This window comes from Xenopus laevis, chromosome 1S (assembly GCF_017654675.1).
Source record: "Xenopus laevis strain J_2021 chromosome 1S, Xenopus_laevis_v10.1, whole genome shotgun sequence".
NCBI lineage: Eukaryota > Metazoa > Chordata > Amphibia > Anura > Pipidae > Xenopus > Xenopus laevis.
In genome coordinates this window covers 3,043,889-3,187,896 of record NC_054372.1, presented here as the reverse complement: position 1 = coordinate 3,187,896, position 144,008 = coordinate 3,043,889, and the positions used below count along the sequence as shown (strand labels likewise).

At 42.9% G+C, this 144,008-nt stretch overlaps 4 protein-coding genes and 1 long non-coding RNA gene across 15 annotated transcripts in view; 3 read left to right on the top strand and 2 right to left on the bottom strand.

The window, feature by feature from the left end:
• dctn1.S (dynactin subunit 1 S homeolog) overlaps window positions 1-16,597 on the top strand; it is a 45,087-nt gene extending 28,490 nt beyond the window's left edge. For 3 of the 4 annotated variants that reach the window (XM_041579337.1, XM_041579338.1, XM_041579336.1), the window contains exons 7-32: window positions 2,465-2,485; window positions 3,353-3,550; window positions 3,882-4,079; window positions 5,322-5,526; window positions 5,643-5,721; window positions 6,044-6,203; window positions 6,432-6,536; window positions 7,148-7,339; window positions 7,493-7,609; window positions 7,844-7,996; window positions 8,406-8,566; window positions 9,960-10,128; window positions 10,377-10,445; window positions 10,798-10,860; window positions 11,198-11,347; window positions 11,726-11,887; window positions 11,990-12,121; window positions 12,379-12,507; window positions 12,633-12,775; window positions 12,986-13,152; window positions 13,936-13,953; window positions 15,116-15,249; window positions 15,335-15,524; window positions 15,607-15,680; window positions 15,873-15,962; window positions 16,130-16,597. In XM_041579337.1, coding sequence (XP_041435271.1) covers window positions 2,465-2,485; window positions 3,353-3,550; window positions 3,882-4,079; window positions 5,322-5,526; window positions 5,643-5,721; window positions 6,044-6,203; window positions 6,432-6,536; window positions 7,148-7,339; window positions 7,493-7,609; window positions 7,844-7,996; window positions 8,406-8,566; window positions 9,960-10,128; window positions 10,377-10,445; window positions 10,798-10,860; window positions 11,198-11,347; window positions 11,726-11,887; window positions 11,990-12,121; window positions 12,379-12,507; window positions 12,633-12,775; window positions 12,986-13,152; window positions 13,936-13,953; window positions 15,116-15,249; window positions 15,335-15,524; window positions 15,607-15,680; window positions 15,873-15,962; window positions 16,130-16,267 — 3,417 coding nt within the window. In that variant the 3' untranslated portion in view covers window positions 16,268-16,597. The remainder of the gene's footprint in view (window positions 1-2,464; window positions 2,486-3,352; window positions 3,551-3,881; window positions 4,080-5,321; window positions 5,527-5,642; window positions 5,722-6,043; window positions 6,204-6,431; window positions 6,537-7,147; window positions 7,340-7,492; window positions 7,610-7,843; window positions 7,997-8,405; window positions 8,567-9,959; window positions 10,129-10,376; window positions 10,446-10,797; window positions 10,861-11,197; window positions 11,348-11,725; window positions 11,888-11,989; window positions 12,122-12,378; window positions 12,508-12,632; window positions 12,776-12,985; window positions 13,153-13,935; window positions 13,954-15,115; window positions 15,250-15,334; window positions 15,525-15,606; window positions 15,681-15,872; window positions 15,963-16,129) is intronic. The other variant, XM_018242957.2, reaches the window with a different exon arrangement.
• Window positions 16,598-23,022: 6,425 nt separating this feature from the next.
• On the top strand, window positions 23,023-75,278 carry adam33.S (ADAM metallopeptidase domain 33 S homeolog). Of its 2 annotated transcripts, none has more exons than XM_041579334.1 (23): window positions 23,023-23,138; window positions 33,795-33,874; window positions 49,413-49,486; window positions 52,405-52,480; window positions 53,170-53,246; window positions 55,798-55,987; window positions 56,195-56,260; window positions 57,389-57,460; window positions 59,159-59,325; window positions 59,401-59,485; window positions 59,648-59,790; window positions 59,873-60,050; window positions 60,152-60,241; window positions 60,363-60,558; window positions 61,307-61,415; window positions 61,690-61,885; window positions 63,262-63,339; window positions 64,623-64,731; window positions 65,110-65,248; window positions 66,323-66,425; window positions 71,217-71,465; window positions 71,743-71,867; window positions 72,764-75,278. In XM_041579334.1, the coding sequence occupies exons 1-23, from the start codon at window positions 23,066-23,068 to the stop codon at window positions 72,819-72,821; spliced, it is 2,733 nt and encodes a 910-aa protein (XP_041435268.1). In that variant the 5' UTR covers window positions 23,023-23,065; the 3' UTR covers window positions 72,822-75,278. The 2 variants fall into 2 exon arrangements, with proteins under 2 accessions (XP_041435268.1, XP_041435269.1); XM_041579335.1 differs by having other exon boundaries at window positions 23,026-23,138; window positions 55,828-55,987.
• On the bottom strand, window positions 48,852-86,495 carry LOC108706480. Its single transcript, XR_001934103.2, has 4 exons — window positions 86,327-86,495; window positions 65,089-65,222; window positions 52,392-52,565; window positions 48,852-49,466 (listed from the first exon to the last, which is right to left on the bottom strand). It is a non-coding gene; the product is annotated as an uncharacterized LOC108706480 (long non-coding RNA).
• A 1,021-nt stretch (window positions 86,496-87,516) lies between these two features.
• On the top strand, window positions 87,517-125,791 carry pced1a.S (PC-esterase domain containing 1A S homeolog). 7 transcript variants are annotated; one of them, XM_018242951.2, is made up of 10 exons: window positions 87,517-87,538; window positions 111,475-111,566; window positions 112,962-113,041; window positions 114,083-114,315; window positions 115,853-115,994; window positions 116,220-116,454; window positions 122,441-122,515; window positions 123,305-123,394; window positions 123,593-123,679; window positions 124,068-125,791. In XM_018242951.2, exons 2-10 carry the CDS (start codon window positions 111,494-111,496, stop codon window positions 124,280-124,282), a joined length of 1,230 nt encoding a protein of 409 aa, XP_018098440.1. In that variant the 5' UTR covers window positions 87,517-87,538; window positions 111,475-111,493; the 3' UTR covers window positions 124,283-125,791. The 7 variants fall into 7 exon arrangements, with proteins under 7 accessions (XP_018098440.1, XP_018098441.1, XP_018098438.1 ...); XM_018242949.2 differs by lacking the exon at window positions 87,517-87,538 and adding an exon at window positions 88,272-89,152; XM_041579332.1 differs by lacking the exon at window positions 87,517-87,538 and adding an exon at window positions 90,657-90,702.
• A 4,685-nt stretch (window positions 125,792-130,476) lies between these two features.
• On the bottom strand, window positions 130,477-133,487 carry LOC108706478 (E3 ubiquitin/ISG15 ligase TRIM25). The gene has a single exon (XM_018242948.2). It carries the CDS (start codon window positions 133,423-133,425, stop codon window positions 131,695-131,697), a length of 1,731 nt encoding a protein of 576 aa, XP_018098437.1. The 5' UTR covers window positions 133,426-133,487; the 3' UTR covers window positions 130,477-131,694.
• Between the last annotated feature and the right edge of the window lie 10,521 nt (window positions 133,488-144,008).

Below are 144,008 nucleotides of genomic sequence, written 5' to 3'. Positions count from 1 at the left end.
CAAGAATATTATATAGTACTTATTAATTGATTCAGTAATAGAGGAGATAGATCATATGTTAGTCCCTCAACACCATTCAGAGATTGACACGTTAGTAACAGAATGAACCAAGTGTTTCTTTTAACTGATTTGTGTATAATTTAATACAAAGTACACTTGCTATAATATATCAACAATAAAAGCTGTTTTCATTATCTATTTTGTTGAAGATAACACTGTTACAATGTATCTTGTTTTTAACTTGCTTTTACTTTGTACTTATTTGGTGTAGAACATGAAAGGGATTTTAGTATAGCATAAAGATTTTAGTGTTGCAACAAGAATGTAATTTGTGTAGTTCAGCAACAGACTTGGCTCAAGTGATACCACTACAGCTGTTATTTTTCCCACCAGTTAGTAGTTATAAGGCATGTACATTGATAGATTCAGCACTTTGAGAAAGGCCCTGGACTGGGCCCAAACGTTAGTCCTATGCTGTGTTATTTTCAATAAAAACCCTTTTTCATATTTTTAAGCCCTGAGAGGGCTGATCTTCTTTGGATGGATGAAGATATTATATTGATCGTGCACCCAGGCAAACAAACACTTTATTCAAGAGTGCTGGATATATATATATATATATATATATATATATATATATATATATATATATATATATATATATTATATTATATTATATTATATATATTGCCCTTTCTGCAGCTCTGCAGGGTTAATGAAGTGTTTATGAGTCAGTCTCATTGATCTATATATAAAATGAAAGGACCAGAGTGCAAGCTTCTCCAGCCACATGGTGCTACCTGCTGGGCAAATAAAGGGCAAGTTTGCCAGACAGATAATATGTTTTGGATGATCCGTTCTCCTTTTCCTCTGGCATTTACACCACTCCCCAATGGCAGAGCAGAAACTGAAATGAATCAGAAACCACAAATAAAATGTAAAAAGACCAACCGCAAGTTATTTGGATTTCTTACCTCCTGCACGGGCTTCATCTGTGCCGTCAGGTCCATGTGACCAGGAGTAAAAGGAACAAGTCTGTTGTCTAGCAAAGCTCTGGGTTTAGTTGTGCCCAATGACAGAGAATCTGTAAAACCTGCCCCCTAGTGGTGCCCTCTGGTATAATTCGTACAACATGGTATAAAAGCCCTGGGCACTGTTGGGTACAACTCACCTTTACCAAAGCCGAACTCGGCTGCCATTTCTGCATGACCCCATTTTGGCAGACGTTGCCTTTGCTGATGTCTCTCTGCTTTAGAGGGAGACACTATATAGAGTTTTCTGTTCCCCCGTATTGGAATTCAATGCCTGAGTTACACTAGTGAGGGCCCCTGATGATACAGACCGTATAGGGCCCCAGGGGAGAATTGACGATTAACCTTGTGCTGTTGTTGAACTATGTGCCTCAACCCCACTGCTTTAGGCTATTGGTGAGGGGGATGCTGAGAGGTGTAGTTTATCAACAGCTGGATTTATATATAATCATTAGGGAACAACCAACATTTATTCTTTACTGATATTTTCAACCCCAAAGGATTCTCTGATGCTGGGGGCCACAATAATTTCTGGAGGATATGATCATGCAAGATAACTGGATCATCCAAAAATGCAAGTCCCTTGCAGTAAATGCAACGGACTGAGCTGCTGCTAATGCTGATTGCATGGGAAATAAGTGGCAGTCAGAGCTGTGCATTGTCTATATTGGTCCCATTACACATTCACATTTTATTCTGTTCCTTTGCTTGGTCCCCTCTCCCTCCAGTACAATGGGAAGCTCCTTCCCCTCCAGCTGATTAATATGACAGTTTGGTAAGCTGCTCTGTATGAGGCAAGCTGTGTGCCAGCTAGTAGTGTGCCCAGACTCCTGCCCCTCACTGTGCCCATATACAAGCGCTGGGGCTAAATGTAAATCGCTGGCGGGATGGCACTCAGAGCGATTCATTTTCCAAAGTCGCCCGAAGCTTTCTTGTGAGGCAATTTCGGGCCACTTTGGAAAACGAATTGCTCGGCGGGAAGGCAGGGGAGCCAGTTTGGGGAGATTAGTTGCCCCAAAGAAAAGGAGATTTGTCCCCGGGCGACTAATCTCCCTGAATCTGCCCGTGTGCCCTGACGTAACTGTATGTAGTACGGGCACCTGTAGGATGACTGGAGGGTGCAAGAGAATAGAAGGCCCAGTAGGATTAATATCCAGTGCCAAGTTTCAGTATCTATAAACCAAAATGTTCTTGTGGGTGGGCTACCTGTATAATGGCTAATTACTACAGGACATGGCATAATGCCCAGCTCTCTCTTCCCAACCTGTTGGCACTGTGCATGGGTAGGAATGTGACAACATTGTTGCCTTACTCACTGCTTGGAATTCAAGATTATTTCCTTGTACACTAACTGTCCTGCTGTCTTCTCTTCCTCTGCTTCTGTCTCTCTCTGTCTGTCTGACTGTCACTGCCTCTGGCTGCTTCTTCCACAGATCACCACCCGGCGCACCAAGGTGAGACCCCCTACTCCTACCCCTGTACCCTTTAATGCCCCCGCCTGTCTCTCTGGTGTCTGTGGGGCAAGATGTCTGTACTGTGTGTGTGTGTGTGTGTCCTGCTCCTGGCATCATATTCAAGCCTCCACTGAATGAAACTACAGATCCCAGCATTCCCAGTAGAGGCTTATGGCCTAGTGTCTGTGGATTATTGTGTGTTACCCTGTTAATAATAGATGATGTACGGGACACAATCAGGCACTCGCTCTGAATACAGGAATCAGCTGATCCATCAGATTGTGTCCGTTTTTAGGATTCCTATGGGATGTGAAACATTAATGTGAGCACTTGGGTATCCAGAGTCATTAGACTTTTCTCTCATTCCCTGTTCTCTCTATGGCTGCTAACATGGCAGTGTTTTTGGGGTGTCGGGGGGGGTAACATGACAGTGTTTTTGGGGTGTCGGGGGGGTAACATGGTTACATTTAATTTTTAATCCAAGATGTGCAATGTATCAGTGTTTATTCCTTTTCTTTTCCAACTGTATTAGTTGATATATTAAAGAATCAATCCTTTGAGTTGAAGAGATGTTTCTTATTCATATCCGGGGCAAGACAGGTGTCTTCTTTGTGTTCTTTTGTCTGTTTATTTTCAATTGAAGGATTCCCATGGTATCAGCACACGCTGTTGATCTTGTAGAAACAGATGAGCAGTGATGGAGCCTTGGGTTCAGCTTCAGTCACCTTTGTCTCTGGTTCACAAGCTGCTTTGTGTCCTCCATTCGTTCTACTCTATGGCTCAGGCTTCATATGTGGGCCACATAAAGCTGTGGAGATGTGGGGCCCGGGAAGTTTATTGCTAATCAATGTGATGTTTGTTTGCCAGCCCACCCGGCCCTCCAGTTCAGCGGCATCAAGTGGAACAGCCGGAGCTTCAGGCTCTGCCTCGGCATCATGTGGGGAGATGAGCAGCAGCGAGCCCAGTACCCCAGCCCAGACCCCACTGGCTGCCCCCATTATCCCTTCACCCTCCCCCGCTATTATGTCTCCAGTAGCCCCTCTGCCTGGCCCAGTCCCCACCAAGGTAAGTGGATGGGTATTGTCTTTCTATTCTTAATCCTTATTAGATCAGATAGACTTTTTTTTCCCACTTGTGGATTTTCCCATAATACCAAGTACTGTTTAACTGACAGGTTTGGGAAAACCTAGGGTTCTGACTATAATTGGCTAATATCTGCTAATTTCAGTTAAATTGACCTTCTATAGGGCTTGTTCCACTGACCTACCCCTTGATAACGGGCACATAGTGTTTAGCCTTCTTATTGGCAGTATTGTTATGTATTTATAGATTTATATTGATTTCTTCCATTATGCTGTTGCCCTTCATATCACTGACTCTCTACTCTGTTTTGCAGGAGGAGGAGAATCTCCGGGCGCAGGTTAAAGACCTGGAAGAGAAGCTGGAGACGTTGAAGATGAAGAGAGCAGAAGACAAGGTTAAACTGAAGGAGATGGAGAAGTCGAAGCTTCAGCTGGAGCAGGTGCAGGAGTGGAAGAGCAAAATGCAGGAGCAACAGGCGGACGTCCTGCGGCAGCTCAAGGAGGCCAAGAAGGTTGGTTTAGTGGTTGGCTCGTGTAAAGATATTTAAGGAAAGATATTTAAAGAAAGTAGGGATGCACCGAATCCAGGATTTAGTTCGGAATTCGGCCAGGATTCTGCCTTTTTCTGCAGGATTCGGCCGAATCCTTCTGCCTGGCCGAACCAAATAGGAACCCTAATTTGCATATGTAAATTAGGGGCGGGGAGGGAAATCGCTTGACTTTTTGTCACAAAACAAGTAAAAAATGTTTCCCTTTCCCATCCCTAATTTGCATATGCAAATAAGGATTCGGATTTGGTTCTGTATTCAGGCCTGGATTTGTAGAAAGGCCACCTAGGATGCCCAACCACACCCACTTTGTTTGAAAAACACTGGGGATGCGCTGGAGATACAATTATTTTTTAAATCCCCATTGCTCCTGTCCAGATGATGAAAATTTGCACGAATAAAGGGGAGGGGACAGGGGTGACAAACAGCAGTGGGCCTAGGGGCGCCCACTATGTAAATCCAGTCCTGTCTGTATTCGGCCGAATCTTTCGCGAAGGATTCGGGGGTTCGGCCGCATCCATAAAAGTGGATTCGGTCCATCCTTATCAGAAAGGTTGATATAAATACAACAGTAACCCCTCAAAGTAATGCTGCTCTGAGTCCACTGTCAAAAGAAACACCTAATTTCTTTCCCTTTTATTGTGTACTCATGGGCTTCTGTATCGGACCACCTGTTTTCACCTTAAACCTCCAGGGCTAGGGCTTGAGCATGCTCAGTTTGTTCCTCTCTCCCTCCCTGCTGTAATCTGAGCCCAGAGCTATGAGTGAGCAGGGAGAGACTCAGGCAGGAATTGACAGCGATCGACTTATGCTAATTGCCCTGGGCACAGAAGGTGATCTTGGGCCTCTCCAAGCAACACACAATGTAATGCAGGCTGTATAGAAGCTGCCTTACAAGATTTTATATTGATAATAAGAACATGTGGCCTGGGACTCCTGTAATAGTGTAACACTTGACTTCATTTTGTTGCAGCATTAAAGTAGTGCACTGTTTCCCCTTATAAGACATGATACAGCTGCTCATACCTTGTTCTTACCACATATGCAATTTTTGTTGCTTATCCCATACTTTACACCCCATACCCAGTCCTTACATGATTCTCAGACTGCCATGTCTTTTTCATGCATGGGATACTGTAAGCAGTGAAGGAATGAAGGTTTGACTGTTCTTGACCCCAGTAAATTGAATTGTTTGAATAAACACAGGAAGCCAAAGAAGCTGTAGAGGCCAAAGAACGCTACATGGAGGAGATGGCAGACACTGCTGATGCCATAGAGATGGCCACGCTAGATAAAGAGATGGCTGAGGAACGGGCAGAGTCTCTACAGCAGGAGGTGGACACCTTAAAAGATAAGGCGGAAGAACTCAAAATAGATCTGGAAATCCTCAAGCATGAGATTGAGGAGAAAGGTGAGGAATAGAAGAGATGGGCAGCTTTATGGAGTAGGATTAGGGGCCACTGGGGGTGGTTGACTACTACAGACACATTAGATGACTAACATCTTATTTTTTTTGGCCTGATGTAGGGTCGGATGGAGCCGCTTCCAGTTATCAGGTCAAACAGCTGGAGGAACAGAATGCAAGATTGAAGGAAGCGCTAGTCCGGTAAATGCTCTTATTTGTCCATAGACTTGTATTACCCTTTGTGCAACAGAGGTGCTTGTATGTATTGAGTTGCATCTATAGACGTGCTGATAAACCTGTGCTCGGATAATGTTTATGCTCTCGTAGGCAATGTGGGCACAAAGGTGCATTGCCTCTGTTGAGTGCAATTTATTCCTAGAACCCAACAAGCCCAGCTATTTTTCTGCTCCTCGAGGTTTCTTAGCCTTTTCCTGTTGCTCTTTTCTTCTTCTGCCACAAAGTGATAGTTTGGTTCCTGTACAATGTGACAGATAGCTGTAACTCTCAACATTCCACTCTCCAGGATGCGGGACCTGTCGGCCTCAGAGAAACAGGAGCACATCAAGGTGCAGAAGCAGATGGAAAAGAAGAACACAGAACTGGACACCTTGAGGCAGCAGAAGGAGAAGCTGCAGGAGGAGGCCTCGCACATGGAGAAGACCATTGATGAGCTGAAGGAGCAGGTAAGGATCAAACATACAAGGTCCCAGTCTCTCCAGCTGCAGTAATAGCTGTCTGTATGTAGATCTGTAAACCCCAGGAGAGGCCACAGAATCAGTCCAGTGGGTAAATAATGGGAGGGAAAGGTTAAGTGAAATGTAACTAGACAGATGACTAATGTATCCTTCAGCTTATAGATCAGCTATGGATACAATGCACGTCACCCTGAGCCTGTTATTCACTTTCTATAGGTTGATGCAGCTCTGGGAGCTGAAGAAATGGTGGAGACCCTGACAGAACGAAACTTGGATCTTGAAGAGAAAGTCCGGGAGCTGAGAGAAACCGTCAGTGATCTGGTATGAATCCTGCCAATCGTAAGTTACACTGAATGGGCCATCTGCTCCCGGCATGGAAGTACATAGCTGCTGCTGCCTCCCACACACACTTGAAGGGGTTGTTCATCTTTAAATTACCTGTTAGTATGTTGTAGAGAGTGATATTCTGAGACAATTTGCAATTGGTTTTCATTTTTTATTATTTCTGGTTTTTGAGATATTTAGCTCTTTTTGTAAAATAAGTCATTGGGGTTCATTTATAAACAGTGGGCTAATTTGCTCCTGGGCTGTGACCCATGGCAGCCAATCAGATGATTGTTTTCAGTGCTTAACCTGCAGTTGACTGAAAAAAACTAATCGGTGATTGGTTGCTATGAGTTACTGCAAAAGTGCAAATTTGCAAAGTGTTTATAAATGGGCCCTATTTTGTTGATGGAGCCAGCAGCTTATTTACCACTATCCTCCACCTTAATTACTGCCATGGCAGCAGCTATGTGCATGCGGTTCATCTTCATCTGCTGCTGGATTTTTTGGATCTACAATTCGGCTTTTATAGCCAATATGGTGACAATGCCCCCGGATCAGACTGCTTTCTTTCTACAAGTTCCTCTCTGTATTGTGCCCACCCCTAGGAAGCCATCAATGATATGAATGATGAGCTGCAGGAGAATGCCCGTGAGACAGAACTGGAGCTCCGAGAGCAGCTGGACATGGCCGGGGCCCGGGTACGAGAAGCAGAAAAACGTGTGGAAGCTGCACAGGAGACGGTTGCCGACTATCAACAGACTATAAACAAGTATAGAGATCTGACTGCTCACTTGCAGGTAATATGTGCAGTTGGTTAGAGCATTGTTCTGGATTAGACCAAAACAATATCCTGCCATTTTACTCACTAAATTCATAGATATGGAAATCACTAGCCTGCATGCAGATAACTGGCCCCTCTCCCCCATCCCTCTCTTATTTTTGGGTTATAGGAAGTGAATTGTGAGCTCAGAAACCAACAAGAGGCTTCAGTGGAGAAGGAGCAGCAGCCATCACCAGAAATGTTTGACTTTAAGATCAAGTTTGCAGAGACCAAGGCCCACGCAAAGGTGACCTATTCCTTAGATCCAGCACCCAGTCCTATGCATCTGAGTGGCCTTTTCAGGCTGCTGTCCCATGTATATCTTGCCTGCTTGTAATTGGCTAGCATATCCAAATTTATCCTAGCCAATTGCATGTGCCTACATAGCACTCAGGGAGTGTATTCCCCTTAGAAGCCACAGAGCACAGGCAGATCATTTCTAAGTAATGGCTGGTGATTCCCATTATTTCTGTTCCTGAAGGCCATTGAGATGGAGCTGAGAAAGATGGAGGTTACTCAGGCCAATCGGCACGTGTCGTTGCTAACATCCTTCATGCCGGACAGTTTCCTACGACACGGAGGAGACCACGACTGCATTCTGGTGCTTCTGCTGATCCCTAGACTCATCTGCAAGGTAAGTGCTCACATCACATCCAGGTTAGTCATGAGGATTTCATTTGTCAGGTGCAAGAGAAAGGTATTTTGTTCATCTTGTTGTAAGATTGACTGTATGTGACACCTGCCTGGCCAGTTTATTAAACAGAGTTGCTTTTTTTTAGAGATTCCTCCTATATCTAGAGATCATTTCAGTAATAACTCGGCTTTATTTAGATTCAATCCCCCTGAGTTATGAAAGGGCTGAGTCAGTACTCATGGAATCTCATGATGTTTCTCTGCTCTGCTGTACATAAGCCTAGTGGGGATGGAGCTGATAGTATCAGGGTGCTCCTCACATTAAACTCAGCTCTGTGTCCCTAGAAAACATATGTTGTGTAATTACATGAGCCACGTATGTTGCATTGAGGCCTGTGTCCTTCCTGCAGGCGGAGTTGATCAGTAAACAGGCGCAGGAGAAGTTTGAGTTGTCAGCAGCAGGAGAGCAGAAGAGCGGCATGAGAGGAGCAGTGGGAGAGCAGATGAGCTTTGCGGCTGGACTGGTCTATTCCCTGACCCTCCTGCAGGCCACTCTGCATAAATATGAGCAGTAAGTGTGGGTGATACATTATAGGGGTTCTCTTATTATTCTATGAAGATGGGGCTGTTAAGCACAAACCTGGTATGGGTTACATTTATTCTAATGAAGCTGCTATCCCACTATTCATTAAATTTTTGTTTTGCTCTGTTGCTGCTCGATAGTTCGAGATGCCAACCTCTTATATTAAAGCACAATTTAAAGGAACAGTTCAGTGTAAAAACAAAAACTGGGTAAATAGATAGTAATAAAAAATGTTTCTAATATAGTTAGTTAGCCAAAAATGTAATGTATAAAGGCTGGAGTGACTGGATGTGTAACATAATAGCCAGAACACTACTTCCTGCTTTTCAGCTCTCTAACTCTTGAGTTAGTCAGTGACTATAAAGGGGGCCACATGGGACATAACTGTTCAGTGAGTTTGTAATTGATCCTCAACATTCAGCTCAGATTCAAAAGCAACAGTTATGAGCCATGTGCCCCCTCTCAAGTATCTGATTGGCTACTGCCTGGTAACCAATCAGTGGAAACTAAGAGGGCTGAAAAGCAGGAATTTACCCAGTTTTTATTTTTACACTGAACTGTTCCTTTAATGCTTAGCATAAATAATATTTGGGGGTCTGCTATGGAACAGAATACAAAGCTGTGGGGCACTGCTATGGAACAGAATGCAAAAAGAACAAGTCAGCAGCCAGCTAAAGCTGCCAGGCATAAATACAATCTACCCAAACAGCTGTGCTTTATCCTGATTAATAGAAGTCCCTGTGGTTCTGTGTGTCACTATCATAACAAGGATGAAGGATTATTAGCTTTCTGCAGTATGGAAAAGATCTCATCCGGATTAGGGGTTGATGAATGGTTAAGGAGTGATTACACCTTATATTAGCTGCATCACTAGCCATGTGCATCTGTACAGCAAGTAGGAGAGCGCTCCAGTTCTAGTATAGACTGCAGCTTGCTGAGAGTTATAATTCAGCAGCATTTCTGGCCCAGCATTTGCCCAACCTAAAGTGTAACCGCACTTCATTCAATATGTTCCTCCTGCAGATTCTCCGTGTAGAGTGAATAGACGGGGGGCTCCATGTTAAAAAGTGCATGTTTTGTGCTTGTCATTACAAACATGTTCATGGCTTTGGGCAAGGGAGTACCTACAGAAGAAGCAGACCCTACAGCTGCAGTGGGGTATAGGGGCCCCATAAGGCCTTAAAGTGGACCTGTCACCTACACAGGTGCACAATGAAAGTCCTTTGCAAATTAAACATGAAACAAATTATTTTTTTCATTAAAACATAACTGCTTGATCCCAAGGCCAATGATCTGCTGCAGGACATGGCTATTTATGTTTCTGTGCAGTTTGTGTATGGCCACCGTAAGCTCAGGGAATGACTATGATCTCTCCTCTCAGGGCTCTGGATAAGTGCAGTGTAGAGGTGTATAAGAAGGTTGGGATGCTGTATCCCGAGATGAGTGTCCATGAACGCTCTTTGGACTTCCTCATTGAGCTGCTGCACAAAGACCAACTGGATGAAACTGTCAATGTGGAGCCTCTCACCAAGGCCATTAAATACTATCAGGTAAGTGATGCCAACAGGGATATAACCTAAAGGAATGGGGTAAAGTTCAGATCCAGAGTCTCTTTCTGAAACCCCCATATAAGTATAACTTACTGGCCCCACAGAGACTCAGCGGCTGCCTTGCATGGATCTGGCGACCACATCTCTTAATAACAAGCCATGCCTATATCAGGGGGAGGGAGAACAGAAAATAATGTGTCCTGGGTGCCCAGACCTGAGCAATTAATCAGTTTCTTTTTCCCCTGCAGCACCTGTACAGTATCCACCTCGCTGACCAACCAGAGGAATGCACAATGCAGCTCTCGGACCATATCAAGGTAACCTGAGCATTTCACTCCCCCTCTCACTGATAACTGATACTTGTCCTTCATTTATAATGCTGCACGTGTAATCACTGCTTATAGGAAGATTCTCAGAAACCAAGTACTTGCTCTCTATATAGTGTCTCACCCATTTGTTATTGCAAAGCCAGGGCGACACTTGCCCAATTTGTCCACCCAGTTGGTTGACCCAAATCATGGATCACATGAGAGTGCATAAGAGTTTGGATCATATCCAGGACTTGCTGCAGTATTTGGCTGATAGAATCTCTGCCTGACCCTATCATTAATGCAGGGTTAAATGTTCTTATAAGTGTCATCCTTGGCTAAAACTGGTTCTTCACTGCAGTTCACCCAGAGTGCTCTGGACTGTATGGGAGTAGAAGTGAGCCGGCTGCGAGCTTTCCTGCAGGTAAGTGACCTTATTGTGTATTGTGAGTTTTTTGTTGAGAATACTAAATAATGTACTGCAGTGCTTCACCCTGGGACTGTGATGTTGAGAGAATAACTATACAATGTGCATGGCTACTAATAAGAACAGAGAATCTAAAGCTGCAACAGCCAGAGAGATGATGGACTTCATTGTCACCAAATCACCGGAGTCATATTAATGTTAATATAAATTGTCCTCAAATGTGACTCACTGGATGCTCTGAGCTTCATTGACTGTATTATTAATGCACTTGCAACTCAGTGCAGCTCTTGGGATTGCAGAAGGCCCATGTGCTCATTAGATCTCTAATTTCCAGGCTGGGCAGGAGAGCTCGCACTTTGCCATCCTTCTGAAGGATCTGGAGACTTCGTGCAGTGATATCCGCCAGTTCTGCAAGAAGATCAGACGGCGAATGCCTGGCACAGAGGCAGCTGGAATCCCTGCGGCTCTGAGTTTTGGACAGCAGGTGAGCAGAGCTGGTGGGAGGAGATACAGCTGCAACAACATGGCTGCTGCCAAGATTGTATGTCATTCACAGTATGTCAGCCATCTTTGGCTCGTCTGTCTGCACTGTACTCCCTGTGTGTCCGATGATCTGCTGGATTTATCCTGATGCCAATTTTAGGCTGCTGTGATACTAGAACTCCCCACACTTCCTATGAGGAGATTCAGAGACTTGTAGTTAAACTGAAGGGATGTAGATGGGGCCTCTGCAGTGTAGAGACAAGTCCTGCTGTTGTATACCATGGGCTGATGGTAAAGTGCATCAGCGCAGTTACCCATAGCAACCAGTTTTATGTGTCCATATATTGTAAATTTCACATTTCAAACCTTGTTTTTCTAGGTCTGTGAGACATTGTTGGATTGTCGCAAGTATCTCAAGTGTGTGGTGGCCGTGTTCCAAGAAGTGGCGGCTGCGGGAGCTCAGATGATCGCCCCTATGGGAGAAAATGAGGGCTTGCAAGCTCTGAAACTGGAAGATGTGGCCTTTAAAGCTACTGAACAGGTTTGGCTTAGTGCTCTGTTTCATTGTGAAATTAATATTTGCCTTGAGCCAGATGCCCACACTCACCCCTCTGTGTCCCACGCTCTGTCCCCTGCTCTGCAGATCTATGGAACAAAGGGCAGTAATCCACACGAGTGCCTCCGACAGTCTTGCAGTCTTGTGATTGCCACCATGAATAAGATGGCGACTGCCATGCAGGAAGGGGAATACGATGCAGAGAAGCCACAAAGCAAGGTGAGTATTTATACAGTAGGTGCAGGTCTGGACTGAGATTCAAAATAGGTCCTGACATTTCAGGTACACAGAGGCCCAAACAGCCCACAGAGAGGCCCAAAGGCCTCCCCATCAGCCCAATAAATAGTGACTTTCTATGGCATCTTACAGCAGCCCCTCTGGCATTTGCCAGAATCCACAGATTGCCATTTCCGGGTCTGAGTAGGTGCACATTGGGGCTCTGTGAGACACCACATTCATTTGGCCTCTTGTTTCAGTCGCCCCCTCCGGTGGAACAGAGAGCGGCGGCACTTCGGGCAGAGATAATGGATGCAGAAGGTCTCGGCCTAAAGTTGGAGGATAGAGAAACTGTCATTAAGGAGCTGAAAACATCTCTAAAAATAAAGGTGAGTGAAAGGATGGGGTAAACTGGGGAGGCGGGGTTAGTCAGGACACAACTAAGACTCACGGTATCCATCACTAGTGCAATTCCAATCAATGTCTGTTTAACAGTGTTATTTTTCCTGCTCAGGGAGAGGAGCTAAGTGAGGCCAACGTGAGGCTCAGCCTTTTGGAAAAGAAGTTGGACTGTGCCTCCAAAGAGGCTGATGATCGAGTGGAGAAGATCCAGACGAAGCTGGAGGAGACACAGACTGTCCTGAAGAAGAAGGAGAAGTATGAATCGTGGGAGCAGTGGAAGCTGTTGTGACTCAAGGAGCAATATTATTTTTGTTTAGAAAAGCCTTGAGGGAACCAGTACAGGCATCAGTAGTGATATATATACAGTAGTGATATATTTACAGTAGTGAGATATATATATACACAGTAGTGATATATACCGTAACTGGTGTGATGTTTAATCATGTCATTGAACTTTTTGCACAGAGAGTTTGAAGAGACAATGGATGCTCTCCAGGCCGACATTGACCAGCTGGAATCTGAGAAAGCAGAACTCCGCCAAAGGCTCAACAACCAATCAAAACGCACCATCGAAGGTCTGCGTGGGGTACAGGCACCTGGTGTGGCTTCTATTGTATCTGGACTTGCAGGAGGTGAGACAAACATGTACCATAATGGGCAATAAGCTTCCATGATGCTTAGCCAGCTGCTGAGTGTAAGGCCCTGGGCTCTAACTAGACACTGAGCTAATGAGCCAAATTTAAAGTCAGTGTCACCTGCCAGTATTGATGTTAAGATTTGCTGTTGCCAGATTTCTATATTATATGACTGATTCAGCTCAGAAACTGCATATGGTATGTGCTGGGATTGCGCCTGCTAAAGAGTTCTGTGATCCCTGTGTAAATTTGGGGATCCTGAATATCATATCACAGGTTATGGGCATCCAAATCTGGGACTAAATAGAAAAACAGATTTTGCTCCAACTGTACAAAATCTGTCTGTTTAGACATTCACCATTAGGTGGCAGCACATGGTACACTAAGGCTTGGATCCAGTTGTGTATAATGAGTGTGCAAAGAGGATCAGCTGTGTGACCCACATAACATTTGGGCTGCTCCCCATTTATATCCGCTGGAATAGCCACAAATTGTCCTTGGCTTGTGCTTTATACCTAATGTCACAGTGAGTAGCACATTTCATGATTAGTAGCTGTTGGGTAGAAGTGTTGCTTTTACTTTGTTATATTTCTTCCTTTTTTATACCAGAAGGTGGGTGTTGTAGTTTAGGCTTCTGGTTGCTGAAATAAGTGTGCCCCTGTGCCAAGCTGATACCCGCTGTTTCCATTGATGCCAGTGTTTCTCTTATTCTGATGTTTCTTCTCTCACTCTGCTCTTCTTTGTGTCTCTCCTTTCGGTCTGTCCTCCCTACTCATACAGCAGAGGAAGAGCAGAGAGGTACAGTTCCGCATACTCACTGGACAAATACAATAAGCAGTTGTTGGACCATCTCTCATACATCAGTGCATGCATATCTTACATGTATAACGTCAGGAATGTCCATCTATTATAGGGGTCCCCAACCTTTTTTACCCGTGAGCCATATGTAAATATATAAAGAGTTGGGGAGCAACACAAGCATGAAAAAGTTCCTCAGGGTGCCAAATAAGGGCTGTGATTGGCTATTTGGTATCCCCTATGTGGACTGGCAGCCTACAAGAGACTCTTTTTGGCAGTACATTTGGTTTTTATGCAATCAAAAGCTTTATCCAAGCCTGGAATTCAAACATAATCTCCTGCTTTGAGGACACTGGGAGCAACATCCAAGGGATTGGAGAGCAACATATTACTCACAAGCGACTGGTTGGGGATCACTGGTCTGTTAGATAAAAAGAAGTGTTTTTCAGTAGTCCATTGCGGATGAATCTTGGCTCCGGTGCTAGTGAACCCAGCAAACCCCCCATTATTTATGCAGAGCTTGGATTCCCTCTGTTTCTGCTCGTGGGGTGCAATTTCCCAGACGGCTTCTAAGCAGGGGCCAAGCCTCACACAAAGCCTTAAACATGACCGAGAGTAGAGGAGAATGAAGTTCAGGGGCAAATCATATTCACTGACTTGGAGAACAGATCCTGATGGAAATGGGCTCAAGTTTTATCCCAATTAGGCTCATACTTTTCAGTTTAGGTTATACTTGTATACCATTCTGCATCAAGTCATTATATAGAGTTAACTGTTCTGGATCAACATTACAACCTTGGGTACCACTAACTTGCTGTATGTTACGTGGCTTGTGCTTATACTATCCTTTATTCACGACTGACCTTGGGCCAATAACAGTTCACCTGGAACCCCTCTAATCAGGGTCAATAGATTTCATAGACTCATATACAAGTGTGAAAATTCAGTATATTTATCACTGCATTCCATGGCAGGAGACACAAGACTTCTTGCCTAGCTTCTGTATGGGAGGGATTAGTCCAATCAGAACACAGTGTGTGGGGTTACAGGGGCACCCAGATACCCGTATGTGTTATTGCACCATATGTATGCATGTCTGCATGATTGAGGAATGAGAATTCTCCTGCTTCTGTATTATATATGTACCATCCCATTCACACAGGAGTATCATCTGGCCAATCCCTGTTAAATGGCTCTGGTCCAGTCCAAGTGAAGGATTCTCCACTGCTGCTGCAGCAAATTGATGCCCTGAGACTTTCAATGAAGCACCTGAAGCAGGAGAACAACAAGCTAAAGGTACGATTAAATGGTGGCCCTTGCTAAACACTCCTCCCAGCAAATCCTTGCACCAATGTAATGTCACGTTTAATCTAATCCTCAGGCCATTCAGATAAAGGAAGATCTGGCCTCCTTGCCGGCATTGCATGTCCCCAAACTCACTCTCCCCAAAGAGCGACACAAAGAAGAGGCAGTGTCTGGAACCCTGTACAGAAAGACCAGCCAACTGCTCGATGCTCTGCAGCAAATGAGCGCCAACGCTAAGGTGATAGATATCACTCACAAGAAAGCAGGTAAGTACATGTGTTTGTATGGGTTATTGCCCCAATCGCTTAGCTGGGGTTCCTCATGCTCCGATTCCTTTTTCTCTGGTAGGAAATCCTGCAGCTCAGCTCCTGGAACAAACAGCTCGACTCAAGTCTCTGAGTGACACCATTGAGAAGCTGAAGGTAAGTGGTGGGATAAATCCCAACTTCAGATACTTTGGGCTCTGCACTTTATAGGTAGAGACTGATGCATGATGGGACTTTGCAGTGACTGGGACGTGGCACCCAGAGGCCAATAAGAGACCGTGGGACAGAGAGGTACATTTAGGGCTGATGACATAATTCAACATATAAATCTTCTGTTTTCCCTAAAAGGGTGAAGTTATGAAGGAGACGGTCTCACAGTGTCCCGGGGCAAACGTTCCCACAGATTTTGCCACTTTCCCGTCCTCAGAATTTATAAAGGTAAGTGCCTGACTCATGAGGAGAGCAAAGTATAAAAGGGAACCAGGCAAATTCAAGCTTTTACTCTTCATTTAGTGGAATGTTATCTGACATGAAACATCTGTACAGTCCCATATCCTTTATCATCTGTCTCCTGCTCTCTGATTGGTTTTTATCTGCCCCTACAGGCCAAGGAAGAGCAGAAAGAAGACACCGTTTACATTGGAAAAGTGACTCTTTCTTGTCAGCCGGGACACGGGGAAATCCACAAGCTTGTGCTGACCCCCCAACAACTGCACCAGCTGCACCAACGGCTCATCTACTAGAGACTGTGTGAGGCCATCTTTGCTCTGCGTGTGAGGCCATCTTTGCTCTGCGTGTGAGGCCATCTTTGCTCTAAGCATGTTCTGATGAGCCGCGTGGAACTTGACTGACCTCCCATGAGCCCGAGGAAGTGAACTAACTCTGGGCATAAACATCAAGTGTCAGTCTGGGATAATAATGTGTATACAATGTACATCTGTCTGTGTTCCTGGTGTCTCTCTCTGTATTTATATTTACTGTCTGACATTCACTGTCTGACACTTGGGATTGGGTTTGTGCAGAACAAGGCAGTCATTTAATAGAGAACAAATCCCAGGCAGGGGTAAATCATTCCCATTCTATTTGAGCCTCCTTTTTCCGGATGTATTTCCACTGCCTGCCTGTGATGATTGAAGTCTGACACTGAGGATGTGATGCAGCAGTGAAAGGTCCAACTTTGATTGGATAATGATGTAGCCTATTGGGAGCAAGATGTGTCACATCAGTAGAGGTTCATCAGTAGAGAGATCACTTACATTCAGCTCCTGCTAGAGACCCAACATGAGAAACTTCTTCACAGATGTAAGTTTAATTCTTCCCTTATCATTTGTCTTCTATTTCTTATGAGCATCATGTTTTCTATTCTTTCCTGAGATCATACTGTGTGTCAGTCCATACAGATCATTTACTTGCACTTATACACTATTATTAGTTATTCAGTACAGAACAACCACTTAGAACATTTAATCACAGTTTTCTCTCTCTCTTCTGCTTCTGACCTCTCCTAAATAAGTCGTCCTGGCGTATATATATATATATATATTTGCTCATGTTAAAGTGCCTGTGAGGAAGGGGTTAGAAGGGTCATCAGTTGAGCTGTTTCACAATTGACTGAAGACTGAGAGATGTACCGACCCTCAATGAAAACAATTACTAATAATGTCTTTTATATAGTGAATAAAGTACCCCCTCTTGTAAAATATAAGGATATTATAAGTTGCTGAGGAGTTTCATGACCATATAAAAGTACGAGGCCAAAGGCCCCCCCCATTGTAAAATATAAGGATATTATAAGTTACTGAGGAGTTCCATGACCATATACAGGTCATGGAACCCCAAGGTTGCTTTTAATATCCTCATATTTTACAACTGGGGGTACTTTATTTATTATAATACACAAATTTCAGTGAGTCATGTGACAGAAATGACATCAGAACTCACCGTTTATAACTGATGACATGAGAACTCACCATTTATATAGTGAATAAAGTACCCCCTCTTGTAAAATATAAGGATATTATAAGTTACCGAGGAGTTCCATGACCATATAAAAACACGAGGCCGAAGGCCAAGTGTTTTTATACAGGTCATGTAACTCCGAGGTAACTTCTAATCTCCTCATATTTTACAACTGGGGGAACTTTATTTATTATAATACACAAGTTTCAGTGAGTCGTTACAGAAATGACATCAGAACTCACCGTTTATAACTGATGACATCAGAACTCACCGTTTATAAGGATATAATTTACAAGATATTCATAGCTTTTGTGTATTATAAGGATATCAATTACAAGATATTCATGGCTATTGTGTACTATAAATATATATACTGTAGTAACTACTTATAGGAGCCACGTTGTATAAATGGCCAGTTCTTACACCAGGAGGGCTCGCTGCATATATCAGCTGTGGGTGACCTACTGCAAAGCAAAAGATCTATAGGGAAGTGATGTATGACTGGTAACTTAATAAACACTAAACTGTCTCTCATCACTTCTACCTGTTGTCTCTGTCATCTGGACTCATTTGTGCTGTGTGATTCCCCTGCTATTTACTCCTATTCACATGTCTGAGTGTCTCTACTTGCTGCTCTCTGGCCCATAATCAGGCAGGAACCTCCTTCCCCCGGGTAAGTGAATCCAGTCTCCCCAATACTAATCCCATTAATGAAAATCTATGGGTGTCATTTTCATGGTGAAACTTGCCAAATGATTTGGCTCATCACAGCCCCCAACCAATGTCTCCCCAGGACTTGTCACCCAATTGTCAAGTAATTAATACAGGGACTGACGGAACCTGTTTCCCTCCATAGAGACTTGTGTGTCTGATACAGACGTGATGCCCCCCATGATCCTACCCTCAAGTCTCCCCCTAAATAACATACAAGGGAAGCTCCTGAGGTGCAAAGACTCTGGTTTCCCTTAGTCCATTCAGAGTCAAGTCCACTTGAATAAATATTTATCTGGCAGAAATTTATGCACAAAATAAACTTCCAGCCAAGAGTAGGAAACATTATCTGAGCTGTATATCATACGAGAGCCAACAGAGCTCACAATTAAATTGTCCCTTTTCACTTATGTATAACGTTTAGCCTTAACATGTTGTTACTGCATTACAATTACCCTGTGTCAGGGATAAAGACTCAGTTACTGGAGCAGAAGAGTCGGCTGGTGGAGCTGAGCTGCTAGAAGACAAGACTCACTCGGAGCAGCAGAGAAGAGACATTTGTATCACAGTGGAACGATGGAAAGTTCATAAGTGGGAAAGAAGACTCCACTCATGGAATCAGGGAGAGAAAACTAGGGATGCCCCGAATTCTTGTGTGTGTGGTTGAACTGAATTTGCATATGTGAATTAGGGGCGCGGAGGGAAATCTCATGACGTTTCATCACAAAACAGGGAAGTGGGAAGAAAAGTCAATTTTTAATTTCCAGACCCTCATATGCATATGCAAATTAGGTATTCAGCCAAATCTTTCACAAAGGATTCTGGGATTCGACCTAATCCCAAATAGTGCATACGGTGCATCCATAAAGAAATCAGATACAAGAAAAGATCATCTGAAGAATAAGTCATAGATTTAAGAGGAGGCCGTTCTATTATGTATAAAAAAACAAGAATGGGCCAGAGCATTGAACACTTTTAGATGTAGAAGGAATGTGCTTAGAGAGGTTATATTTCTGGTTATTTTATTGAGAATTTCTGCAAAAACCCTCCTAGTCCCTCCCATCTGTTCCACTGGCTGCTGCCTCCTTTCCCAGGCTGTGCAGGGGGGCCGGATAAAGGGGACAATTTTCAGCACATAAAGTATTTACTATTGTTAGTGAGTTATTTATCCTGTAAGTCTCCTTTAAGACAAGTCAGTACAAATAAGAGTTTAGAGCAATGATATTGTGAGTGATAATTGGCTGGTGGGAGAGATTTGATGTGAATATGCCCCAGTGTCTGTTGCAAAGGAACAGGGCTGGACTGGGGGGCTCATAACCCTACTGTAAATGATAAGGATATTAGAAGTCACTGAGGGGTTGTTCTGTGACCATATAAAGGCACAAGGCTGCAGGCTGAGTTATACAGGGAACTCTGAGTATCACTCATGTATTATAAGGAATAATGTACCCCCTACTGTAAATGATAAGGATATTAGAAGTCACTGAGGGGTTGTTCTGTGACCATATAAAGGCACAAGGCTGCAGGCTGAGTTATACAGGGAACTCTGAGTATCACTCATGTATTATAAGGGATAATGTACCCCCTACTGTAAATGATAAGGATATTAGAAGTCACTGAGGGGTTGTTCTGTGACCATATAAAGGCACAAGGCTGCAGGCTGAGTTATACAGGGAACTCTGAGTATCACTCATGTATTATAAGGGATAATGTACCCCCTACTGTAAATGATAAGGATATTAGAAGTCACTGAGGGGTTGTGACCATATAAAGACACAAGGCTGCAGGCTGAGTTATACAGGGAACTCTGAGTATCACTCATGTATTATAAGGGATAATGTACCTCCTACTGTAAATGATAAGGATATTAGAAGTCACTGAGGGGTTGTTCTGTGACCATATAAAGGCACAAGGCTGCAGGCTGAGTTATACAGGGAACTCTGAGTATCACTCATGTATTATAAGGGATAATGTACCCCCTACTGTAAATGATAAGGATATTAGAAGTCACTGAGGGGTTGTTCAGTGACCATATAAAGGCACAAGGCTGCAGGCTGAGTTATACAGGGAACTCTGAGTATCACTCATGTATTATAAGGGATAATGTACCCCCTACTGTAAATGATAAGGATATTAGAAGTCACTGAGGGGTTGTTCTGTGACCATATAAAGGCACAAGGCTGCAGGCTGAGTTATACAGGGAACTCTGAGTATCACTCATGTATTATAAGGGATAATGTACCCCCTACTGTAAATGATAAGGATATTAGAAGTCACTGAGGGGTTGTTCTGTGACCATATAAAGGCACAAGGCTGCAGGCTGAGTTATACAGGGAACTCTGAGTATCACTCATGTATTATAAGGGATAATGTACCCCCTACTGTAAATGATAAGGATATTAGAAGAAACTGAGGGGTTGTTCTGTGACCATATAAAGACACAAGGCTGCAGGCTGAGTTATACAGGGAACTCTGGGTATCACTCATGTATTATAAGGGATAATGTACCCCCTACTGTAAATGATAAGGATATTAGAAGTCACTGAGGGGTTGTTCTGTGACCATATAAAGGCACAAGGCTGCAGGCTGAGTTATACAGGGAACTCTGAGTATCACTCATGTATTATAAGGGATAATGTACCCCCTACTGTAAATGATAAGGATATTAGAAGTCACTGAGGGGTTGTGACCATATAAAGGCACAAGGCTGCAGGCTGAGTTATACAGGGAACTCTGAGTATCACTCATGTATTATAAGGGATAATGTACCCCCTACTGTAAATGATAAGGATATTAGAAGTCACTGAGGGGTTGTGACCATATAAAGACACAAGGCTGCAGGCTGAGTTATACAGGGAACTCTGAGTATCACTCATGTATTATAAGGGATAATGTACCCCCTACTGTAAATGATAAGGATATTAGAAGTCACTGAGGGGTTGTTCAGTGACCATATAAAGGCACAAGGCTGCAGGCTGAGTTATACAGGGAACTCTGAGTATCACTTATGTATTATAAGGGATAATGTACCCCCTACTGTAAATGATAAGGATATTAGAAGTCACTGAGGGGTTGTTCTGTGACCATATAAAGGCACAAGGCTGCAGGCTGAGTTATACAGGGAACTCTGAGTATCACTCATGTATTATAAGGGATAATGTACCCCCTACTGTAAATGATAAGGATATTAGAAGTCACTGAGGGGTTGTGACCATATAAAGACACAAGGCTGCAGTCTGAGTTATACAGGGAACTCTGAGTATCACTCATGTATTATAAGGGATAATGTACCCCCTACTGTAAATGATAAGGATATTAGAAGTCACTGAGGGGTTGTTCTGTGACCATATAAAGGCACAAGGCTGCAGGCTGAGTTATACAGGGAACTCTGAGTATCACTCATGTATTATAAGGGATAATGTACCCCCTACTGTAAATGATAAGGATATTAGAAGTCACTGAGGGGTTGTTCTGTGACCATATAAAGGCACAAGGCTGCAGGCTGAGTTATACAGGGAACTCTGAGTATCACTCATGTATTATAAGGGATAATGTACCCCCTACTGTAAATGGTGCAGATGTGGGGGGTACACAGAGATGTTGGACAGGAAGAGTCTATCCCAAGTCAGGGAGGTGTGGGGCAGAATGAAATAATAAAGAGGAAGTAAGACACAATATCAGGATACACAATGAAATGAAATGGACTAATCTCATTTTATTACTTTTATGAGTGACCAGGGCACCATTAGAAATCATTGGGCCCCATTCTCTACTAATTGGCAGGACAGCTCCTCAGGGGGGGGGGCAGCTATATTAGGGCACTGCCTGCCTGGCCCCCCCAAGAGTGTGGGATCTGCTAAATGAAGATTTACCTTCATATTCAGATACAGTATGTGGGGGCAGTTTTTTACAATCACTGGGGTGTCGTTTGCCTCCTATGCTAATGCTCAGGAACTCTGTGTATCAAGCAGGGCATTATATACAGGGAATTATATACAGGACATTATATACAGGGCATTATATACAGGGCATTATATACAGGGAATTATATACAGGACATTATATACAGGGCATTATATACAGGGCATTATATACAGGACATTATATACAGGGCATTATATACAGGACATTATATACAGGACATTATATACAGGGCATTATATACAGGGAATTATATACAGGACATTATATACAGGGCATTATATACAGGGCATTATATACAGGACATTATATACAGGGCATTATATACAGGACATTATATACAGGGCATTATATACAGGGCATTATATACAGGGAATTATATACAGGACATTATATACAGGACATTATATACAGGGCATTATATACAGGGAATTATATACAGGACATTATATACAGGGCATTATATACAGGGCATTATATACAGGGCATTATATACAGGGAATTATATACAGGACATTATATACAGGGCATTATATACAGGACATTATATACAGGGAATTATATACAGGGCATTATATACAGGACATTATATACAGGGAATTATATACAGGACATTATATACAGGGCATTATATACAGGACATTATATACAGGGAATTATATACAGGACATTATATACAGGACATTATATACAGGGCATTATATACAGGGAATCATTACTAGCTGTGTATATAAATACAGAGTATTGTGTATCTGTACAAAGTGTAACAAACAGCAGATATTTCTATAAAGGAGCAGCACGAGGGTCCGGCAGAGAGAGAAGCACGTGGGGCTGTTCCAGCTGTGTGAGGCCCCGCCCAGGAGGAGGAGGGATGTGGGAGGAGTCACACAGTCACATACAGATTTAGGAGGGGAAGAAGGGGTCGGGGGCTGAGAGCGGACTGAGCCGGGATGGGGTCGGAGGGTCGGCTGGGACTCGGGGTTGTGTTGGTGGGGCTGCTCCTGACTCCTGTGCTGCTACTGGGTGAGTCTGAACTTCCACACTCTGTATTGGGGCTTCTCTTGCTGACAGTTTCCCGACTGCATGTTGTACAGTTAAAGGGGAGGCTGAATTATTACTTAGTGTTTGTCTCTCCCTTTGTACAACTTTATATCTGACATCAGCTCCATCCCATAATTACTGTCACACTCACTGTATAGCCACTGTCACATCTCTATTAGCCCCTCTCACATCTCTATTAGCCCCTCTCACATCTCTATTAGCCACTGTCACATCTCTATTAGCCCCTCTCACATCTCTATTAGCCCCTCTCACATCTCTATTAGCCACTGTCACATCTCTATTAGCCACTGTCACATCTCTATTAGCCACTGTCACATCTCTATTAGCCACTGTCACATCTCTATTAGCCCCTCTCACATCTCTATTAGCCCCTCTCACATCTCTATTAGCCACTGTCACATCTCTATTAGCCCCTCTCACATCTCTATTAGCCCCTCTCACATCTCTATTAGCCACTGTCACATCTCTATTAGCCCCTCTCACATCTCTATTAGCCCCTCTCACATCTCTATTAGCCCCTCTCACATCTCTATTAGCCACTGTCACATCTCTATTAGCCACTGTCACATCTCTATTAGCCCCTCTCACATCTCTATTAGCCACTGTCACATCTCTATTAGCCCCTCTCACATCTCTATTAGCCCCTCTCACATCTCTATTAGCCCCTCTCACATCTCTATTAGCCACTGTCACATCTCTATTAGCCACTGTCACATCTCTATTAGCCCCTCTCACATCTCTATTAGCCCCTCTCACATCTCTATTAGCCACTGTCACATCTCTATTAGCCCCTCTCACATCTCTATTAGCCACTGTCACATCTCTATTAGCCACTGTCACATCTCTATTAGCCCCTCTCACATCTCTATTAGCCACTGTCACATCTCTATTAGCCACTGTCACATCTCTATTAGCCCCTCTCACATCTCTATTAGCCACTGTCACATCTCTATTAGCCACTGTCACATCTCTATTAGCCACTGTCACATCTCTATTAGCCCCTCTCACATCTCTATTAGCCCCTCTCACATCTCTATTAGCCCCTCTCACATCTCTATTAGCCACTGTCACATCTCTATTAGCCACTGTCACATCTCTATTAGCCACTGTCACATCTCTATTAGCCCCTCTCACATCTCTATTAGCCCCTCTCACATCTCTATTAGCCCCTCTCACATCTCTATTAGCCAGTCATTCAGCCATGCACTTATTAGCCATGTACAGTATAGGGTTAAATGTTATCTGTTACAGCAGTAGCTGAAGTGGAGTATGTATAGGGTTAAATGTCTTTTATACAGGAGCAACTGTGAATGTATAGGGTTAAATGTTATCCCTTATGGAAGTAAAAAGTGTGGGTGAATAGCAGTACAATATAATATAATACAATACAATATAATACAATACAATACAGGAGAGGAATGTACATGGGGACAGTTACGTTTGTCTATAATACAGGGGATACAGTGATTATGGATACACATATACACTATATATATATATATAATACACAAAAGCCATGAATATCTTGTAAATTATATCCTTATAAACAGTGAGTTCTGATGTCATCAGTTATAAACGGTGAGTTCTGATGTCATTTCTGTCACATGACTCACTGAAACTTGTGTATTATAATAAATAAAGTTCCCCCAGTTGTAAAATATGAGGATATTAGAAGTTACCTCGGAGTTCCATGACTAGTATAAAAACACTCGGCCTTCGGCCTCGTACTTTTATATGGTCATGAAACTCCTCGGTAACTTATAATATCCTTATATTTTACAAGAGGGGGGACTTTATTCACTATATATAAGATGAGATCTATAGAGTTCAGCAGGTCAGATGTAACTGTTACATTTCCACTTCCTGTCTGTCAGTTACAGCTGCTTCCCCTGTATATTCCCTGTATATTGGCTGTATATTCCCTGTATATTCTCTGTATATTCTCTGTATATTCCCTGTGTATTCTCTGTATATTCCCTGTGTATTCTCTGTATATTCCCTGTATATTCTCTGTATATTCCCTGTATATTCCCTGTATATTCCCTGTATATTCCCTGTATATTCTCTGTATATTCCCAGTATTCACGTGGGGATTGTAGAAGAAGGTGCAGCTTTAGAGGCGCAACGTTGTGCAGCTTTGTGTTTATTCATCAGCAGATCAGTCATTTGGTTCAGTGAATATTCATCAATGGGATAAATCAGGCGGATACAATAAAGAATCACATATTCTGGTTTTTATGTCCAAACCATATAAATACGGGGAACTTGTTGGCCCCACACAGAGCGGATTCAGTTTAGTAAAGGGAAGCCATGTTGGCAGCCGGTATCTGTCCTCAGAATTTAGGTAAAGGCTTAGAATTAGCAGCTTTTTTTATTTAACTCCTTCAAAAGTGAGACATTAATATGGGAAATGTGACCTAAATGGAGGGACAGGATTTTGTTTCTCGACACTTTTTTGCACTGCTGGGTCATTACAGGATTTCAGTTGTATCAATTAGTCCGATTCCGGTAATGAGTTTAAAATTAGCAGCATTTTATTTCATTTCTTCAGAAGGGAGATTTAACACATTAACTGTGACATGAGCGGAGGAACTTGATCTTATTCTGATTTCTTGCTCCTTTCTTGCCCCGCTGGGTTATTACATAATGGCAATTGTTTGAATTTGTCTGGTCTGTGTAAATAAGTTAATTGTCCATTTACTCAAGAACGAAAAAAAGATTTTCTACATGGGGAACTTACCATGAAACTCCGACTGCAATGAAATGAAGCACCGGGTACCGGCAAAGTGGTCGGGTTTTGGGTAAAAAGCCCCTGATTCCGTGGGCGTGTGGCCAGTCCATGTGTAACTCAGCTGAGATCCCTCCTCTCATCCTCCCCTGTGGTTCTGGTCATTTTCTTTTCTATTTTTGGGCAGATTTGGCGCTGGAGAGGCTTCATTCCGGTCCAAAGTGACGTCACTTCCAGTTCCGGGTGTCACAGGGTCAGAAGGTCAGTTGCCCTATTGCGGGTCGGATCAGGTAGCGGATCAGTGGGGGATAATTGAGGATTGTGGGTCACAGGTAGCGGGTATTGGTCGGGAATAGGTATAATACAACTGACCCGCACAGGTAGGGTCGCCATCAGAATTCACAAAAAATTAAAAAAACATTTGTGGTCAGGGGCCCCCCTTACAAAGAAAACAAAAGCATTTGTGGTCAGGGGCCCCATAGTAAATAAAAAAAAAACATTGGTGGCAAGTGGTCCCCCTAACAAGTAATAAAAAAGCATTGGTGGTCAGGGGCCCCAAAGAAAATTGAAAAAAACATTGGTGGTCTGGGGTTAAATGAAAAAACCCATTGATGTTCAGTGGAATTTACCTTAAGTTCTTCTTCCTTGTCCTTGGTGATTCTTCGTTTTCCTTCGACAGCATTTGGGTCATTTCAGGGTTCGGGTCTTTCTGGCACTTCCTTCACACTGAGGGTCTTTTCACCCTCTTAACGGGGGTCTGGCTTTTTCAGCGAGTGCAGCACAGCCGGGTCCCCCTTTCACCTCACATTTTGCGGGTCCCGGGGCAACTGTCCGCGCTGTGCCCCCCTGATAGACTCAGGACTCTAATTAAATGTGCTAAAGAATTCCTGAGAATGACTTGCTCTGATATCAAATCTGTTCAGATTTTCAAATTCTTCTTTCTTTGCACAAAGTGGAAACCATATCTCTATAAATATAATTAATAATAATAATTCAGGTTGTCTGTGAGTCCCTCAGTTATTAGGTTGCCACCTGTTTGGTTTTGGCCTGAAAAGTTCGGTTTTTCTAAGGCCTGTTCGGGTCTCCAGTTTCTGTTCGGTTTTCAGCCAATAAATGATCAAGTGAGGTTAATGTCTTATTACAGAAACAACAAAAAAAGAGCAAATCATTCAAAAATAAGAAACTGTTTTTCTAAATGAGCATTGCTGTATTTCAGAGCTTTCTGGATAACTGATTTCTGTATAATAGATCCCATATGTGTAATTAAAGGACTGGGCTTACTCATCGGGCAGAATATAGAGAAGAGATAGGGTCGCCACCAGTGTGACAGATATCAATCGGGACACCCGTCGGAGGGCCCCACACACGGGACGACTCAGTCTGTCACAGCTTTAATCAGCCCGTGTATAGGGGCCTTTAGTAATGCAATAACCCCACCCTAGTGTCATAACTCCACCTACTTCACTCTTATGTCACCACTGCTCCACCCCCAATGTTATCTGCCCCACCCCCTTTGTTTGGGTTTATGCTCCAGTAAAAGTGGCAACACTAGATGTGATTCAATTGGTCGTTCTGAAGCCTCAGTGGCCCCTATTGGCCCGTAAATAAGCCAATCCTGCTTTTCTGTTGGTTCAGGCGTCTGTGAGTGACAACTTGATCCCAAGACCCCCCTTGGCGGGTGAATGATTTAAAAACAAGCTGTAAAATGAGACTTTATTAATGTGCCCCTTTAACTCAATTACTTTCCCATTTGGTTGATTTGGTGAGATTCTCCCCCTGTAACACCCACGATTGGTCAGTGGGGATTGTGGGAGATTTTACAAGTTTTTAGGAAACAGATGAGACATTTGGAGACAATTTGCATTACTGTATCCGACTGAGAACTGGAAGAGGATTAAATTAAGACTCACAAGGTTAAAATAATAAACAAAATCCATAAAAAACTCCTCTGGGGTAAATTAGTCTGACGCAGGTACAATCCTGTCACTCAGTGGAGCCAGACACGTGTATTTATTATATTAAAGTGCTGCCGTCTCACTCCTTACACTATGGGGCCCATTTACTTAGTTCTAGTGAAGGAATAGAGGAAAAATAGTTCGAATTTCGAATGTTTTTTTGGCTACTTCGACCATCGAATGGGCTATTTCAGACTTCGAATCAAATGATTCGAACATAAAATCGCTCAGCTATTCGACCATTCGATAGTCGAAGTACTGTCTCTTTAAAAAAAACTTCGACCCCCTAGGTCGCCACCTAAAACCTACTGAGGCCAATGTTAGTCTATGGGGAAGGTCCCTATAGGCTTCCTAACAATTTTCTGATCGAAGGAAAATCCTTTGATCGATTTAATCGTTTGTTCGATCTAACGAATTGCGCTAAATCCTTCGACTTCAAAATCGAAGTCGAAGGATTTCAATTCAGCAGTCAAATATCGAGGGTTAATTAACCGTCGATATTGGACCCTAGGTAAATTTGCCCCTATCACTGCAAAAAGTTTGTTTAGAACAGATCCGTCTATAACATAATAAAGGGATTCTGTCATGATTTTTATGATGTCGTTTTTGTTTCCAAATGACACTGCAAATAATTCTTTCTACAATATAAAATGTCATTCCTGAAGCAGCAAGTGTATTTAGTTGTAATATTGGTGTGTAGGTGCATCTCAGCTCATTTTGCCTGGTCATGTGATTTCAGAAAGAGCCAGCACTTTAGGATGGAACTGCTTTCTGGCAGCCTGTTGTTTCTCCTACTCAATGTAACTGAATGTGTCTCAGTGGGACCTGGATTTTACTATTGAGTGTTGTTCTTAGATCTACCAGGCAGCTGTTATCTTGTGTTAGGGAGCTGCTATCTGGTTACCTTCCCATTGTTGTTTGGCTGCTGGGGGGGGGATATCACTCCAACTTGCAGTAAAGAGTGACTGAAGTTTAGCAGAGCGCAAATCACATGACTGGGGGCACCTGGGAAACTGACAATATGTCTAGCCCCATGTCAGATTTCAAAATTAAATATAAAAAAATCTGTTTGCTCTTTTGAGAAATGGATTTAAGTGCAGAATTCTGCTGGAGCAGTATCCCTTTAAAGTTTTGTGATAAACAAAGCATCACCTTCGTTTTTATTCTGCTGTAACATTGCTGGTTCCAAATTCTCTGAGAAGCCCCCTAAGTGTCCGTGCAGCTGATGGAGAATGTGCCCGGTGTTTATTAAGGCCCGTGGCACACGGGGAGACTGGTAGTGTAGGACCAAAATTAGTGATGGGCGAATTTCTCTAGTTTCGGGTTCGCCTAAACATTTGTGAATTTCCCACAGAATTCACGAAATGCCAAAAAATCAGCAAATCTCGAAAATTGACACCCGCGTAAATTTTGACAGCCGCGTTAAAATCAATAGCCATCCCAATAGTGTTGACGCACAGTGGTTTTGACGCAAGTGACTTTTCGGACGCGCGTCCAAAATTTTTTGACGGCAGTGAATTTTCGCGGGAGTTTGACAAATGTATTCGCCCATCACTAGGCCAGAAGCAGCTGTTACATCAATTACGCAGAGTCTGAGCGGAAATCCCAGCAATAAACTGACGAGGCCACTTGGCTATTTGTGTCACAATCGACAGAGATTCCGGTTTCTTAAATATCGTAGGACTGTGACTTCCACTTGTTTTTCCTCTAGACTTTCAGCTCCGGCTGCTGAGAGAAAACAATGTTGTGCTTTTAGCTGCAAAACTGTAATAGAAAACGAATGAGCCTTCACTTTGCTTCATTCACACCAACGGGACATGTTTATTGTAAGGATTTTATTTGTATGTGCTTAGCACTCGCCTGATTAAAGGGGAAATAAGTGTTGAGACCCCATATCCTGTATATTGTTTAGTGTCCGCTGACGGCTTCATTCAGAAATTTATTCCCAATACTTCAAAAACAAACAAATAAGGATGTTAAAGGGGAAATACAAGCCCTTTGTTTAGAATGAACCGACTGTACTGCTCTGCAGCCTTTGTTTTATGTACAAATCTTTCCTGTTCTTTCGCTGAAACGTTGAAATTGAAGGAACTTTTATTTACCAACTTCCTGGATGTGCAGAGCAATCGGGTGGGAGTCGAACACAGTTAATAAAAACTGTGAATAATGATCTCCTCTTTATCTGTATGTCTATATTGTATATTTCAGCAACATTTAGGCACATTTTTATTTTGGCATTGACTTGCCCTTTAAATAACCAAGTTGCAGTGTAGTAATGGTGTCGTTGTGAAACTCCAAAGACTGACTCACTGTTCTACATTGAATCACAAAGATTTCCATCCGCAGCAACGGAGTCACCACTCAGAGTTCCCTGTATAACTCAGCCTGCAGCCTTGTGCCTTTATATGGTCACAGAACAACCCCTCAGTGACTTCTAATATCCTTATCATTTACAGTAGGGGGTACATTATCCCTTATAATACATGAGTGATACTCAGAGTTCCCTGTATAACTCAGCCTGCAGCCTTGTGCCTTTATATGGTCACAGAACCCCTCAGTGACTTCTAATATCCTTATCATTTACAGTAGGGGGTACATTATCCCTTATAATACATGAGTGATACTCAGAGTTCCCTTTATAACTCAGCCTGCAGCCTTGTGTCTTTATATGGTCACAGAACAACCCCTCAGTGACTTCTGTTGGGGGCACATTCTAATAAACAAACTGGCGTTGGTATTTTAACACAACTCCTTTGAATTATAATGTGAGTTTTGTTATTCACTATATTTATTGATATATTTTTGGTGTTTCTGTGTTACGTGGGAGTGTGTGGAGCAACACAGGGTAGAGTTATAGTTTGACAGAAGCCCAAGTACTTTTGTTGTTTTTTCTGTTGTGGCTGAAGAAGTTGAATTTGTGGCCATTGTTTAGTTGAACTGATTTGGCTTTAGGTGAAACAAGAATTGGAAAGATTCCAGAAGACGTATAAGTTGTTGTTACACACGTCCCACTCCGTGTTGTTGAACCGGGTGCTGAAACAAATGCACGGCTGTCCTACAACTAGAGGAGAACTTGTTGGCCTGAAGCCTGACTTACACTCAGGAGACAATTCAGGACTTTAATTAAAGGGGTTCATCAGATTTGGGTCAACATTCAGCATCATATTGAGAGAGATAGGAGAGGCCTGAATACAAAGAGGAGGAATAAAAAGCAGCAATAACAATACATTTGTAGCCTTACAGAGCATTTGTTTTTATTAAGATGGGGTCAGTGACCCCCATATGAAAGTTGGAAAGAATCAGAATAAGGCAAATCATTTCAAAAACTGTAAAAAAAAAAATAATGACAACCAATTGAAAAGTTGCTTAGAATTGGCCAATCTATAACATATTTAAAGTCAACTGAAAGGTGAGCCACCCCTTTAAAGGAGAAGGAAAGGCTAAAAGTAAGTAAGTTTTATCAGAAAGATCTATATAAATACACCAGTAAACCCTCAAAGTAATGTTGCTCTGAGTCCTCTGTCAAAAGAAACAGCACATTTCTTTCCTTCTATTGTGTACTCATGGGCTTCTGTATCAGACTAACTGTTTAAACCTCCAGGGCTAGGGCTTGAGCATGCTCAGTTTGCTTCTCTCCTCCCTGCTGCTGTAATCTGAGCCCAGAGCTATGAGTGAGCAGGGAGAGACTCAGACAGGAAGTGATGTCACACCAAGCTAATATGGCAGCTGCTATCCTAAACAAACAGAGAGCTTCTAGAACTGTTCATTCAGGTATGGTAAATCATTCTACAGAATAAATATAGCATTCTAGCTTGTACTATTGCAGCTAATTTATTGGCAATAAACTGCCTCAGTAGCTTTCCTTCTCCTTTAAGATCATTGCTTGGACTCGCTCTTGGGCATAGAAAGTATATTATTTGTGCTTGTGCATCTTTGTAACATAAATCAGTTGAGGTGAATAGACAGAGTGGTGGCAAATCACAGATATTCTGTCAGGTCTGAGTTCCATAAGTACAATAGGAAATTGACTCTGCCAAGTGGCCCATTAATAGAGGGATGTGACTCCCCAAATACAGAACTGCAGGAACACACTCTCGCACACTCTCTCTCACACTCTCATGCACTCTCACACACTCTTACACACTCTCTCTCACACTCTCACACACTCTCACGCACTCTTACACACTCTCACGCACTCTTACACACTCTCACACACTCTCACGCACTCTCACACACTCTAACACACTCTTATACACTCTCACACACTCTCACGCACTCTTACACACTCTCACACACTCTCTCTCACACTCTCATGCACTCTCACACACTCTCACACACTCTCACGCACTCTCACACACTCTAACACACTCTTATACACTCTCACACACTCTCACACACTCTCACACACTCTCACGCATTCTTTCACACTCTCACACACACTCTCTCTCACACTCTCACGCACTCTCTCACACTCTCACGCACTCTCACACACTCTCACACTCTCTCTCACGCACTCTCAAACACTCTCTCTCGCACTCTCACGCACTCTTACGCACTCTTACACACTCTCACACACTCTCACGCACTCTTACACACTCTCACACACTCTCTCTCACACACTCTCACGCACTCTTACACACTCTCACACACTCTCTCTCACACTCTCACGCACGCTCACGCACTCTTACACACTCTCTCTCATGCACTCTCACGCACTCTTACACACTCTCACACACTCTTACACACTCATATACACTCTTACACACTCTCACACACTCTCACGCACTCTTACACACTCTCACACACTCTCTCTCACACTCTCACGCACGCTCACGCACTCTTACACACTCTCTCTCATGCACTCTCACGCACTCTTACACACTCTCACACACTCTTACACACTCATATACACTCTTACACACTCTCACACACTCTCACGCACTCTCACGCACTCTCACACACTCTCTCTCTCACACTCTCACGCACTCTCACGCACTCTCTTTCTCACACTCTCACACACTCTTACACACTCTTACACACTCATATACACTCTCTCACACTCTCACACACTCTTACATACTCATATACACTCTCACACACTCTCACACACTCTTACACACTCTTACACACTCATATACACTCTCACACACTCTCACACACTCTTACATACTCATATACACTCTCACACACTCTCACACACTCTTACACACTCTTACACACTCAGCACAAACATGGCCCTTACTATACAAGGAGCCAGAGGGAGTCACTGCAGCTAAATATGACCAATGTTACAACAATGTGATGAATTGGGTTTGTCCTTCAATGATGCCCTTAACATCTACTGCCACAGAGAAGAAAAGACAGAAGAGGGTATAAAAGTTTTACCTGAATCTCAGGAAGTTGTATGCGACATTTGTGTCACCCATGTGACAGTGGCAACTGTCTAATCCTCCGGAGGAACCATTTATTTTATATATAGTAAACTCAGCTTAAACATGGGGCACATTTGTTCTAAAGAAATATGGGGGTTATGAACTTCTTACCTTCGCTGTTTTTCAAGTTTGTGGTTGGAGAGTTGGGGGTGTAGGAAACCAGTAGTTTTATCCTTCAGAAGCTTCTTGGAACGCACCTGCAATTATACAGTATATCAAGATTTTCTGTAAGATTGGGGGTGTTAAATCGGATATAATTGCTCAAGATACTGAGGCTCGTATCTAAATCATGACTACGGGGGTAAATATTGGGCTTCTAACCACCTTAAAGTGACAATATCATGATTGCAGCTCCCCAAGATGGAGATTCCCATGTTTAAAATCTAGGAGAGAAATGATACAACATCATAAAAGAAAATAACCTGACACCTTGTTTCCCCTCATACAAATGCAGATACGTTGATGACGTTTCTTTCATGATATTTGTTTGTTCACATGACAGGGACCCACCAAGGAGAACGGGTCACAGCCTTGTGGCTGCAGAATGGAAGAGCTGAGAGATCAGCAGATCTACTGGATAAGGTGATGTACAACATTACTCAGGAATTGTTTCATATTTAGCAAAGCTTTGTTGTGTTTGTAGAAGAGACAGTGTTGCATGACCAGGGGCAGCTGGGAAATTGCCAATATGTCTAGCCCCATCTCAGATTTCAAAATTAAATATAAAAACATCTGTTTGCTCTTTTGAGAAATGGATTTCAGTGCAGAATTCTGCTGGAGCAGCACTATTAACTGATGTATTTTGAAAAAAACATGTTTTCTGATGACGGGATCCCTTTAACTATAGAGGAAGCAGACCCCTACCCTCCGGGCCCCCCTGAAAATGCTTCCTCTATAGTTACGCCAGTGCTTGAATTGGAGTGAAAAAAGTGGAGGTAAGCTGTATGGTGAGTTTGCTTAAACAAGACCCTCCCATAACCATAAGCCACACCCATTGTTATAAAAAGCCTCGCGCACCAATACTGTCTGTATTCACCCACTTTAAACCAAACCATTTTGCACAGTTTGATGCCCAGTATGTAGAGATTTACCTGACCTGAAAATTGTGCATATGACTTTTCATGGCTGCCAGTTCAGCTTCTTCAAACAAACATGTATTGTGTGTCATAGCACAGCCCCATCATTTTCTATATTACCAAATATTATTTCATATATATCATTACCTATAATTCTATAATCTGCTGCAGTTTAATACTTTCAGTTTCTCTTTTTTGTTTCCCCTGTTTTCTTTTTCTCTCCTTTTCTCTATAACCCTCTCTGATGCCTCCACCTTCTTTCTCTATTTAACACTTCTTTATCTTTTCTACTTATCTCCCACCAATCTTCTCTCTCCTTTTATCCTCTATACATTTAACTATATTTTACTTCTGTATTTTATTTGCATGCAGAAGTAGAGAGGAGCAAAATAAAGTTCCGGGATTCAAAACTCTTGTGTCCCCACTGAGGGTATATCTACTGCGGATATGGTCACTTTCCCTTTATTGTACTCGCTAAACATGAATCCCTGTTCTAATTATCTACTGTAACACTTTATTAACCATCACCCACTGTCTCAGCTCCAATGCATGTGTTTGATAGAAAGGACAGACAATGGCCAAACAAGGGCATTTCCACATGTAATTCACACAATAAACACAAGGGATCTCCCCAGGGCCGGACTAGGGGTAGGCAGCAGAGTAGGCACGTGCCTAGGGTGCAAAGCTTGGGGACGCCAGGCACGTACCTTACACTGCTGCCTACCCCTAGTCCGGCTGAGTGAGTGCCGCTCGTCTGCAGTCCATGTGCCTGTTTGTGCGCATGCGCACGTACATGAGGGGGGGAGAGTGAACCTGAAGAGGTTGACGCAGCCGGTCAGCATGACACCGCCCTCGATCTCCCTACTTGGAATTTCCCCAGTGTCAGACTGGGGGGCCCAGGGCCCACCGGGGCTGATGTCTCAGGGCCCCCCCGAGTCCCAACCGGAACCGGCGATAGAGATCTCGGCAGCAAGGGCAGGGAGCGAGAGTCAGGGCCCACCAGGTTCTTTCCTGGCGGCCCACCGGGTTTTTTCCCGGCGGCCCACCGGCCCAGTCCGACCCTGAATTTCCCTCACATGCCACTTGTTTTCCCACTCTTAAACAGTCTGGAGTTGGACAGGGTGCTCAGATGCAGGGATTATTTCCGGAATCCTCTAATCCGACATGTTAGGGTTAGTTCCAGTGACTCCGCTGGTTGGAGAATCGGAATGGTGATGGAACTGATATCTGGGTAGATAAAAATCTTGTGGGGTCAAATAGGGTCTGTTAAAAGAGACCTCATCACCATCTCATCTCATACAGGCACCACTGGGCAGGTAGTGAGAAATCAACCAATCATATCACTGGCAACATAAAGATGGGGGCAGAGGTACGGCAGCTACTATAAGAATAGCAATTGCAGTATCAAGTTTAGAACAGCTGGATTGATGGTACATGTACTCTCACCTAAAGACATTTAGCTCAGTGTTCTTGTTTCTAATTGGAAGAAGTTTGAGACAATATCTGGTGTCTCGTTGGCTGGATCACTTATAATAGGCGCTTTCTCTGTCGGCATAAACAACAGAGGGAGTTGAGCCGAAGGGAAGCTGATGAGGGCGGAAGATCTGGTCATTAGAGGAAAAGTACATTGATGACGGTAGAGTCTTAACGATGGATCATTATCTGATATCTGTCTCTGCTGCTCTGACTCACAGCCCATCCCGCTTCCCTCCAGCCGTCACTCTACTCATTAGTGGAACTCACGCTGCACAGGACGATACCGGAGAAAACACGATTATCACATGAAATAGAGAGACGAGGAGCCTGATATGTGTTATGGGCTGATTTTACTGCATCTTAGTTTGTTAAGATAAAAATGTTTTTGTCCATGAGACGTGTGCCAACCTTCGTTCCTAGGGAGTTGGATTGTGGGATTTCCCAGCATGCACAGGGTGTAGCGAGAATTGACTTTCCCAGGACCCATACCCTCCCTTGTTCTATGGTTTCTTACACTGCTCTGTTCTTCATCCCCATGGAAAAACAAGACACGCCCGTGTGATAATCAGAGACAGATGGGTATAATCTCCTCTACAATAATAACCCCCTCCCTCATTCAACAATGACCTAAAAGAGAGGGAGACTCACGGCCATCCAGACATTTAGGGCTCCTCTTTATAGGAATTTTAAAAATACATATGTACTTATCCTCCAGGGCCAGTTACTATGGCTAGTCTCATCTGTTACCTACAGTATAGGGCCGATATCACACGTCCTTCCATTTGGGCTTGTGAACTCCGCCAAAGGTTGCCCAAACCTGACCAGCTGACTGACTGTAGGTCATTATAGTGTGTTAATTACTATGGGCTAATGAATATAATAAGCACAAAGGTAAATACACAGAACCCTAATGTCCAAGCTGTTTGGCCAGAGCCTCAGTTCACTGTAGCGAAAAACGAGGCCTGGAGTTATCTGCACAAACGGGATACAGAACTGAGCATGAGAAGATTGGGCCTCTTGCACCAAATGCAACATAATGGCCCAAGTGATTTCATTTGGTGTCCGATGTAGGTGCCATCTTGCTTCTGTCCAACACTGTCCGTTCTCAACTTTCCAGACGTCCTCGACTTGCTTTTCCAAGGAGTGGGGTCAGAACTCAAAGGGCCAGTAGGGCTGCTGCTTAAATAGTTATTTAACATAATTAAGGGGACAAATCTCATGGCTACAACTTCATTGTGACCTAATTGTACTTATTGCCCTCTGGCACAGAAGGAAACAATTGCTCTCTATTTGGATCATAGCAACCCCTCTGGAAGCAGATTCTACCCCTGCGCATGCATAAAGATAGATATAAGTGGAGCAATTGCTAACTGAGCACTGGGAGCACATATGGAAATGATTCCAAGTCTTTCTCTTGGTTCTCTCGTTCCCCTCCTCTTCCCAGCTCATGTCTGTCCAAACACGGCCCTGTTCTGTTCGCTGGAGCCTGCTGAGGGGATGTTATTGTGATCCTAAGGTTGGGAAGACTTTATTGCAACCAGATCCCCTACCCTGGGACCTTCTTACCATTCCTGATTTCCCTTTGCTTCAGTTTGATGCAAGAAACCATTTACTCGTGGGTTCTGCTTAACCCCTTCGCTTTCAAAATATGAGTCTTGTTGGATCCCTTCTTTAATTTGATAGGAAAGATTGTAGGTTTCTTCCAGGAATTCTTGTGATTATAAGGAAAGAGTCAACAAAATCCGGGTTTAGTGGCACAGCCTTTCCTCTTTGGAGGGTACCACAACGATAGCTCTCTAGATTGACTTTAAGGCTACCATTGCTTAACAAGTACTTGCAAATGTGCTCCCAGATAATAACAATAAAGGGCAGCTCCTGATGTAGGCTGTGCCTCATGATGCTCCATAACTTGCACATCTGTAGGTTATTGTTTGGTACCTACTGCCTCTTGCCTGCCTGCCCCTCTCCAATAGAGCTCCTAGCAGAACACACTGTTCAAAAAACGCCTTTTATTTGCAATGGCCACACTGTTGACAGACATGTTGCTATTATTATTATTATTATTAACATGTATTTATATAGCGCCAACATATTGCGTTGCTATACTATGTTTGACATTGAGAGCTGGGAGAAATTAAGGAGGAAGTTTTCTCTAGAATTATCTCTCAGGATGATGTAACTGATGACACTTAAAAACATTTTACAATGTGTCTTTATTCAAACCATGTACTGGCTTCAGGGGTCAGTGACCCGTTCCAACCTGCCATTTGTTTGTATATGAGAATGAAGGATGGTAGGAAAGGGCCTGAGCAATTGGGAAATGATCGGGGTCACTTGGGTGCAAAGAAGTCTTTATAGTGATCCCATGTCCGTACAGATCTGCAGTCCATCTTCCCTCTGCCCAACAAAGGATGAACCCGCGAGTACTGGTGTCACCAACATGTGACCCATGTGGCCGGCATCCTAAAGCTTCCCAAAAATAACAAATAAAAAAACAAACAAACCCATATGTTCAGGGCCGGACTGGGGGTAAAAAGCAGCCCGGGCAAAAAAATCATAGCAGCCCACGTGAACACGCAATGTTCTTGTACTCATCCACTCATATATTGGGGTAAAACTGCAAACAATTATGTGCATAAAGAGCTGCCTTTCTCAAAGAGTAACAAATAAAAAACAAACAAATACAAAAAGTATTGTAGAAATTATACCTATATTGGCTAACAATAAAAATACATTGCAAGCTTTCGGAGCACCAAGGTCCCTTCATCAGGCAAAATACCCTGTTAGCCAAAATAGGTATCACTTCTACAATACTTTTTGTATTTGTTTGTTTTTTTATTTGTTATTTTTGCTACTGGCTAACACGGTACCACAGTTTTTGTTTTGAGCTAAAGCTTCCCAAGAAATTCCCATTGCCTCCCTCCCCCAAGGTCTTGCACTTGTGTCGGGGAGTGGGATTAGTGCCCTCGTCTGCCAACCTCTCTCTGAAAGGCACATCTGTTAGTAATTAGGAGATTTTTTTCCCGTCTTGTCAAGCAAAGGGGAAGTCAAGCAAACCATTCCATGCTATGTTTGAAATGAGAATCCTTCTCTTAACTCGCATTGCTTCCGCAGCTGTTTTGGACAAAGTTTTGGATAAAGACATTTAATATGCAACGTGGTGACATGTTTAAGCGCAAGCTATTTATCAATTTATAGAGCTAGATATTCAGCCAGCCAAGTTGTTTAAGTGCAAAATGCCTGAGACGCCAACTCTTTCTTTTTCTTTTCCCAAGCCCATGGGGAACTGTAAATATCTGCAGTTAATGCTTGATGTTTTCCATGTTTGAGAGTTTCAATTTAGGGAAAGAACTAAACACAAAGTGGAGATAAATCCGTTCAGGTCACATAGTACTGGGTGATTCAGTTCTGTGCCAAGAGGAGAGATTTTGGACACTTAAGAGTTGGACGGATTCTGCCTTTGCCGCCATGAGGTGGTCTCACTTTTCAGACTATAGTAAGTATTTAGGAGTGCTCTACCCTCTTATATTCACCTGTGTAGGTCCAGGTGCTAAACTGGAGGACCTTTGCCTGCAAGCTGGGTCAAGTTTCACATCCAATGGAAAAAATCCAGTAGCACACCAGTAGTGTTGAAAAAATCTTCAGTGTTTTATTAGCCCATACATACACACAGAAGGGCAATGTTTCGGGCCCAACTGGACCCTTTATCAAGCCTATTCAGACTATACAGACATCCTAATGCTGACTTGGTTTCCTGATTTATTCCCACCGGGCATCTCAGACAAGAAGAATGGTATCCACAGAGATACTCCAGCCTCTCTCTCTGTTCTGAGGAACCTCTGGATAAAGTGTATTTATAAAAGCATAGTTAGCAGGTTAGGCTTGGGTGACCTGTTATAGCTGCATATTGCCCACCCCTGCTGTAGAGTTAGGGGTAGAGTTTTAACCTCTGTCAGGGTAATGTCTATAAGAGGATACTAGAACTTGTATATGCATCGTGGCACTTATCACTGAAGCCCCCTAGCCTACGGGGAGTGAGTGGTAGTCACATTGACATTCATGGATAGTTACATGGTAAATTAGGGTTGCAAGAAGGCATCTGTCCATCAAGTGCAGCCCTTCCATTTGATCCACAACGATCACTGACCCAAATTTAGAAGTGCACTTCTGTGTGGTTTCACTTCAGCTCGTGTGTGTTCAGTTGCTGGAGAGGATGGTGTCCTGGAAGAGCAGCTTAGATACTTGAGGCCTTCAGGGCAGAGGATTAGTGAAATAATGTGCACAGCATTCTCTAATAATCATTACAAGTTCATTGAATCAAGTCCAGCAGGCCAAGGTTGGCCAGTTCCCTACGATGATCTCAGTACTGAACAGAACACTAAGAACAGACGCTGTGCAGGGTAACAACTTGAGCTTTCACTGCCCAAAGAGAGGAATGTGCAGACAAACCTTCCATCAACCAGCCAAGAAAATGTCAGAACAATATGATTTGTATCTGAAGAGAAGAAATCCAGGCCCTAAAGCAGCTGCCCACCTGCACTTCCCTGGAATGGGAATAAGAGCCTGGCACTTCACCTGGCACTTCACCTGGCATGTACAGCATGGCCAACAATTCTTCCTGGGTTGGTACATTCCCACGGCTTGGGAACAGAAACTAGAACGCTAGCTCCGCTGGCCTAGTGATCATAATGACACAGAAGATGAGACATAGTTTATAGTAGATCTCTATGTAGGTTATGAGTAAACTTAAGGGGCTGTTCCTGCTGAATTATGCTTGGCTTAGTGCAATACCTATGCTATTAGCAAATGTATGGGGCTGTTATTGTGAAACCGTGCTTAGTATAGATGAATATGTGTGTTGGCATAGATTTAACGGATCTCTCTATACAAACTATGAGCAAACACAAGGTGTTGCATGATAATGCTATGACTGAACAATCTACTTTTTGCCTCAATGACTGCTGTAGGGGTAAAGACCACAGGAGGAGTAGATGATAAGAATGGTTGTGGTAAGGCAAATAAAGTCTACGGACTTGGAGACTTCTGACTTGGCAGTATATTGGCCTATGTATGGGGTCAAAATAATATCTCCACAACTTATATCTAGTGAGATAGGGGTGGCGAGGGCTTCATTTGGCTGTGGTTCTGCACAGGCCATTAATGTGACCCTATTTGTGGCCCACGTGGCGAAACAATTAGATCAGTCCAGTTTCGTTCACCACCTAGGTGACCAAAAAAGACGATGCCAAACAGGCAGGTCTTTAGTAAAGCAGAATAAAGGTGGTCATACACAAGATATAATCTTCTGACAGACTACGTGGGCAGCTTATTGGGTAGTGTATGTGGTCCCCCAATGGGCATCCCCCATTGATATGTAGCCAAAAATCTGCCAGATGTTGATCAGGCAAGTTTAAATCCGATTGGATTGAGGAATGCATTGGTTCGTTGATGTGGTCCTCGGTCCGACTGCCTGTATTCTCAGCAACGTGATCAACCTGATAAATTGGGAATAAATCCACTTGTTTGGCGACCTCTGCATTTATGGCCATCGTAAGTCGTTCCTGGGACAGACAAATAAACAAATGAGGACTTAAGGCACCCAACTATCACCTGAAACACAACGCTTGCCCCCCATTATTATAATTGTTCTAAATATTTACTGAAGTTTTTAATATTTGACTTGGAACATGCTCATAAATGTGGCCTTTTATGTGAACAATGACTGGCGAGAATCAGAGATTAAATCTTGGCGGAGGTCAATATAACCCTCACGTCTGTTTCCATTGATGACTTGGTTATTACATCTCCTCTGGCCTATGTGATACTGTACTTGTCATGTGATTTATTATCCCCCTCTCACACCGGCTTTTACCGATAACGTTTTATCTTGGTGTCAGCGGAGTTGTCTGTGCAAATATCATGACAATCAAATTTCATATTTTTATTGGAAAGTGTCAGAATTCCTTGAAAAAGATGCTGTGTGCCCAATGTCCTTGCTGGGTCACATTTCTAAACTCCAGCTAAAAACTCAGTAATATCAGCAATAACAAAAATTCTCTATACTTTGTTAAACTGCACCTCATGTTGTTCTAGTGCACACAGAATGTTGGCTGTTTCTATGCAAAGTATATTTTTAGCAAGAAATTCAGTATATTCCGAGGCATTTGCTTCCTTACTTTCTGAGGCACAAGATGGATTTTCACTGTGAGGTTTTGGAAAGCTCTGTAAGAAATAATATCATGGTCCCCATATAGTTTAATTAGGTTAAAAGCAGAGCTCATTATGTCTTATTACATGAGCTCCTCATCTTAATAGTTTCCTCATTTGAGCTCTTGTTCCATAAAACTGAGTTTGGATGATCTTTCATAAAACATGGAGGCAAAACAACACAGGCAAGATCATTCTGACCAATTGTAGCCAGTGAAATGGTCCAAGATGGCGGCGCCTATGACCCATGTGGGCCGACGCCAGCGCGATGACGTCACGCGCCCGGCAAGAAAGTGGAAAATATAATGACTTCCAGGTCACGGGTTCAAAGCCTGATTATAGGAATTGCTGAATTGTGTTCTTGGGTTTCCTAAATTTTTTCCTGGATTCCTCTGCTAGACCCTGATTCTGATTCTTGCTGACTGCCTTCTTGAACTCTTGCCTGAACTTGACTACGTTTACACCTGACCACTTTAGATACCGCAAACTTGGACTAATCCTTAAGCTTCCTCCTTGGTCCGGACTTCTCCACTAGGAGCCGATAAGCCCCTGACAAGTGGGACGATTTTTAGTCGTTCCTAATGTTTGAGGGCCATGTTATATTAACATTATGATGGAGCCCTTGTGCTGAACTGCAATTGCCAACATCTTGCCGCTGGCTGATATTTCCATTTTGGTGGACTTCGCCCCTGGTTGGCTTGGGCTTTGCTGGTCCAGTTATTTGGACAGGAATCTGCAGCAGGAACTGGGTTCTTTGAGTATTTCACAGAATTAGCGATAGCAAATGCGAATGTAATCACTGAATTTAATCTTCACTTCTCTTTTCTTAAATGAAGTTGTTGAGAACTGTACAACCCCTCCTTTCCTCCCTTAGTATATATAGTATATATATAGGATATATAGTGTAGTAGGATAATCTGAAGTTTGGTCTTGCTGACAAATCCAATTTATTTTGGTGGAACTATCTCAGATTGGATGGAACTAACTCATTGGAGGATAAAACAAAAGCTGAATAAGGGCTCTTACTCACGAGCGGTTGTAGTGCCGAACGCTGGTTGAGACGCAACATGCTGCATTTTTCGTGCGTTCGGCGCCTACATGCGCCTGTGTGAGTACAGCCCCATTGAAAAACGGAACGCAGGGGAGCGCAGTTACAACCGCTTGTGAGTAAGAGCCCTTAGACGAGGAGCCTGTCAGTGTAAAGGAAGGAAAGCGGGGGACTCCATATAAAGGCCATCTCTCCCACAATCATGGATACCTAGTGTGCTACCCTCCAGCAACTCCCTATGTCGGGATGTTAAGGTTAGCTGCAGGATAAAATTCTGTAATATTTCAGATTGGATGAAACTAACTCATTGGAGGATAATACAAAAACCAAATTAGATGAGGAGCCTGTCAGTGTAAAGGCAGGAAAGCTGGGGACTCCATATAAAGGCCATGTCACCCATAATCTCCATATAAAGGCCATGTCCCCCATAATCTCCATATAAAGGCCATGTCACCCATAATCTCCATATAAAGGCCATGTCCCCCATAATCTCCATATAAAGGCCATGTCCCCCATAATCTCCATATAAAAGACATGTCACCCATAATCTCCATATAAAAGACATGTCACCCATAATCTCCATATAAAGGCCATGTCACCCATAATCTCCATATAAAGGCCATGTCACCCATAATCTCCATATAAAGGCCATGTCACCCATAATCTCCATATAAAGGCCATGTCACCCATAATCTCCATATAAAGGCCATGTCACCCATAATCTCCATATAAAGGCCATGCCACCCATAATCTCCATATAAAGGCCATGCCACCCATAATCTCCATATAAAGGCCATGTCACCCATAATCTCCATATAAAGGCCATGTCACCCATAATCTCCATATAAAGGCCATGTCACCCATAATCTCCATATAAAAGACATGTCACCCATAATCTCCATATAAAGGCCATGTCCCCCATAATCTCCATATAAAGGCCATGTCACCCATAATCTCCATATAAAGGCCATGTCACCCATAATCTCCATATAAAGGCCATGCCACCCATAATCTCCATATAAAGGCCATGCCACCCATAATCTCCATATAAAGGCCATGTCACCCATAATCTCCATATAAAGGCCATGTCACCCATAATCTCCATATAAAGGCCATGTCACCCATAATCTCCATATAAAAGACATGTCACCCATAATCTCCATATAAAGGCCATGTCCCCCATAATCTCCATATAAAGGCCATGTCACCCATAATCTCCATATAAAAGACATGTCACCCATAATCTCCATATAAAGGCCATGTCACCCATAATCATGTTGGATGTTGAGATTAGCTGCAAATTCTGTAATACTAACCATGTAGACAATAATCATTTTTGGGGCCCATCTGAGGTTCCACACGTAGAGCTGCCCTGCATTGTTCCCACACTTGAAAGTCATGGCTGTTCTTGAAAAGATTCCTTCAGTAATTCTTCCAGCAATGTAGGGAAAATCCCCCTCTACCAATAAGAACTTGGCTTTTGCTCTCAGGAACTTTCTCCTCTTTTCTTGAGTCTGTTAATCTTCATTGTCTTTATTTTATCCTTACAGTGTAAATCATTGCCTGATCCTATATAAATACAGACATATATACTGTACTGGGGCATCTAATGCTCACACTGTGATTTCATTGTATTTCTCCCAACTGTCAGACAGGGCAGCTGAGCGACAATGTGATACAGTGAGGGGTATTAATTAGCCTTGTCTGGTGCCCATATTGGGATATAAATTGGCCGCTCCATTACTCGCCCAGACACAAAACCAAGCTCTGAGCATTTCAATGAAATGAGTAAAAGTGCTGGAAATAACCCAATGTTGTTACTCAGAGTTAACCCTTGCACAATCACTCGCTGATGAAATCTGTTTAGGAATAAAGAATGATTCAAAAAATGAAATACTAGACCTTTTTGGTCCATTTGACTCCTGTGTTGTTAATCCGGCAGCATCTTGTGAACATATATTTGTTATTATAATGGTCTGATTGGCTTCAGGATGATTAGCCCCCATGAAGGTTCTAATGTTCTTATTTGGGTAAAGCTTTTGCTCTAGTAGTCGTAACATTCTAATACTTTGAAGGAATACAGGTTAACCCTAACCCTGATTGGCTACCAGTTGGTCTAGACTTGAACGGGTCCTAATGTTCTGGTTTGCTAGTCCAGTGCTGTTTTAATATTTACATAGAAAGTCAGTATTTAGTGGGCTGGTGGGGGCTGTTTGGGCCTCTGTGTAGCTTAAATGCCAGGGCCTATTTTAGTTCTCAGTCCGGACCTGACAGTAAGCTCCAGTATATGGCAGTTAGCAGAACTTGTCCCCGAGCTGCCGCACAGCTTGTACAACGGGCAGTACAAAGACTTGGAGGAAAGAGTTAAGCGGCATTACAGGATCATTGTGGAGTAAAGTGGAGAGAGTTGAGGCACAAAAAGAAAACAAGACTAAAGTAGAACTATACAAAGTGACACCTGCCAGAGCTAAATAGCAGCAGCCACTGATTTTCTTCCTGTTGCAGAAAAACTCTATAAAACCAGGAACCTCCCGACTGACCCAACATTTACTGAATTCAACCAAAATCCCATCCCCTTGGCTGCCCCTTACTCTGCACATCTGAGGCCTCTCTTTTAGCTGCTCCTTTTTATTTATCAATAGTTCTTCATAATGGAACATTCAGCACCTGGCACGTTCAGTATAAAGTATGTTATAGAATGGCCAATTCTGAGCAACTTTCCTGTTGGTCTTCATTATATATTTTGTATAGTTTTTTTGTAATTATTTGCCCTTTACTCTTTCCAGCTTTCAAATGGGGGTCACTGACCCCATCTAAATAAAAACAAATACTCTGTAAGGCTACAAATGTATTGTTATTGTTATTTTTTATTACTCCTCTTTCTATTCAGGCCTCTCCTATTCATATTCCAGTCTCTTATTCAACTCAGTTGCTCCCCAGATAAATGAATTTACTCCAATTGTCACATTGTGCATCACTGTCTGCTGAACGACACCCACTGCACCCACTGCACCCCACACCCATCACATGCACTGGCTCCAACATACACTGAGACTCTCATCTGAACAGATTCTCTTCTTCTTCTGCCTCAATACAGCTTTCAACTAGGGGTCACTGACCCCATCTGAAAAAACAATACTCTGTGGCTACAAATGGTTATTGGTGCTTTTAATTACTCCTCTTTCTATCCAGGCCTCTCTTATTTAGATTCCAGTCTCTTATTCAAATCAGTGCATGGTTGCTAGGGAAAATTAGGACCCTAGCAACCAGATGGCTGAAATTGCAAACTGGAGAGCTGCTGAATAAAAAGCTAAATAAGTCAAAACCACAAATAATAAAAAATGAAAACCAATTGCAAATTGTCTCAGACTATCCCTCTCTACATCCTACTGACAGTTAACTCAAAGGTGAACAACCCTCTTTAACCTCTTCATTCCTGCCTGCAAAACAACACAAGCCTCCAATCCATTATCACAGACATGAGTAGTACTGAGGGGATATGTATGTATATATATATATTTGTGTAGCGCTGTATAGTGCAAATCACACTTCAGAGCTGCAGGAGGGACATGTCAGTGTGATACATTACATTATATATACAGAAGTGCTGGGGACATTGCTATGGACGGCAGCCAGTACAGCAGGAGTTAAACCAGCAGGACTTTGATGTTTGGGTCAGTCTAATTCGGGACATTCCTGGCGCAGCGAGAGGAAATAAAACTGCTCATTACTGTACCCCCAAAACACATAATTAGAGATAATATTATCCCAGACGAGACGCAAATAACATGTCGTGTTCTATTCTCACTATATCACTGGCCAACAAATTCCCTCTTTGCTGAGCAGACACTTCTATTCTCCCTCTTACTTTCCCATACGGCTTCCCCACAGCTTTCGTTTTCCTCCCAATGGGAACAATCGCTCAATAAACTAATAAGAGAAGATACTAAGTCTGTGATTGGCAGACACATAGATGGGACACAACATCTGTTGGAATTTTAGGATACGCTTAAAGTGACGGTACTGTATATTTCTTAGGGATGCACCAAAGCCACTATTTTGGATTCGGCCAAACCCCCGAATCCTTCGGGAAAGATTTAGCCGAATACCGAACTGAATCCAAATCCTAATTTGCATATGCAAATTAGGGGTGGGAAGGGGAAAACATTTTTTACTTCCTTGTTTCTTGACAATTTCCCTCCCCTAATTTGCATATGCAAATTAGGATTTGGATTCGCTTTGGCCGACAGAATCCTGCTTGAAAAAGCCAAATCTTGCCGAATCCCGAACCGAATCCTGGATTCAGTGCATCCCTAATATTTCTATAGTCAACCTGTGCCGTGGACTCACGTAGGATAATGTGAATAATTAAACACCTCCCAACATTTTGGAAACAGAAAGAAAAGCATGTTGACCACGCCCATGTTGTGGCCACACCCCCTAATTACCATGTCCATTTTACAAAATTTGGCAGGTTATGAAAGTTTGAACACATTTCTGTGTTTTTTATGTGTTATTACAGTTTTTCTAATGAAGGTGAATTTCCCTTTAAAAGACCAATAACATACGGTAATTGTTTTGTTTTTAAATTTGTTTCTACTTAACGAAAAAAAAACACCAAGGCAGTTTTAGCTTTCAATTCTCAAAGTGTTTATTAAGAAAGTACTTAGCGATTCTCTGCTTGCGCTCCTCTTCAGAAATGGCGTAAGGGCGACGATCCATCGCGTGGCGCTCCATTTCTCCTCCCTGGCTATTTCTTATAGAGATTGGCGACCAATCTCCCCGAATGCCTTCCCTCACTCTGCGCTGGCTAGAATGAAAAATTGCCGGCACTAATCACACCCGCGATTAGTTTTCCGAAGTTGCCTCACGAGGAAACTTCGGGCGACTTCGGAAAAAGAATCCGATTTTTCATGAGTGAGGGAAGGCGTTCAGGAGATTGGTAGCCGCAAAGTCGAGGCGATTAGTCGACAGGTGACTAAATCTCCCCGAATCGCCCAGTGTGTCCTTACCATAAGGCAAATAACTTTAAACCAAACACAGAATTCCTTGTTAATGAGTAATAACTGCTGATATGTGTGGCCTGCACACAGCCCTAGGGAAAGGCTGCTTTATTTAAAGGAGAACTAAACCCTAAAAATGAATGTGGCTAAAAATGTCCTATTTTATATAGTGAACTAATTGCACAAGGCTAAAGTTTGAGCTTGTCAATAGCAGCAATGATCCAGGACTTCAAACTTGTCACAGGGGGTCACCATCTTGGAAAGTGTCTGTGACACTCACATGCTCAGTGGGCTCTGATTGGCTGTTGAGAAGCTAAGCTTAGGGCTCGTCACTAATTATCCAGCAGCAGAAAATGAGCTTCCCTTGCTGTAATATAAGCTGATGCTACAGGTTTGCTGATTATTCAATTCTGATGCTAATTGCACTGGTTTCTGTGCTGCCATGTAGTAATTATGTGTATTAATTACTAATCAGCCTTATATTGTGACATTTCTATTCTATGTGTACTGTATATTGTGAGTGGGTCCCTAAGCTCAGTAAGTGACAGCAGCACAGAGCATGTGAATCAGTGAATCAGCAGAAAAGAAGATGGGGAGCTACTGGGGCATCTTTGGAGACACAGATCTTCACTGCTAAAGGGCTGTGGTTGCCTTGGGCTGGTACAGAAGCACAAAACATCATGTACAACATTTCTATACTACTTTTTTAGTTAAGGTTTAATTCTTCTTTAATTAAGGTGCCTTCACAAGGGTAGGTACTGAGCCATTCGTGGCAATATTTAAAGGCTATTGACCTGTGGAGTCAGTATGAGATTGAGCCTTATTCAGATATCAGTTGGTTGAGAAGTCTTGTGTACTGAGAAATACTGAAGTGATCTTTGTATATTGTCACAATTTTGCAAGAAACTCAGGACAGAATTCAGCGAGAAAGATCAGATAAATGATCAGGAATAAAGATCCGATTGTTTCATTAGCTTTTAGCTGGGAGGAGGCACAGCAATTTGGACAATACAGTCCTACAAAATTAGGACGGTAACATATATCAACCAATAAGATGTTTTCTTTTATTATGGTAACTGTATCCGATCACTAAATGCTGAACCTGCTGCTGATACAAATGATTTGTTTCTGTATAAACAGAAGAGCTTCTATAGGAAACCTGCGACCCCTTCAGTTGTAGGAGTGGGATGATGTACAAAACATACAGGGCTACAGGGAGCCACCAAGGCTTTAATCCTATTTATGCCATTGTGCTTTTCAAAGAAAAGATTTATTACTGGTTATTTTATTTTTCTTTATGTTTAATACAGGGGACTCCAGACCGGGGAGAGATACTGGTGTCATCAGAAGGAAGGCAGTTCACCCTGAAAGTGGAGAGAAATCAGTAGGTTTTCATGTGCTTTTCACTAACCCAGATAAAAACAGATAATAATACAATAATAATAATAATAATAATAATAATACACAAATTGAGCAGCTGATCAGGGGTAAGTTCACTGCAGTCAGGGGTGGATCAGATCACAATTGCAGGACTGTGGTGCAAGAGCTCCCACTAGTGGCCACTGCTCTTATAGATGAGAATCGGAGCAATTGTGCAAAACTTTACCTGACACGGCATTTATTCTGCTCATAATGTTTGTACTGAGAAATCAATGTACTTGGTTGGGTGTTCTATATTTACAATCCTATCAATGACAGGTGTATAAGACCTGGTTTTGGTTTAGGTTATTCCATGGAGTTATAAATCTCTATTGCAAGCAGTGCCGCCCCAGTTTCTGTGCAAACCCTGTGTAATTCTCCTTCCCACACATGTACATAACAAAGTAGGGATGCACCGAATCCACGATTTTGGATCAACCAAACCCCCGAATCCTTCGCGAAAGATTTGGCCGAATACCGAACCGAATCTGAATCCTAATTTACATATGCAAATTAGGGGTTGGAAGGGGAAAACATTTTTTACTTCTTTGTTTTGTGACAAAAAATCACGTGATTTCCCTCTCCGCCCCTAATTTGCATATGCAAATTCGGATTCGGTTCAGCCAGGCAGAAGGATTCGGCCGAATCCTGCTGAAAAAGGCCGAATCACGAACCGAATCCTGGATTTGGTCGTTCACCTTCCAAACACTTTTTTCAGTTCAATTGTTTTCAGATTGTTCCCCAGAAATAGACTTTTTTTTTCAATTACCTTCCATTTATTATTTTAAAGTATAATGTCGGTGTCTCTGGTGTTTGAGTGACAGCTCAGTAATTCAGGTGCAGATTCTGTTACAATTTCACAACATTGAGTTGATCCATTTCTCAGCAGCATCTCTGGAGTATCAGTAACTATTGTATCAAGTCTAACAGCTGCCTGTAATGATACCCAGGGATAATGCTCAGCAGGGACAAAGAGAAGAAATGGATCAACTAAATGTATCAATTTAGAACAGTTTACAGGGTCGGCGACCCCCAATCCCAGAGCTGCTTTAGAAGGTGAAAAATGACACTTTACACTTCAATATAACAATCACACATAGAAAGTAATTGTAAAAAGTCTTTATTTCTGGGGAACAATCTGAAAGCAACTGAACTGAAAAGTGTTTGAAGGTGAACGATCCCTTTAACAGACAGACCCCATTCCTGTACGTTACTGCGCACAAAGAGGCATCGCCATTTACTTTACCAGTATTTTCTACAGGTAGAGAAAAATCATTGTGTCCCATTAAACTCCAGTTTATGAGAGGAATATTAATTTACTGAAAGGTTGGAATAAACCATCACCTGGACTGCAATGAGTACTTCCTTCTCAAGCTGCAAGTAATGAGTGGAAACCAATTCCTTAAAGGAGAACTAAACCCCCTTGCTACTAAAAACCTCTACCCTCCATGGCCCCCCCCGCACAATTAAATGCCCCTAAGTTGGTAATTACCCCTCATAGCAGAGTCAGTGATTCAGAGCTCACGGGCGCCATCTTCAGCGCTTCAGGAATATACAGTAAGTAAGCGCCGTATTCTGGTCCTGAACAACTGCGCATGCGCGAAAACCACGAAAATCGCAGAAGGGACCCAAAGATTAGCAAAGCACCGAAAAATGGCACCCGTGAGCTCCGCTGACTCTGCAATGAGGGGTAATTAGCAACATAGGGGCATTTACTTGTGTGAACACCTGTGCCGGGGTGAGCAGAGAGGGGGGACTATGGGGAGTAGGGGTTTTTATTAGCAAGGGGGTTTAGTTCTCCTTTAAGGTGGCCATAGACAAAAGATGTTTCCAAGAAAGATTATTCATTTCAATAAACATTGAGCTGAATCCTCAGAAATTAATATCGGTGCGTGTATGGCCATCTTTAATGTGAGCTCTGCAGACTCCCCCTAGCAGGGAACTATGGGGCAAATTCACTAAGCACCGAAGTGCCAAACGCAAGCGTTACTTCGCTAGCGTTTGGCATTTTCGTTACTGCGCAAATTCACTAACGAACGCTGGCGTAGATCGCTAGTGTAAATTCGCACCCTTACGCTACGGACGTAACTACGCAAATTCACTAACGCGCGCAGTGTACTGAACGCTACCTTTTACGCTAGACTTCCTTCGCCACCTCAGACCTGGTGAAGCGCAATAGAGTAGATAGGGATTGCTTCAAAAAAAGTCAAAATGTTTTCTAAGTCCCAAAAAAACGCTGGCGTGTTTTCTACATTATGGGTGATAGGCTGAAAAAGATCGAAAAATTTTTTGGGGCTCCCCTCCTTCCCCCCTACATTTCCTGACTCATGGCAACTTACCTATACAGTGGGCACATGTGTAGGGCAAAATAAACATTTTTATTTGATGTTTTGAAGGTTTTCCAGGCATTTGTAGTGCTGATACGTATTCCTCCATTGAAATTTGAATTTGGCGCCGTATGCAAATTAGCCTTCGCTAGCGTAACTTTGCTTCACTTAGCGAATCAACACTAGCGCAACATCGCAACCTTACGCCACCCCTGAGCGCAACTTTGGATTTTAGTGAATTTGCGAAGCGCTGGCGAAACTACGCCTGGCGAAGTGCGGCGAAGTGCAGCGAAGTTACGCCTGGTGCAACTACGAATCTTAGTGAATTTGCCCCTATGTGTTATTTCTGCTCCTGTAGGCAACTGGAAAATTTTTTGTGTATTTAAATAGGATTCTAGGATCAATACACTTTATTATTACAGGGTATAATGATAAAATACTCCGTGCCTTGTACATAATGTTCCATGTGTGTCTGTGGCTCAATTCCCAGCGTGATGATTAGGGAATAAAATGCTTTTTTCAATATTTAGATCCTAAACTTACCCTTGTATTTCAGTCTCCTGTTTGCCCCCGGCTACACTGAGACACATTACACTGATGGGCACATGGTGACGTTGTCCCCCAATCACACGGTGAGTCAGACTGTGGGTTCTGGGGTTTCAGGGTCCCACCAATAAGTGTAGGGATACACTTGTATCTCTTGAATTCTCCTGCTGTCTGGTGATGAGGCAAAACAACACAGACAAAACAATGACATGATTTATTATATCTGTACAGTTAATTGTTGGTCTAGAAGTGGCTAGTTATACTAGTTATATAACCTATAAGCTCATGTGCTGATCCATTAGATAAGTCCACTCACTGAGGGGCAGATTTATTTAGGGTCGAATTGAAAATTAGTTTTATGGTCAAAACTGTCGAATTCGACTAGGGAATTCTCCAAACTTGATTCGAGTTTTTTTTTAAAAAAAAATTAGAATTCGATTGTCGAGAGTTATCATACTCTGGCCCTTTAAGATTTCGACTATTCGCCACCTAAAACCTGCCGAATTACTGTTTAAGTCAACGGGAGAGGTCCAGGGATCAATTTGGAGACGTTTGCAGCCTTCCTGACTTTCAAGTTCGTTTTGGAGGAATTGAGTTTGATCGAATTCGATTTGAGTTTTTGGGTCGTTTCAATTCGTCCAAAATTGATTTCATTGATAAATTCCGACTAGTTGAATTTCAAATTCATGGGAGTATAAAATAACTTGAAGTTGATAAATGTGCCTTTAAGCGTGCAGCCAAATTTCTGTAACCGTCTTTGCCTTTACACCCACAGGAGCATTGCTATTACCATGGGTATGTGCGCGACTATGAAGACTCCTCTGTCGCCCTCACCACTTGCTCAGGAATCAGGTAACGATCATTATTGTTAAATGATTAGAAATGATGCAGATCGCATCGGAGCTCACCCAGAGATACTGTGCCTTCCCATTTGCTGCCTTTGCGAGACGCCAGCCACTTCTTGCTGGTGTTCAATGCAGATACAACGATATTCTCGCGTTCCAGGCGCTGATCCGGGACACCATGTGAGGACATCAGCGTTTGTGTTAAATTGTCGGCTTTATTGAAACAAACAAACAGGGGGAAATCTGGGCTGATTTACGCGTTTCTTGCCGGATCTCACGGCACTTCCTCAGAGTCACTCATTATTGACAAAATCATCCCATTTTCCTACATGTCTGGAGCCATATAAGACCCTCCAGGAGATGTTTTTGTCCCTAGGGCAGTCCACAGTGGCGTAACTAGTTGTTACTGGGCCCCATAGCAAATTCAATTTAGGGCCCCAAAATATTTATAAGTTGGCCTATTTTACCAAGATATATTAAAATTGCTCATTAATTAGGGTCTCACTGGGCCCCCTACACTCCTGGGCCCCCCTGCAACCGCAGGGTCTGCTTCCTCTATAGTTACGCCCCTGGCAGTCCATTACTTGCTTTGGGTTTAATCCATATGTTCAGGGCCGGACTGGGGGTAAAAAGCAGCCCGGGCAAAAAAATCAAAGCAGCCCACGTGAACACGCAATGTTCTTGTACTCATCCACTCATATATTGGGGTAAAACTGCAAACAATTATGTGCATAAAGAGCTGCCTTTCTCAAAGAGTAACAAATAAAAAACAAACAAATACAAAAAGTATTGTAGAAATTATACCTATATTGGCCAACAATAAAAATACATTGCAAGCTTTCAGAGCACCAAGGCCTTGTTTTTTTATATTGTTATTTTTGCTACTGCCTAGGCTAGAGAGCAGGGAGGGGGTCTATGTAGGGTAGGGGATTTTAATAAAAACGGGGTTGGTTCTCCTTTAAAGAATAAGTAATAAAAAAATGAGTAACAAGTTTAAAGGACCAGTAACGCAAAAATAAAATTATGTCAAAAATCCCTTCTACCCACCTCCAATAACTCATTTGACCTTGACAGGGTTAACAATCTTTAATTTTTTCCACCTAAATAATGACCCAAAATCCCTCTTTTGGTTGTACTGCTGAAGTTAGTTTCTCTGGATTCACGGAGCCTGCACTGTTCTCCTTCCTTGCATTCCTGCCGGTTTGGGTTTGGAGAGTGTGTGGGTAGTTATATTTGCTCAGCCATCATTTATATGCAACAGTACAGGCTCAGTGAAGCCAGAGACACTAACTTCAGCAGTAAGGGCAGCAGCCAGGCCAGCCATAAATCTTTCAAGGACTGCAGAAAGCCCCGAACAAAGTTAGTGCAAATGTACTCACTCCCTTACTGCTCGCAGAGTATTAGATACAGCAGCCTGCGCAGGAAGAAAAGAAGCCAGTTATCTCTGAGCGGCAGGGCTCCTACACGGTTTGCACGTCTTTTACAGTGTCTGCGCGCTCCCAGGGAGAGAATGAATCCTCGCGCCTGCTTCATCCTACACATCATGACGTAGCTGTGTGAGGAGGCAACGCTGGGTTAAGGTGATTACGCGGTTGCGGCCGTGCTCGTTCGGGTGTTTACAGGATCACTCACTGGCGAGTGCAGAGCAGTTTCTAATTTGAATTATTGATCAGGAGCGGCCCAATTGAGTAAAATAAAGAGCGGCCCCACAGACAGATTGCCAGTCCGGGGGATGCATAGGTTTTATCGTTACTAAAAATGAAACAATTGTAGAATCATCCAGTTTCAGCCCCAACAAAGGGCCGGAGAGGTCGGAGAGATTCAATTCTAGGAGAAAAGAAATTTCAGCTCCAGTTTTTTTCCATAGACTTTCAGGATATTTTTTTCTGAATTGAATTGCAACTCAAATTGAATCTCATCCACGACTTGACACGTGATAAAGCTTTTATTACTGAATGGAATCTGAGCCAGACACTGGGAGGAAAAGATTTCTTGTCAATGACTGTAGGGTCCTGGATAATTAAAGGAAAATACTTCTGTGTGTAGATAGGGGTGGTTGGGGCTTACAGACATTAAGGGGCACATTTGCTTTGCTCGAGTGAATGAATAGAATAAAAAATACTTCGAATTTCAAACGTTTTTTTTTTTTTTGCTACTTCGACCATCGAATTGGCTACTTCGACTACGACTTCGAATCGAACGATTCGAACTAAAAATCGTTCGACCATTCGATAGTCGAAGTACTGTCTCTTAAAAAAAAACTTCGACCCCCTACTTCGCCAACTAAAACCTACCGAACATCAATGTTAGTCTAAGGGGAAGGTCCCGATAGGCTTTCCTGTCAATTTGGGATCGAAGGAAAATCGTTCGATCGATGGATTTAATCGTTCGGTCAAAAGATTTTTCCTACGATCGATCGAACGAATGAAATGCGGTAAATCCTTCGACTTTGATATTCGAAGTTGAAGGATTTTACTTCAATGGTCAAATATCGAGGGTATTCGACCCATAGTAAATGTGCCCCCAAATCTTTAATATTTTAATATCCATTTATATAGTGGCCTGATTGTACTGAGTACTAATGACAGTTACTACCTGAAACCGCTGGAGGTGCCAGTTAAAGAAACCCATACGCTGGTCCGGACCGAGCACCTGCCAATCAAAGGTGGGAGTTGTGGGCATGATGGACCCTCAGGAAGCACCGCCTCTTACTTAAAGGACTTTACAGCACCTCTTGCCTATCACAGGGTAAGTGTAATGTTATATGGGGATACAATTTAAATAGCCCCCAAAAACAAATACCACTGTTCAGTTGGAAATATGCATTAGAAACATCCTTATTTTTAATTTTGGAGAGTAAGCACTTAGGTAGTGGATAAGAGAAGTAGTAAGTGGGACTGGATTAGGGGAAGATCCAAGCTTCTTACAGTTCTGACTTACTGTCGACCTATCCAGGTAAGAAGAAACATCTGGAGGTCTCAGAAATACATGGAACTGTTTATTGTTGCAGATTACAGCATGGTGAGTATAACATAATGCAGATGCATAGGTATATATGGGCCATCTTAATATGATAAGGCAAAGCTTGGCTGGGGGAGATGACAAAGTCCTTAAAGGGATACTGTCATGGGGAAAAACATTTTTTTCAAAATGAATCAGTTAATAGTGCTGCTCCAGCAGAATTCTGCACTGAAATCCATTTCTCAAAAGAGCAAACAGATTTTTTTATATTCAATTTTGAAATCTGACATGGGGCTAGACATATTTGTCAATTTCCCAGCTGCCCTAAGTCATGTGACTTGTGCTCTGATAAACTTCAGTCACTCTTTACTGCTGTACTGCAAGTTGGACTGATATCACCCCCTCTCTTTCCCCCCAGCAGCCAAACAAAAGAACAATGGGAAGGTAACCAGATAGCAGCTCCCTAACACAAGATAACAGCTGCCTGGTAGATCTAAGAACAACACTCAATAGTAAAAACCATGTCCCACTGAGACACATTCAGTTACATTGAGAAGGAAAAACAGCAACCTGCCAGAAAGCATTTCTCTCCTAAAGTGCAGGCACAAGTCACATGACTTGGGACAGCTGGGAAATTGACAAAATGTCTAGCCCCATGTCAGATTTCAAAATTGAATATAAAAAAATCTGTTTGCTCTTTTGAGAAATGGATTTCAGTGCAGATTTCTGCTGGAGTAGCTCTATTAACTGATGTGTTTTGAAAAAAACATAATTTTACCTCCAAAAACTGGGAAAGCTTATTGACTTGAGTATAAGCCTAGGGTGAGAAATGCAGCAGCTTCTGGTAAGTTTCAATCAAAAAATTGAGGATTTCTGCTCCCATTGGAGGTGCCGGCGTCTCGTTTTTGGATGCCGGCGACCATTCTTGGACATCGGCGAATATTCTTGGAGATTATTCTTGGACGCCGGCGACTATTCTTGGACGCCAGCGACTATTCTTAGACGCCGGCGACCGTTTTTGCGCTTGACCCGAGTATAAGCCGAGGTAGAGTTTTTCAGCATATTTTGGGGGCTGAAAAACTCGGCTTATACTCGAGTATATACGATATTGGATTGCTTTATACCAAACTGAAATTGGGATCTAATTGGTAAAACCGTATGTCTGACTTGACTCTCTTTACTCCACAGTTTATGAAACAGAATCAGAATCTAGTGAGCACCAAGCTGCGTGTACTTGAGATTGCAAACTATGTAGACAAGGCAAGTACTGGTTATATTATACATGCCGGATCAAAGTCAGCTTTGCTTGAGATCTATAGTGACGAGGGGTTGAAAGAGTGATTCATTCACACTCTCCTTCACATTACCTGTATAAAACAAATGCTTAATAAATAAAACATCTCTTGTTTTGCTTCATGTTAGTTGGCTGAAAACAAAATGACAGTTATAAATGAGGCCATGCTCTATAAGTATTGCTAAATAATATTTATAAAAAGGCTTAGAATAAAGTGGAAAAATGAAACTGGGATGAAGTAAGAGGATGAAATGGGAGGTAGCTGGGTAGTAAATGACAGGGTGGGAGTAGTAAATGAAATTGACAGGGTCTGGGTAGTAAATGACAGGCTGTGGGTAGTAAATGACATGGTGTGGGTAGTAAATGACAGGGTGGGAGTAGTAAATGACAGGGTGTGGGTAGTAAATGACAGGGTGAGGGTAGTAAATTGACAGGGTGTGGTTAGTAAATGAAATTGACAGGGTGTGGGTAGTAAATGACAGGGTGTGGGTAGTAAATGACAGGGTGTGGGTAGTAAATGACAGGGTGGGAGTAGTAAATGACAGGGTGTGGGTAGTAAATTGACAGGGTGTGGGTAGTAAATGAAATTGACAGGGTGTGGGTAGTAAATGACAGGGTGTGGGTAGTAAATGACAGGGTGGGAGTAGTAAATGACAGGGTGTGGGTAGTAAATGACAGGGTGTGGGTAGTAAATTGACAGGGTGTGGGTAGTAAATGAAATTGACAGGGTGTGGGTAGTAAATGACAGGGTGTGGGTAGTAAATGAAATTGACAGGGTGTGGGTAGTAAATGACAGGGTGTGGGTAGTAAATGACAGGGTGTGGGTAGTAAATGACAGGATGGGAGTAGTAAATGACAGGGTGTGGGTAGTAAATGACAGGGTGAGGGTAGTAAATTGACAGGGTGTGGTTAGTAAATGAAATTGACAGGGTGTGGGTAGTAAATGACAGGGTGTGGGTAGTAAATGACAGGGTGTGGGTAGTAAATGACAGGGTGGGAGTAGTAAATGACAGGGTGTGGGTAGTAAATTGACAGGGTGTGGGTAGTAAATGAAATTGACAGGGTGTGGGTAGTAAATGACAGGGTGTGGGTAGTAAATGACAGGGTGGGAGTAGTAAATGACAGGGTGTGGGTAGTAAATGACAGGGTGTGGGTAGTAAATTGACAGGGTGTGGGTAGTAAATGAAATTGACAGGGTGTGGGTAGTAAATGACAGGGTGTGGGTAGTAAATGAAATTGACAGGGTGTGGGTAGTAAATGACAGGGTGTGGGTAGTAAATGACAGGGTGTGGGTAGTAAATGACAGGATGGGAGTAGTAAATGACAGGGTGTGGGTAGTAAATGACAGGGTGTGGGTAGTAAATTGACAGGGTGTGGGTAGTAAATGAAATTGACAGGGTGTGGGTAAGGAGAGGTATCAGAGAAGGGAAATAACAAATGAGAGTTGGGAATCAGATTTGGTATTGGAAGCCATTACTATGGGATACAATGAAGTAGTAGTAGAGAAAGTAAAAAGCTTTATGAGAGGGTAAAGATTAGTTGGAAGGTGGGATGGTTTACCTGTGAGATAAAAGATAGGGAGTTAAATATAATTTAGAGCTTGGGTAAGAAATAGTATGACAGTATGACTATGACAATAGTAACGTGCTCAGTTTTCTATGCAGTTCTACATGTCCATGAACATCAAGGTGGCTCTGATAGGCCTAGAAGTCTGGACAGAGAGGGATCAATGTGATGTGAATGACGATGCCAACGACAGCCTGAGATCCTTCTTACAATGGAAGCAAAAGTTGCGGTCTCGGAAGAAGCATGATAACGCGCAGCTAATAACGTGAGTGTTATCCGTTCCTCTCTGTGTATAATGCGAGTGTCGGCAATGTTTCCAATTACAATCTCTGCTCTATAGAGGGGTGACATTTAAAGGAACGACCATTGGGATGGCACCACTGGAGGGCATGTGCACTGCTGAGAACTCCGGTGGAGTCAGTATGGTAAGTGCATGTCCACAGTCAATTGTTCAATAATAATGAGTAAACCTATTGCCATATGTAATTGCAGCAGCGAATTTACAATTCCAAATGTCAGATAAGCAGAACAGGAGCCAAATAATAAGGCACAGTCGTTAACCAGCTCACATTATGGACCTCTTCCAGGATCACTCCGAAAATGCAATTGGAGCTGCAGCAACAATGGCTCATGAGATTGGACACAATTTTGGAATGAGCCACGACAACAATGGCTGCTGCGTGGAAGCCACTCCAGAACAAGGAGGCTGTATCATGGCTGCTGCTACCGGGTGAGTAGATATCTTATACACAATATTGTGCAGTTGTGACAGGACCATGCTTCTAGCATGTAAATGACTCTCTCTTTCTCAGGCATCCATTCCCTCGCAAGTTCAGCTCGTGCAGTCAGCAGCAGCTCATGAGTTATTTCCGGAACGGGGGTGGAATGTGCCTATTTAACCTGCCAAACACCAAGGACCTGGTGATGGGGAAGAAGTGTGGAAATGGGTTCCTGGAAGAAGGGGAGCAGTGTGATTGTGGGGAGCCAGAGGTGTGTATGTTCCAGTGTTAGTCTGTTTTTTGACCCTGTACTAAAGGATTAGGGGCAACATTATCCATCTTGCTCCGTATGTGACTGTTTCTCTTTGACAGGAATGCGCTAATTCCTGCTGCAATGCAAATAACTGCACTTTAAAAGATGGTGCCGAGTGTGCTCATGGCGAGTGTTGCCAGGACTGTAAGGTAAGTGACCCTGCCACTCACATTTGTAAATACAGTTAACAAGTGGAGCCTTTGCCTGCACCACATTAGCCTAATTCTGATATTGGAAAATCTGAGAATTATGCTGCTTGTGTTTTTCCAGCTGAAACCTGCAGGGTCCCAGTGCCGAGAAATGGCTGGATCCTGTGACCTTCCAGAATTCTGCACGGGGGATGCCCCTTTCTGTCCCCCCAATGTGTATATACTGGATGGATCCTCATGTGCTCACGGGGACGCATATTGTTACAATGGCATGTGCCTCACTCACCGGCAGCAGTGTATCCATCTTTGGGGTTCAGGTAATATTCCCATGTCATTGAGGCTTTATAACAGCAGACAGGAGATGACTATGTGCTCAGTCCATCTGTCTGGTATCTCCCTGTCTTGCGGTAGCCATAGACACACAGATAATATCGTACAAAAAAACTTTATTTGGTGCGTGTATGATGGGAAAAGAGCCGCATCATATCTTAAAGGAGAAGGAAAGGTTAAAACTAAGTAAGCCTTATCAGAAAGGTCTATAAATACACCAGTAAACCCCCAAAGTAATGTTGCTCCGAGTCCTCTGTCAAAAGAAACACTGCATTTCTTTCCTTCTATTGTGTACTCATGGGCTTCTGTATCAGACTAACTGTTTTCAGCTTAAACCTCCAGGGCTAGGGCTTGAGCATGCTCAGTTTGCTCCTCTCTCCCCTCCCTGCTGTAATCTGAGCCCAGAGCTATGAGTGAGCAGGGAGAAACTCAGGCAGGAAGTGATGTCACACCAAGTTAATATGGCAGCTGCTATCCTAAACAAACAGAGAGTTTCTAGAGCTTTTTTCTCAGGTATGGTAAAACATTCTACAGAATAAATATAGCATTCTAGCTTGCACTATTGCAGCTAATCTATTGGCAATAAAATCCCTCCATAGCTTTCCTTCTCCTTTAATACTCCATTAACAGCTTGTACGTATGTAGGTATGGGGGTGAGGTTATAACGCTGTTGTTTATTATGTTATGCCTCACCCTTACACCCGTTCAATGGTTTTTATGTTGCTTCCTGAACAGGAGCTGTGGTTGCCCCTGACATCTGCTTCCAAGATGTGAACAAAGCCGGAGATCAGTATGGAAACTGTGGAACCAATGGAAGAGGGCAATTTGTGAAGTGTACATTCCGGTAAGTGTGAAGAACCCTCTTCCAAAAAATAAAATATCAGTCCACCCTGTTTCACCTTTTCTACTGCATAAACAGAGGAAGACCAACACAAGTGGCCATCATGGAAACCATTGGATTATGATCAATGACCAACCTTCCAATATAGACATAAATAGATTCATAGTCATGGGACAGATTGTAAGACAGTGCTAGGCAGCCATATGTATAGTATAAAACTGACATTACCCTTATATAGAAGAAAAGGTCTATTGAAATATTCATTTTTGTTTGACAGAGACGCTAAGTGTGGAAAAATCCAGTGCCAAACGAGCTCAGAAAAGCCAAGAGACTCCAGCATGGTCAAAGTGGAGAACACCATCATTATTAATGGGCACAAGATGAAGTGTCAGGGGGTACATGTCTACTCCATGCAAGAAGAAGAAGGTGACCCGGGACTTGTGATGACTGGAACCAAGTGTGGAGACGGCATGGTGAGTCAGCTTGGCTGCTTTCCAGGGGTTATTATGAATAGCAAAGAACTTGAGTGAGTTTTTATTTATTAAGCTGTAAATAAACTGTAAGCTTCAGTGGAGAAAAGATTGATGTTACCAATGAACAATCTTCGTAAAAAAAAAAGTCTATAATAGAATAAGGCTAGAAATGCTGTATTTTGTATACTAAATAAAAACATGAACTTACTGCACCACAAGCCTAATCAAACAAATGATTTATGCTTTCAAAGTTGGCCACAGGGGGTCACCATCTTGTAACTTTGTTATACATCTCTACAAGACCAAGACTGTGCACATGCTCAGTGTGGTCTGGGCTGCTTAGGGGTCGTCATAAATGATCAAAACTGCACAAGTCAAATAATATCTGCCAGAAGCCGATACAGCAAGACTGATTAATAATCAGAATATACAGACTGCACTGGGTCCTGTGTTGTCATGTAATCTTATGTGGATTTTATAGTTTTTGTATTGTTTAATATAAACTTTCTCCAACTCTGCAGAACCAGAGGCTGCAGCAAAATAATCCTCCAAATAGAATCCCAGTTTATCTGTTTATATCTGGCTCCATGATCTTTGTCCCTGCAGTTGGAATTGGTAACAGTAAGGGCAGAGACACAGGCTGCTATTTCGGGAGATTAGTCACCCAGCGACAAATCTCTTCTTATATGCCTTCTCATCAGCTAGAATGTAAATGGCACTCGGAACGCTTGATTTTCCGAAGTTGCCATATCTGCAAGAAAGGGGTTTTAAAAATCCAATACAAATCTTTACACAGTCGCCGACTGCTCTACAGGGAAACAAACAAAGCTGCTTGCGTTCTGCATGACTAGGAAGTAAGGCGGGGGCTCCCCCTGCTGTTCATAAGTATGATTGTTTCCCTGCAGAGCAGTTAGGGACCGTCTGACAATTCCTATCCACAGCAGTGAATGAAGAGAGAATTTCACTGCATACAGTCAGGTTTCTTATAAAAACGGTACACATTTTTTAATTAAAGTATATTGGAGATAGGTTTCTTTTTCATTAAAGAAAGTAAAAATGGGATTTTATTTTTTTGCCTTTACATGCCCTTTAATTAAATGATCACTAAACATTCATTTAATGTTTGCAATTATTTGGGAACTAGAGATTTTGCCCAGGATTGGTAATGCAGAAAGACCCCTTAAGAACTCGTTGTCTGTGGGAAGAAGGGGGGTATAAAGAATTTTGGGGTGACTGTGTTTAGGCATCAGTTATACTACTGTTACCCTACATTGAGAACAGTTATGAACCCTGTGATGGGATTTCATGAATGAGCTTATAGGGATTTTTCTTTGTGTGTTATGGGGAGGCCGTATGAATTGTGGGTATTCTTGCAGGTGTGCAGAGATCGTCGCTGTCAGAATTCCTCCTTCTTTGAGCTCCACCAGTGTGTTTCTAAGTGCAATGGACATGGGGTAAGTGAGCTGTTATAGCAAAGGGCAGTAAACTCTAACAGAAATGCAATCATTGTAGTAGTGGTTAAGTGTCAATGTACATCTCTAGTACTGGATAACTATGTTTATATTACATTTGTGTGTGGCTGGAAGGCAATAGAAAGGACAGAGAAGCTTACTATCCAATTACAATGAGAGCCACTAGAGGTCGTCAATAATAGACATGGGACTGAAATAAACATGTATAGGATGGAGACCATGGATTTTGTAAACAATGTTTGATATGAGTTTTACTGAGTAAAATATAGGGATGCACCGAATCCAGGATTCTGTTCAGGATTCTGTTCAGGATTCAGCAGAACCCTTCTGTCTGGCTGAACTGAATCCGAATCCTAATTTGCATATGTAAATTAGGGGCAGGGAGGGAAATTGTGTGACTTTTTGTCACAAAACAAGGAAGTAAAAAATGTTTTCCACTTCCAACCCCTAATTTGCATATGCAAATTCGGTTCGGTATTCGGGCGAATCTTTCGCAAAGGATTCTGGGGTGCGGCCAAATCTAAAATAGTGGATTCGGTGCATCCCTAGTAAAATAAAATAATAACATTTGTAACCCCTACTATGCTTGGCACAATCAGTAAAATAAAACTCGTTTATTTAAGCACATAGTTACATAGTTACATCTCCGCCATAAACCAAGATTCTGGCATTTATTGTATTAATTATTAATTTATAATATTGCCAAAGCTACAGGTTGCCAAACTAATCAAAATAAATGAAATTTGTTTTAGATTAATGACCTAGCAATGATTATGTGCTGTAAGCTACAGATATACCATAGCATACTAAATATTGCCTCTTGTTTATGCAGGTTTAGACTAGGGATGCACCGAATCCAGGATTCGGCCTTTTTCAGCTGGATTCAGATTCGGCTTTTTTCAGATGGATTTGGATTCGGCAGAATCCTTCTGCCTGGCTGAACCGAATCCAAATCCTAATTTGCATATGTAAATTAGGGGTGGGTAGGGGAATCACGTGACTTTTCGTCACAAAAGAAGATTTTTTCCACTTTTTCCTTTCCTGACCCTAATTTGCATATGCAAATTAGGATTCGGATTCGGTTCGGTATTTGGCCGAATCTTTCACCAAGGATTCGGGGATTCGGCCGAATCCAAAATAGTGGATTCGGTGCATCCTTAGTTTAGACATATGAAGGAAATTTTTTAAAAAGTTCTAACTGTAGCTAATGCCTAGCACTGTCCCTGCACATAATACATATTGACCTATGTGCTTATTTCCAACAGGTCTGTAACAGCAACAGAAACTGTCATTGTGATTCAGGCTGGGCCCCTCCCTACTGTGACCAACCTGGAGCGGGCGGCAGTCAGGACAGTGGCCCAGCACCCAGTGGCAGTAAGTTGCCTTCTACTGACTCTAGCAACTGCTTGGGTCACACTTTATATTCTATTTACTATTCTTTTTCTCATTCTTTTTGGCAACTAAAGCCATGAGAGGGGCATTCAGTGTCTTATACATTCAGTATTGTGCATTATTGAATGAACTGATCTGTCTCTTCCATTGAAATGGTCCTCGGTGAAGCAGAATGTGTGTTTAGGAGTTAACTTGGAAGTAGACTGTGGATCATTGGATGTGCACATTAACCCATGAGTGTATTCATTTATCTCTCTATTTACAACATAGTTACACAACTATTTATGTGAATGCTAAAAACAAGCTGATTCTTCGCTGTGAGAGTTTTGTTGTACTGACCGTTGTCTGCTTATTTCTCAGTACCTGTCGGTGTCACCATTTTCTTGGCGTCCCTGTTCCTTGTTCTGCTGTTGGCCCTGGCGTTTCTGATGTTCTACTGGCACCGAAAACCAGCTTCTCTTCTGAACAAGTGGCTAATGAAGAGCAAAGCAAAATGCAGGTAAAAAAAGGAGGTGGGTAATGTTGAATGCAGGAAAGCAAAACAGACACTCTGCAAACCCTATGTTGATATGAGTTATTCATTATTTAAAGGAGAACTAAACTCTAAACATGAATGTGGCTAAAAATGTCCTATTTTACATAGTGAACTTATTGCACGAGGCTAAAGTTTGAGCTTGTCAATAGCAGCAATGATCCAGGACTTCAAACTTGTCACAGGGGGTCACCATCTTGGAAAGTGTCTGTGACACTCACATGCTCAGTGGGCTCTGATTGGCTGTTGAGAAGCTAAGCTTAGGGCTCGTCACTAATTATCCAGCAGCAGAAAATGAGCTTCCCTGGCTGTAATATAAGCTGATGCTACAGGTTTGCTGATTATTCAATTCTGATGCTAATTGCACTGGTTTCTGTGCTGCCATGTAGTAATTATGTGTATTAATTACTAATCAGCCTTATATTGTGACATTTCTATTCTATGTGTACTGTATATTGTGAGTGGCTCCCTAAGCTCAGTAAGTGACAGCAGCACAGAGCATGTGAATCAGTGAATCAGCAGAAAAGAAGATGGGGAGCTACTGGGGCATCTTTGGAGACACAGATCTTTACTGCTAAAGGGCTGTGGTTGCCTTGGGCTGGTACACAAGCACAAAACATCATGTACAACATTTCTAGTTACTTTACTTTAGTTGCTTAGTTCTCCTTTAAATGTGATGACAGTGGGAGAAAGGCAAGTACCTGCCTATTAACAGTAACAGCTGTATGTGTTGTGATCTACAATGTCAGTCAACTTCACAGGTACAGGTGACCCTGGAATGACTAAGCCCTGAGCCAATATGAAAACTCCAATGACTCGTATGCAGCACATTTTTATTTCTTGCACCAGTAATTAATTTACTTGCAGTTAGAGAGTGTCTGTTAATTTGCTTAATTCCATGATTTCTTTGCAGATACCACTAGTGTATAGCAGACATTAATATGCATGAATAATTGAATACTGTGTGTGTTTTTAGAATTTAAAAATGTAAACAAGGTGAGGAAGAATGTAAAAACAACATTGTAAATTGTATTGATGCAGCTTATGCAAAGCCACCCAACCAAAGGCAAAGAGAGCGTATTCAAGTACAGTATTCTCCCTGCGCAACATCTCCTATCCAGTTCAATCCACCAGCAATCAAACTGTAAGTCGTTCAATTCCTACATATTTAGCATCCATTCCTGATATTTAGTGTCCATTCCCGTATTTAGTATCCATTCCCGATATTTAGTGTCCATTCCCGATATTTAGTGTCCATTCCCGTATTTAGTGTCCATTCCCGATATTTAGTGTCCATTCCCGTATTTAGTGTCCATTCCCGTATTTAGTGTCCATTCCCGATATTTAGTGTCCATTCCCGATATTTAGTGTCCATTCCCGATATTTAGTGTCCATTCCCGTATTTGGTGTCCATTCCCGTATTTAGCATCCATTCCTGATATTTAGTGTCCATTCCCGTATTTAGTATCCATTCCCGATATTTAGTGTCCATTCCCGATATTTAGTGTCCATTCCCGTATTTAGTGTCCATTCCCGATATTTAGTGTCCATTCCCGTATTTAGTATCCATTCCCGTATTTAGTGTCCATTCCTGATATTTAGTATCCATTTCCGATATTTAGTGTCCATTCCCGATATTTAGGGGCAGATTCACTAAGGGTCGAATTTCGAAGTCAAAAATACTTCGAAATTCGACCCTCGAATTGAAATCCTTCGACTTCGAATATCGAAGTCGAAGGATTTAGCGCTAAACGTTCGTTCGATCGATCGAAGGATTTTTCGTTCGATCGAACGATTAAATCCTTCGAATCGAACGATTCGAAGGATTTTAATCCAACGATCGAAGGAAAATCCTTCGATCAAAAAAAGGTTAGCAAACCTATGGGGACCTTCCCCATAGGCTTACATTGACTTCGGTAGGTTTTATCTGCCGAAGTAGGGGGTCGAAGTTTTTTTTAAAGGGAAAGTACTTCGACTATCGAATGGTCGAATAGTCGAACGATTTTTCGTTCGAAACGTTCGAATCGAAGTCGAAGGTCGTAGTCGAAGGTCGAAGTACCCAAAAAATAATTCGAAATTCGAAGTATTTTTCATTCGAATCCTTCACTCGAGCTTAGTGAATGGGCCCCATAGTGTCCATTCCCGTATTTAGTGTCCATTCCCGTATTTAGTGTCCTTCCCAATATTTAGTTTCCATTTCCGATATTTAGTGTCCATTCCCGTATTTAGTGTCCATTCCCGTATTTAGTGTCCATTCCCGATATTTAGTGTCCATTCCCGATATTTAGTGTCCATTCCCGTATTTGGTGTCCATTCCCGTATTTGGTGTCCATTCCCGTATTTGGTGTCCATTCCCGTATTTAGTGTCCATTCCCGTATTTAGTGTCCATTCCCGATATTTAGTGTCCATTCCCGTATTTAGTGTCCATTCCCGTATTTAGTGTCCATTCCCGATATTTAGTGTCCATTCCCGATATTTAGTGTCCATTCCCGTATTTAGTGTCCATTCCTGATATTTAGTGTCCATTCCCGATATTTAGTGTCCATTCCCGATATTTAGTGTCCATTCCCGTATTTAGTGTCCATTCCCGTATTTAGTGTCCATTCCCGTATTTAGTGTCCATTCCCGATATTTAGTGTCCATTCCCGATATTTAGTGTCCATTCCCGATATTTAGTGTCCATTCCCGATATTTAGTGTCCATTCCCGTATTTGGTGTCCATTCCCGTATTTAGCATCCATTCCTGATATTTAGCGTCCATTCCCGTATTTAGTATCCATTCCCGATATTTAGTGTCCATTCCCGATATTTAGTGTCCATTCCCGTATTTAGTGTCCATTCCCGATATTTAGTGTCCATTCCCGTATTTAGTATCCATTCCCGTATTTAGTGTCCATTCCTGATATTTAGTATCCATTTCCGATATTTAGTGTCCATTCCCGTATTTAGTGTCCATTCCCGATATTTAGGGGCAGATTCACTAAGGGTCGAATTTCGAAGTCAAAAATACTTCGAAATTCGACCCTCGAATTGAAATCCTTCGACTTCGAATATCGAAGTCGAAGGATTTAGCGCTAAACGTTCGTTCGATCGATCGAAGGATTTTTCGTTCGATCGAACGATTAAATCCTTCGAATCGAACGATTCGAAGGATTTTAATCCAACGATCGAAGGAAAATCCTTCGATCAAAAAAAGGTTAGCAAACCTATGGGGACCTTCCCCATAGGCTTACATTGACTTCGGTAGGTTTTATCTGCCGAAGTAGGGGGTCGAAGTTTTTTTTAAAGGGAAAGTACTTCGACTATCGAATGGTCGAATAGTCGAACGATTTTTCGTTCGAAACGTTCGAATCGAAGTCGAAGGTCGTAGTCGAAGGTCGAAGTACCCAAAAAATAATTCGAAATTCGAAGTATTTTTCATTCGAATCCTTCACTCGAGCTTAGTGAATGGGCCCCATAGTGTCCATTCCCGTATTTAGTGTCCATTCCCGTATTTAGTGTCCTTCCCAATATTTAGTTTCCATTTCCGATATTTAGTGTCCATTTCCCGTATTTAGTGTCCATTCCCGTATTTAGTGTCCATTCCCGATATTTAGTGTCCATTCCCGATATTTAGTGTCCATTCCCGTAGTTTGGTGTCCACTCCCGTATTTGGTGTCCATTCCCGTATTGGTGTCCATCCCGTATCACCGTATTTAGTGTCCATTCCCGTATTTAGTGTCCATTCCCGATATTTAGTGTCCATTCCCGATATTAGTGTCCATTCCCGATATTTAGTGTCCATTCCCGTATTTTAGTGTCCATTCCCGTATTTAGTGTCCATTCCCGATATTTACGTGTCCATTCCCGATATTTAGTGTCCATTCCGTATTTAGTGTCCATTTCCTGATATTTAGTGTCCATTCCGATATTTAGTGTCCATTCCCGATATTTAGTGTCCATTCCCGTATTTAGTGTCCATTTCCCCGTATTTAGTGTCCATTCCCGTATTTAGTGTCCATTCCCGATATTTAGTGTCCATTCCCGATATTAAGTGTCCATTCCCGATATTTAGTGTCCATTCCCGATATTTAGTGTCCATTCCCGTATTTGTGTCCCATTCCCGATATTTAGTGTCCATTCCGTATTTAGTGTCCATTCCCGGATTTAGTGTCCATTCCCGTATTTAGTGTCCATTCCCGTATTTAGTGTCCATTCCCGTATTTAGTGTCCATCCCGTATTTAGTGTCCATTCCCGTATTTAGTGTCCATTCCCGATATTTAGTGTCCATTCCCGTATTTAGTGTCCATTCCCGTATTTAGTGTCCATTCCCGTATTTAGTGTCCATTCCCGATATTTAGTGTCCATTCCCGTATTTAGTGTCCATTCCCGATATTTAGTGTCCATTCCCGTATTTAGTGTCCATTCCCGTATTTAGTGTCCATTCCCGATATTTAGTGTCCATTCCCGTATTTAGTGTCCATTCCCGATATTTAGTGTCCATTCCCGTATTTAGTGTCCATTCCCGATATTTAGTGTCCATTCCCGTATTTAGTGTCCATTCCCGATATTTTAGTGTCCATTCCCGTATTTAGTGTCCATTCCCGTATTTAGTGTCCATTCCCGTATTTAGTGTCCATTTCCCGTATTTAGTGTCCATTCCCGTATTTAGTGTCCATTCCCGTATTTAGTGTCCATTTCCCGTATTTAGTGTCCATTCCCGATATTTAGTGTCCATTCCCGTATTTAGTGTCCATTCCCGATATTTAGTGTCCATTCCCGTATTTAGTGTCCATTCCTGATATTTAGTGTCCATTCCCGTATTTAGTGCCCATTCCCGATATTTAGTGTCCATTCCCGTATTTAGTATCCATTCCCGTATTTAGTGTCCATTCCCGATATTTAGTGTCCATTTCCGTATTTAGTGTCCATTCCCGTATTTAGTGTCCATTCCCGTATTTAGTATCCATTCCTGTATTTAGTGTCCATTCCCGATATTTAGTGTCCATTCCCGTATTTAGTGTCCATTCCCGATATTTAGTGTCCATTCCTGTATTTAGTGTCCATTCCTGTATTTAGTGTCCATTCCCGATATTTAGTGTCCATTCCCGTATTTAGTGTCCATTCCCGTATTTAGTGTCCATTCCCGTATTTAGTGTCCATTCCCGTATTTAGTGTCCATTCCCGTATTTAGTATCCATTCCCGTATTTAGTATCCATTCCCGTATTTAGTGTCCATTCCCGTATTTAGTGTCCATTCCCGTATTTAGTATCCATTCCCGTATTTAGTGTCCATTCCCGTATTTAGTGTCCATTCCCGTATTTAGTATCCATTCCCGTATTTAGTGTCCATTCCCGTATTTAGTGTCCATTCCCGTATTTAGTGTCCATTCCCGTATTTAGTGTCCATTCCCGTATTTAGTATCCATTCCCGTATTTAGTGTCCATTCCTGTATTTAGTGTCCATTCCCGTATTTAGTGTCCATTCCCGTATTTAGTGTCCATTCCCGTATTTAGTATCCATTCCCGTATTTAGTGTCCATTCCCGTATTTAGTGTCCATTCCCGTATTTAGTATCCATTCCCGTATTTAGTGTCCATTCCCGTATTTAGTGTCCATTCCCGTATTTAGTGTCCATTCCCGTATTTAGTATCCATTCCCGTATTTAGTGTCCATTCCCGTATTTAGTGTCCATTCCCGTATTTAGTGTCCATTCCCGTATTTACTATCCAGTCCCATATTCAGTAGCGTGCTTGTTTTTGTGCTTGTATGGGAGGTTATGGTCAGTAAATAAGCTACCGGACATAAACGTATTCTCTATTCTATAAGTAGTTTGGAGGTATTTTCAATTGTTGCAAATTAATAGATAAAAATATATTTGTCATTATTTATCACAAAAAAAGCCTCAAAATCTATAATTTAATGATGTAAAAATGGGGTGTTTTTTCCGTCAGCGAGCACGGGACAGTTTCCAGGGAAAACCCACTGCGGCTCCAAACAGTTCTCAGCCCGTTAACGTTGTGCAACCTCTTCGTCCTGCTCCCGGCCCAGTGATCCAACATGGGCTACAGGGAAAGCCTTTTAGATCTCCTCCTGCTCCAATGAAACCATCACCAATTCTGGCAGCAAGAGAAGATTCTGTTCATGTCAAGCTACTACCTCCCAACAAACCTCTACCTTCTTGTCCCATCAGGACTCAGCAGGTAACTGAGCTTTGACATGTCCCTAACTCTACAGCTTAGATGGAATATCATTATCAATGTCACTATATGGAGGTTACTGTATAACTAGATGTATAACTAGATGTATAACTAGATGTATAACTAGATGTACAGTATAACTAGATGTATAACTAGATGTATGCAGAAATACAGTATGCAAGGTGAGCCACAAACCTGAATATTTCTTTTCACCCATTCCATGCAACTTAAACTTGGCCACTTCTGATTTTACAACATTTGCTTTTCTATTTTTGCTCAGCTGAACCCGCCTTCCAAACCACTGCCGGTGACTCCTGCTCACAAAGAGCCACTGTTGGTTCTGACTCCTGCCACACACAAGCCTCCCATCACCAACTCTGCTACCCAACTTAAAGGGCCACACAGGTGAGTTCTACAATTAACATATTTCCATATTTAGGAGTCTGTGCTTCAGAAACTGCATTACTCTGTATTGTGAATAGGGATGCACCGAATCCACTATTTTGGATTCGGCCGAACCCCCGAATCCTTCACAAAAGATTCGGCCGAATACCGAACTGAATCCGAACCCTAATTTGCATATGTAAATTAGGGGTGGGAAGGGGAAAACATTTTTTACTTCCTTGTTTTGTGACAAAACGTCACGCAATTTCCCTCCCGCCCCTAATTTGCATATGCAAATTAGGATTCGGATTCGGTTCGGCCAGGCAGAAGGATTCGGCCGAATTTGAATCCTGCTGAAAAAGGCCGAATCCCGAACCGAATCCTGGATTCGGTGCATCCCTAATTGTGAACCATGAAAACTGCCAACAGCCGAGTAGGTGAGGAAACTAATGATAATTGTCTGCCATTTGTCAGTAGGGATCTATATTTAAAGGGTCGCTGATTGTCGGCAGGGTCCATGTGATTACCCTTCAAACCGATGGTAGTTGTAGTTCTGAGGTTTTGTCCGATGGCTTTTAAGGTGCATTTTTTTCTAGAAATTTAGCCTGTTGTAGAGGGTGAGCGGATGTAAATTATTTCTAACAAAAGTAGGAAACATCAACGCACAACAGTATAACTATTTGTCATTTTTAATAAGGCCTGTAGGGTATTTATAGATTTATATTGCTGACCTTGGCTGACCTTGCTCGTAATCACCATCTAGAGGTCCAAATAGGCTGCAGTGTTTCTGCTAGTTCTGCCATGCCAAGCTATTGTAGCAGCTCCTACTCACAAAAAATGTACAGATAAAAATATATTCAATAAACACAATAAAAAGTAAAGCATCATATTCAATTTTGCCCCTTTTTTATTTTTAGGCCAATACAAGGGGCCAAGGTCCAAGCTGCTGTTGTTGCCTTTCTCCAGAGAAAATAACAGAGAATCGAATGAAATCCAAAACCAGGGATTCATATCCAAATATTTGCACTAGAAGGCAAAAGGTATCAGACTTGGCTCACACATCCAGAGGGAGTAATGGGTCATCTATGGTCCTGGCCGTCTGTCTTGGACTGAGAAAAAGAACCTCTGTTCTTGGGTCATCTCACATGGTACTCACTGAATCCCAATGGCTGTGTGCTGGAGTGTATGTTTATTTATGCTTGTAGCTGCCTAAGGCATCATTTTCTTCATCTTCTTCTGGAACATTTTTGTTGGGGTATATACATTTATCCAATTATTCAGCTTATAGGAACTTCAATTTGGGCAGTAATTCTGCCAGTTTTGTCATTCTCTGACCTTTATTAGTAAATACAAGATCTTGGTGCCATTGACTTTAGTTCATGATCTCTTCAAACGTTCCTTACAATCATCAGGTTCTATATGGATTAAAAATCAAACCTGTATTATGTATCTTAATAGCATTAGAATAACATGTACCATTGACGAAGAGGCACTTTAAAGCAATTCCAGCTGAATGATTCCGGATATGCAAAAATCAGCCAAATTCCACAATATTGAACAAATCTATCCTGCTTATTCATGGACTCCATGCTTCCGACTCTGACCCAGCTTGGCCTGACCTTCCTTTCTTGAAAGAGGCGGTGAAACCAACAGAAAAAAGTTACCACCATAGCTTGTCAGGGTGGAGCACTCAAGATGCCACCGTATTTACTGGAGCCTTTTGCTGTATGACTTCAGACATTCTTTGATGAATGTTTATCCAGTGCAATATGTTGTGTCCATCCATGATGGTGCCTTATTTACACGCATGCACATTGTATTGTATTATACTGCATTCATTGTACTACTTACTCCTATAATCGTGGTAGCCCAATGTAGTACAATGTAAATTACGTGAGATGATTAGACATTTCACAATATGCATTTGTTTCATGATGCCCCTGTAGTGGTTTTAGAGAAACAACATTCCCAGCAATTCCTTTGCGCTAGAAAAAAACTGAGCAGGTGGTTGGATAACCTGTCATTTTACACTGACCAAACACATTCCTGTAAATTTATATGAAAGTATTATTGATATCGGCCTCTTCACTTCCAAAGTTGTGGGCTCATCATGTATGGCCCCTCGTACAGTATTTAACTGTATTGCTAAGCGCTCCAGTCATAGAGGATCTCTGCTGCCCCCTACTGTCTGAATAGATACTTTTCTATTAAACCGTATCAAATATTTTCCTTTACTGCTAATTTATATATCCAAAATATCCAGTCTTTGTGTTTCCATATTTAACATTCATCTTAACTCTATGTTACCCCTAATATTGGGGTTGCAAAAATATGGTATCATGGTTGTTAGTTTGTGTGGGACGTTTCTTACTTTTTTTCTTCTTGCAGATTTACATGTTAGTAGGAGCTGCCATATATCTTTCATGACCTGGGGCATTCTGTTAGGCTTCAGTAGAGCAGCACCTCACGCTGCTGATAAACACTTTGCTTTGATGTCTACAGAAGATGTCCCACCCAAAGGAGACAATATGACCATTATCATTAACAGGACATTAGTCGCCTCTTCTTCAGGGCGCCAATCTCCCCGAACTGCCTTCCCCTTTCCGAAGTCGCCCGGTTTCCTCGTGAGGCAACTTTGAAAAACGAAGAGTGCAATCCCGCTGGCAATTTTTCATTGTAGCCAGCGGGAAGGTAGGGGAAGGCAGTTCGGGGAGATTGTTGCCTCGAAGAAGTCGCCGGGGCGACCCTTACAAGTTACATTAAGGGTCAGGGCACACGTTCAGATTTGGGGAGATTAGTTGCCTGGCAACAAATCTCCTCTTCATCAGGGCGACTAACCTCGGATGACACTCGGATCAATTTGTTTTCCAAAGTCGCCCGAAGTTTCTTCGGGAGTCACTGGGCGACTAATCTCCCCGAATCTGAGCGTGTGCCCTGACCCTAAATATGTAGAGAGGAGATGTTCCAGCAGGAGAGATATTTAGCTTAATATCCTTTAGCTGTTGATGGGGTGCTGAGAGTTCTACAACATCTTGGGGGGGGGCACAGTATACCCATGTCTGCTTTGCACTCATAAAACTTGTTTAGTATATATTTTTTTCAATGATTTAGCCTTTTAACATGGATTAAAGGAGATAAGCCATATTTTCTTCATAGGCGCTGAGTGCTGGTTTCAGGAAGCAAATCTGTAAGCCCAATGCCTACGACTCGCTCCCTTGTGAGAGTCACTGGGCTAGTGAGGGAGCCAAGATAATGCACAGAGTTTAGATGAAACTGTCATCCTTAGCCCTCTCTTCTGGCTCCTTCATGCCCCCTACCCTCCAGCACACTGAGCCCATAGCCTTACACTCCAACAGGGACCCTCATTAATGAAATATGTTTACAGGGCTCTCGCAGACCCCAAAAGTTGTACTTTCTGTTAGCACTCTATTATACGAATGTTCATCGCTGATGTGATTTACATGATGCATTGTTGTATTTTTTTTTATTTAAATGTGTGGTACTGCCAATGGTATTTAATAAAAAGTGCTTTTTTTTTACAATAAAAATATGAATATTGTTATTTTCCATCCAGAACAATCTTCCACTCACTAATTACATCAAATCCTCAGTCTCAGCTGGACCCTCACTTATATGTGTAGAGCAGTGATCCCCAACCAGCAGTGTCGGACAGGGACACCAGGGGCCCACCCAAAAACCTTTGACTAGGGGCCCACCAATTAATCTTAGACCAGGGGCCCACTCTCAGGATTATTATTCTTCTTCTTCTCACTCAACCTCTATTCTCCTAGTCTCTTTTCTTTACATACTATAACCTGTTATTCCATCTATTTAGCCACTTTGTTCTCATAAAAATAGGGAATGACCATGAAATAGGCCAAATGTTTAGCAGCATTAGGGGCCACTGACCCCTGGGCCCACCGGGACTTTTCCTGGTATCCCTGTGGGCCAGTCCGACATTGCCAACCAGTAGCTCGTGAGTAACATGTTACTCCCCAACCCCTTGGATGTTGCTCCCAGTGGCCTCAAAGCAGGTAATTATTTTTAAATTTTTGGCTTGGAGGCAAGTTTTGGTTGTATAAAAAACAGGTGTTTTGCCAACCAGACCCTCCTGTAGGCTACCAGTCCATATAGGAGCTACCTAATAGCCAATCACAGCCCTTATTTGGTACCCCAGGAACATTTTTCATGCTTGTGTTGCTCCCCGACTCTTTTAACATTTGAATGTGGCTCAGGGGTATAAAAGGTTGGGGACCCCTGGTGTGGAGGATGGAAAAGGTCTTACTGAACTGTACCTTTTAGCTTCTCAAAACAGGATTTTTGGACTCCAGGAATTCTTAACCGAAATAACAATTTACAGTTACAGGGTAACTCGCAGTGCAGGCTTCTCTCAAGTAAAATAATTACAGGGTACCTGTTGCAAAAAGCATTTTCCCCAACCAAAGGTGCGGGCTAATAGAGCTTGCACTCCGGTAGAAGGTTATAGTTTTTTGTTTTGTTTTTTTTAAATTGCCCTTGTCATAGCTAGACCACCTGCATCGGGAGGGAGATCCTGGAACGAGCAGCCATCTTGGGGAACACACATGCGCATAATGAGCGAATACTGCGACTTGCTCGTTATGCACAAGTGCATGATGTCAGAAGCTCATTATGCGCAATGCACCATAAGGCCACTTGCACCGGGAGCTCACAAAGGCGGGGGGGCAACTTTTTTTTAAAACAATATCTGTTACTCCCAACTGGAGTGCAGGCTCTATTAGGCTGCACCTCTGGTTGGGGATAATATTTTTGGCCAACGGGTGCCCTTTAAGGCACGTTCAATAACAAGAGCGTTTCATTGTGAGAGAGACTTGGTAGGAATCCCACTTCACCGTCTGTGACACCATTTAGTGAACATGGATCACTTCCAGTGGAATCTCCAGGGTAATCATCTGTTTTAAAATGTAGGTAAGAATCTCTCGGAAATAATTTACAAACCACTTCTGGTTTGAGTAGCTAAACTGTATTACAAATAAAGTTATAAGATAAAGACTACATCACCATTTGAGTCAACAAAACAGGCATCATGTGCACCAAGCAACGGGGAGATCCCAATTCAGTCAGCAGAGAGGTCTCAAATGGAAAAAGGACCCTGGGTGTTTGCTCCACAGGAGAGATCTCTGCCCAGACTACGGACTACCACAGTTACGTAATACGGACATTACGCCAAATCATAATTGGATATTTCGTTTAACAGTTGTCTACAAAGCTATGATGAATATTTAGAGTTCAACAGTTCTCTTTTACAAAGTTATATTATACAAAACTTTTTTCAAAAATGTTACCAAAGTATTGCTTTGAGCCACCATTTAATATAAAAAAAAGCCCAACAAAAACTTCTCTTGTGACATCATCTAACCTGATTCCCTATCCACTATGCACCAAAAGGGGACGGCCCGTGAGGCAAAAGGGCGGAGCTACACGGCGTGTCACAAAAGGGGCGGAGCAACATCGCAGAGACGTCCACGGCGCTGGAAAAAAGGTAAATTCTTTGCGAATTGGGGGCAGGCCAGGGGCTTTTTATAAAGGGTATTACAAATTTCCGGCAATTGCATTGCCGGTAAATTTGTAATACCGGCCCCTGCGGCTGAAACCGGAACCCAGGGGAGCACAGCTCATAACACCCGTGTGTAAGGGCCCTTAGATGCATGCTGCAGACTGGACTGATTTATCTGCAGCCATGCATCATAATGAATTGCTAATTCAATAATGCAGGCTGTGTATTCCATATGTGTTTGTTTTTAAAGAGGTGAGGTGGCAACCCTAGGTGTAATCCCTGACCCAGATTATGAGCAAGGTGGAAGTTTTGTGTCCCTTTTACTATCACTACCCATAGTTCTAATTAAAAAAGACCACCCCTGGAATTCTGGTCCATGAGGGAAATATAGTGGGTACTGCCGTTAAATCTGCTGCTCAAGTAGGGGTCCATTTCCACAATGTGCTTGTGTATAATCAGGGTCAAGGTAATTTAAGGTACAGGTATGGAATCCATTGTTTGGAAACCTGTTATCCAGAAAGCTCCCATGGACTCCATTTTATCAAAGTAATCTACATGTTTAAAAATCATTTCCTTTTTCTGTGTAATAATAAAACAGTATTTTGTACTTAATCCAAACTAAGATATAATTAATCCTAATTGGAGGCAAAACCAGCCTATTGGGTTTATTTAATGTTTACATGATTTTCTAGTAGATTTAAGGTATTAAGAAATGCTATAAGAAATAAGAATACATTTATTACTTTAATTTGCTCATGAAATTAAATGAAGACATTCGTTTGTACGGCAAGGGTAAAAGAGCTTAGCTGGAAAATCAATATAAACTTGTCTCTGAAGGGTCACACGAAGATGTCGTTTTTGTTAAGCCAATAAACATGTTTAATTTTCAGGATAGTTAGATATTTGAACTATTGATTTGTGACAAAAAATGCACTTTTGCCCAGATACAATATTTAAAAAAGAGTTACTTTTTAACAATATTATTAGTTCAACTCTCTCAATTGATTGGCTATTCAGTGGAAGCACCTCAAGTACAACACTACCATGTCATGTGAAATATGAATATAAATACAGCTCTGATCCACCACTTACGTAGGACAATGAGACTACTGGTCTGAGTCTGTTCCCTTACATGCAACTGTCATTTCTCCCTACAGCTGACAATCACAGGAAAATACAGATTCGGCCTTAACAGGGCCCAGGGGCAGAGGGGCCATTCCACTGGCTGCAAGTGGCTTGTGAGTGGGGTTTTTGCATAACAGCGAGGACTGAGTGTGTTGTGTTTTGGGTAGCCGAGGATAAGGAGAGTATAACAGTGCTTTATTAGCAGAGTCATGCGGCCATTACACAACAGTAACTTTCACTTTCAAGCTGTACAGAAAGTCCTGTATATGACAATACATGTCCTGTGCACAGTGACACCCGCAGGCCATTTGTATAAACATCACACAGTGGATTATTGGGCAAAGTCTTGAGTGGGTGCGTCTTAATTTAATTGGAAACCTATTCTACTTGGTGGAAGGGTCCTCTGCTGAGGGGATCAGGTGATCAATTGGTAATTAATTTGGGTCCTCTGGGGTTAAGGGCTCTTATTTAGGTTATGTGACCCCATGATTCTTCACTGCATGTATTGCTCCCCTCCAAAACATAATCTTTGTGCAAAACCACCCCCATCTCTATATAATCAATATCTATGATTAAAAGGTTTAGAACAGGTCAAAGTCAGGCACAAACTGTTATTATGTATATTATTCATTCTATAATGGTTTGTAAGGCCTGTTGGAAGGAAGGATAGAGGATCAGCCAGTGTATAGCTGCCTAAAGACATTATAATGGAGGTAAACAGGTTAAAAGCAGGAGGAGTGAGTAGTGGGGTGAGACACAGATGATTTGGGGCTGGTTATACAATTTAAAAGTCAAGTCAGAGTTCCATGATCTTATAGTCCTCAGAACATAGAGTCCTAAATATGACATTTTTATTAGGGATGCACAGAATCCACTATTTGGGATTTGCACCAATCCCCGAATCCTTGGTGAAAGATTCAGCCGCATACTGAACCAAATCCTAATTTGCATATTCAAATTAGGGGCAGGAAAGGAAAAAGTGAAAAAAATTCTTCTTTTGTGACGAAAAGTCACATGATTTCCCTACCGATCCTAATTTACATCTGCAAATCAGGATTCGGATTCGGCCAGGCACAAGGATTCAGCTGAATCAGAATCCTGCTGAAAAAGGCTGAATCCTGGATTATATATATGATCTTATATATATATATATATTTATGATCTTGCCTCCCTAAATGTGCTGCTGTGTTATTGGTCCACAAGATGAAAAAACTGAACACCACTGTTATATATAATTAGTATTTTCTCTGGTAGAGATCGACTTCACTGCAGAAAAGAACATCACGTAGACCAGGAGCTGAGTCCTGAACCCGGTCATAGTGTAAGAATTCAGGCAATATTTAAATATTTTGTGGCAACAAACATCTTATTTTATATGAGACCGTTACCAGTAAAGGGTAACACTTTCATTTAGTGCCGAAAATGGCGCCTAAACGAAAAGACTGACTATGGCAACTACTGCAAACGAACATTGAGACTATGAACCAGGGCTGGATATCACGAAGCAGCGCCCCGAGGCTGATCCCAGCGCTGGCCTCTTAGTGCAACTACAATTTGGAAGGCGCACACCCAAAATAATGAATAATTAGAATCAGTGCTGAGGTGCCAATCACATGGAGACCACCCAAGTTAAGGTGGCCATACACGGGCCGATAAAAGCTGCCGACAGACCAAGTCGGCAGCTTATTGGCCCGTGTATGGGGGCCCCCGACGGGCTTCCCCGATCGAGATCTGGCCGAAAGTCGGCCAGATCTCGATCGGATGGGGTTAAAAATCCCGTCGGATCGCGGCCGCATCTGTTCGTTGATGCGGTCCCGCGATCCGACCGCCCGTTTGGCGAATGCTAGGATCCGATCGTTGGGCCCTAGGGCCCACGATCGGATCAGCCCGATATTGCCCACCTCAAGGTGGGCATATCGGAGGGAGATCCGCTCGTTTGGCGACATCGCCAAACGAGCGGATCTATCCGTGTATGGCCACCTTTAAGCCTCTTGGTATAAATATCAAAATACAAAAAATTTGCGATTGCATACTCATTTATATAAAAGATCAAATTTTATTGTACCAAAAACATTTACATAATAGTAATTTGGTCCAGCAATTGGCCCTACGCGTTTCAACCACTACAGTTATCAGAAGAGAGAGACACAGAACATTCTGAGGTCTTAAAGAGGGGTTCATATTTGAGTTAACTGTTAGTATGACGTAGATACGGATATTCTGAGACAATTTGCAACTCGTTTCCATTTTTTATTATTTGTGGTTTTTGACTTATTTAGCTTTTTATTCAGCAGCTCTCCAGTTTGTAGTTTCAGCTATCTGGTTGCTAGGGTCCAAATTCCCCTAGCAACCATGCAGTGATTTGAGAGAGAGACTAGAATATGAATAGGAGAGACCTGAACAGAAAAACAAGTAATAAAAAGTAGCAATAACAATACTTTGCAGAGCATTTGTTTTTTTAGATGGGGTCAGTGACCCCCTATTAGAAAGCTGGAAAGAGTCAGAAGAAGGCAAATAATTAAAAAAAAATATAAAAAATATAAAAAATAAATATTTAAGACCAATTGAAAAGTTGCTTAGAATTAGCCATTGTATAAAAAACTAAAAGTTAACTTAAGGATGAACCACCCCTTTAAACACCATTATGGGGACCTAGTGAGTGGGAAAACTTCAGGAGGGAAGCAAATGCATCATCATTGCCCCCCATGGACGCCTACGAAAAGACAGCAGTTAAAGGAAAACTATACCCCCAAAATGAATCCTTAAGCAACAGTATATACTATATAGTGAATAAACATAGGCAGATTTTGATTGATGTATTGAGGTAGGTGTTAGCTGAAAGTGAAGAGAGAGTGAAGGTGGGATACAGTCATTATGGGACCATTGTGTCCAGGTCTCACTTTCACACCTCTGGGAATTTCAGACAACACCTACCTGAATAGCTCACTGGAATCATTGTGATTGGATTCTTCACCTTCCCAACACTTTTTTTCAGTTGAGTTACTTTTATATTGTTCACCGTAAACAAATACTTTTTTAGTTGCTTTCCATCTTTTACTTTTAACTGTTTTCCCAAAATTGAAGTTTCAAGTTTGTGTCTCTGGAGGTTTTCAGTCTGGCAGCTCAGTGATCCAGGAGAATTCTGAGCTGTTACACTTTGCAACAATTAGTTGATACAATTAGTTAAAACATTTCTTAGCAGGAAAAGAGGAATATTAGCAACTATTGGATCAATTCACCTTCCTCTGGATCCAGGCCCGGATTTGTGGAAAGGCCACCTAGGGCCGGGACTAGGGTGGCAGGATATTAGGGGGGCGGCATGCTGCCTAACCACACCCACATTGGTTAAAAAACACTGGGGATGCGCTGGAGATACAGTAATTTTTTTAAATTTCCTGTGCGCCAATCCCCATTGCTCCAGTCCAGATTATAAAAGGGGAGGGGACAGGGGCGACGAACGGCATTGGGCCTAGGGGCGCCCACTATGTGAATCCGGCCCTGTCTGGATCAGCTGTTAGCAAATCAGTTTGGCTACTTTCACTTACACACAAATGTGTTGATGGTTGAATGCAAGTTTATTTCTCAACCTCATCTAGGGGCACATTTACCTAGGGTCGAATATCGAGGGTTAATTAACCCTCGATATTCGATCGTTGAAGTAAAATCCTTCGAATATCGAACGATCGAAGGAATAATCGCTCTAACGATTAAATCCTTTGAAACGAACGATTCAAAGGATTTTAATCCATCGATTGAAGGATATTCCTTCGATCAAAAAATTGTTAGGAAGCCTATAGGGACCTTCCCCTTAGACTAACATTGGCCTCGGTAGGTTTTAGGTGGCGAACTAGGGGGTCGAAGAATTTTTTAAAGTGACAGTACTTCGACTATCGAATGGTCGATTAGTCGAACGATTTTTAGTTTGAATTGTTCGATTCGAAGTCAAAGGACGAAGTAGCCCGTTTGATGGTCGAAGTAGCCAAAAAAAACATTCAAATTTCAAACTATTTTTCCTCTATTCCAGCGTCGGACTGGGCCGGTGGGAAACCGGGAAAATACCCGGTGGGCCCCGGCCTTCATGGGCCCCCGCCGGCCCAGCCCCCTCCCCCAATGTTCTGGCACCCAAATAAAAATTAATCGTTGCGCCGGTATCGCATGCGCTTTGGTGTTCGCGCATGCGCACCGGCGTTTGCATACACACCAGCGTGCGCAGAGACGTTCGCGCATGCGCGCTGGCGTGCGGCGACCCGTTCGCGCATGCGCGCTTTCATGCGCCGAGATGTTCGCGCATGCGCACGGGGGGTCCGGAGTATAGTTACCCGGTGGGCCCCCCCATGTCCAGTCCGACCCTGCTCTATTCCTTCACTCGAACTAAGTAAATGGGCCCCCTAATGTTATATTGTGTTCATTTGAAACTGCAGTAAAAAGGCAGCGACTGTTTTATTGCAGCTGGTGAATTTGTGCTCAGACAGGTGAATTACAGCTTTTGCCAATGCTTATAATATGGGACTGAATCATCTGTTACAGGTGAAGAAACTGTTGATGTAACATTAGACTTAGCCTACCCAAACAAAAAAATCACCCTCCGCCTATGTGAATAAAGTACCCCCTCTTGTAAAATATAAGGATATTAGAAGTTACCGAGGAGTTTCATGACCATATAAAAGTATGAGGCCGAAGGCTTCCACGTAGGATAATAGTGCTCTTCATCATTGCCGACCTTTCTCTCCTCTGTATAAATCAACTGATTAGCTGAGGAATGCTGGGGAAGTGCTTTATAAAAAAACTGCATCCCCGGTCCCATTATCCAAACAAGGGCCGGCATTCCTCAGCTAATCAGTTGATTTATACAGAGGAGAGAAAGGTCGGCAATGATGAAGAACACTATTATCCTACGCGGAAGCCTTCGGCCTCGTACTTTCATCAACAGTCAGCGAACCACCGAGCAACAACAACGGAGGCACAAATCCTTTCTGAGATCCCATCGCGAGACAGAACTGTACAGGTAAATCCAAGAGAGTTGCGCAGATCTGCTCCTCTTGCTCAATTCTCTTCTGGAGGGGGGTCGGGGGATGAAGGGATGCCCCCAGGGAGGTCAGATGAGCTGCTGCCCAGGGAGATAATGGGCCGGACAGGGGCTTTAGGCTGCCAGGATCTCACCTATGTAACTGGCCTCAAGCCTATAGGCTCCGGATTCATAACTTCCGGTTTTGGCAGAAGTCAGGTATGGGGAGTTCGGAGCTGCAGAGTGAGTCGCCATATCGCCGCTCTCCAGTAGACAGTGTTTTCTAACAGTATTTTTTTAATAAAGCATTGCTATCGATACACTTTAAGCAGGATAGATCTATTATTAGTGTAGGTAGAATGGATTTTTTTTTTTTCACAAATGTTTTTATTTGTTTTTCAATATGCATATAAGAAAAAAAAGAAACAAAAAGGAAATAAAATAAGGTAAACAGTCAAGTACAGATTCGAGTGTCATAAAGCAAGATAGACAATAATAATCTAAAATCTAGTCAAGTGATCAGGAAAAGGGGGAAATGGATAGGTATACCCCTAATTGTAGATATTGAAAGTTACTCACGATGGTATTATCTGTAGACGATAAGACAGAGCATTAAGGTTTATGATCAAGATAGGGCGGTAGAAAATAGTTGGTTAAGATGATGACTCCTGGGGGGTCCCAGAACAGCTGATTGTTGTGGATTTCCCACGGATCTTAGCAGTTGATTCGCCTCACGGACAAGATCGGTCCCCAGAAGCAGCTCCCGTTCATACCACGTGGTAGTTTGAAAAGTTTGGATAGTGAGTAGTTTTGTAGGTGGAGTGAGGGTGTTAATGTAAGTCAACCAAGTGTCAAAAAAACGTTCTGTGTTTTTCTCCTTATTTGTTAAGAGTCTAAGTGGAATATGTGATGCAGTTTTTGGCGCACCAAAGATAGAGGCGGAGGAAGTCGGGATAGCCAGGTATGTAAGATGGCCTTCCTGGCTGCCGCCGCCAGCCTCTCCGCTAAGGCTTTCTCCGGCTTGGAGATGTGTGGGGTGGATTGCAATTTGCTAAATATAGCCCATGTGGCGTTAACGGTAATCGATTTCCCCGATAGGTTTTCCCAATAACTGGCGATTTCCTTCCAGAACTGTTGTATAAGAGGGCATGACCATAGACAATGTATCATATCGGCTCTGGGCGCTTCGCACTTCAGGCAGCTATCTGAGTGTGTTGTGCCTATATGAAATCTTTTTAGAGGTGTGAGGTAAGCATGGTGTAGCAATTGCAGGGACATTTCCTGGTATGTGCTAGCAGGCAAAATTTTCATCATTCGCGTGTGATGCTGAAGAATATCCACGTTTTCAGCCTGCGGGATGATAAATTTCCATTTCGTAAAGGCCATAGTGGTATTATTCATATCAACAGTAGTTCTAATTTGTTTGTAAATATGTGCGGTGGATCTGATAGTATCTTGTTTTGGCCACAATGAGTCAATTGGGTTGGTCTTATCTTTGTCCATTAGTTTGGCCCATCGTCGTGTGACGAAATGTAAGAGCTGGAGCAATGAGAATTGGTGCATCTGCAGGAATGGGTACTTTTGAAGCAAGGCCGAAACTGGTAGGACTGTGTTGGTAGGGGTAAGCACGTCTTTAATATTCTGTAAGCCTTCCGTTTGCCAAGCTCTGAAAACCAGGCTGTTTAAGCCCGGAGAAAACGTTTTATTGTTGAGCCAGGTAAGATTTATCGAGTTAAAAGGAGATAAGTTTGCTTTTTTCCGAATGGAGTGCCAGGTTTTATATGTGTGGATGAAGAGAGGATTTTCCTGCATGTTTTTGGGGATGTCCGGGAGTGGAGTGTGTAATAGCCAGTTAAGAGATAACCCGTCAGACAGGGCAGTATCTAAAGATATGGTGGTATATATATTCCGGTGGTGGAGCCAGTCACAGACATATCTAAGAAGGGCAGCATCATTATATTCCATTATGTTGGGGAGGTTGAGTCCACCGTCATGTTTCTGGTGTTGGAGTGCGGTAAATTTTACTCGAGGACGTTTCTTATTCCATATAAAGGTCCTTAAAATGTGTTGAAGTCTTTTGTTGTCAGTCGTGGAGATACGATAGGGTAGCATCTGTAACTTGTAAAGTAATTTAGGGAATAATGTCATTTTTATTAGATGAATCCGTCCTGAAAAAGTTAGGTTCGTGTGTAACCACTTCCGAGTGTCTTGTTCAATTTGGTCAATAGTGCGTCTAATGTTAGATTTGTACAAGTCTTTGTGGTTTTGCGTGAGATGGATGCCCAGGAATTTTATATGGTTTTTGGCTTTTTTAAATGGGAATGGATTGGTCCAATCAGACGGAGTGGTATGTTGCAGGCGTAGGGCCCCAGATTTCCCCAAGTTAATTTTGAATCCAGCTATAGTGCCAAATGTATCGATCTTTTGTAAGATTACTGGTAATTCAGTAGAATGGATTTTTTAATAAAACATTTTTTTTAGCGTTACTGTTCCTTTAAGTTAACTTTTACTATCCTATAGAACAGGGGTGTCCAAACTTTTTTCTCCAAGGGCCATATGCGGTAAAATATACAAACAGCCGGGCCACTCACTGTGGCCACGCCCATTTTGTGGCCACACTCCCTGATTAACATGTTCATTTTACGAATTGTAAATAACACACACACAGTGACACACATACAGACAGATACACACACACACACAGTGACACACACACAGTAAATCACACACTAGATCTGTAACGGACTCCCTTGCCCGGCTGCAGCCTCACTAAATCCACCCCTCCCCCAAGCCAAGCACCGAGCAGTTACTTACAGTTCATCAGATGCACGAAATCCAGGCCAGGCAGCAGTGTAGAAGGGGAATGGAGCCATGTGCTTTCAGTTGTTTACTGCCCCCCTCCCCGCACTACACTAAACTCCAGTCACGGGGAGGGGAGGGCGGAGTTTAGGACAAACTTCCTCGAGTCTACAGTCAAGCACTGTAGGTTCCGCCCCCCAATGACACGTGGTAGGAAACTTTTTTTCTTCTAGATGCTGAGAGGGGGGAGGGATTTTTGCACGCTGCGGGCCAATATAAAATGGATATCGGGCCGCATTTGGCCCGCAGGCCGTAGTTTGGACACCCCTGCTATAGAATGACTTAAGTGATGAGTGAATCTGTCTCATTTCGCTTCGTCAAAGATTTCGCGAAACGGCAAAATCTCTGAGAAGCAAAATGAAATTAATAGGCATCAACATTTTTTTTAACGCGTGACAATTTTTTTTATATGCGTGTCATGATACAGGCCTGTAATGGTTAATAAAACAGGCCAAGGTATCATGAGAAATATTTCTGCCAACATCTAAATCAGACACATAACAGGTCTCTTTCACTATGGTCAGAGGGGTCAGAGCTGTAATGCCCTCCTGTAAGTCCTGGCTGATAAGAGCCATTCCGGGGGAGGGGAAGCCCAAGGAGGGAGAACTTAAAGTTCCCAGCAAGACCCTCAAAGGTGAAGTGAAGGTCACATATAATGTATACTCGAATATATTTATCCTCACAGAACCCAGACCTGTTGTACCAACAGTATAAACAACTGGTGATGGGTTCAAGGCAATTTCAGGTTTCAGATGAGTCCAAACATGACTGGGTTAGTTACTCTGTGTATTAGATGTGAATATCTGGGCAGGGGCAGGTCACACAGTATTGATGTTTAGTATCTATGGAATCCCTGAGAGAATTAATAACCAATGAATATAATATCATCTCTCTCCTATGTTCCTATAAGGAGTTATGGTCATTATATTCTTGGTCCAGTTCCTACTCACAGGAGCTCACACTCACTCAATCTGTGTCCTGCTAGGCCACACCCCTTACATTCCTGAGGGAGGGGGGAGTGTGCAGTTACCTGATGCCCTGAAATCACTAATAAATAGTCAGCTCTTCTGACTAAACTTTGGATTTACTTTGGAGGACCAATTGCGATTGGAAGTTATCCCGTTTGTTTCCCCTTGCCTCCAGGACCTGGAATTCTATATCTTTGCAGTTAAGTTTAGGTTTTCCATGTTTTCCCTTTTATTTTACAACTGTGTGTAATTGTATTATTGAATGTATGTCTCTTTTTGTTACATCTTTTTGTATATTGCACTCTTATACCTTTTATAATATGAAACAGAATTGAATAAGATTGTCTTTGGTGCTCTAAATGAACCTAGCCTGAAAGAGTTAACTGTGAGCCTTAACCCTCTGCATGCTGAAGTACTTGTTGAGTCAGTAGGAACTAATTGACTATAGTGAGAGAGTGGTTAATGCATTGGTGTATTGTGAGTTATTACCTGTTAGAGAGAACAGGGGAATAGTCCCATTAGGTTTCTATCGCCTGTGAATGATAGATGGTGGCAGCCAATGAGTTTTGTGGGTGTTGGTTGGTGTTTGGGGGGCTTTTGTGTTAGTCTAACATGTGTGCAAGGTGGGTGAGTGACTGAGGGACCCCTGATAGTCCCACCTAAAGTCACGTGCGGTTGGAAGTAGCGTATCCGTGACAATGCGCAACCGTTTTTTTCTCACTCCAAATGGACATTTGGAGACTTGGCAACTTTTTTTTTCTCAACGACGTTTTTATTCAAATACATAAAAGTCAATGGGCGTTTTTTCTCATGGTTTTGTTTTGGCGACTTTTTTGTCCAAATGCATAAAGATCAATGGTTGTTTTTCATATGGTGACTTTTTTTTGTCTCTGTGTCAGTTTTGTCTGCCAAAGGCTAAAAGCCGAAACTTCGGGCGATTCTCCTCTCAGGGCAGGCGTTTGCGCTTTCTTTATCAAATTGCTGTTTGACCATATTTTGGGTGGAATGTATATTTGAATCTCTGTGTTTTTCTGGCATGTTTTGGCCTTGACTTATGTATGTGATTTACTTCTTTTTAAATCTATGACTATTCAAATACCACTTGGTCTATTTATTTGGAGCACTGCAGGCCCTTCTTGCTAATCTAAACTCCCAACTTCAACACAAGTCCCACTGCATGCTGGGTATTGTAGTCTTACACAGTCGCCAAATTGTTCCACAAAAACCACATTACCCAACATGCATTGGGACAGTACAGACTCAGCACATTAGGGGAAGTAAAGTACAAACCAGCCAAAGGCCCAAAAACAAGCACAATCCGCACCTTGGCTACTTTGTACTTTCAAAACCCGCCTTGCACCTAAATCAGTAGCCCAATTTGGCTGGAAAACCACCAACCTGAATGTCTGAGGAAAAAGAGGCGGGGCTAGGCAGAGTATAGTGGGCTGGGCCAAGAGATCTATTGGTGGGGGCGTGGTGCGTGGACAAAAGACTGGATGTTTATGGGCGGGTACGTAGCACATGAGTTTAGGAGGTTTGGCTTAGGGTTGATCGACGGGAGAAAAGGCGGAGCAAGCTGAGTGGCTGAGATTCGTGAGAGGCGGTGACATGAGCCAATGTGCATGAGACGTTACATGTTGTAGGCGGGGAGTAAGAGTCAAATATAAAAGTTATAGCTCCCCGCTTCATGTAGGACAGTAGGAGCGGTATGTTTAATATCTGCAGCTGGTGCTGCGGTCGGACACAGTGCAGGAGACGGGCTCGCTGAGAAGTGTCTAATGGCGTCCTCTTGGATAACGCGCTGTGTGTAATGGTAAGTGCCCAGCGCTCTGTCTCCCCCTGCTCCTCTAGCTGAATGGAACAGTCTTGCATCCCTTGAGGAGTTTCTTACCAGTGTTTATATGTGTGCAGCGATGTGACCGGAAGTAGGGACAGTCACGTGGGTGGCTCCCCCCATACCTTCCTACATCACCATATCCTGTTAAAGGGGGGCTTTACCTTTCAGTTAACTTTTACTATGTCCTAGAATAGCCATTTCTAAGCAACTTTTCAATTGATCAGCATTATTTATTTGTTATAGTTTTTTTTAAAAATTATTTTCCTTTTTCTCCTGACTCTTTGCAGTTTTCAAATCAATGCACGGTTGCTAGGGGAATCTGGACCCTAGCAACCAGAGGGCTGAAATTAAAAACTGGAGAGCCGCTGAATAAAAAGCTAAATAAGTCAAAAACCCCAAATAATAAAAAATGAAAACCAATTATAAATTGTCACAGAAAATCATTCTCTACATCCTACTGACAGTTAATTTAAAGGTGAACAACCCCCTTTAAGGTGACATTCACTGTCCAATATAAGCTGCAGATTTAGGCGCTCCACATCAAGTCAGTGACTTATTTGTCATGCCAGGGCCACCTTGCACTGGCATTTTAAAAGTTAATACTGTAATTACTCAGTCTCACACAGAGACCCTTTATTGTAAATCTCACCAGGGGGCTGTGGAAAGGTGACATCCATATCTGTCATCTGAGACGGTCTGGAGCCACACCATTTGGTCAAGGAAGCTTAGCCAGTCTGTTGATCGGCTGATCAAAGAACAGAGCTGTGGACCTAGAGCAGCAGGGGGGATAGCTAGTAGAAAATGATGGATTATAGGAAAGTATCCATATCTCCTGTGTCATAGGATTCACAACCTCATAACTTACATATTGGTTATGAGGAGGTCACATGCTTCCTAACAATACCAAACAGGGCCAGTCTATACCCACCTGTTAGGAGGGCTGGTTCCTGGGGGACTGGAAAGTGGGAACCTATTAGTGTTTGGTATTGTTCTTCTTGCCCACATATGGATCCAGGCCCGGATTTGCGGCAAAGCCACATAGGCCCGGGCCTAGGGCGGCAAAGAAATAGGGGCGGCATGCCGCCCAGCCGCCGTTCAACTGCACCAGCTGCGCCGGCGTTTTTTAGCCGGCGCGCTGGGAAGGCGGGCGCTAGGACCGCGCGGCCGCCTGGTCGGACCGCGCGCCCTAGGGGCGCCCAGAAGTGAAATCCGGCGCTGTATGGATCACAGCCTGCCCATGTTTTTATTATAGTATTGGGTACTGGCAAGTACCCATATTATATTAAGGGATATTGGGGAATATTGCCTGAGAGTAGCAAACCCCCTGCAGGGGGTCGTAAATGACATGTTCCTGGGCACTCCTACCTCATGTATAAGGTAATGAGGGGAGTGTCCCAGCAGGAAATAAAAAGGTGACATTCCCAATATCACATTGTCATACAAGGAGGCTCCATTTTTTCAGTGGATTGTATGTCCAGCTTCCAACTCGTGCCTCAGAGGAAATACACTGACAACTTCAAAACTTGGTAAAGTAAGGGTTTTCTTTGTGTTTTTACTCCCTTTTATTTTATTTACTGTATTTACAACTATGTGTCATCTTTGTAATATAATTTTTATATATCTATACATATGCACTGTTTCTTTTAAACATTAAATATCATTTAATACGCTAGTCCTTGTGCTCTAAACAAACTCATTGTCCCTATGAATGCTTGTGCCTACGTGTATGAACTCTTCGTATGTGTGGAAAGGGAAAGTTGCCTATTTGTATGTTGGATAACTAGTACGACTAGCGGGAAAGTGTGTTTGAATGTAGATTTACCCTTTGGCTGCTGGAGTGCTTGTTAGACTAGTAGGATCTTACACTGAGTAACTACCATAGGAGAGATTGTTTGATGTATTGTGTAGTGTGATTTATTACCTGTTATAGAGGGCAGGGGAATAGTCACATTAGGTTTCTATCGCCTGTTAATGATAGATGGTGGCAGCGAATGAACTTTGTGGGTGTTGGTGTATTTTTGGGGTGTCTGATGTTAGTCTAACCTGTGTGTAAGGTGATTGAGAGACTGATTGTAACCCCTTGTAGCCAAACCCAAGAGTTAAGTGTGGTTGAGTTGTGACATTATTGTACCATGTATGGGGCCCTCCAGCAGACCCACCCAACCAATGTCTGGCTGTAAATCAAACGTGACCCACATCTTGAACAGAACTGCAGGGCCTCTGTGTCATCCAATGTTGGCCCCTATTTGAATGACTTGTCTATTGGAGAAGGGTGTATATCTGTATGAAAGGAGATCATTGTGTTGTACAGCATGGAGCTCTATTGGGGGAACCTGACCCATAGCAAAAGAATCCCGGATGGATATTTAAGCAGCATTTGTTCCTGTGGCCGTTCTGCTAAGCTGGCGTTCTTGCTTTTTATTTAGCTTTATGCTAAAACCGAGAGGATTTTATCTGCACTACTGGGCCCGACTCCTGAAACAATAGACCTAAAGCAGGAGTGCCCACACTTTACTAATGCGAGGTCTACTTTTCATCCATAAAATCATTTTTAGCCTTCTGTTCCATGTAAATTATTACTTAAATATTATATTTATATATGAGATATGGTATATTGTTATATTTAACAAACAACTATTTCTTATGTAACAATAACATCAATATACAAATGAAAACATGAAATAGGAGGTTAATTTAGTGTCTTAAAATCTATTGATCACCAGCTAAAGGTCTACTAGCAGTTCCTGATCTGCCTTTTGGGCACCCCTGACCTAGACGATTGGAAAATTGTCCACCTGTTTTCTACCAACCTGGACCTAACCTGCTGTCTGGAACCAACACAACATAAATATGGTCTGTGTATGAGCAAGTTTTACTTTGGATTACAGGTTTTTGTTGGGTTTGTATTGGTGTTGGCTTCCTAGGGTACAGACCTACCTAAAAATAAATAGCAAGAAGGACGCACCCCAATCTTTGCAGGCATCAATAGTTTATAGTTGTACAATAGGAAGATTCCATTCCCCCAACACGTTTCATCACTCTGTGACTTTTTCAAAGGGTAAAAATCAATATAATGCCTCTGAAAGTATATATTTATCCGAAAGGCAGAAATTCGTTCTGCTATCCCAGCAGTTATTACTTAGTTTGACCATCCAGTTTTTTAAAGTGGCAGAACCCCAGGAGTTGACTGATTGACAAGATCCTGATTGGGATCTACTTGCACTATACATTTTAACAATACTTGAACTCTGGGTATTTCTGAAAAGGACTTTTTTTTCTATATACACTATTTCTTTTATGGACTGTGATAAAGTGCCCCCTGTATATTAAAAACAGACCTACCTAGATGGCTATAGCAGGGCAGGACTGCTGCTGACAATGGGGATCAGATAGGATCTGTGCAGCCACTGGGACAGAATGTTCTGTTATACAGATAGCTAGAATCTCAGCTGCCATAAAGCAGGACAGGACTGCTGCTTACAATGGGGATCAGATAGGGATTTTTATTTAAAATTAAAAACAATACAAATGATAACAAAATCAAAGCATATCAAAATGACACTATATTACAATATGTACATTATTTACAAAGAATTTGACCAAGAGAAATCAAAGTTCATCCAATTTTTTTCATTCACACTTTTTTTCTGAATCTCATTCACCTTAATAAACACGATTTCCCTTAAGATTTTTTTTATTGTTTGGTCTGTTGATTCATTTTCTTTCCCAAAAGTTTTCATACATCGGATATTCCATAAATGATATCGAATGACTGACATTATAATAAAAACAGTTTCATGGTTAAAGCGGTGCTTCCTATGAATGACTGCTGCTTACAATGGGGATCAGATAGGATCTGTGCAGCCACTGGGACAGAATGTTCTGTTATACAGATAGCTAGAATCTCAGCTGCCATAAAGCAGGACAGGACTGCTGCTTACAATGGGGATCAGATAGGATCTGTGCAGCCACTGGGACAGAATGTTCTGTTATACAGATAGCTAGAATCTCAGCTGCCATAAAGCAGGACAGGACTGCTGCTTACAATGGGGATCAGATAGGATCTGTGCAGCCACTGGGACAGAATGTTCTGTTATACAGATAGCTAGAATCTCAGCTGCCATAAAGCAGGACAGAACTGCTGCTTACAATGGGGATCAGATAGGATCTGTGCAGCCACTGGGACAGAATGTTCTGTTATACAGATAGCTAGAATCTCAGCTGCCATAAAGCAGGACAGGACTGCTGCTTACAATGGGGATCATGTGCCACTGTGAAAGAAAGGAAGCGGAGACTTAACATTTTTATTACACTTTGTTAAACAAACAGAAAAGCTATAAACTTTTGGTAGGTTGCAGCTCAAGTTGTTTTTCCTGTATTTGTGTTGGGTTCGTAACTTTTCCTTTTCCCCAAGGTAAATATGTGAGTGACCTCAGTATGGAGATTCCGTGTCCCCCACGTTGTGTTATTGTTTTGTTTCTCAAGTTGTTGTGGAGCTGGATTTGTGCGGTGGGAGTGCAGGCAGCTGTGGTTTGGGTGCAGGTACATTACTGATAGAGTTGCTTTGCTCTGATGAGCCGAGTACCAGGAACAAGGGCTTCCCACCTCCCACTCAGTTTGTCAACTGTATTTTATCTTGTTGTTCCATGAAGCAGCAGCAGTGATCACATGTTTCCTGCCCAAACCCCCATCATACTTTGCTGTTATCAAAAAATCGCACTTGGCCGTTTCAGACAGATCATCTTTCTACAGGGAAGTGCCTGGTAACACCGTGTGTCGGAAGCTTGACTTGTGTCCCACCTAATCCTATAGGCAAAGGAATCCCTTGCAAGTGCACATACGGTAATGTGTGTTTTGGCTTCTGCTTGAGAACAGCCACAAATTCTGAGCAGGGCCCGTTTGTCTGGGTCAGGGCTCTCGTTATTGCATGACAGTGACTTGTGCTAGTAGGAATGTGCTTTGAAAAGAAGTGTTTCATAGTTACATATTTACACCTCTGACATCAGACTTACCAGCCTATAGTTTTGTGACTGAGAACGGGATCCTTTTTTGAATAATGGCACCATGTTACAATTTGAAAGTATTTCGGCACCATGAAGTAAAGAGGTTTGGCAGTCACAGAGCTAAGCTTTGTTTACCTTTTACACGTTCTAGTCTCTTTTACATTTCCTCCTGCGTGACGCATGCATTAGTAGTTGAATTGCTAGAATTGGGAGTATAAGAAGGAAAAATTCATTAGCTAGTTCCTCAGTTGAGTAGACGGACAAAACCTGCTTTTTCCCTGTTCTCATCGACCAATTGACCCCCCTCTGACATTAAGGGGCCAATTCATTAACTTTGAGTGAAGGATTCGAAGTAAAATAACTTTGAATTTCAAAGTGTTTTTTTGGCTACTTCGACCTTCGACTACGACATTGACTTTGAATCGAATGATTCGAACTAAAAATCGTTTGACTATTCGACCATTCGATAGTCGCAGTACTGTCTCTTTAAGAAAAAACTTCGACCCCCTAGTTCGCCACCTAAAAGCTACCGAACCCAATGTTAGCCTGTGGGGAAGGTCCCCATAGGCTAGGCTACGTTTTTTTGGTCGAAGGATAATCCTTTGATCGTTGGATTTAAATCCTTCGAATCGTTCGATTCGAAGGATTTAATCGTTCAATCTAACGATTATTCATTCGATCGCAGTATTTGCGCAAAATCCTTTGACTTCGATATTCGAAGTCGAAGGATTTTCATTCCCAGTCGAATATCGAGGGTTAATTAACCCTCGATATTCGACCCTTGATGAATTTGCCCCTAAGGGTCCCACTCCTTCCTACAAGGGGAAAGAAAGTGGAAGCACTTAATTTATGTATGTGAAAAATAATTCTGGATTCTTTGTATTTCTTGCTGCAATACTCTTTACCATCTCAGTCTCAGCATGTCCGATGGTTTCTTTTAGGGAAATATATTGACATTTACATTTATTCAGCAGCATTTTAAAGATGTCCCATTTTTCTTCTGTTACCATATATGTCTCCTTTAAACATTTAAAAATATCAAATGGATTGTTTTGCTTCCAATAAGGATTAATTATATCTTATTTGGGATCAAGTACAAGCGACTGTTTTATTATTACAGAATATAAGGAAATCACTTTCAAACATTTGAACGATTTGATTTAAATGCCCCAATACTTCCTGGATAACTGGTTTACAAACAGTGGATCCTATACCTGTATATCACAGTGATGTCCAGCTTTTTATGGTGGCCAGTACTTTCCACTGGCCCAGGGCAGAATGTTAGTGTTTTTGACTCGCTCAGGAGGTGACTAATAAATTGGCACATACATAGAGTTAAAGGAACAGTAACACCAAAAATGAAAGTATTTTAATGGAATGACCATATAATATACTGTGCTGCACTGGTAAAACTGGTGTGTTTGCTTGTTTACTATAGTTAATATAAACAAGCTGCTGTGTAGCCATGAGGCAGCCATTCAAGCACAGGATACACAGTAGATAACAGATAAGTACTACTATAGTTTATATAAACAAGCTGCTGTGTAGCCATGGGGGCAGCCATTCAAGCACAGGATACACAGTAGATAACAGATAAGTACTACTATAGTTTATATAAACAAGCTGCTGTGTAGCCATTGGGGCAGCCATTCATGCACAGGATACACAGTAGATAACAGTTGTATACTACAGAGCTTAAATGTTATCTACTGTGTATCCTGTGCTTGAATGGCTGCCCCCATGGCTACACAGCAGCTTGTTTATATAAACTATAGTAGTACTTATCTGTTATCTACTGTGTATCCTGTGCTTGAATGGCTGCCCCCATGGCTACACAGCAGCTTGTTTATATAAACTATAGTAGTACTTATCTGTTATCTACTGTGTATCCTGTGCTTGAATGGCTGCCCCCATGGCTACACAGCAGCTTGTTTATATACACTATAGTTGTGTTTCTGAAGCAAACACACCAGTATTAACAGTGCAGCATAACAGTATATTATCTTTACTTTAAGACACTTTCATTTTTGGTGTTACCGCTCCTTTAAATCTTTTGTTTTTGCAACACCTGCCCTGGGTGCATATAGTCAGTACTAGGGAGGCCCCATTAAATGGAAGTGATGTCTCTCCTCACAGACAGCCTTGAGATTGGGATGTGAAGGAGGGAGGCCAAACAGTCCAGCAGCTGTTGTCATGTTCTCCCACATTGCCCCTTATCTGGCCTTGACTTAAATACAAGTAAAGCGTTAAATTTGTACTGTCTGAAAAAATAATCTGGAAATTATGTGATGACAAATATATTCCTTTTTTGTTCAGTCTAAAGCTGGCCATAGATGTTGAGATTTTTAAAAGATCCGATCGTCATCGTGAGACCACCATTTTCTCAGAACAATCGTACGAATTGTCCATCAACTAAAAAGACCAATTTGGTAGGAAAACAAAGGGGAGCTGCCTGGCCCTGCAGATATAGATACATTGCACTGGGACCCACAAAGATTTTTTGACCTGGCCGATCAATTTCCTGACAGATGTCGGCCGAAAAATCGTTAAATGTACGATCGTTCCAATCCCACTAACCGCACGATAATTTCGAAGGATTGGTCGGACTTCCCTAAAATCGTCGTTCGGCAAGAAGAATCGTTGCGTCTATGGGGAGCTTAAGCCTAAGAGGGGCAGTATAGAGGGGCAGTATAGAGGGGCAGTAAAGAGGGGCAGTAGCTGTTCCATTACTAATGACTACAGTGAATGTCAGACCAATTCCTGACACTACCAAAAACTGTATCTGTGCCAGATCTGTCTCCCCATTTGTTGTTTCTTATGCACACACCATACCCCTCATGCATAAAAGCAAGGTGTTGGGGTGCTACTGCCCATAACTATGAAACCCCTGCCATACAGTGATCCCCACCTGTAACTGTTTGTTTCATTACCCCCTTCCCACTTTCTCTGGGTTGCACCAAAAATCCTAATCTGCAGGGAACCTGCTCTTCCTGTAACATATTGGTGATCATTGCCAACCCCTTATGTCATAATGGAAAAACCTTTTTCATAGAGCTAAATCTTTTGGGGGGCAGGGGTTCCCTTTGCCAAAACCCATGTTTAGCCCATTGAACTATAGCAGAGCGTCCCAGCTGCTGGGGAACAATGATGGTATCCGGAAGTCGTAGGAAGATATTTTTGAAGCTGTAAATGCTCTCCAAAGAACTAATAAAAGGAACTGCTGGTTGTGACTGTTCTAGGCTCTTAGTGAAGGCACAAATATTTGGCCAGGGGCCTAAGCCTAGACAGGTAAAGGTGGGAACCTCAGGGGTGCTGTTAAAAGGTCTGCTCAATGCAAAGCCTTGTTGTTGTTGGTACTTACCTAATTAACTTATGGTTGTGTGTTGTGAAGTCTCTAGAAATTTAAAGGAGGGAGGGAAGAGCTAGAGAGGGCAGTGACCACAGACCAGGGGTAGGCAGAAGACACTTAATAGATACCTGCCAAGCACCCCCTTATCTGTGTGCCCTAGGTAGGTGCCCTGCCTACCCCTAGTTCCAGCCCTGTTAGATGTGCATAAACCATTCCAGTTATGTCACCTATTTTTATATTTAGCTTGTGTAAAGGTCTCCATACACGGGCCAACAAAAGCTGGAGACAGACTGAGTTGGCAGCTTATTGGCCTGTGTGTGGGGCCATCTGATGGGCTTTCCCTATTGATATCTGGCCAAAAGTTTCGGATGTATTGTGATCCGATCGTTGGGCTCTAGGGCCCAAGATTGGATCAGCCTAATATCGCCCACTTCAATTTGGGCATATCGGGGAAAGATCTGCTCATTTGGCGACATTTCCAAACGAGCAGATCTCTGCGTCTATGGCCACCTTAAAGGGCGGGGGGCTTCTGCATGCCTTGCACTTTCATTCTATTAGGAACTAGCTAAGTCCGTGGCGCTTTACCTACATGATAGATCCAGACCGATATCTGCCCAATATCCAACTAGACCTCTATTGAGCAGATTCCAATAAAATAAAATTCCGGTTAGTAGAAGTAAATCTAGAGCAACTGGATTTGCTGATTAATCATTGAAGACGTTTCACTACTCATCCTCGGCATATAAACTCTTCCACTAATCCAATCACAATGGAGCAGTGTCACTATCCAAAGAGATGGCAACTGAAATTCAGAGGTTGTGAATACTAGGGGTGCACTGAATCCAGGATTCAGTTGGGGATTCTGCCTTTTTCAGCAGGATTGGATTCAGCCGAATCCTTGTGCCTGGCCAAACCGAATCAGAATTTGCATATGTAAATTAGATTTGCAAGAGAAATCACATGACTTTTTGTCACAAAACAAGTTAAAAAAAACTTTTTCCTTCCCCTACCCTAATTTGCATATGCAAATTAGGATTTGGTTCTGTATTCGGGGATTCAGCCGAATCCCAAATAGTGGATGAAAACCGCCGGGGTACAGTTGTTAGAACAGTGTTGTATGTAGCAGACAGGTGGTGTGGAAGGCCCCCATCTCCGTTTAGGGATGGTTTGTCGACCTTAACTTTTACACCTCCTTCAAACCAACGGTCTTCTCTGTCCAAAATGTGAGCATTGTCCCTAGTCTATTAGGTGCCCTGTAGAGTTCACCCTTCTATGCTGAGCCCTCCTCATTGGCCATTGTGCAAAGTTCTCCTCTATTTACACATGCCAAGATTAAAATGAACATAGTGTAATTTTTCATTAAACATGGTTTAGTTTTCCTTTAAATGTTGAGGCTGTAGAGGGGCAGATTTCAAAGGGAAATTAAAAATAACGGCCTATAAATACAGTGCTTGGATTAAAAGTTCATATTTAATTGAGCTTCTGTCGAGGTCAGTGACAGGAACAAAAATTGTCGACTACAGGAAGAAAAGCAATATATTGCTGAGACCACAAAGTTGTTCTGTTCTACCATATTGGTGGACAGATCGTTTATTTATAGGTGAGTACATAGACAATTAGTTAATGATTATGCTTTAAGGTGGGTTAGGGTGGTTTCCCACCATAACCAATTAGAGAAGAGTATTTAGTTTTAGAAATAAGTATTGAATGACCGTCTAACTTTCTAATGGTTTTATCCTTGAATGGGGATATCATTAACTAGGGGATGTTTACTAATGATGATAAGCATGATAGAAGTTTGGGGACTTTCTACTCCTAATGTCACGCTGACCTAGAATATTATAGAATATGATTTAAAGAAAGACTAAGCTTAAAGTTGTATATTAGATATAATATTTCTGACTATAACAAAGGCTAACTCAACACTTCCTTTTTCTCTTCCCCTTTTGTTATAATAAGACTTGTACAGACACTTGTGCAAGAATCGGCTGAATGCGTTTGTGCATGGGTGCAGCCGCAGCAGTAACCGCGCAGGGGTGTAAGGTTAGGCTGCAGCGCTGCTTTTCCAAAGATGAATAAAAGTTGACATCCGGGCCAGTAAATTGGGTACGGGGCAAGTTGGGCCGTGTGTGACCAATAGGCTGTATTTCACATTGAGAAGGTTTACTGGTAAAAACCTAAAGTGAGCCGAAAGTCCTGACAATTAATCCTTTAAATGATATCAAGTGTAGATAATTGGAGGCTAAGGGTCAGGGCACACAGGCAGATTCGGGAGATTAGTCGCCCGGCCACAAATCTCCTCTTCCAGCGGGTTGGCATTCGGGTTGACTCATGAGGAAACTTCGGGAGACTTCAGAAAATTAAACACTCCGTGTGTCATCCCGCCGGCGATTTACATTTTAGCCGGTGGGGAGGCAGTTCGGGGAGATTAGCCGCCCGAAAAAGAGATTTGTCGCCGGGCAACTAATCTCCCTGAATCTGCCTGTGTGCCCTGACCCTAAAGGTGGCCATACATGGACAGATTTAAACTGCAGATTCGGGTCCTTAGGCAGCTTATTGGCACGTGTATGGGGCCCTCTCCATATCTGCCCAAATATCCGTCATATCCCGATCAGACAGGCTTGGTTTTTCTAATTAAAGATCCCCTTCACTGTAAATATGATTTATTTGCCCTAGGGCCAAAAGATGCCATAACCATGATCTCTAGGCTCATATAACGCTGTTTGGTAGTAGATTACCACTTTATGCTTTTTCATCCATAAATAACAAGGATTACCCCCAAATGTAATAAAAGGCACTAAGTTTGCCCAGAAGCAGTACCCCATAGCAACCAATAAGATGTTTGCTTTTAAACAGGTGACTAGTAAATGCTACAAGCTGATTGGTTGCTATGGGTTACTGACCATGGGCAAACTTAGTGCCTTTTATTACATAACCCCCTTAGAGTGTAACAAGTGGCCAAATGCAGTATCACTGGGTCATATGGTGCGACTGTGCCTGGATCTATATATTATATACACCAGCTATGGGACCTGTTATCCAGGATGATCGGGACCTGGGGTTTTCCGGATAACGGATCTTTCCGTAATTTAGATCTTCATACCTTAAGTCTACTAGAAAATCATGTAAACATCAAATAGATCCAATAGTCTGGTTTGCTTCCAATAAGGATTAATTATATCTTAGTTGGGATCAAGTACAAGCTACTGTTACATTATTACACAGAAAATAGGAAATCAGTTTTAAATATGTGGATAAAATGGAGTCTGTGGGAGACGGTTTTTCCGTAATTCAGAGGTTTTTTATGTGTATATAAAGGTTAGGTTCAGTTATCCGGAAAATCATTATCCAGAAAGCCATATCCCATAGACTCCATTTTATTGAAATAATCCAAATTTTTAAAAAGTATTCCCTTTTTCTGTGTAATAATAAAACAGTAGCTCGTACTTGATCCCAACTAAAATATAATTAATGTGGCAGTTTATTTACCCTACAGGGAAATCATTTTTCATGGTAGTGTAACCTTTAACATTCCCCCAGCACATTCATTCTCCTGAAAAGGGAACAAAGCTCAATAATGAAAAATGCTGTCATCTTGCTCAAGATCCTGAGCACATTGCAAGTTTCCTTCATTTCCTATATTTAAAGTTGTGGTTCACCTTTACGTTATCTTTTAGTATGTTATAGAATGGTCAGTTCTAAGCAGCTTTTCATTTGGCCTTCATTATTTTTCTTCTTATACTTTTTTTAATTATTTGCCTTCTTATCCTGACTCTTTTCAGCTTTTAAATGGGGGTCACTGACCCCCTCTAAAAAAACAAATACAAATGTATTGTTATTGCTACTTTTTAGTACGCATCCTTCTATTCAGGCCTCTCCTATTCATATTCCAGTCTCTTATTCAAATCAGTGCATGGTTGCTCGGGGAATTAGGACCCTAGCAACCAGACTGCTGACATGTTAAACTGGAGAGCTGCTGAATAAAAAGCTAAATAAGTCAAAAACCACAAATAGAAAATGAAAACCAATTGCAAATCGTCTTACAAAATCCCTCGCTACGTCATAAATCAATGGTGACAGTAGCATAACTAGAGGGGGGCGGGCCCTGGTGTGTGATGCGCAGCCGGGCCCCGCCCCCCTCCGTGCGGCCTGCATTTGTCAGTGGCGCACAGGCAGCCGGGGGGGCCCTGAGGGGGTGTTCCGATTAGTCGCCGGGCAACTAAATCTCCCAGTGTGACCTTACCCTTACTGTTTCCAACTCCAGCTGCAGGGACAAAGGTCATGGAGCCAGATTTAAACACATAAACTGGGATTCTATTTGGATGATTATTTTTAAGGATGAACCCCCAAATACTTCGCAAAAGATTTGGCCAAATACCGAACCAAATCCAAATTTGCATATGCAAATTAGGGGTGGGAAAACATTTTTTACTTCCTTGTTTTGTGACAAAAAGTCACGCAATTTCACTCCCTGCCCCTAATTTGCATATGCAAATTAGGATTCGTTTCGGCCGGGAAGAAGGATTCGGCAGAATCCCAATGAAAAATGCTGAATCCTGGCTGAATCCCAAACCAAAGTCTGGATTCGGTGCATCCCTAATTATTTTGCTGCAGCCACTGGTTCTGCAGAGTTGGAGAAAGTTTATATTAAACAATACAAAACTATAAAATCCACATTAGATTACATGACAACACAGGACCCAGTGCAGTCTGTATATTCTGATTATTAATCAGTCTTGTGTATCAGCTTCTGGCAGATATTATTTGACTTGTGCTGTTTTGATCATTTATGATGATCCCTAAGCAGCCCAGATCACACTGAGCATGTGCACAGTCTTGGTCTTGCAAAGATGTATAACAAAGTTACGAGATGGTGACCCCCTGTGGCCAACTTTGAAAGCATAAATCATTTGTTTGATTAGGCTTGTGGTGCAGTAAGTTTATGTTTAGTATACAAAATACAGCATTTCTAGCCTTATTCTTGTCAGGGAGCTGGGAGCTCCCTCCAGGGAGGTAGTCGGGATCAAGGAGGAAACCTTCTTGAGGGAGCAAGGTCGCGGTGTCCAAGGGGTTAATCTAAAGAGTAGTCAGAATCCAGGCAAGAGTTCAGGGGCAGGCAGATAACAGCAAAGTCCAAAGTCCAGGCAGGGGTCAAGGATAATAATCAGGAACAGGATTAGGAATATCAGCACACAGGGAACCCAGGAAATACTTAGGGCAAGGTTTCCTATTCTTGGGCGCCATTCTGGCATCTAGATGGTGTTTTTATTTTGAATTTGGCGCCATTGACATCATTGACGTCCTTGTGCCGACGTCGGCGCACTGACGTCATCGCGCCGGCGCCACTTACCCACGTGGCGGCCATGGGCGCCGCCATTTTGGGAGCGACGCCGGCAGGAGAGGACGCGCCGCCCGGAGCTCCTGGACCTGCTCCGGGCGGCGATCGCGACAGTACCCCCCCCTCACGGGGGGCCTCCGGACCACCAGGACTTGGCTTCTGGGGAAATTTGGAGTGGAACTCCCTCACCAGACGAGGAGCATGGACATCAGAGCGTCCCTCCCAGGAACATTCTTCAGGGCCAAAGCCTTTTCACTTGATGAGGTACTGAAGAGAACCCCTGGAGATTCTGGAGTCAAGGATCTTCTCCACTTCATATTCTTGTTGACCATCCACAGAGATAGTAGGAGGAGGAGGCTGGACAACAGAAAAGCGGTTGGAGGTAGCGGGTTTCACCAAGGAGACATGAAACACGTTGGGAATTCGCATCTCAGGGGGAAGCTGAAGTCTGACAGCCACAGGATTGATCACCTCCAGGATGGAAAAAGGACCTACGAACCTCGGACCCAACTTAGGAGATGGTACCTTCAACCGAATGTTCCTGGAAGACAACCAGACTTTATCACCGACCTTGTAGGGAGGAGAGGGTCTACGTCTACGATCTGCAAACGTCTTATGAACCAGAGCACTCTTCTCCAGGTTGGACTTGGTTGCAGCCCAAATAGCAGACATGTGGGCTGCATGGTCATCAGCGGCCGGAACATTGGACAACACAAAGTCTTGTGGGAAGGCTTGAGGATGTTGACCATACACCGACATAAATGGGGACCTTCCAGTGGAAGTGTGGCAGGCATTGTTATGAGCAAATTCCGCCCACGGGAGGAGATCAGACCAATCATCTTGACAAAGGGAAACGTGGTTTCTCAAGAACTGTTCCAAGGCTTGGTTCACTCGCTCAGCCGCTCCATTCGTCTGGGGATGATAAGCTGAGGAGAACTGAAGATTAATACCCAGATCTTTGCACAGGGAACGTCAGAACTTTGCAGTGAATTGGGACCCTCTGTCAGAAACGATCTCGGCCGGGAAGCCATGTAGGCGAAAAATGAACTGGATGAACAACTGTGACAACTCCACTGCAGATGGAAGCTTCCGTAGAGGGACGAAGTGGGCCATCTTGCTGAAGCGGTCAATGACAACCCAGATCACGGTGTTCCCACTGGAGGGAGGAAGTTCAACAATGAAGTCCATTGCCAAATGCGTCCAAGGACGAGAGGGAACAGGCAACGGCTGTAGTAACCCGCTAGGGCGAGAATGGCTAGACTTGGAAGTGGCACAAACGGTACAAGCAGCAACAAAGTCTTTGACATCTTTACAAATAGTCGGCCACCAGACTAGACGTCGTAAAAGTTCAAGAGTCCTAGCAGGACCAGGATGTCCCGCCTGCTTGGAACTATGAGTCTGTTGCAGGATAGGCAGACGAAGTTCAGGAGGAACGAATGCCATTCCAATGGGAGTATCAGGAGGGGCAGAAAATTGACTAGCCAGGATTTGATCAGCAAATTGAGGGTACAAAGAGGCGATGATCTTGACAGGAGGAATAATAGGCTCTTGTCTTTCAGGAGTACGATCCACCGGAGTGAAACTTCGAGATAGAGCATCGGCCTTCCGATTCTTGGAGCCAGGGCGAAAAGTCAAGACAAAGTTAAATCGAGAGAAGAAGAGAGACCACCTTGCTTGTCTGGGATTCAGCCTCTTGAGAGATTGGATAAACTCAAGATTTTTATGATCCGTGTAGATTGTGACTGGGATCAAGGAACCTTCAAGGAGGTGACGCCACTCTTCTAAGGCAAGCTTAACAGCCAGGAGTTCTCGATTTCCTACATCATAATTTTGTTCAGCAGGAGAGAACCTTTTAGAGAAATATGCACATGGGTGCAGTTTCCCATCAGAGGGATGTCTTTGGGACAGGATAGCTCCAGCTCCAACTTCAGAAGCATCTACCTCGATGAAGAAAGGTAACTCCGGATCAGGATGGCGGAGAACCGAAGCAGAAGTGAAGGCATCCTTCAAGGACTGAAAAGCTTCTATAGCGGGCGGGGGCCATGAGCTGGGTTTACCCCCTTTTCGGATGAGGGCCAGGATAGGAGCAATACGAGAAGAGAATCCCTTTATGAACTGCCGGTAGTAATTGGCAAAACCAATGAATCTCTGGATTGCCTTAGTGCTCAGCGGTAGGGGCCACTCTTGGATTGCAGACACTTTCACAGGATCCATCTCGAAACCCTCTGGGGAGATGATATAACCCAGAAAAGGGATCTTGGACACTTCAAACACACATTTCTCCAGTTTGGCAAAGAGAGAGTTCTTCCTCAAACGAGAGAGGACTTCCTTCACCTGGGAACGATGGCTTGAAAGGTCCTTGGAGAAAATCAGGATGTCGTCAAGGTACACGACCACAAACTTTCCCAAGAGATCCCAGGAAAATGTCGTTCACGAATTCTTGAAAGACAGCGGGGGCATTGCAGAGACCAAAGGGCATTACGAGGTACTCATAGTGCCCATCCCGAGTGTTGAATGCTGTCTTCCATTCGTCACCTTCTCGGATGCGGATAAGGTTATACGCCCCACGGAGATCCAACTTAGTGAAGATTTTAGCCCCCTTCAGTTGGTCAAAGAGTTCGGCAATCAAGGGCAAGGGATACCGGTTCTTAACCGTAATCTTATTAAGACCCCGGTAGTCGATGCAAGGACGTAGGCCTCCATCCTTCTTTTCCACGAAGAAGAATCCAGCCCCGGCAGGAGAAGTAGAAGGGCGAATAAACCCCCGCTGGAGATTTTCTTGGATATACTGCTTCATGGCAGTGGTCTCCGCTGGAGAGAGAGGATAAGTACGACCTCTAGGCGGCATGGTTCCAGGCAGGAGATCGACAAGACAATCGTATTGTCGATGTGGAGGAAGGAATTCTGCAGACTTCTTACAGAACACATCAGCGAATTCCTTGTAAAAGGGGGGTAGAGTCTTCAGATCAGACAAAGAGATATTCACCCTCTGGAGGGGTTCAGCAGGAAGACAGTGCTGCTGGAAAAATGGGCTCCAACGGGAAATCTGTCCTGCGGACCAATCAATGGAAGGATTATGCAGGCGCAGCCAAGGGAGACCCAACACAACTGGAACAGATGGGCAGGAAATAATTAGGAACGAAAGTCTTTCTTTATGCAGCGTCCCAACCTACACAGGCAATTCCCCAGTCGTCATGGAGATAAATTCAGCCTCCAGGGGTCTGTCGTCAATGGCAGTGACTCGGAGAGGAGTAGACAATGGCAATAAGGGAACTTCCATGTGTTTGGCGAATTGAGCGTCCATGAAGTTCCCAACAGCTCCAGAGTCAATGAAAGCGGAGCCGACAATAGTCTTAGTGGCTAGGCGAATCTGTAATGGAAGGAGAAACCTGTGAGTGTTCTCTTGAGACTTCGGAGTAGTGCCCCCTACATGAGTTACCCTAGAAATACCTCGGGGAACAGAACTCGTGGGCTTCACCGGACAAGAGTTCGCAAAATGAGACTGTCCGCCACAATACAGACATAAGCCAGCCATTCGTCTACGGAGTCTTTCTTGTTCGGATAGACGAGCCCTTCCAACTTGCATTGGTTCCTCCGGAGGAGAAGGAGAGGCTTGAGTAGCAGGAGTCTGCAGGAGAGGTCTCTGGAAGCGAGGTGCCAGCAAGGGTTGAAATCTTTAAAGGACAAGGAAAGGCAAAAAAGTAAAATCCAATTTTTACTATCTTTAATGAAAAAGAAATATACTTTAATTTAAAAATCTGTACCGTTTTTAAAAAAACCTGACTGTATGCAGTAACATTCTCCCTTCATTTACTGCTGAGCAGGGAAACAATCATACTTATGAACAGCAGGGGGAGCCCCTGCCTTACTTTCCAGCCATGCAGAACTCAAGCAGCTTTGTTTGTGACGATCCCTAAGCAGCCCAGACCACACTGAGCATGTGCATTGCCTTTGTTATACATCTTTGTCTGACAAAGTTACAAGATGGTGACCCCCTGTGGCCAACTTTGAAAGCATAAATCATTTGTTTGATCAGGCTTGTGGTGCAGTAAGTTCATGCTTATGTTTAGTATACAAAATACAGCATTTCTAGCCTTATTCTATTTTACACTTTCCTTGTCCTTTAACAGCGCTCCCTCTCTACTTGATGCTCTCTGAGCTGAGTGTCCACCTTAATAGAAAGTGCGATCAGATCCTCCAGCAGGTCAGGGAACTCTCTGGAGACAAGATCATCTTTAATGCGAATAGACAGACCTTGATAGAATACGGCCTTATAGGCATCGTCATTCCAGGAAGTCTCAGCCATCAAAGTTCTAAAGTCAATAGCATAATCACTGACACTGCGGTTTCCCTGCCGGAGTTGCAGAAGACGAGAAGGGGCATTAGTGACCCGACCCGGGGCATCAAACACAGTACGAAATGCTTGAAGAAAAGCCTTGGCATCAAAAGTCAGCGGAGAATTCTTCTCCCAAAGAGATGTTGCCCACTCAAGCGGTTTGCACACCAAACGAGACATCACATACCCCACCTTGGAACGTTCATTGGGGAAGTGCGAGGGTTGAAACTCGAACTGGATCTGGCACTGTGTAGCGAAACCTCTGCAGGCCTGTGGGTCCCCACTGAAGCGAGGAGGAGGCGGAATACGAGGCTCACCAGACGAGAAACCTGTGCTAGACGAGACGTCCGCCATGGGAGGAGACGCTGGAGGCACTCGGGAGAGAAGGGTATCGAGTGCCTGTCCTATGCGGTACTGCTGGGCTTCATATTCCTGCATGCGGGATGCCAGTCCGCGGAGCGCTCGTCCGACATCAGGCGTAGCTTCCTCAGTAGGATCCATGGCCCAAGAATAATGTCAGGGAGCCGGGAGCTCCCTCCAGGGAGGTAGTCGGGATCAAGGAGGAAGCCTTCTTGAGGGTGCAAGGTCGCGGTGTCCAAGGGGTTAATCCAAAGAGTAGTCAGAATCCAGGCAAGAGTTCAGGGGCAGGCAGATAACAGCAAAGTCCAAAGTCCAGGCAGGGGTCAAGGATAATAATCAGGAACAGGATTAGGAATATCAGCACACAGGGAACCCAGGAAATACTTAGGGCAAGGTTTCCTATTCTTGGGCGCCATTCTGGCGTCTAGATGGTGTTTTTATTTTGAATTTGGCGCCGTTGACGTCCTTGCGCCGACGTCGGCGCACTGATGTCATCGCGCCGCTTACCCACGTGGCGGCCATGGGCGCCGCCATTTTGGGAGCGACGCCAGCAGGAGAGGACGCGCCGCCCGGAGCTCCTGGACCTGCTCCGGGCGGCGATCGCGACAATTCTATTTTACGCTTTACTTCCCCTTTAACAAACTTCTACCTTAGGGGCAAATTCACTAAAGGGCTAGTGATAATAATAATCGCCACACTTCGCCTGACTTCAAGTGCAAATTCGCTACCACTACACTAATTCACTGAAAAGTTGTGTCGCAGCCGAATGCTGGCGTATTTTCGCTAGTGTAAATTCGTCAGTGAGAGCGTTTCATAGTGAACTTTCACTAACGTTCATTTCTGCCTAGTGACACTTCATTAGTACATCTTACGCTTAGGTCAATGAATAGGGCGGGTACATATAGGTCATATATATAATATATATATAATATTTATTAGAGACGTTGGTACAAATGGTTAAAGTGGTCACTTATTATTACAAATGTCCAAGGAAGCAAAATAAAAACAAAAGATCCTCTAATGTCCTAGACAACAAATATGGCATAAAAAAAACCAAAAATCTTTAATAGTTAGGACTTTTAAAAGTCAATCCAACTTTAAAATATGAAAAAGCACCAGCTTTTTTCCCCTCCAATTTTAGAACATTCCGACATACAGGAAATGATGTCAGTGAGATAAGATCGAGAAGCTTCATCGTATGCGTTCGCCTGACGAAACAGACTGGCGAAAAGGGTAACATAAAGGAAAATTCACACTTGAATTTGCGGAGTAAAGATCGTTCGTCTGAGCAAAAATGAACCTGGCAAAAGGCATGAAACTGCCCTAGAGATGGTCTCTCTCTTTAGCAAACTGTCCTCTGTGCCTGTTAGTGAATGAGCGATGTCCCTGTGGATCTGACGCATTTTCACACCCTTTAGGGAATTTGCCCCTAGGGTGGCCGTAGACGTAGGGGATCTCTCCCCAACATGCCCACATTGAATTGGGTGATATCGGGCTGATCTGATCGTGGGCCCTAGGGTCCAACAATCAGATCATAATGGATCACTGGAACGCACTGATGCACAGTTGTGGCCGCGATCCAACGGGATTTTTTTTTACCTGCCCAATTGAGATCTGGCCAAAAGTCGTGCAGATCTCAATTGGGCAGGTTAAATCCCGTTGGATTGCTGTCGCATCTGAAGCCCGTCGGATGGCCCCACACATGAGCCAATAAGGTATACTCGATCTGTCTCCAGCTTTTAAGGTCCCCGTACACGACTTTCAGCCAGACATCAATTCGGGAAAGCCTGTCGGAGGCTCTACACACGGGCAGATAAGCAGCCAACTTGGTCTGTCACAGCTTTTGTCGGCCTGTGCATGTGCAAAGTGCAAATATTTGTAAACCACTAAAACAGAAAATGAATGTAAATTTCGAAAAGGGGCCAAAGAAATGGTGTTCCCTGTAGGTCTGAAATGAGATGTTGTTTTGGCTGCAGGGGGTAACACCAGAGACTTCTGGAAACCTTGTCTTGGTTTTAAACCCGTGGGCTCTTGTGGGAATTGTATATAATTGGGTGAAGTGCTGCTTACCATTTAGTATTTAAGTAACTAGTTACTAATCCACCACCCCCAGTTTATCAGGAGACCCTGCCTGTCTGTGCTGGAATGATAGTCACAAGGTCACTATAGATTGGCTGCTCCCTGCTCAGCTCACACCCAACTGCTGAATTGACAGTCCTTTTATATGTGCCATGTATTGCCCATTGCACAAAGGCTCAGGTATGGACCAGTGTCTTATATAGTCAGTGATAACCGCCGCTCATCCATGTAGGGGGTCTAACTATAGAGACCCCGCAGTCACAGGGGGCCCAGGGAACAAGGGGCGGGATGTGTGTTGTGCTTCCTCTATAGCTAATAAAATACCCTCCTCCCCAGCTGCTCTCTTACCTGCGGAGAGGAAGGGGCACAAGTTGGACAGGAAGTGGGCGGGGCAGAGAAGGGACATGAGCAGCGGAGGCGGGACAGGAAGTGGGCGGGAGGATAGGGATCGGAGTGCTCTGGGCTCCTTTGAAGATTTTATTGGCAGGGGAGCTCTCTAGTTACATCACTGAGGATCAGGCTGGTCAGTGTTTGATACTGGTGTGTGTGTGTCTCCTGATTGGGATTTGCACCTAGTTAATATATATGTATGTGAAGACAGCACTAGTGCATATAGGCACTTATATAATCATTGACACACTTATATAATCATGGCCTCAGCACATTAATCCAGGGCCTCAATATCGATTGTCATATAGGCATATTGCTGGTTAAATCACATAATACAGGTCTGTATTTTGTTCTTGTAATTTTCCTTTTGACGCCCTGCTAGCTTCTGAACATGGATGTTTGTCATCTCCCTTTTCCATGTCCCTGCCAAGATATGTTATCCAGCACGTAGTCGAGATATGTTGTTACCGACAAATACTAACAATAGTACGTTGTTCTGTCGAGTACTTTTATTTTTACCAATGTATCCTGTTTGCAGTGACCTAATTTTCCCTATAAGAATTTGTACCCTTGCCCATAATAAACGAATTTGTATCCAGACTACATCTCGGTGTGTTCTGTGCATATTCCCGGAGTGGACAGTGATAGATGATCCCTGAAGTGGCAGGTTCAAATCGAGTGCACTCGTAGCTACAGGTCCAGGATAGGACTAGGTTTACCCTTTCAGTATGTGTGTGTGTGTGTGTGTATATATATATATATATAATACACAAAAGCCATGAATATCTTTTAAATTATATCCTTATAAACGGTGAGTTCTGATGTCATCAGTTATAAACGGTGAGTAGTGATGTCATTTCTGTCACATGATTTACTAAAATTTGTGTATTATAATAAATAAAGTACCCCCAGTTGTAAACTATGAGGATATTAGAAGTTACCTCGGAGTTCCATGACCTGTATAAAAACACTCAGCCTTCGGCCTCGTACTTTTATATGGTCATGAAACTCCTCGGTAACTTATAATATCCTTATATTTTACAAGAGGGGCTACTTTATTCACTATATAATATACAAAAGCCATGAATATCCTGTAAATTATATCCTTATAAACGGTGAGTAGTGATGTCATCAGTTATAAACGGTGAGTAGTGATGTAATTTCTGTCACATGACTCACTAAAATTTGTGTATTATAATTAATAAAGTACCCCCAGTTGTAAAATATGAGGATATTATAAGTTACCTCGGAGTTACATGACCTGTATAAAAACACGAGGCCTTCGGCCTCGTACTTTTATATGGTCATGAAACTCCTCGGTAACTTATAATATCCTTATATTTTACAAGAGGGGCTACTTTATTCACTATATATATATATATATATATGAATAGGTGTGTTGTTGTATCTCCCCAATACTGACCCCCAGTGTTTCTGTTGCAGGTGAGACCGTGGGAGAGTCATGGGCCAGTTCAGCACAGAACATGCTCAGCAGCTGCTCCACAATAAGTTTGTGGTTATCCTGGGGGACTCCAGTAAGTCGTATCTTTGTTACTAACACTTTCTTAAAGCAATTGACAAAAGCACTGGGGACGGTATTGGCTGGTGGATGTTGCACTTGAGCCCCCCATGCTGTTGGGTCCTTGACCTGGAGCCAATTATCAGCCCCATTTGCATCAACAATAGTTTTGCATGTGCAACATCTGCAGCACTTTCCTTTTTGTCATCCCCCCCCATCACATTCCTGCACAGGCTCGTTTATAACTTCCTACCCACATAGGGTCACAGGGAACCCCTCCTCCACCTTAACTGTCCATTCATCAAACCCCTGTGCAGCATTCTGAGAGCCCTGTCCCAATACATTGCACTACCTTTAAAGAAACAGTAACACCACAAAATTACAGTGATTTGAAGTAATGACAACATAATGTAGTGTTGGGCTACACTGGTACAACTGCTGTGTTTGACTCACAAACACTACTATAGTTTATATAAACAAGCTGCTGTGTATCCATGGGGGCAGCCATTCAAGCACAGGATACACAGTAGATAACAGATAAGTACTACTATAGTTTATATAAACAAGCTGCTGTGTAGCCATGGGGGCAGCCATTCAAGCACAGGATACACAGTAGATAACAGATAAGTACTACTATAGTTTATATAAACAAGCTGCTGTGTAGCCATGGGGGCAGCCATTCAAGCACAGGATACACAGTAGATAACAGATAAGTACTACTATAGTTTATATAAACAAGCTGCTGTGTAGCCATGGCGGCAGCCATTCAAGCACAGGATACACAGTAGATAACAAATAACTTCTGAAGAATGTCATTGTATACTACAGAGCTTATGGCTGCCCCCATGGCTGCACAGCAGCTTGTTTATATAAACTATAGTAGTACTTATCTGTTATCTACTGTGTATCCTGTGCTTGAATGGCTGCCCCCATGGCTACACAGCAGCTTGTTTATATAAACTATAGTAGTACTTATGTATTATCTACTGTGTATCCTGTGCTTGAATGGCTGCCCCCATGGCTACACAGCAGCTTGTTTATATAAACTATAGTAGTACTTATCTGTTATCTACTGTGTATCCTGTGCTTGAATGGCTGCCCCCATGGCTACACAGCAGCTTGTTTATATAAACTATAGTAGTACTTATCTGTTATCTACTGTGTATCCTGTGCTTGAATGGCTGCCCCCATGGCTACACAGCAGCTTGTTTATATAAACTATAGTAGTACTTATCTGTTAACACTTTTAATTTTTTGGTGTTGCTGTTATTTTAACCCTTTCAAGGCCACAAATGAAATCTTCTTTCTAACCTGCGTTGCATATTTGATACTTCAATTCATTTAATTTATTGTTTCTCGCCCTGACTTTTGCACTGTATACGTAATTACTTCTTTTCTGCATCTTTTCCAGTTCAGAGATCTGTTTATAAAGACCTTGTCAAGTTCCTTCAGGAAGGAAACTGTTTGACCGAGCTTCAGTTAAGATGCAAGGTAAAGACTTGGCCGTTCTCGGGTAAAAGGGGTTAAATTAGTGATGGGCAAAGGGTGCCGCTCAGATCATGCTGAACTACAACTAAAACCTCCCCTGAATATCTTTTTAAGGGGTAATTTTTAAAGTGATTGGCTTCTTGGGCCACCCTGGGACAGCACATGTGCAGTTAAAAAAACAAAAAATCTACTACAGTCTGAATGTGCTGATCAATAAGCCTACTTTGTTGACACATAAGCATAAGACCATACACTTGCCTTTGCCAATACAGGTATGGGATCTGTTATCCAGAAACTACCTAATTACGGAAAGGCTGTCTTCTCTGTAATAATAAACCAGTAGTTTGTACTTGATCCCAACTAAGATATAATTAATCCTTATTGGAGGCAAAACCAGCCTATTGGGTTTATTTAATGTTTACATGGTTTTCTAGTAGGCCAAATCTAAATTACAGAAAGACTGATTATCTGGAAAACCCCAGGTCCCAAGCATTCTGGATAACAGGTCCTTAACCTGTATATAAATAAAGGAGCCTTTTATGCATTCTGTCACTTGGTGGGGAATGTCCTTCTCATTTGATGGAGTTAAGGTGGCCATAGATGCAAAGATCCGCTTGTTTGGCCACATCGCCAAACGAGTGGATCTTTCCCCGATATGCCATTAACAAACATGGCTATATCGGGGTAATCTGATTGTTCGGCCATATGTCCGAACGATCCGATTACGATGTGCCGTGGGCTCCGGCGGGATCGGTCGGGTCAAAATCAAACCTGACCGATCGACCAAACGACTGATCTCCGCCGGACGAAAGATGTCGGCACACGCCACACACGATCCGAAAAACTTACGAATCCCTGATCTGTGTGTCTATGGTCACCTTTAATAGAGTAAAGGCATACTCTGTAGTTCAATGGAGCACTTCTTATTATGTGAAATGTGACTTATGAAATGCTAGTATATTGGAGACTGTACCCCAACACTATAATAAAGGAAGCTAAGCACATCGCAGCTTGTCCAATAATAACAATATTGCCCTTTTGCAGGGGGAGAAGACTTTTCTAAAGGATACGTTGGTGGAGGGTGGAGTTCTGGAGGAGATGCACAATGGTGAGACTTACAGAGAAGTGCGTCAGTATTGCAGTGACCATCATCTCGTGCGCTTCTACTTCCTGACCCGCGTTTACTCGGACTACATGGAGAGCATCTTGTCTGACTTTAAATCTGACCACCAACCAGACGTGCTCATTATTAACTCCTGCATCTGGGATGTTAACAGGTGAGCCATCTGCTCTTTCCAAAAAAGTCTCGGCATATTTACCTTATCCCCACTTGCAACCTCTCCCATTGAATCCAGTCGCCTCCAAATACTTGCGCTGCTATGGAGCTCAGATTCGTCTCAAGGTGGCCATAGACACACAGATCCGATTGTACGAATCGAGGATTCGTACGACTTTCGGATCATGTGTGGCGTGTGCCGACATCTTTCGTCCGGCGGAGATCGGTCGTTTGGTCGATCAGTCAGGTTTGATTTTGACCAACCGATCCCGCCTGCACATCGTAATCGGATAGTTTGGCCATATCTTTGCGTCTATGGCCACCTTTACTCCCTGATCTTGGACTGCTCTCCTTCCCATTGTCAGGCAGAAGGGTAGGTCTTGATCACAACTGAGAAGTTGTTTGTCCTAGGGTTTTCCTGCTGCATTGATCTCTGTGCACGTACAGCATAAAGGACAAGTAAACCTTTAAAATAAGTAAATGTAGAAATGATGAGAGGGCTATTCTAGGCACTTTTGTAACTTACATTTATATTTCTTTTCTTTTTATTCCAAGATATTAAAGGAGAAGGAAAGCTAAGGAGGCATTTTAATGCCAATAGATTAGCTGCAATAGTGCAAGCTAGAATGCTATATTTATTCTGTAGAATCTTTTACCATACCTAAGTAAAAAGCTCTAGAAACTCTCTGTTTGTTTAGGATAGGAGCTGCAGTATTAACGTGGTGTGACATCACTTCCTGCCTGAGTCTCTCCCTGCTCTGGGCTCAGATTACAGTAGAGAAGGGAGGTGGTGGGGGAGAGGAGCAAACTGAGCATGCTCAAGCCCTAGCCCTGGAGGTTTAAACTGAAAACAGGAAGTCTGATACAGAAGCCCATGAGTACACAATAGAAGGAAAGAAATGCAGTGTTTCTTTTGACAGGGGACTCGGAGCAGCATTACTTTGGGGGTTTACTGGTATATTTATAGACCTTTCTGATAAGGCTTACTTAGTTTTAACCTTTCCGTCTCCTTTAAGGGAAACATGTACTGTTAATATGAATGAATTGTGTTACAACAGCGCCACCTGCTGGTCAGTTTCCCACCAGTCTGACCAGCAAGTAGTCAAGGAAGTTGTCAGGAGAAAGAAAGAGGCTGCTCTGATGTTCTTCTGCTTAGGAAAGATGTGAGAAAGGTTTCTAATTTTATTCCTAAGCAGAAGAACATCAGAGCAGCCTCTTTCTTACTCCTGACAACTTCCTTAACTAGAATAACCCCTCATCCATTTTACATTTACGTATTTTAAAGGTTTACTTATCCTTTAAAGTCATTTGTTCCTCAAAGTCTTATTCCATTGTGCACTGTTCTTCGTGTCCCATAGAGAGCCATGTAATGGGGGACACCCCAGTCAGCCGTGACCCTGGGACAAAGGGCAGCCCTGGAGCAGTGGTTAATGTTGATATTCTTTACATATCAATCCCAATAAGAAGTCTCCAGTGTTAGTAAATATAAGTGTAAGATGCAGGTTATTGGACAAACATTTGGCTTCTTCCCTCCCTAGATACAATGATATAGAACTTACACAGTACAGATCCAACCTGGAGACGCTGTTTAGTCGCCTACGTGAGGTTCTCAGTCCTGACTGTCTTATCCTATGGAATACGAGCATGCCTGTGGGCTTCCGTGACACTGAGATGCCAGAGGTACAAGGGCATTTGGAAGTCCTCTATGAGGTCAACTTTGATCATTTGGGGGGGGGGGGCTTTAGTTCCTAAGGAAAAGTCACTGGAGAATTTTCACTGCGCTGGAGCAGATTCACAGAACTATAGAGCGTTAAAGTGCAAAGAACAAATTGCATGCAATGGGGCTATCAAACTAACATTTATCTTGAGTGGCTTTAGAATTGTAACTTGGGACTTGTCTTGCAGTTAGTCAAGCACAACCTCCGATGGGATGTGATCGATGGCAACTTTTACAGTTCCACCATTGCCCACCTGTACGACATAGACGTGCTGGACATGCACTACCATTTCCGCCTAGAGCTGCCCAACCGCTGCAAGGATGCCGTGCATTGGAACCAGCTAGCCCATCGCAAGTGCACACACATTCTGCTCTCCCACATTGCAAAGGCGTGGGGAGTACAATTGCCACAAGTGCCACAAGGTAAGATGCCAGTGATTTCATCTTGAACCATCCAGGAGCTCTGAGAGGTGCATGTAAGAACATGGAGTATGGGAGTGGGGACAGGAGCCTGATAAGAGGGAGTGTAGGGGTATCCGTTTACTGATATGGATATTTTGTGACTACTTGCATTGATCTAGGATCTATCCTTAGAATCAGGGACCCCATCCCCATAGTTTTAAAGGAGAAGCAAACCCAAAAGTTAAAAAAGACCTACCCCCCTTCCCTACATAGACCCCCCTCCCCCAGCCTAAGTATTACCCCGGGCAAATGCCCCTAGGTCTTTACTTACCCCTCTGTGCAGATTCACGGGCACCATCTTCTTCTCTTCGGTTATCTTCGGAATGAGACCAGCGGAGCGGTGCGTGCGCAGTTGGGGCAATTTTCTGTTTTGCAACAACTTCACATGCACCAAAGCTCACGAAAATTGCAGAAGCGCCAGACTCATTCAGAAGATTACCGAAGCGGTTGAAGATGGTGCTCGTGAACTCCAATTCCTGAATCTGCACCAAGGGGTACGTAAAAAGTTAGGGGCATTTGCCCGGGGTAACACTTAGCCTGGGGGGGAGGGGGGTCTATGTAGGGTAGGGGGGTAGGGTTTTTTTTTTTTTAACTTTTGGTTTTGCTTCTACTTTAATAGCCACAAAGCTCTGTTCTGAATTCATCTGTGCTGCTCTTTTCCCAGGCAGGAGGTGTGGCCTGGATGAAAGAGCTGACCTTGGTAGTCCCATATCATTGTGGGCTGTTCTCTTTCCCATGATCAGGAAGGAGGTGTGGCCTGGATGAAAGAGCTGACTGTAGTAGTCCCATATCATTGTGGGCTGTTCTCTTTCCCATGATCAGGAAGGAGGTGTGGCCTGAATGAAAGACCTGACCTTAGTAGTCCCATATCATTGTGGGCTGTTCTCTTTCGCATGATCAGGAAGGAGGTGTGGCCTGGATGAAAGAGCTGACTGTAGTAGTCCCATATCATTGTGGGCTGTTCTCTTTCCCATGATCAGGAAGGAGGTGTGGCCTGGATGAAAGAGCTGACCTTGGTAGTCCCATATCATTGTGGGCTGTTCTCTTTCCCATGATCAGGAAGGAGGTGTGGCCTGGATGAAAGAGCTGACCTTAGTAGTCCCATATCATTGTGGGCCATTCTCTTTCCCATGATCAGGAAGGAGGTGTGGCCTGGATGAAAGACCTGACCTTAGTAGTCCCATATCATTGTGGGCTGTTCTCTTTCCCATGATCAGGAAGGAGGTGTGGCCTGGATGAAAGACCTGACCTTAGTAGTCCCATATCATTGTGGGCTGTTCTCTTTCCCATGATCAGGAAGGAGGTGTGGCCTGGATGAAAGAGCTGACTGTAGTAGTCCATTTCATTGATCTTACAAGTGTATAGGGCAGATTGAAGCAGCCGATATTGGTTCTTTAGACTGATTAGGCAGCTTATCTGTCTGTGTGTGGGGGCCAAAAATCGGGCAGATATAAATCGGTCAGGTTTGATTTTTCATTTGATCGAGGACTGCATTGGCTACTTGATGTGTTCCTACGACCTGTCTGCACCCATTGGCTTCATCGTAATCTGATCAAACATTTGGATTAACCTGATGTCACCCTGCCATTAGTGGGCATATCGGGGTTAAGATCCGCTCCTTTGATCTAATAGTGTATGGCCATAGCACTAAGAGCCTGCTAGAGATCAATGCAATGGGGAAACATTCCACACATTTCTCTACCAAGCTCCACCCCACTAACTGACAATAGGAAAGAGAGCAGCCCAAGAGCAAGAAGTACAGAACAGCCAGAACCCTGTTCCTAGGTAAGTACTGAAGGGAATCTGGATTCACTTACCCAGTAGCAAATTCCTGTCTGACCATGGGAAAGAGCAGCTCAGGCGCAGGTTATTTTTTATTACCTAGACCTCGTTGTAAAAGCAAAACTCAGAGAGAATAAATGAGGTAATTTATTATTCCAACAAGACAATACAAAAGTTTTGCTCGGGGAAGCTGTCATAGTAACACCAACGTACGGTACGGAAACACGAGGGCTCACTAAAGACACACCTCTTGGTCCAAGCTTTATACACCTTTCTGAAAGCATTTACCGTAAACCAAAAAGGCTACACAGATAAACCCTACACAGTCCAAACCCCCCTTCTACATTGGAAGAAACTTGCTGGCATACACATTGCACAAGTTATTGCACCAAATAATGGTTTCCTGATTGCAACAAACCTTGTGATTTACGTCTGCTAATCTCAGACAGTTCTGAAGCAACACTTTCTGTACTTGTAGCCTAACTTGTATGTTAACCCCTTGACTGCTGCCTGCAGGGTCTTGACCTTTAATCAGCATGACATGATATAATTACCTGAGACCACCATCGGCCTCCCTTTTCCACTGTCTGTCTTAGGTGTGGCCTGTGTCGGCATCAGGATGGAGGGGTCTTACATCTTTTATTTATATTATTATTAATTCCTGTTTGCCAGCCATTACCCGTGGTGAATAGAGTGCTCTCAATTTCTTTTTATTGTCACAGGGAATAGAGAGAGTCTGTCCTGAGTAAGTACTGAGGGGAGATTCATTTACTCACACAATCATTCTACTGGAACACACATCCTAAGTGGACTCTCTCCTAAGTCTTGTGGTGTTTTATCGCTGGCATCTGCCTTCTGTTAAAGGAGAAGGAAAGATTAAAACTAAGTAAGCCTTATCAGAAAGGTCCATCTAAATATACCAGTAAACCCCCAAAGTAATGCTGCTCTGAGTCCCCTGTCAAAAGAAACAGCACATTTCTTTCCTTCTATTGTGTACTCATGGGCTTCTGTATCAGACTAACTGTTTTCAGCTTAAACCTCCAGGGCTAGGGCTTGAGCATGCTCAGTTTGCTCCTCTCTCCCCACCCCTCCCTTCTCTACTGTAATCTGAGCCCAGAGCAGGGAGAGACTCAGGCAGGAAGTGATGTCACACCATGTTAATACTGCAGCTCCTATTCTAAACAAACAGAGAGTTTCTAGAGCTTTTTACTCAGGTATGGTAAAACATTCTACAGAATAAATATAGCATTCTAGCTTGTACTATTGTGGCTAATCTATTGGCAATAAAATGCCTCCGTAGCTTTCCTTCTCCTTTAAACTGTCCAATTTCTGCCTAAAATTCACCGGCACTTGAATACTTGGTGGAACCGTGGGCTTATGGCAGCGGAATGACAAGTTAAATTAACTTATAACACAAATACACGCAGCAGATCCCAGTCTGGGCCCTATAACTTGCTAGCTATGTATATGTCCTGCATGCAGCTATTACACTAAGAGGATTCATTTGGTTATGAGATGAAACTTCTGAAAACCACATTTGTGTTACGGAAGTAATCATGTAAATATCTGCCCCGTGAATCAGAATCAGTCCTGTTCTGTGTGTTCTGTGTGCCTTTTCAGCTGAGTTCCTTATGAAAATACTTCTAGCCTTGCCTCAGTACAGGTATGGGATCCTTGATCTGTAAACCCATTTTCCAGAAAGCTCTGAATTGCGGAAAGGCCATCTCCCATAGACTCTATTTTATCTAAATAATCCAATTTTTTTTTAAAGATTTCCTTTTTCTCTTTAGTAATACAACAGTAACTTGTACTTGTCCCCAATTAAGATATAATTAATCCTTATTGGAAGAAAAACCAGGCAATTGGGTTTATTTCATGTTTACTTGATATTCTAGTAGATTTAAGGCATGAAGATCTGTTATTAGGAAAACCCCAAGTCCCAGGCATTCTGGGTAACGGATCCCATACCTGTACTCTATATATAGGATTTTGCTTCCATTAGTCAGTACAGTGTCCAGGAATCATTCTGTCTGCACTGAATGTTGCATCTACACAGTATATGGAGGAACTGCCATACTGCTTTCATGGATGGGGTGTGTCCATTTACAGTCCCTGGTGGGTTATTAAGAACACCTCTAGCACAAAGCAACAGCAAGTTGCAGCTGATATGAAATCTGTAAAGCAGTTAGTATGTGATATGCAGGCAATGAGGTGGTGGTTAGTACTGCTGCCTTGCAATGTTGGGGTCCTCGCTATGATTGTACCTAGTCACTGTCTGCAATGAGGGTTTATTTTATTTGTTTTTCCAGTTCTGCATGGCTGGGAATTAAGGCTCCCCCTGCTGTTCATAAGTATGATTGTTTCCCTGCAGAGCAGTTAGGGACCGTCTGACAATTCCTATCCACAGTAGTAAATGAAGGGAGAATTTCACTGCATACAGTCAGGTTTCTTATAAAAAACTGCACACATTATTTAATTCAAGTATATTGGAGATAGGTTTCTTTTTCATTAAAGAAAGTAAAAATGGGATTTTATTTGTTTGCCTTTGCATGCCCTTTAAATCACATCATCTTATTGCACTGACCCCTAACCTGCCTTATATTCTTGTATGTTTTAATCCTTGCCATCTGGCTGCTGGGTACCTGACTCCTCAGTGAGTATGACACTTGCCTGCTTTAGCTTTATCACTTCCCGTCTCTGTTATTATCATATATTTTATCTGCCCATGGTCTTTGTTTGCACATGCTGATAAAGGAACTGAACCATTGCAGCCAATGCAATTCTAACCCACAAAGAGCTGACTGTGATCAGGATCCTGGGCTGGTTCTGGCCCCACTCTCTGACCATTGGGTGGGATGGGCACATTAGCCCGTTGGGATGGCCCAGAAGTGCCAGTGGGATAATGGCAAGATTGGTGCATAAACAAAAGTGTGTGTGTCTGTAGCACTGGAGAACATAACAGGGTTTAAATACATTTTATATCCCATGTATGTATGTGTGTATGCACTGGTTCGTTAGCATGTGTTTATATTCATACATATAGAGAGAAGCTGCCATATTGTTTCCCTTTGAACGTACAGTATGAGGATAAATCTGTTGCAAATCCAGTCAGTAGATTTGCATTTACTTTGCTAACTTGTTTGTCTCATCTGTTTGAGGCTCTTGGGCCATAACTATAATTAATAAATATATATATATATATATATATATATATATATATATATATATATATATGGTCCCTACCCTCTTTTTTAGTCATGTAAAGGTCTACGGTATTTGTAAGCCTGGATCAGTACACTAACCCTCATGTACTAACCCACCATCAGGTGCTAGCATCAGTCGTGCTCCATCACGCGTGGTCACATGGTGAAGCGGCAATGCCGATCCATTTGATAAAGACCGAGTTGTAGGAAGAGGCATCTGCCACTGGGGTAGGGCTCAGTTTGTACAGGAATCTGATCACCATCGGGTTATAAGTGGAGGTAGAACACTCCTTGTTATGTTCTTCTCACCATTTGTCTTTACCCACTAGGGTGAGTTCACGTCATCTGTTTCATTAGATGTGAGGTCCTCTGGCCAAACACAGGCAGATCCACTCTGCTTAAAAACAAGAAAACCGAACTCTCACCAATTTGCAACTGTCTTATGGACAATCAAATTCACAATCCATCCAATACAGGCAGTTGATAAAGAGTTGGATCACCAGGGAGCCTGTCTCATCTAGACCTAATTCCCCTCACCATAATGGGTCTGTCAGTGTTTGGCCAGATTCTCTCGTTTGTTGTTGCTCTTGGCATTCAACATAAATTCTAGGAGGGTACGTACTGTGGCTTACAAGGCTTCGGGGAGTTCCTGAAGAAGTCAGTGTTTCAGTTTGTTCTAGAACATGGTTGCCTGAAAGTTTGATTGTGGATAATACTCGGATCTAACCACCAGCTTATGGTCCACTGGTAGATCACTCAGATCTAAAGGGCTGCTGGTCTTGGGCTGGTACAGAAGCACAAATCATAATGGGTTGCATTTGTAGCCAACAATAAGCTTTTATCTATTAATTATAGAACCAATATTGCTGGTTCATCATGGATAAACACAATTAATTAAACAACTTGGATGCTATTTTACCTGTTTCTTCTGAATGTTCTACCTGAACCTCTTATTCCCACAGAGAAGTTGCCATTGATTGGATCGTACTGTCCTGGATACACCAGCTTTGATGAGCCGTCTCCGCACATTAGAGGAGGTCAGTTGCGATGCTTCTTATGTCCCTGTTTACATTTATAGTAATAATGGTGACTCTTCTTCTATATGAACATGTAAAGCCACCGATGCATGGAGACGCCCATAGATAAAGCTTTTATTTAGCACAGCCTATGCGATTCCTACCTTCATGCGATCAAAGGACAATTAAAGCTCAACCATAAATAGGGATAGAAATGATACACATTATGTTTTGGGGTTGGTTCTGTAGCATCCCAAGCCCACAATAACTTTAAGAAGGGAGTATCTATGCCTCTAAAGATGTCCAAGGAACCCCCATCATCTTTCTGCTGATTCCCAGCAAATGTTACTTATCTGAGCTCAGGGACCGGCAGTATTCTGTATATATACAATATAACATTCACTATACAAGGCTGATTAGTGATGAATTCAGTTTCATCAGCACAAAGACCAACCAGTGTGTTCTACATCAGTAATGATTAATAATCAGCCCTGTTCCATCGGCTTCTCTACAGCGATCAAGATCGCACTGAGCATGTGCAGTGCCACTGACACACAAAAGATGGCCTAACAAGATCCAAGATGGCGAGCTGCTGTAGAACACTATTGAACGCCTGGATCATTACTATTATAGAGCTGACAAGACACACATTCAGGCACAAAAAGATATTTACATGTTACATTGATGTGCGACACTAGAATCGGCGTCATATGATTGTACAGTTTGTCCTGAATCGTTACTCACCATTACTCCCAGTGTTGCCTAATGGGGACTTCTTTCCTAAAACTTTTTTTTTTCCACCCCTCCCAGAATTTTCCTTTCTGCCTGGTCAGCCTTTGATGGTTGTTAATGGGATGCCGGGATTCGCTCCCTTCCATGGGAATTACCCAAAAGCACCAGGTAAAGAGAAAATCTCATGTGAAATCCCTTTAGTCTGACTCTTTATACCCAAACAGTGCTGAGCTCCATGTGAAGTGCAACCACACTCATGTTGGGCCAAACTGGGGAAACCTACAAATGGATTGTGCCGCACACAGCTAGGCAAGTCACATATATATACATATAGCCCACTCACTTGTGGTGTTCCCCTCCCAACAGAAATGTCGTTTGTTACGGATACTCCATTCATGGTGGACAACTTCACCCCTGGATACATCAGCTTTGATGGACCTAAAATGAAAGCAGGTTGGTTTTTTCTTGTAAAGTGCTTGCCTGGATTCAACCAGTTGCAGCTATTTTTACCATGCTCAAATCTGTCCGTATCAGATGCCCCCTCCCCATGGTCCCAACCAAGGTGGTATAGTCCTTAGCAGACCTGGACTGGGAGTCAAAATAGGCCCTGCTATTCCATATACACAGAGGCCCAAACACCCCCCTACCAGCCCACTATATGGGAACTTTCTATGGAACAGCAGCCCCTCTGGCATTTGCCAAAACCAACAGATTGCCAGTCTGGGCCTGCTCCTTAGTATAGTATAGTATCAGACACCTGAAAGGGGCAGGGCTTAACACAAAATGGGTGGGAGATTGGGAACATGTCTGGTTAATATATCCATATTTTGTTATCTTACAGCCCCTCCAAGAGGTCCCTATCCGTTCCATGGCATGAACATTATGATGAACTTTGCTCCCCACCCGCCATTCCCACCTATGAACTTTGGTTACTTTCCCGACCATAAGAAATTGAACGATCACAACAGCCTTCCAATGAGGAGGCCCATTAAGCAGCGGGATGGACAGATTCACCCCTATCACATACTTGCACCCCTTCTTTCTAGGATCTACTAATCGGAAGCAACTACTGAACAACTTACCACTTCTTGGCAACAGAAGAAGGGTTTTTTATTTGTTTTTGTGTTTTTTTGTGTGTATGTGTGTATATCTATATATATATATATATATTCGCAAGAACAGCGACACTCACAGGAGTGTCGCTGTTCTTGCGAATATCTATTATCTTTTTGCTGGCACCCAGGCTGTTACGGAGTCAACGGTGTGCACCTTTGGACTTGGTGTATATATATATATATATATATATATATATATATATATATATATACACACATACACAATATATATATTGGGGGGTGGCATTTTCTCCCTATTGTAGCTTTTTTGGATCTATTTTATGAACAGAGCCAAAGATGAAGTTATTTCTTGTTAGGGCTGTCCCCCAATAAATGTTGTACATGAGGCCAGGGTTTGTGACACCTCAGCCTTCTTAATACCAAAGTATTCACATTCACACAAGTGAGAGTCAGCCTTGTTGTACAGTATTGCTCACTGAGTTTTTTTTTATTTGTTTTTTTCATTGTGACAATTTTTTCACTTTTGAATGTTAAAGGGCAAGTCCCAAGCACCATAAAGCCAGGGTTTTGCACTTACCCTCTGTTCCTTGTTCAGCTGTTTTTACCCGTATGAAGGTTTTCACTGCTGCGGGAATCAGTAGAGGAATTTCTGTCCATTTCCATTGAGCTTGGGGTGCAGCTGGTGCAAAAGGAGCTAAAGTTTATGGGATCAGGGATGTGTTTTTGTGCATCTTTCTGCCACTGGAGAAGCAGCCTTTTTGATTCTGACTCGTTCATTGGTTGTTCTGCTGCTAAGGGTAAGACCAATCTCCCCAAACGCCTTCCCGGACTCTCGCCGACTTTGGAAAACGAATCGCCGCGTGTGATTAACACCAAAGTTTTTTCATTTTAGGCCGGCGCAGAGTCAGGGAAGGCGTTTGGGGAGATTGGTCGCCGCAAAAACGAGGCGATTAGTCGCCAGGCGACCAAATCTCCCCAAAACGCTCAGTGTGGCCTGACCCTTAATGTCCAGATGCTGCTAAATTCATATAGAGGAGCAGGAGTGTGTCACTTATTTTTGGTTATTGTTGCTGCCTTATGTCTCGTATGAAGAAGACTTTCTCTAGTTCCCCCAGCCAGATGGGGTGTTTATTTTTGTACCTATGCTGTGTCTGATACAGTTTATTACACATACAGTATCTCCGCCTTGTACAGAACATGATATTCCTTATGATGGAGTACGGAGCTGTGCCAAACCAGCCGCCCGTGTGCCGATAACTAGGAGAAGCCATTTTTTATATACAGTTTGTGGGTCGTACAGTTACTGAGTGAGTACGATGGGTTTTTCAGGAGAAAAAGTTTAAACTGTGAAGTTGCACTTTAGTGTGAATATATGTCCCAACTCTTTTGTTGGATTTTTCCCCCCTTGTCACTAAACTATATTTGTCAGTTTTTGTTCGTGATTTTTTAATGGTTTCTCCTTTTGTTGTAAATAAAGTTGTTAAAAATACATGTTGGCTATGTTTTGCTCCCTAAAACCTGTTTTTATACCTGCTCTGATTGGCTGATCTTCTTTTATTGGCCAGGGTCTAATCGAAGCAGGTGACTACAAGGTGCCAGTAACCACCTAATGTTCTATTTGTGACAATTAAATGGCATCAGTGTGAGGACCACTAAAGGTCAGTCCCATGTACATCAGACACTATAAATGGCAGCATGGAGGGAAGTGGCAGCAACTCTAGGAATGTGAATTGATTTTCATATGTATGTATGTACAGTATATTTTTATTTGTATTGCGCTCCTTGAGGGCAAAGCACTGTACAACAAAACAATAAATTACCGTATATACTCGAGTATAAGCCGAGTTTTTCAGCCCCCAAAATATGCTGAAAAACTCTACCTCGGCTTATACTCGGGTCAAGCGCAAAAACGGTCGCCGGCGTCTAAGAATAGTCGCCGGACTCCAAGAATAGTCGCCGGACTCCAAAAACGAGACGCCGGCACCTCCAATGGGAGAAGAAACCCTCAATTTTTTGATTGAAACTTACCAGAAGCTGCTGCATTTCTCACCCTAGGCTTATACTCGAGTCAATAAGCTTTCCCAGTTTTTGGAGGTAAAATTAAGTACCTCGGCTTATACTCGGGACGGCTTATACTCGAGTATATACGGTAGTAGTAACAAACAAGGGGTCATTGGAATAAAAAGTAGCAATAACTGCATTATTAGAATACAATTCACATAAATATAAAATATAATTATAGATTAAGTGCTCAGTGTCAAGGAAACAAAAGGCTAGAGGACCCTACCCCGTAGAGCTTACAGTCTAAATGGGAGGGTAATTTTCATGGTAATTTATGTGCACAGAGGTCCCAAAATGTTCCTTTATTGGGGACCTTGATGATGATGTTTCACTGGCACACACTCCCACTCTGATAGAGACTTGTACAGGTCTAATTGGGTAGCCCCTCTACTAACAAACGGCATTAATACCTGATTGCTCCCTCTGCCCAATATCTGAAGTCCTGCCCTCCCACTACCTACCCCCAAAACTGGAAATTGGCAAGTGAAAAAGGTGTATATGAAGAGTATTTAGGTAACCATGACCTGTCTGTACACATGCCCACATCCTTGTTTTATTATCTGCAAGTAGCCCAGCATTGTTTTCCCCCCTGAAATTGACTTTGTTTTTATTAACAGCTAAAACTGTAGTAACTGTAGTACCTGAAATGTACCACAATGAGGCAGTCAAGCACCGAATGACTCACCTACATTTGTGTTCAGAATAATAGCAGTGGGTTTAAAACAGTTCATAGCTCATAGCATCCTTTTATTTCCATCATCATGGGGTCTTCTCTCTCTGTCTATCCATCACCCATAGGGGGAGGTACCTTTGGACTTAAGTACCTGCCCTTTATACCCCTAATTTATTTTAGTTATACATCACCCATCCATCCATCCATCTCTCTCTCTCTGTCTCTCTATACATCTATCTATCTATCTATCTATCTATCTATCTATCTATCTATCTACCTACCATCTATCTATCTATCTATCTATCTATCTATCTATCTATCTATCTATCTATCTATCTATCTATCTATCTATCTATCTATCTATCTATCTATCTATCTATCTATCATCTATCTATCATCTATCTATCTATCATCCCTCTCTCTCTCTCTCTCTCTCTCTCTCTCTCTCTCTATCTTACCTAGATCAATAGATATTATACATCATTTACATCAGTCCCTGCCCCAGAAGAGCTGACAATCTACGGTCCTATCACAATCACACAATTGTTTCAGTCAGGAGCCAATGAACCTGTGTGTATGTTATTGGAGTGCAGGAAGAACCAGAGGAATCCCAATAATAATAATAATAAACTGGAGAAGCACAGCAATCTTGCAAATAAACACGGGAATAGATTGTGATTATATTCAAACCAGTTCATAATACATTTACCATATATATATATATATATATATATATATATATATATAGATCTTCTCCTTCCACCAGCGTCCCCAATACTCACTATAAATACACATACTGTATTCACATAACTCCTCTCACAAAGGTAAAAAGCTTTCTTGGCATTAGACTAAGCACAATTAAGGCTACTCTTTGTTGACTTTATAAGTAGATTCTTACAAATGAGTATAATTTCCCATCATTGCCTCTGTTGGGCTCCTGGTATAACTGGTGGTGCCCTCCACTGGCAGGAGCAACAAGCCGCCTCGGATAAGTAGTCTCTCACTTGCCTGTAGCCAAAAACCATAATGCCGGAAGTGAGGGAGTAGTAGAAAGAGGACAAGATCCCGTAGATTTCAATGTGAAGGTTATTTTGTAAGGGTTGTAGTAGCCCAGAAACAATTGCAATCCAGACTAGGTCGGTGCACAGCCAGAAGATGACATAGATAGAGAGCAGAGACAGCAGGATCTTTGTCACCCGTGGCCATGTTTGTCCCATGCACTTCTGACAGTCATTGTGTCCCTTACTTGTCGCCTGTGTCTACAAAGTATCTCTATGGTAAAGCCATTTAATAGTACCACCAGGATTATCATCATGAAGTCCACGCTCACGGTGATGTAGGTGAGAAATGTAAGCAGGGAGCTCTGTGATGGACCTAAACAGTTGGTGCTTGTGAGAAGGGTGTTGCTCTGATTTGCACGCACGGTATCACTATATAGCAGATATGGTATATGAAACGTGAAACTGACAAGCCAACAGCCACACAAGGACCAGTTTATATACTTCTCTTGATGTCCATGAATGAATTGGAACCAGCGATGGCATGGTCTCCTTATCTTGATGAGATGAAGAAAGCTTAGGTTGGCCACTGACCAAAGGCTGACTAACCTGAGCGTGTGGTGCACATAAAGCAGAATCCTGCACCCCAACTCTCCAAACACTTTAATTTGTAAAAACACCAAGAGCCCAGGAATCTCCTTGTAGCAGCAAAGCAAAAGGTTGACCAATGCCATGTTAATAATGATCCTGTTCAGGGGCTGGCAAACCTTCTTCATGATGGCATTGCTGCTAAAGGCCAAGAGAAGGATCAGGTTGGCCACCGTTCCGAAAAGAGTGGAGAAATAAATGGTAACGGACACAATATCTGTTACACTTATCATCGTTGCCTGAACTTTTTATTATTCTCCTTGGAATGTTGGTTTGTCTGCTTCATGGCCAAGGAGGAACATCTCATCTTGCTTCATTTCTCTATATCGTGCCCTAGAGATGCCTCGTTCCTCTGCTAATCAGCTGAAGGCTGGATCCTTTATAAAGGCCCGTGATTAGAGACTTGTGATTGCCTTATCTGTATATCCATGGATACCCTTCATTTCCAGTTAGATAAATTGGATTGTACTTAGCAAAGGTGTCAATGAGGTCAACACTGATGTCTGATGAGACATGTTTGTTCTTCTGAGAAATCCCTGTGGAGCAGTAATTCAGTACAAGGAGTAATAAGTGGAAGGGGATTATGTAGAAAGCCCTGCTCTAGGCTCACTCTGAGACTGAACTTGAAGGTCAAACATATCTGAGATATTTTATTTGTATAGAGCAGGGGTTCCCAACCTTTTTTTACCAATGAGCTACATTCATATATATAAAAAAAAGTTTGAGAGCTACATAAGCATGCATACAGTTCCTGGGGTGCCAAATATGGGCTGTAATTGTTTATTTGTAGCCCATTTATGGACAGGTAGCCTACTGACTACTGGGAGTTTTAGGGCCATGTTTTATGTGTTATTACAGTTTTGCTAATATAGGTGAAATTGCCCTTTAATCTCTTAATGTAATTTCCCCCAAGAGGCCTGCTTATCTTAAATAGTTAGTATATTATCTTTGCTTAACTTAAATTGCTACAAATGTATCTAAGTGCAGCTGCTCTGTGTTCTGGGCTCTTTCCCAAAAGCCTTTTATTTTAAGTTTCAGAAACTTTGTATCTTTTTCTGGCTTCAGTGCAGGGGGCAAAATTCACTAAGCGCGAAAATGTGCTAGCGACGGCTTTGCCGCACTTCGCCAGGCGTAGTTTCGCTAGGGCTGCGCAAATTCACGAAGATCCGAAGTTGTGCACAGGTTACCAAACGCTTGCGATAATATGATGAGCAGTCGGAAGTTGCGCTAGCGATGCCTAATTAGCATATGGCGTGCAGTTAAAGTACAATGGACGTATATGTTGCAGCAACTACATTACACTACACAAGGCCTGGGAAACTTAATAAAATGAAATAGAGTCTTATATTGTCCAACACATGTGCCCAGCGTATAGTTTAGGTGCCAAATGTAAGGGGGGGAAGGAGGGTACCCCAAAAAAGGCTTCAGATGGGTTTTTTTTGCCTTCCTCTGTGTCAACTGGCAGTTAGGCAGGTTAAAATAGAGTTAAAAGGTTGAACTTGATGGACATGTGTCTTATTTCAACCAAACTAAAGCTGGCCATAGACCCAAAGATCCAATCAATTTGTGCGATTTTAGGGCCGTGTGTGGAGAGTCCCGACGTTTTTCGCCCGGCGGAGATCGGCCGTTTGGTTGATCAGACAGGTTAAAATATAATATATGCCGATAATATCTCTGCATTTATTGCCGATCGTACAATATCAGTGGGAGACTGTCACCAGCTTTTGACGATTGCTGTAGGGGCAGAACATCGGCTGATCTTTTCTTTTACTACTTTATACGATCTGAAAGGTTAGTGGAAGAGGATTAAAGGGATAAGGAGCTAATGGCATGAAATAACTGTATTACTGGAGCGCAGCAAACACAGTCCAGACACATCTCGGAGCAGCAGAAGTTCAGTTGGTCTCATTGAATAACACAAAAAGCCACAAGAGGCGCAGTATCACTTTAAAGGTAAATTGTCTGTAGAATAATAAAACTGAAACCAATGAACCTCATATTATTATTATTATTAATATAACCCTTACTTGGCAGTAACACTGGATTCTTGCTGCTCTCTGGGCACAACACAGTTACACTGCGACCCCTCAGCTGGACCCTCACAGAGTAGTGGAGCTGAACTGCAACTCTCACCACTTAGGTACTGTATAAAAAGACTGGCCACCCGTGATTCTTAATCAAATAAGAGATTTATTGAGATTAGCAAAAGGTACAAGTATTTATGGATCAATATTGTATATGCGCCTGTCCCAAGAGGTGTTCCAGTGTATTACACTAAGATTTCCATGAGTCCGATCAACTTGAGTCTTACCCGGGGCAGTACCCCAAACTAATGGTCCTTGGTGGAGCAGAAATCTGATCTTTCTAGGTCTCACAAATGGTGGTAAGAGTGGGAGAAGAGCTGACGCTCAAAGGCAGTTATGGTAAGAAACGGTCTACAACCACTTCACAGTTTACCGAGTGGAGGAGAAAGTTGGACAAGAACCCACAAACTAATGGGGGACAAGACTGGTATAAGAGCTGAATCTGTAATTCCAAGTGGAAGAGCAGAAACCAAATGAGAGAGTTGAGGAGACAATGGTAGAAGGGCCTGTGAGGAGGAGACATGTGACTGGATGGGACCTACATGATTGGCTTGGGGAGTTGGACAGGATAAGAATTGGCTAAAAAGAATTAAAAATATTATCAACCACAGGTCAAAATTTCTAACATGGAGAGTAAATCTGGGAATCCTTGGAAGAATAAGTATAATGTAAAGCAGCGTCATACTATATAGTTGGGTTGTTATTTGAACTATTGGGAGGCTCCTAGATAACCCTGTACCTGCTCTTATTTTACCTGTGCAAGAAGCTCTGCCCTGAACACACCCAACCCCTAGAACTAAATCACAGGAATAATGAATAAAGTCATATATATTGAGTCATATCAATTCATCATCATTAGTTGTTTCATACAAATATATATGAGCAGTTTGTACTGCTGTTCTGCTATAATAATGGCTGGGCTGTTGATCTATTGAATAATAGTCAGGTCAGAGAGTGATACCCAGAATGCAGCGTGCAGGGGCTCAGTGAATGTGGCAGTCAGAGAGTGCAAGTGCCTGATTGGCTCGCTCAGCTCATAAAAGGACAAGCGGCCACCCTCATAGTCCAGCGAGATTCTGATTCTATTGCAGGTGGGGCTGTGAGGTAAGTTCTTCCTCTTTCCATCGTGTATCACTGAGTATCTATTGCCCCATCTGAACAAACCCACAGACTTCTTGTTATACCCAATACAGGAGTGATGGCCGTACCTCTGTATGCTCGGATACGCTACCCCTGCTATATAATACGGTATACCCCAGGAGCACTCAACATCCCAGTAGTGATGCCCAGAGGAAAAGCTTTGGCTGCTCAGAGCCTGGGGGTAATCCTGGAACCTCTCTGGGGTGCAGAAGTGATCGGTCCGGGTGCACTTAGTGGATATGGTAAAATAGGACAAACCATTCTTGCCATCTAATAATCTCAGTAGTTTAGAAACTGTGTTTAAATCAATTTCCATGTCTGTGACCTTCAGCCCAAACACCGGGTCACTTACAGGCTGAAGGGTAAAGCTCCCAGGGGTGTCACATTTACGCTTTGCGGGGGGCAGGGGTTCCCTCTCTGGGTCACTCAGCTCTGAAGCTTCAGTGTTTATATCTGTATCCTTGTGGCTACTAACGGCTGCCTTCATGCTGCTCACAATCCCAGCTAAGCCTGTGAGTATAGTCTCTGAGATCAGATCCTCATCCCATAGTGTAGGGTCCTTGTTACCCTCGCTCCCCTCAGTATCTGCCTCCTCAGTATCACAGAATGTGTCTCCATCTGGTTCCAGGGCCTGTAGGACAGTGAGTGGATCTGCCATGTTGCGCAGCTCCTCAATGTCATGGATCTGCCGGGACAGCTCTTCCTTATCCATTTCCAACTGTTGGATCAGATCAGAGAGACAGAGTAAGAGATGCTCTCCTTGCCTGGAGATCTCACTCAGGACTCTCTTCTCCAGGGCTTCCAGCTGTTCCCTGATGTCCCTAAACAGGGCAGTGACTCTCTCCGTCTCATTGGCTGCTTTCCCTTCCATTTCCCTCCTGTGCCCCTGCAACCTCTGCATCTCTCTATCAGCTTCGTCTCTCTCTAGGATCAGTTTCTCTAGATTGTTTGTCAGTTTCCCTTTGTTCCTCTCTGAAGCCTCACTGAGCTGCATGACCTTGTGTCCAACGTGGGGTCCCACCATGAGACAAGAGACACAGACACAGGCATTGTCCTCCATACAGTAATACTCCAGCAGCCTCTTGTGTGCAGAGCATTTTCTGTTGGCTAAAGAGCTGGAAGGTTGGCACAAGATGTGCTCCGCTGACTTGCTGTGCACCCGCACGTGGTTATCACACAGGGAGGCCTCGCAGAGCAGACAGGATTTAGCAGCAGGTACAGGGGAGTGGATGCAGTAAGTGCACAAGATCTCCGTCACCCCCTGATGTTCCAGCTGATCCGGAAGGAATCGCTCCGCTATGTTCCCCAGAGTTCTGTTGCTCTGCAGGGCAGGACGTTCCTGGAAGTCAGCTCTGCATTCAGGGCAGGAATAAGCCCCAGATCCCTCCTGGGTGTCCAGCAAACTCCCAATGCAGCCCCGGCAGTAGTTATGGGCGCAGGGCAGAGTCACGGGGTCTGTATAGATATTCAGGCAGATGGAGCAGCTCAGCTCGGCTCTCAGATCAGCAGCAGCCGCCATTGCTGGGAGTCGGAACAGGAAGAGAAACTCACAAAACTTCTTTGGTTACGGCACACGCATATAAAGGGGTTGGGCAAATCTTGGAAACTGCAGCTTGTTAACCCAATAATTGCCAATTTACAAGTCACTGAATGTGTCTGCACAGAATAGATTTATCTGTAGTAGGTACAGTCCATAAAGATCGGGACCCCTCTGCTCCTCAGTCAGTAGAATTGTAAATAAAAAATGCAGATGTGATTAAAGTGCATATTCCAGACTTTAATGTAAAGTTATTTGTATACATTTTAGTTTTGCCATGTAGAAATTACAACACTTTTTATACAAAGTCTTCAGGTGAGTAACTACAGAGGGAGCAGAACCTGCAGCTGCAGGGGGCCCAGGAGGTGTAGGGGGTCTAATTAATGAGCAGTTTGAACATATATTAGTAAAACAAGGGGCCCTAAAATTCATTTGCTCTGGGGCCCAGTAACATCGAGTTACACCACTGATATCCCCCCTCAATTCAGAGCAATTCAGAGCTTCATTCCATGAAGCCAAGGTGCTGAGTGTGGATTTCAGTGAAAGTGTTTAATCACATGATTCTGCCCAGGCAACACATGACACTGTATTATCTGTAGTGTACTTTACAGTATTGTGTTGTATGGCCAAAAGAAATCTATTTAAATCAATTAGGTTTTATGTCATTCCAGGACTTATTTCCTTGACATTTAAGTTGACATTTAAGTGTCCTTAACACGTATCCCTTATTTAAAGGGCATGTAAAGGCAAAAAAATAAAATCCCATTTTTACTTTCTTTAATGAAAAAGAAACCTATCTCCAATATACTTTAATTAAAAAATGTGGAACGTCTTTATAAGAAACCTGACTGTATGCAGTGAAATTCTCCCTTCATTTACTGCTGTGGATAGGAATTGTCAGACGGTCCCTAACTGCTCTGCAGGGAAACAATCATACTTATGTACAGCAGGGGGAGCCCCCGCCTTACTTCCCAGCCATGCAGAACTCAAGCAGCTTTGTTTGTTTCCCTGTAGAGCAGTCGGCGACTGTGTAGAGATTTGTATTGGATTTTATTTTTGCCTTTACATCCCCTTTACTGTTTCCAACTCCAGCTGCAGGGACAAAGATCATGGAGCCAGATTTAAACAGATAAACTGGGATTCTATTTGGAGGATTATTTTGCTGCAGCCACTGGTTCTTCAGAGTTGGAGAAAGTTTGTATTAAACAATACAAAAACTATAAAATCCACATTAGATTACATGACAACACAGGACTCAGTGCAGTCTGTATATTCTGATTATTAATCAGTCTTGTGTATCGGCTTCTGGCAGATATTATTTGACTTGTGCTGTTTTGATCATTTATGACGATCCCTAAGCAGCCCAGACCACACTGAGCATGTGCACAGTCTTGGTCTTGCAAAGATGTATAACAAAGTTACAAGATGGTGACCCCCTGTAGCCAACTTTGAAAGCATAAATCATTTGTTTGATTAGGCTTGTGCTGCAGTAAGTTCATGTTTATGTTTAGTATACAAAATACAGCATTTCTAGCCTTATTCTATTTTACACTTTACTTCCCCTTTAAATGTTCCCAGATTTGACATTATTTTCTCCTTGTTCCTGTGCACAAAGGAAGATAATGTTTGTGTTGTAAATAGAAATCTCTTGCACCTTTGCCCTGACTGACACAATCAACACAATGTTATGTCAATGGTGGAGCTTTTCCACGTCAGCATAAAGAATACCCTCCTGTTTGATCTTTGGCCTTTGCTAATCATCTGAGCACCTTACTGTCTGACGCACGGAATCTGCCGCTCCCCACACTGCACTTCTTAACCTTTGAAGTGCCACAGCGCATATAATTTTACATTCTGCGGATAAAAGGCTCTAATTGGCGGATTTATCAAGGGTCTAATTGAAAATTTGAATTTGAATTTTCAATTTTTCTTTATGGTCAAAACTGTCAAATTCTACTAGGGAGTTATCCAAATAATTTTCGAGTTTTTAATCTGATTTTCGAGATTTATCATACTCTGGTCCTTTAAGAATTCGAATTTGACTATTCACCACCTAAAACCAGCTGAATTACTGATTAAGTCAATGGGAGAGGTGCAGGGATCAATTTGGAGATGTTTTCAGCCTTCCTGACATTCAAGATTTTTTCTGAGAAAAAACTTGAATCAAGTTTGATCGAATGTGATTCGAATTTTCTGGTCAATTAAATTCACCCAGTTTAAAAAATTCCATTGTGTTATTTCATTGTGTTACTTCAGGGAAGCAGGAAGGCTCTGAGCTTTGAATAAAGAAGATTAACTTGTATGAGGCTGGGAAAGAGTTTGAACCGAAAGCCACTCACCCCACCCTGGGATCTGCTGACCTGTGTCTGATCACTGAGACGCCACTCAGCATTGTGGTACAACTCCTAAAGGTACGGCCTTATTTCTACCTTTCAACAAATCTCTGTCACCTTATAACAGTCTCCTCCAGGTGTGACCCTCTAAACCAGTGATCCCCAACCAGTAGCTCGTGAGTAACATGTTGCTCTCCAACCCCTTGGATGTTGCTCCCAGTGGCCTCAAAGCAGAAACATGAATAAAAAGTAAATTTAGGACAACTGAGAAGCAGAGATCAGAGAATCACTGCTATAGGGCTGGAAGGGACAACACAGAACTGGCAAACTCCATGCATAGAGATTGCAAACAACATCAGCATGGAACAGGAAAAATAAAAAATATGCTTTAAAAACAAAAAAAGTGTAAGGTTGTAAAAAGCAGCTTGGAGGCAAGTTTTGGTTGTATAAAAACCAGATATACTGCCAACCAGAGCCTCAATGTAGGTTGACAATCCACATAGGGGCTACTAAATGGCCAATCACAGCCCTTATTTGGCACCTCAAGTACATTTTTCAAGCTTGTGTTGTTCCCCAACTCCTTTTACTTCTGAATGTTGCTCAGGGGTTCAAAATGTCGGGGATCCCTGCTCTAAACAGTCCCTCCCAGGTGTGACCCTCTAAACAATTCCTCCGAGGTGTGACCCTCTAAACCAGTGATCCTCAACCAGTAGTTCGTGAGTAACATGTTGCTCTCCAACCCCTTGGATGTTGCTCTCAGTGGACTCAAAGCAGGTGATTATTTTTGAATTCCAGGCTTGAAAGCAGGTTTTAATTGCATAAAACTACAGTAAGTATAGTGCCACGTAGAGTCTCCTGTAGGCTGACAATCCACATAGGGGCTACACAATAGCCAATCACAGCCCTTATTTGGCACCCAAGGGACTTTTTCATGTTTGTGTTGCTCCCCAACTCTTTTTACATTTGAATGTGGATCACTGGTAAAAAAAAGGTTGGGGACCCCTGCTCTAAACATTCTCTCCCAGGTGTGACCCTCTAAACGTTCCCTACCAGGTGTGACCCTCTAAACGTACCCTCCCAGGTATGACCCTCTAAACATTCCCTCCCAGGTGTGACCCTCTAAACGTACCCTCCCAGGTGTGACCCTCTAAACAGTCCCTCCCAGGTGTGACCCTCTAAACATTCTCTCCCAGGTATGACCCTCTAAACATTCTCTCCCAGGTGTGACCCTCTAAACGTACCCTCCCAGGTGTGACCCTCTAAACGTACCCTCCCAGGTGTGACCCTCTAAACATTCTCTTCCAGGTGTGACCCTCTAAACATTCTCTCCCAGGTGTGACCCTCTAAACGTACCCTCCCAGGTGTGACCCTCTAAACGCACCCTCCCCGGTGTGACCCTCTAAACAGTCCCTCTCAGGTGTGACCCTCTAAACATTCCCTCCCAGGTGTGACCCTCTAAACATTCTCTCCCAGGTGTGACCCTCTAAACGTACCCTCCCAGGTGTGACCCTCTAAACAGTCCCTCTCAGGTGTGACCCTCTAAACATTCCCTCCCAGGTGTGAGCCTCTAAACATTCTCTCCCAGGTGTGACCCTCTAAACGTACCCTCCCAGGTGTGACCCTTTAAACGTACCCTCTCAGGTGTGACCCTCTAAACAGTCCCTCCCAGGTGTGACCCTCTAAACATTCTCTCCCAGGTGTGACCCTCTAAACGTACCCTCTCAGGTGTGACCCTCTAAACATTCCCTCCCAGGTGTGAGCCTCTAAACATTCTCTCCCAGGTGTGACCCTCTAAATGTACCCTCCCAGGTGTGACCCTCTAAACGTACCCTCCCAGGTGTGACCCTCTAAACAGTCCCTCCCAGGTGTGACCCTCTAAACAGTCCCTCTCAGGTGTGACCATCTAAACATTCCCTCCCAGGTGTGAGCCTCTAAACATTCTCTCCCAGGTGTGACCCTCTAAACGTACCCTCCCAGGTGTGACCCTCTAAACGTACCCTCCCAGGTGTGACCCTCTAAACAGTCCCTCCCAGGTGTGACCCTCTAAACATTCTCTCCCAGGTGTGACCCTCTAAACATTCTCTCCCAGGTGTGACCCTCTAAATGTACCCTCCCAGGTGTGACCCTCTAAACAGTCCCTCCCAGGTGTGACCCTCTAAACATTCTCTCCCAGGTATGACCCTCTAATCATTCTCTCCCAGGTGTGATCCTCTAAACGTACCCTCCCAGGTGTGACCCTCTAAACGTACCCTCCCAGGTGTGACCCTCTAAACATTCTCTCCCAGGTGTGACCCTCTAAATGTACCCTCCCAGGTGTGACCCTCTAAACGTACCCTCCCAGGTGTGACCCTCTAAACAGTCCCTCTCAGGTGTGACCCTCTAAACAATCCCTCCCAGGTGTGACCCTCTAAACGTACCCTCTCAGGTGTGACCCTCTAAACATTCTCTCCAAGGTGTGACCCTCTAAACGTACCCTCTCAGGTGTGACCCTCTAAACGTACCCTCTCAGGTGTGACCCTCTAAACATTCTCTCCAAGGTGTGACCCTCTAAACGTACCCTCTCAGGTGTGACCCTCTAAACATTCCCTCCCAGGTGTGACCCTCTAAACATTCCCTCCCAGGTGTGAGCCTCTAAACATTCTCTCCCAGGTGTGACCCTCTAAACGTACCCTCCCAGGTGTGACCCTCTAAACAGTCCCTCCCAGGTGTGACCCTCTAAACATTCTCTCCCAGGTGTGACCCTCTAAACCAGTGCTCCCCAACCAGTAGCTCTCCAACCCCTTGGATGTTGCTCTCAGTGGCCTCAAAGCAGGAGCTTATTTTTGAATTCCAGGCTTGAAGGCAAGTTTTAGTTGCATAAAAACCAGGTGTACTGTCAATTAAAGTCTCCTGTAGGCTGTCATTCCACATAGGGGCTACCAGATGGCAATCACAGCCCTTATTTGGCACCCCAGGAACTTTTTGCATGCCTGTGTTGCTCCCCAATTCTTTTTATTTTTGAATGTGGCTCACGGGTAAAAAAGGTTGGGGACTCCTGCTCTAAACATTCCCTCCCACGTGTGACCCTCTAAACCGTCCATCCCAGGTGTGACCCTCTAAACATTCTCTCCCAGGTGTGACCCTGTAACAATAATATGCTGTATAGGGCTAAGGAAGAAGAAGAATTAGATATCACGGGGGTCTCTTTGTCTAGGAAAGGAAAGTCCCGGCTTCTTGTTGCACAGAGCAAGGTAATAAAACGTATTCAATGTTCCAGGTGTGCGGGTGCCTGTAGAAAAGGGGCCGGTGGGTCAGACAGGTGCTGTTGGAGAGATCACATTGGTTTATTTGCTGGACCCTGACCAGAATCTGATAGAAGTGGATGTTAAGAAGAACTGATCATTCCTAGTGGGTGACACAGCCAATATGGCTTACCTGACCTGTAACTATATACATATATATATATATATACTCACACCTATGGCAGAAGTCATTAGACCTGTCATGCAACTTCCAGTATAGACATTGAGCGCTATTCACATAGTTACAATCAAAACGTGGATCAGCGCCTGGGGCAATGTGACTTTCATTATACAGTGGGGGGACTGTGGAAGGATCGGCTGGAGGAACTACAACTAAAGGACAAACTAACCTTTCATCATCATCATCATTATTTATTTATATAGCACAACAAGATATACAGTGCTTTACCTTAGTTATAACAAACAGGGAATAACTGGCAAACAAGGGTTACAGATAGAATAGAGTACAACAGGGCCCTACAAATTAGAGTTTACAAATTAAAGGTTAGGGTACAATTGAGACATTAGGATTTTAGAAATAATTTAGTGATTTTTGATTAATTAAGGTACATTGAATAAGCTTCTTTAAATAGATGGGTCTTTAAGGAGTGTTTGAAAATTTGGAAAGTAGGAGAAAGTCTGACAGCTGGAGGCAGAGAGTTCCAGAGAAAAGCAGAAGCCCGAGAGAAGAAGAAAGAAGTAGACAAGAATGGGCAGAAGTGATGAGAGGAGAAGTGAGGTGAAGATCAGAAGCAGAGCGAAGGTTTCGTGAAGGAGAGTATTTGGAGGACAGAGTGGAGATTAAAGAAGAGAAGTATTGTTCTTTAGCTAATGATAGAGCTCGGTTATAGCAGGAGAGCATGAATTTGAAGTGGATGAAGTCAGGATCAGTTCGTGACTTTCTCCACCGTCGCTCAGCTGATCTACTACATCTTCTGAGGTACCGTGTTACACTAGTGTGTCAGGGTTGGGGTTTAGCTGGCCGGCTGTGACGGGTGGTAGAAGGTGCAAGGGAGTCAAGTGCTGTTGAAAGGGCATCGTTGTAGAGAGAAGCTGCCATATTGGGACAGGAGAGAGTATTAATATGAGATATGGATTGTGCTGATACTGTTGATAATTGTTGTGGATCAAAGGCATTAAGGTTTCTGTACGTGTGGGTAGAGAGAGATGGTTGTGATAGTGCAGGTGAAAGTGTTATCTGAAACGAGAGTAGGGGATGGTCAGATAGGAGAGTTAGTAAGTTTGGATGGGTGGAATGAGTAAGATCAAGAGCATGACCCTCGATGTGGGTAGGTGAGTCGGTCCACTGAGAGAGACCAAATGAAGTGGTTAGAGAGAGAAGTTTAGAGGTGGCAGCAGAAGCAGAGTTGTCAATGGGGATGTTGAAGTCCCCTAAAATGAGAGCAGGTGTCTCACTGGAGAGAAAGTATGGAAGCCAGGCAGCAAAGTGATCCAAGAAGGTGGAGTAGGGACCTGGGGGGCGATATATGACAGCAACACACAGAGAGATTGGAGAAAACAAACGTATGCTGTGGACTTCAAAAGAAGTGAAGGAGAGAGAAGTCGGTGTAGTTAGATTTTGAAACCGACATTTGGGGGAGAGAAGAAATCCCACCCCACTGCCATCCGGTCTAGGAGTGTGAGTAAGTGAGAAGCCTCCATAGCAGAGGCAGCAGGTGAAGCAGTGTCTGAGGGGGAGAGCCATGTTTCAGTGATTGCAAGAAGGTGAAGGGATTTAGATATAAAGAGATCATGGACTGCTGTGAGTTTATTGCAGATTGACCGTACATTCCAGAGGCACATGAGAGAGGCAGGGAGGGTGTTGGCTTTATGTGAATTAGGTTTGCAATATTAGAAGTGCGGAAAGTCTGAGAGACTGGAAAAGACCTTGTTGAATGCCTGAGAGTAGGAATAAGTGAGGGTACAAACGAGTGAGTTGGACCAGGGTTTGGGGAGACGTCCCCAGCTGCAAGTAACAGTAATAATGAGAGTGAGACAAGGTGGGACCTAGATTTGACATTACGAGCAGTGTATTGTTTGATGGGATGAGAGGGGATAATAGATTTAACAATACAAGATAGTGTGCTTAGATTGAGAGAGGGGGATGGGAGCAGTGAAGAGGAGATTACAATTTCAGGATAGTTGATGGATGTTGGAGTGCAGAGGATATATGCAGAAGTATAGAGGAGAGAGAGAAAAAGAAGGCAATCAAATTAAACATAGTTAAACAGTATAATCCGGTTTATCTTGTTGATAGAAGAATTGATGAGCAGTGATGTCCTGATGAGATGTCCAATGTTTGCTGGGAGATTCCAGTCCAACTCTGTCTAACTCTATAAATTGTACTTAAACTTTCTGTACTTTAACTTGATGGACTTAAGTTGTTAAATGTGCCATAGCTCTCCTGCCAGTCTTCCCCTAGAGTCAATTCTTCTTTTGTCACATAGTTGCCTGGTTCACTGACACATAGCAACCAGTCTGATCTTGTCTCTATTCCAGGTGCATTAGTTCAGTAGATGCATTAATGTAGCCCAGGAGCAATAGCCAATCACAGAACTATAAGGCACAACCATTTCCCTGCAGGGGCAGATGTGGCTCAGCTTAGAGAGAACAAAGATACACCGGTGAGAGTAAATGAGCTTGAGGTTAGTGGAGCAATGGTGCTAGTAATAAATGATATGAAGATGCTCATTGGCTAATGGGCCCCCATATTAAACAATCCATAAAGGGGAAGTTCACCTTAGAATTAGTTTTCAATATGATTTAAAGTATAATATGATGTGGTTGGTCTTCATTTTGGAATGAGAATGAAATAAAACTGGCAGACTCTTAGGCTTTGTTGCCTTTAAACCAGTTGTGTGGGTTATACCAGACTGCCCAGTGTTACTCACACTATAAAAATACGTCCTTGTATATCTACTTTCTGTTTGCCGGGGGTCATTAATCATTAGCATTTGTACCTTGGATACAGCCAATACGAAAAAGCCAATAATGTAAAAAAAATCACCAAAAATAAATAAAAGACAAAGACCAACTGCAAACCTTGCTACTGACGTTATGGGAGAGACTCCCTCGTTAACAGGGATGGGCGAATTTGACCCGTTTCGCTTCGCCAAAAATTCGCCGCCGGCGAAATGTCGCAGACGCCCATTAAAGTCTATGGGCGTCAAAAAATTTTTGTCACGCGGCGAAATTATTTTGTCGCGCGTCTTTTTTTTTTGGACGCACGTCTCCATACAAGTCTATGGGCGTCATTTTTTCGGCGAAAAAATTCGCCCATCCCTACTCGTTAATTTTGTGTCCCAGGGTGCAGTAGAGCCGCATGCACTTATTTCTGCCACGTTACACACATAGTGCAAATATTTGTGTCTTTCCAACTTTGCAATAAATTTGTATTTTACAGTTTTTCGGTGACTGTGCACGGGCAGGTCAGACTACTGAAGGCTCACACGCCAGGCACCTGGGCTGCAGTATTACAAGTATTCCTTATAATAATCTGAATTCCAGGAGCTGATCCAGTCCTCTGGGAGTTTCTGGGTTACACACACATTTTAAGCAGCGACTGATTGACACACTACATGGGTGTAATACTGGCACAGTCCATGGGCATAATACTGGATTTGGTTCGGGGATTCTGCCTTTTTCAGCAGGATTCGGCCAGATCCTTCTGCCTGGCTGAACTGAATCCGAATCCTAATTTGCATCTGCAAATTAGGGGCTGGGAGGGAAATCTTATGACTTTTTGTCAGAAAACAAGGAAGTAAAAAATGTTTTCCCCTTCCCACCCCTAATTTGCATATGCAAATTAGGGTCCGGATTCGGTATTCGCCCAAATCTTTCGCAAACGTTTCGGGGGGTTTGGCCGAATCCAAAATAGTAGATTCAGTGCATCCCTACTTTTTTGTTCCAAGAGTAAATGTGGTTGCTGAAAGATATAAATTCCGCCAACGTGGACAACGTAATGGCGAATCCACAGAACAATTTGTAGCAGCTTTGAGAGAGCTGGTTGTTACCTGTGAGTTTGGGAATCTAACAGATGAAATGCTAAGAGAGCAAATAGTGGAAAAAACAAACTCACTCCGTATTAGAGAGAGGAATATTGTGCATAGGAAATCTTCAGTGTATTACCCACAAGCAAATGGAGAAATCGAGTGATTCAACAGAAGTCTGACAGAAACACAACAGACAGCAAATCTTACTGGGAAATCTTGGAAAGTATTTACAACAAAGTTCCTACATAACTACAGAGCAACGCGCCATGCAACAACCTAATCATCTCCAGCTGAATTATTACATAGCAGACAGATGCGCACTAAGTTACATGTTGTAGACATCAAACTTCCACTAAATACTGTGCCTACAAAATCTTTAATCAGAATTAAGAAACCAGGAATACTGAAACAAGGACAATCTAAATTTACTACACCACTTGAAGCGAGACACCAGCGAGGACCATACACATATGAACTGTCTGATGGATGCATATAGAATGCAAGTCGTCTTGCTCCTGTTAGATATGACTTTGGTGAAGCTCCATTTGATGAAGGACATTTTCCTACTCCTGATGTCAACTGCAATAGGCCTGAAGAAAGTGAACCTATAAGGCGTACTGAGAGAATCGGGAAACTACCTGCATGGACCAAGGACTTTGTCATGTGAATAATGTACATTATTGCTTTAAGATGAATTGTTGTTGCTTATTACATTTGCCCAAATGCTTTCCTACTATAGGGGGAATATGTGGTGTTTATACAAATGGCCTGTAAATGTCACTGTGCCCAGACTTATACTGTGCAGACTTCATACAGCTTAAAAGTGAAAGTTACTGTTGTGTAATGGCTGCATGAGAGCCTGCTAATAAAGAACTGTTATACTCTACTCATCCTCGGCTGCCCAAAACATAACAGCGGTGAAGATGTACTGGATGTCCCAGGGCTCAGCAGCTGAAGGT

Coding starts and splice junctions, on each gene's coding strand:
- adam33.S (XM_041579334.1), top strand. CDS start 23,066: ATGGGGTCGGAGGGTCGGCTGGGACTCGGGGTTGTGTTGGTGGGGCTG. Junction 52,481..53,169: donor CGTTGTCCCCCAATCACACG/GTGAGTCAGACT, acceptor TTACACCCACAG/GAGCATTGCTATTACCATGG. Junction 59,791..59,872: donor ATCATGGCTGCTGCTACCGG/GTGAGTAGATAT, acceptor TCTCTTTCTCAG/GCATCCATTCCCTCGCAAGT.
- pced1a.S (XM_018242951.2), top strand. CDS start 111,494: ATGGGCCAGTTCAGCACAGAACATGCTCAGCAGCTGCTCCACAATAAG. Junction 115,995..116,219: donor GTGACACTGAGATGCCAGAG/GTACAAGGGCAT, acceptor CTTGTCTTGCAG/TTAGTCAAGCACAACCTCCG. Junction 116,455..122,440: donor ATTGCCACAAGTGCCACAAG/GTAAGATGCCAG, acceptor TTATTCCCACAG/AGAAGTTGCCATTGATTGGA.
- LOC108706478 (XM_018242948.2), bottom strand. CDS start 133,425: ATGGCGGCTGCTGCTGATCTGAGAGCCGAGCTGAGCTGCTCCATCTGC.